This window comes from Stegostoma tigrinum, chromosome 42 (genome assembly GCF_030684315.1).
Source record: "Stegostoma tigrinum isolate sSteTig4 chromosome 42, sSteTig4.hap1, whole genome shotgun sequence".
NCBI lineage: Eukaryota > Metazoa > Chordata > Chondrichthyes > Orectolobiformes > Stegostomatidae > Stegostoma > Stegostoma tigrinum.
This window is the reverse complement of record NC_081395.1, coordinates 7,731,944-7,876,122: the sequence shown is the minus strand read 5'-3', so window position 1 is coordinate 7,876,122 and position 144,179 is coordinate 7,731,944. Positions and strand designations below refer to the sequence as shown.

At 46.0% G+C, this 144,179-nt stretch overlaps 3 protein-coding genes across 15 annotated transcripts in view; all 3 read right to left on the bottom strand.

The window, feature by feature from the left end:
• Positions 1-15,815: 15,815 nt before the first annotated feature.
• On the bottom strand, positions 15,816-17,625 carry LOC125449351 (insulinoma-associated protein 2-like). Its single transcript, XM_048525093.1, has one exon. The coding sequence runs from the start codon at positions 17,456-17,458 to the stop codon at positions 16,319-16,321; it is 1,140 nt and encodes a 379-aa protein (XP_048381050.1). The 5' UTR covers positions 17,459-17,625; the 3' UTR covers positions 15,816-16,318.
• Positions 17,626-34,380: 16,755 nt separating this feature from the next.
• Positions 34,381-121,440, bottom strand: zmp:0000001168 (signal-induced proliferation-associated 1-like protein 2). 11 transcript variants are annotated; one of them, XR_009443131.1, is made up of 18 exons: positions 121,126-121,440; positions 77,321-78,927; positions 74,911-75,041; positions 70,225-70,413; positions 67,797-67,971; positions 65,519-65,622; positions 64,507-64,664; positions 62,860-63,442; positions 53,063-53,337; positions 51,265-51,468; positions 49,871-49,991; positions 43,964-44,135; positions 43,506-43,601; positions 42,973-43,039; positions 40,278-40,356; positions 39,835-39,921; positions 35,407-35,729; positions 34,381-34,559 (listed from the first exon to the last, which is right to left on the bottom strand). XR_009443131.1 is itself a non-coding variant. In XM_048525089.2 (17 exons), the coding sequence occupies exons 2-17, from the start codon at positions 78,492-78,494 to the stop codon at positions 34,536-34,538; spliced, it is 3,657 nt and encodes a 1,218-aa protein (XP_048381046.1). In that variant the 5' UTR covers positions 78,495-78,927; positions 121,126-121,440; the 3' UTR covers positions 34,381-34,535. The 11 variants fall into 11 exon arrangements, 10 of the variants coding, with proteins under 10 accessions (XP_048381046.1, XP_048381049.1, XP_048381035.1 ...); XM_048525089.2 differs by lacking the exon at positions 35,407-35,729 and having other exon boundaries at positions 39,817-39,921; XM_048525092.2 differs by lacking the exon at positions 35,407-35,729.
• Positions 121,441-135,010: 13,570 nt separating this feature from the next.
• The window catches only part of LOC125449389 (pecanex-like protein 3), a 53,828-nt gene continuing 44,659 nt past the window's right edge, over positions 135,011-144,179 (bottom strand). For all 3 annotated transcript variants that reach the window (XM_059641663.1, XM_059641664.1, XM_059641665.1), the window contains exons 30-33: positions 143,253-143,527; positions 141,943-142,196; positions 141,007-141,431; positions 135,011-139,565 (exon numbers count right to left, since the gene is read on the bottom strand). In XM_059641663.1, the coding sequence (XP_059497646.1) occupies positions 139,386-139,565; positions 141,007-141,431; positions 141,943-142,196; positions 143,253-143,527 (1,134 nt within the window). In that variant the 3' untranslated portion in view covers positions 135,011-139,385. The remainder of the gene's footprint in view (positions 139,566-141,006; positions 141,432-141,942; positions 142,197-143,252; positions 143,528-144,179) is intronic.

Here is a 144,179-nt window from a genome sequence, read left to right as displayed (position 1 = left end):
ACATTGTCAGACCTAGGTGTGATGCATCCGGATAGGATGCTTTCTATGGTACATCTATAAAAACTGGTAAGAGGTTTTGTGGTCATGTCAAATTTCTTAGACTCCTGAGGAAGTGGAGGCATTGTTGTACCATCTTGATCACTGTGTCCATGTGGGTGGACCAGGACAGATTGTTGGTGACCATCACTCTCAGGAACTTGAAGCTCTCGACTATCTCCATCTCAGCACCCCTGATGAAGACAGGGGCATCCTCTCCACTCCACTTCCTGAAGTCAATGATCAGCTCCTTTGCTTTGCTGATGTTGATGGAGAAATTGTTGTCTTTACACCATGCTGCTGAGCACTCAATCTCCTTCCTATACTCTGCCTCATTGTTGTTTGAGATCTGCAACATCCAGCGTTGGTGTCATCAGCAAATTTGGGGATAGAGTTGGGGCAGAATTTGGCCACACTGTCATAAGTGTATAATGAGTACAGTACAGGGCTGAGTATTGATTGCAGTCTGTGGGTCAGAAAGTCAAGGACCCAGTTACAAAGGGGGAGTCAAGACCTAGGCCTCAGAGTTTGGGGATGGGTTTTGTTTGGAATTATGGCATTGAAGGTGGAGACGTATTCAATAAGTGGGAGCCTGATGTAGGCATCCTTATTATACAGATGTTCCAGGGATGAGTCTAGGGCCAGGGAGATAGTATCTGCCATGGACCTGTTGTGCTGGTTGACGAATTGCAAAGGTCAAGGCAGTCTGGTAGGCTGGAATTGATGTGAGCCATGACTAACCTCTCGAAGCACTTCACAATTACGGAGGTCAGAGCCACCGGGTCGTTGAGGCATGCTGCATGGTTTTTGTTTGCCACCTGGATGATGGTGGTCTTCTTGAAGCAGGTGGGGACTTCATATCAAAACTAGGAAAGTTCAAAGATATCAGCAAACACTCTCACCAGCTGGTCTGCACAGGATTTGAGTGCACAGCTGGGGATTCCACCTGGGCCAACCACTTTCCATGGGTTTATGTTCAAGAAGGGCCAATCTATTATCTGTGGTGGTGACCATGAACACAGGTGCATCTGAGGCTGTTGGGATAGGTGACATCCTGACTGTCTGTTCAAAGTGAGTGTAGAATGCATTGAGCTCATTGGAAAGGGATATATTGTTGTCTGAGGTATATCTATCAATGTTACAGTGAGGAATGTGTGGTATGTATATCAGTGTTACAGTGAGAGCCTCCGGTGTGTACATCAGTGTTATAGTGAAAGTGTGGGATATGTATATCAGTGTTACTATGAGGGTGGGTATGTATATCAGTGTTTCTGTGAGGGTGGGTGTATGTGTATCAGTGTTACTGTGAGGGTGTGGGGTTTGTATATGTGTTATCATGAGGCTGTGGGGTATGTGTATCAGTGTTGCAGTGAGATATCTGGACATGTGGGCAGACCTCCTCGCTGCCAGTGGGAGATAGAGAATGACATATGTAGTCAAATTCTGGAAAGATGTGAAAAAACACACTTGTTGTGGTGGGTAATTTTAATTTCTCCCATATAGACTGGGACACCTTAGTGCCGAGGATTTGTATGGGGAGCAATTTGTTAGGTGTGCCCTGGAGGGCTTTTTGAAACATAATGTGAATAGTTCACGAGCGAGGGGGCCTTACTTGACCTGATATTAGGAAATGAACCTGGCCAGGTGATTGAATTTTCAGTGGGGAAGCATTTTGGGAATAGTGACCATAATTCCATAAATTTCCGGATGCCTTTGGATAAGGACAAGATAAGGACAAAGACAGGTCAGATGAAGATGTTAAATTAGGAGAAGGTCAACTATAACTGAATTAGGCAAAAATTAGAGAATGTGGATTCAGAGCAGCTGTTTGAGGGTAAATCCATACCTGACATGTGGGAGTCTCTTAAAGACTTACTGATTAGAGTGCAGGAACACAGGCATGTTCCTGTGAAAATGAAGGACAGGAATGGCATGGTTTGGTAACATTGGATGACAGAGGAAATTATCAGCTCAGTCAAAAAAAAGGAGACATACCTAAGGTCTAGGCAACAAGAACAGACAAAGTCGTTGAAGAAATTAGAGAAAGTAGGGAGAGTTCAAATGAGGACTTAGAAGGGCTGAAGGGGGCTATGAAATTTCCTCGGCTAGCAAGGCCAAAGAGAATCCCTAAGGTATTTTGTACGTGCACTTCAAGCAAGAGGTTTGATAAGGAAAGGGTAGGCCCATCAAGAATAGAGGAAGGAGGTTGTGGAGCCAGAGGAAATGGGTGAGATGTTTAATGTGTAATTTACATCAGTATTCACCAAAGAGAGGGATGTGATGGATGTTGATGTTAGGGAAAGGTGTGTAAATATTTTCTGGCAGGCAAATAACAAAAGTGGAAATGTTGGGTGTATTGAAATGGATTAAGGTAGACGAGACCCCAGGGCCAGATGAGATCTATCCAGGAATACTGTGTATGGCAAATGAGAAAATAGCTGAGCTTTAACAGATATTTTTGCATCCTCTTTGACCTCAGGTGAGGTTCCAGAGGACAGGAGAATGGCTAATGTTGTTCCTTTGTTTAAGAAGGGAAAGAGAGATAATGTATGTAATTACACTCCAATGATCCTGACATCAGTGGTGGGGAAGCTATTGGAGAAGATACTGAGAGACAGGATTTATTCACATTTGGAAGCAAATTGACTTATTAGTGATAGGCAGCATGGGTTTGGGCAGGGAAGGGAATATCTGACCAACTTGATTGAGCTTTTTGAGGAGGCAACAAGAATGATTGATGAAGGAAGGACAATGAATGTTGCCTACATGGAGTTCAGTAAGGCATTTGATAAGGTACCTCCTCACAGGCTGGTGCAAAGGTGGAGTATTGAGAGATGTGGAGTGTGCTGACTAGATGGATACTGAACTGGCTTGGTCATAGAAGACAGAAAGTCACAGTGGACGGGTGCTTTTCAAAAAGGAGATAGAACATAGAACATAGAACAATACAGCGCAGAACAGGCCCTTCGGCCCTTGATGTTGCGCCAACCTGTGAACTAATCTAAACCCCTCCCCCTACACTATCCCATCATTATCCATATGCTTATCCAAGGACTGTTTAAATGCCCCTAATGTGGCTGAGTTAGCTACATTGGCAGGCAGGGCATTCCACGCCCTTACCACTTTCTGAGTAAAGAATCTTCCCCTGACATCTGTCTTAAATCTATCACACCTCAATTTGTAGCTATGCCCCCTTGTACAAGCTGAAGTCTTCATCCTCGGAAAAAGAATCTCACTGTCCACCCTATAGAGATCAGTAACTAGTGGTGTTCTGCAGGGATCAATGCTGGGACCTTTGTTGTTTGTAAAATATATAAATGATCTGGAGGAAAATGTAAGTGTTCTGATTAGTAAGTTTGTGGGTGATACCAAAATTGGCAGAGTTGTCAATAACAAGGAGGATCGTCAAAGGATCCGGCACGATATAGATAGATTGCAGATTTGGGCAGAGAAATGGCAGATGGAGTTTTATCCAGATGGTGATGCATTTTGGATGATCAAATTCCGTGCAAATTATAGAATAAATGGCAAAACCCTCAGGACCATTAACGTTCAGAGGGATTTGGATGTACAGGCCCACAGATCCCTGAAAGTGACAATAAGGGTGGATAGGTGATCAAGAAGGCATACAGCATGCTTGGCTTCATCGACTGAGGCATCAAGTATAAAAGCTGGCAAGTTATGTTATAGTTGTATAAAATTTTAGTTAGGCCAGTTGCAGTTCTGGTCACAACACCATCACAAGGACATGGATGCTTGGAGGGGGTGCAGAGAAGGCCTACCAGGCTGTTGCCTGGCCTGGAGGGTTTTAGTAAGGAGGAGAAATTCCATAAACCCAGTTTGTATTTACTGGGAAGATGGAGGCTGAGGGATGACCTGATAGGGGTCTGCCAAATTATTTGAGGCATACATAGGGTGGATAGTCAAAGGCTTTTCCTCAGGATGGAAAGATCAATACAAGAGGGCACAGGGTCAGGGTGAGAGGGGGAAAGTTTAGGGGAGAAGTGCCAGGAAAATATTTCATAGGGTGGTGGGTGCCTGGAGCACAGTGCCAGAGGAGGTGGTGGAAGCAGGCACATTAGCAACATTTAAGGCATATCTTGATGGACACATGAATGTGAGGAGAACAGAGGGTTAGAAACTGTGTATAAGCAGTAAGAAGTGGGTCTAAGTAAGGATTAGGAATTGGCACAGGGTTGGTAGGCTGAAAGGCCTGTTCTTGACCTGTTTTGTAATGTATTGTATTCTATATCAATTTTACAGTGAGGATATATTGGTGTTACAGTGAGGATGGGGCATGTGTATATCATTGTAAGGGAATGGGTTGTATATATCATTGTGAGGGTGTTGGGTGTGTATGTTGGTGTGACAGTGAGAGTGGGGGCTGTGTATATCGGTGTGAGGGTGTGGCATGTGCATATCAGTGGCAGGGTGTTGGGTGTGTATATCAGTGTTACAGTGTGGGTGTAGGGTTTGTATATCAGTGTGAGGGTGAGAAGTGTGTATGTCAGTGTTACGATGAGGGTTTGGGGTTGTATATTGCTGTTACACTGAGGGTGTGGATTGTGTATATTGGTGTTGCAGTGGGAGTGTGGGATGTGTATATGGGTGTGCGGGTGTGGTGTGTGTATATCAGTGTCAGGGTGTGAGTTGTGTGTATCAGTGTTATAGTGAAGGTGAAGAGTTTGTATTTCAGTGTGAGGGTGAGGGATGTGTATGTCAGTGTTACAGTGAGATTTAGGGTGTGTATATTGATGTTACAGTGAGAATGTGGATTGTGTATTTCAGTGTGAGGGTGTGGTGTGTGTACATCAGTGTGGGGATATGTATATCATTTGAGGGTGTGGGGTGTGTACATTGGTGTTACAGTGAGGATGTGGGGTGTGAATGTCAATGTGAGGGTGTGGGTTGTGTATATCATTGTGAGGATGTGGGTGTGACTATTGGTGTTACAGCAGGAGTGTGGGGTGTATATATTAGTGTGAAGGTGTGGAGTTTGTATATCAATGTGTGGGGTGTGTGTATCAGTGTGGGGGGGGGTGTATATTGGTGTATATTGGGAGTGTGGGGTGTATATCTCAGTGTGAAGATGTGGAGTTTGTATATCAGTGTGTGGGGTGTAGGTATCAGAGTGGGGGGGTGTATATCACGGTGAGGGTGCCGGGTGTGTATATTGGTTTTACAGGGAGGGTGAGCGTGCAACATAAGTATATCTGTGCTAGGGTATGGGGTATGTATAGCTGTGTTACATTTTTATTTCAAAAAAGCAATTCAGTTCTGCACAGTTGCACATCAAGTAAACACAAAACGTTGGAGTTTGATTATATGAAAGGCTAAGAAATGCCTCTCACACATACGATGATAATATTTAATCAGTGTTACAGTGAAGGTGTGAAATGTGTATATCAGTGTGCAGGTCTGGGTTGAGTGTATCAGTGTTACAGTGCGGCTGTGAGATGTATATATAAGTATTACAGATAGTCTGTAGGCTGTGTGTACCGGTGTTACATTGAGAGTACGGGGTGTGTATATCAGTGTGACAGTGGGGGTTTGGGGCGTGTGTGTCAGTGTCACAGTGAAGCTGTAGGGAGTGTATGTTAGTGTGAGTGTGTGGGGTTGTGTTTATCTGTGTTACAGTAAAGATCTAGGATGTGCATATGAGCGTTACAGTGAGGGTGTGGAGTGTCTATATCAATGTTACAGTGTGGGTGTTGGGTCTGCATCTCAGTGTTGAAATGGGGGTGTGTGGTGTGTACATTGGTGGTTACACTGATGTGTGGAGTGTGTGTGTTATATCGGCGTTATAGTGAGGGCGTGGAGTGTGTATATCGGTTTGAGGGTTTGTGGTTTATATATGTGTAAAGGTGTGGAGCGTGTATTTAAGTTTGAGGTTTTATATTTCACTGCGCTACAGTAAGGGTCCTATAGACCTTCGTGTTACAGTTCCATGGTGACGGTTCCCTGCCTGCAGTCGGAGGTATGCTCGCAGTCTCCAGTGAGTGTGAATGCGGAGCGGGTGGTATGAGGCTCGGGTGGGAGCAGTCTGCTGTTGTCCACTGGGATGTGACCCTCCCGTCTGTGTGATAACATAACTAGCCATCTGCTGGGCTAGTTCTGTAACCTGTTCCCAGGAGTGATGAAACCGTTGAGTATCGTCGAAGCAGCTCTCCACATGTCAAAGGCGACCGTTAAAACCAGAGGCATTTATAACTTGATTGATCCCAAACTCCCCCAGCTTCTGTCGACTTTGTGTAATGCCACTGTTATACCAAGAGTCTTTTAGCTATTTCCATTAGCTCTGACAGCCAGGGCTCCGACACACCGCTCGGTCAGGAGCTTGATGATTTGAGTTCCACTGTGAGAGAATCCGAGTCCAGAGACCAATCTGAGACTCTCAGTGCCTCCCCGGAGGAAATGTGACATTCAGGCCCCAGTCTTTCAGGGGAACGTTTGCAGTCCCCACTGTCGCTGATGTTTAGAAGTTCTGTGAAATTGTTCGACACTCGCTCTTGTCAGCATTCTCCTCGACTTTTCACCGACCGACTTCATGTTCCCCTTTCCGGGGTGAAACTTTACCCGCTCCCACCCTGGATTCTGTCGGCTCAGGATGGCCCATGTTGTGCCAGGCACCAACGGAGATCTCTCTCCCAGTTGCATACTGCATCGCCCCATTGGCACTCGATCCAGATGCCTGCTGTACAAAAATATAAGCAGAACCTCGGCCGTGTTGTGGGGATATGTTCGAATTTCATTGTGGCAGATAGGAAAATTTGACTTTCATAAAAATCTGGAATTAGAAAGGCCTGGGTTAATGACGACCACGTAACATTAGCGATTGATGTAAGGACCCTCTGGTTCAACAAAGTAACGTCGTCATAGCCTTATCAGACCATAGGGCAGCTCTCTGACTGGGGAGAGAGAGGGGAGGGGACTGCTGATGGGTTAACCAGAGGGTCACTCTGCTTCAGGTGAGGGAATTGGTTAAGGAGAGTTCTTTCATATCAACCTCATTGGGAGATATCCTTTTGGCATCTGTATTGCAAAGCCAGCTCTCCAACCAACTGAACTATCTGACCCTCTTATCTGGTTCACTAATGACCTTCTATGAAAAAATGTCTGCGTTTTTACTCGGTAGGACTGTATGTAACTCCTGATTCACAATAACATGGATGACTCTTTACTGCCCTTTGAGCATTTAGAATGGCCAATAAATACCGCCTTGATATTCATGCCTACATCCTGTGAGCAAATAAAAAAAAGTAACAACTTGTAATGTGCCTTTAGCTGAGTAAAGCATCGCAAAGCTGCTTCACAGTGTCATAAACTACCAAAAAAACACCAAGTAGAATATAAAGGCAGATCAATGAAGTCAATTTTAAGGAAAGTCTTAATGGGTATGAGAAAAAGGAGAGGTTGAAAGAGGGGCTTAGGCAACTGTAAGCACACCCAAACAATAATGATGAGACAGAGGGATGATAGCTATAAACTACAAGCCGGTTATCTTAATGCTGTTGTCACCAGGCAGGATGAGGACAAGATAAAACTAATCCATCATGATATCACAATCACAGCACAGCAGTGCACCAGATTGTGAACAGAGTACAGAGAGCCCACAAGATAATGAGTGGATGCATGTAACAGTGAAGGTGTATGGCTGTGTCCATCAGTCTAGGTGCAAATGCATCTAAGTGTGTTTGGGAATAAATGTGTGAGAAAGTATTTGTGAGTGTGAATGAGTTTGCAAGTGAATGCATTTGAGTGTGAATGAACATGAGTGCATGTGTGTTTGAGAATAGGTTTCTGCATGTAAATTTATGTGAGTGAGCATGAATGAGAATGGGTTTGGATGTGATTATATATATCAATGTATAATAAAGTATCAGTGAGAGTTTATGTGTATGTATTTAAGTGTGAACATACCTGAGTGCAAACATATAAAGATTCAAAATAGAAACAGAAGCAGATCTCTTGGCCACTCAAACCAGCTCCACCACACAATTCATGCTGATCTGCTTGTGTTTTACATCTTAGATTCCCATCGGCTCAATAACTCTGATTTTCTTGCCTAATAGAAATTTATCCACCTTTGTCTTAAAAACATTCATTGATACTCCCAACTCCATTCTGAGACAGAGAATTCCACAGTCAAATACCCTTTTCATGTCCACTTTGATGAGACTATTCAAGTTCATAAAAACTTCAATCAAGATACCCCAAATGCCAGCAGAATCAAGCCCAGTCTGTTCAACATTCCATCATAAGACAACACACTCATTCCAAGGATAAACCTAGGAAACCTCCTCTGAATTACCTCTATTCATTTGCATCCTTCTTTAAATAAGGAGACCAAAATTGTACAAAGTATTTGAGATGTGGTTTCACCAGTGCCCTGTAAAACTAAAGCATAGCATCTTTACTTTTATATTCAATTTCTCATATAATAAAGAATAGCATCACATTTGCTCTCTGGATTACCTGCAAACTAAGTTTTTATTGCATATGCACCATTGTAAAGATTACATCTTTTTTAGTTATATTTTTGGTTGTGGGCTGTTGTGCTTACACTGCTCTTTTGTTTAAGCAGTAGAAGAGGTGAGGTAAGATGACACGGCACCAGGGTGTGTGCGCAGAGTGGGATTCTGTCTGAATTAGGCTTCTGTTTTATCTTCGCAAATGTGATCAGTTGTGGATGGTGGAAATTTTCAACCTGACACCAGCTGATTAGGACCTGGGCAGGTGAACAGCTTGAGTGTTTACAATGGAGGATAAAAGCCTCCAGACTGTTAGAAGGGCAGGTTCTTTGACTCTACCTCTTTAGTAAAAGCATCTGAAGACTGAAGACAAACAGTTACATTCTTCCACTAGTTACTGTAAGCTGTTGCCTTTAACTAGTAACAAAGAGACATTATGATTAGTGTACCGTTATCCTGTTCCTCCTGCAAAGTGAGAGAACCTGCAGTAATGAGATCAAAGAAACAAAGAAGTCTTTGGGAAGCAAAAGGACCATCTCATAGAACTCTGGAATGCTTTCAAACTGTTTATTTTCCTTCCCCTCCAAAGCACTTTTTTTTGTTTATGTTTGTGTGTACTTGTGTAGGGAGTTGAAAGGGGATTAAAGTTTCAATTAGTAGAGTTGCATGTTGATAGTTCATAGTTTTGTTTGCCTGTGGTTGGGACTTGTTTATTAGTAATAAACAATAGTTCTTGTTAAGTACAGGAACCTAGTCAGTGTTTCCTGTTAACCTGATTCAAAAAGGCTGGTAAATTGGAGACTTTGAGCACTTTGATTAAATTTTGTGGCAACCCAGGAATAATGAGAATTGAGATTCAGGCATTCTTTCAAGTGGATCATAATATCAGACCACCTAAATCCCTCTGTTCTTGGAACTCTGTAGTCATTCTCCATGTAAGTAATATATTAAAATCATGCATTTTTATTCTTCTTGCTAAATGGAGCAACTTCTATTTTTTCACATTATATTCCATTTGCCAGGTTTTTAGTTACTCACATCCTCTCTGCCCTTCTATCTTCCTCACAAAACACTTTCCTACCCTTTGTGATGTTGACTGTGAATTTAACTATCATGCCTTCACTCCCTTCATCTAAGTCACTGATGCAAAAGCTGAAGGCAGCACAGACACCTGTGGGACTCCCCTCATCATGTCCTCCCAACCAGACAAAGACCCCCCCAATTGTGCACACATTCTGGTTTCTGCCACCAAGCCAACCTCCTATCCATGTCAATATGTCATCATCTAGACTATGAGCTTTTATTTTCCACAATTATCTTTGATGTGGAACCTTATCAAAAACCTTCTGGAAATCAAAATATAGCACATCTACAGCCTCACCCCACTGCGCCTCCCACCCCCACCTTCGACAGTGCATGTTATTCCTACAAAGAACTGCGATAAGTGGGTAAAAGCATAACTTTCCTTTGACAAAACTGTGTTGACTCTTCCCTACGACCTTGAATTTTTCTAAGTGTGCAGCTCTAATCTCTTTAATGATTGTTTCTAACACTTTCCCCGTGGCAGACATCAGACTAACCGGCCTGTAGTTTCCTTCTTTCACTTCCCATCCTTTCTTGATTAGATGGGTCATATTTGCTACTTTCCAGTCCAATGGAACCTTTACTGAATCTAAGGGAATTATGGAAAATTAACAGCAATACATTTTCAGCAACCATTTTTAAGATCCTAGAACGATGTTCATCTGGATCCAGGGACTAGTCAGCTTAAAGCTTAATTTGTTTGCTTAGTACCACTTCCCTCATTATTATAATTTTGCTGAGTTGTTCTCTCCCATCTGCCTTCTGGCTTACGGCCATGACTGGAGTGTTTTTGTAAAGTTTGTGGTGACGCAATATATTTGATCATTTCATCCACAATGTCTTCATTTCGCATTGTCACATACGGTATATTCACACTCTCACACTTCCTACCTTTCGCTCAAAGTTAGTGAAGTGAACGAGAGTGTACGGGAGAATGTGTGTGCATCTATGAAAAAGAATGTATCTGCGGATGTGAAATAGAGCATGATGAGAAAATGTGAGGGTGTACATGTGGGAATGTGTATTTCGGGATGAGTATGAGTGTTGAGCTTAAGTAGGAGAGTGTGTGGCAGTGAATGTGTGTGAATTTGTGTCCACGTATGTGAAGTGAAATTGCGTCTGCATTTCGTGGTGTTGTGAAGATGTACGATTGTGGGAGAGCGTGAGGCAGTGAATGTGTGTGAATTTGTATCTATGTGTATGAGGTCAAAGTGTGTCTGTGTTTCGGGGTGTTAGAGTGTATGTGTGAGAATGTATGCGCGTGTATGTGTGTCCTTGGAGAAGAATACAAACGCCGAGGTTCAGCAGCAGAAGTGAAACACTCCAACCGTCGGCCGGATTAGAAAGCCCGTCGTCTGGGGATTTGTGCCTTTTAAATTCAAAATTAATCTATGCTGATGTCAAAAATTCAAATAACGTAGCTTTTATGTGTGCAGAACTGCAAGATACAAGAAGCCCTGAGCAGCTCAGAACAGGGAGAGGTTGGCGGAGAGTGGGGGTGGGGGCGCCGTGTTAGGACGGGCTGACAGATGGCCTTGTACAGCCAACAACGCCTGCGGATCCGAGAATGTGCGTCCGTTACACAGCAACCAGTTGCTCAGTAGCTCCTCGATAATGCCGAGAAATTAAAAGTGCCGAGACATCTCATATTGTTCGGGTGCTTTCTCTCTCGCTCCGAGAATTACGCATTAATTATAGGCCGAGTTTCTGGAGTGGCAAATCGCTGGGGGCAATGGGCTGGACGGAATAGGAAGGGGAATTTGAGAGTAGAAGCAGTGGCAAGTGCAATGGGCAGGAGCCGTGGGAAGTGGAGGGGGTGGAGATGAGCAAAAATAGCGAATTAATGTTGTGATCTTACAATATTGTTAATTCAATTCATATTGCGATAGATCCCTGTGATAATTTTTACATTGAGAAGGCGGAACGGAAGACAGCGATGTGCTGACAGGTGAAATGAAAGGCAAAATAAGCATCATGCGCCAAGCCTGACCATGTTCTGTAGAAGATGCTATTGCAATAATTTTGAAGATTGTAGAGGAGTTCTGCCCAGTATCCTGACCAATACTTATCCCTCAAACGCTCAAACCAAGTTATATGTCCATTTAATCCATTTATGTGTGCAGAATCTGCCTGCCTCAATTCTTAAATTATAATAATGTGTAGTCTTACAAAAAGTGCTTCATTGACTGTAAGGCACTTCAGAGCATCCTGAAGTTGTGAGAAGCATTACATAAACGGACGTTCTTTCTTTTCACTCAATGCATGTTTTTGTCCCCACTTATCTGCCCACTGTTTCTTCTCTCAAGTGACCAAATTGTTTCTTTGCCGCTATCTGTAAATCAGTAGCAGGTGGAAATTCAACTAAGTGGGGCATCTCTGTTGAGGCTACCCCAGGAGCCAGTGATGTGAACAAAGGAAATGGGAAGTTTGAGCCCTGGAGCCTTCTGATCACTATTTTTCAGTCCCATCAGCAAATCTTCTGAAGCAGCTGTCAGCACTGCTGGGATAAAATGTTATATGCACTCTGTTAATAATGAACAAAGTGAAGCCGTCAGTCAGAGTTCATTTTCATGGGTACTACTAGTCTCTCCCAACACCACCCCACCCCATCCCATTAAATATTTCACTCCTCAACATTAATGAGTAGACTAATGAAAGATGGATGATATTGTGCCAGTTAGGATGACTTTTATTCCTTTAATTCACTGTGTGTACTACACCTGTTCTAATATACCTGGCTCACACAGGTGTTGTACAGTACTACCTGGAGTGCTATGGACCTGACATAGAGATGTATATGAGCCATACTGTCGAAGGCAGGAGCGATTCATTCACTTTTATTTGTTTTGCTTATATGTTACATGTTCTCTACATATGCAGGAGCTAATGCTGAGATGCACACAAGCCATGCTATACCAGGCAGCAGTAATTTTTACCCACTGTGTTCTTTGCCTGGGGATTTACACAAACTTGGCACCGGCAGTTAGCAGGTGACATCTTTAATGTCTCCGCATGTTTCACAATAACAGTGATGCCAACAGAGTGACTAGAAGCTGCCTTATTGGCACTGCCACCCTGTGGTACAGCCTTCATATATCCCTCCTGCCAACTGTGCAGCCTAAGTACAAATCTGACGGCTGCTCATTACAGGGGGAGCCTCACAGCCGGTCACACTTGTTGGAAAATCAATTCACCTGCTGGCAATCCCAGACTTTAGTGAGAAGGCCTGGAACTAGATTGGCATTAACTCATTTTTTGCATGGGTAGTAACTTTTGATGTGGAATCTGCAACAAAGAAACAGACCGTTCGTATTGACGGATCCGTGCTGGTGTTTATGCTTTATTTGAGACTCCGCTCACCCTTCATCAACAAGAGAGAGAAAAATTGCACAAACTAGGGTTTATTCCCCAGAATTCAGAATGTTATGATGGAAAATTTCAAGATATAAAAGGGAAGAGATGGGTTCAATAGATAAAAACTATTCCATTAGTTAAAGAATCTTGGACTAGGAGGCATAGCGTAAAACTCAGGGCCAGACCTTTCAAGAGTGAAATTAGAAAATGTTTATTCATACAAAGGGTGGTAACTGTTTGGAACACACTACTGCCAATGGTAATCGATGCCAAAGTTTAAATTTGAGGATGGTCATTTTTGTTGAATGAAGGTATGAAGGGATATGGGGCAGTGGAAGGCAGTTAGAGTTAATTTGCAGATCAGCCAGGATCACACTGAGTAAAACAAATTCTGTCAAATACAAATTGGAATTAGTGGTGACTATTTTATACTTACTACCCTTAGTTTTGGACTCCTGCACAAACAGAAACAACTTCACTGCATCCATTTTGACCAATGCTTTCATGATTTTAAAAATCTCTGTTCGGTTGTTGTTCAATCTTCCCTTTTCCAGAGAAAAGGTCACAGACTATTTAGTTAAATAATCTGTGTGGCCCATTTGATGGGGTGAAGGAGGAGCCTTAAACATCTCCTCCACATTAAATTTCCATTCCTTTTTTATCTTTGTGTTTCCATAGCTGCCCTCCACTCCTTCACTACAAGAAGACAAGAGCTTCCAAACCAATGAATACTGCTAGATTATTTAACTGCACAGTGACGCCTTAGCTGAGCCTACTGCAGATCCCATGTACTTTACAGTGATCAGTGGAGCTGGGAGTGTCTGCCAATAACTTTTAAAGAGTTATCCCATTGATACTGAGTACTTCTGAAAAAAGACATTTGTCAAATCGTTTCATCTTACATGATCAGGATAATTTGTGAGAATACCAACTTAAGGGGACAGCACGCAATTTCCATGTGAACATCTCTACCAATCAGAGTCTCCTCAACAACCAATTAGGACTGTCCTATTATGGTGTACAAATATTGGTTTTCCCTATGAACTTTTATTCTTGCAAATTGTCCTGATTAGCAACACACAAAAACTTCAACAAAATGTGTTTTTTTTTCGGCAATACTCAGGTTGTCTATGACTAAACAACTGGTAATACAGCTTTTTGTTAATTTGCTGTTAATCCAATTATTGTTAAAGGTAAGAAAATATTTTAAGCAGTCAACTGGTTTCATAAAGTGGATGTTGGGTGTGCATCAGCCAAAATGGTGGCCTAACTGTTGCCTAAGAACTTGATGGAATTACAGAGTTGAGCAATCGCTCCCCTTCCCCTCTTCCCTCAAACTTGATCGTTCTTCCCAAATCCTTCTTGCTCACCCTTAACCCCACACCCCACTCCATCTCAGAAAATCATCCCTGGGACCTTTTCATTTATGGATGAAGCCATTATTAACAAGACTGGTATTTATTGCCCATCCCAAGGTTCCTCTTGAGAAAGTGGGGACGGCTGCAGTCTGTCTGATGAAGATGTAGCTTGGCTATTAGGGAGTAAGCTCCAGGATTTTGACTCTATCCTGATTTAGCAGTGGTGATGTATTGTCCAAATTGGAATGATGTATCTGTAGATAATAAAGTGTGAAGTTAGATGAACACAGCAGGCCAAGCAGCATCTCAGGAGCACAAAAGCTGACGTTTCGGGCCTAGGCCTGCTGTGTTCATCTAACTTCACACTTTATTATCTTGGATTCTCCAGCATCTGCAGTTCCCATTATCTCTGATGTATCTGTATATTGGTGCATGGAAATTTCTTTCTTTTTACAACAGAAAGGGAGAGCTTTGAGATTTAAGTTGACCTACCAGTGATCTAGCAAAGAACAAACTCAGAAACTATGGGTTCTGAGGAATGATTAGAATGTAAAAAAATGTGTTAATACTCCAATTAGAAAAGAGAATTGCAAGTCCGGGTATGCAAATTAATTGAAGCTGGTGGACAGGTTAAAAAAATGTCAGAAAGGTTCATGGAATTGTGAAATTATTTGTAAGGGAAGGAAATGATATTTCAGATAAAGTCTTCTCAGACTCCATCTAGAGTAGCTGCCATCAGTTCTAGGCACTAGAATTCAGTGCCTAGGTACCTCAGGAAATACATACTGGCCTTGATTTTGATTTATTGTTGTCTCATGTACCTAAGTATAGTGAAAGGTTTTGTTTTGTGAATAGGCAGATAATGGCAAACAAGGACATACAGATCATAGGGTGTTCAGACAGAGAGAGGTATACAGGGTTACAGCTGCACAGGAGGTGCACAAAAGCGAAATCAACATTAGATTTGAAATAGAGAGGTCCGTTCAGCAGTCTAATAGCAGCAGGGAAGAAGCTATTCCTGAACCTGCTGAGACGTGTGCTTTTCTTGAATACAGCTTTGCCAGAATATCAGAATCAAAAGGGTTAATTTATAAGGACGGGTTGCATAAACTTAGCTTGCACGCCCTCAGGTTTAAGAGCTCAACAGGTGATCGGTTGGAAAGACTTGAAAGGCTAAAAACGGATATATACAGAGTGACTATCTCCTGCGGGAAGGAACGAGGCGACATCATTCGAACCTAGAGCAATGCTATTCCCTCTTCCCGGAAGGCCTGCCGTTGTTGGGCTTGGGGAGGTAGACGTAGGGCTGCAGTTTGAGCTTTCAGAACTGAAGGGGATCGATCATTGTGAGGGAAACGTGACGAGCGGCGTGCAGAAAAGACAGGTAAAAGTCAGAACAGGCGAGAGGGGCCGAATGGCATCCTCCTGCCCAAAGCGTTCAGCGTGACCGGCGCTCCACACACATACTTCCCGCTGCGAGGAACCATCGACGGCACGCAAGCTGGTGTCTTGACATTTTATTTGAAATACCTCAGAAATAAACAACATTTAAACGAAAGCTGTCACAGGTGATAGATGTCCCTTCGCAAACCGTAAGAGAATATAATTTTTTTTTGGTGAGGCTCAAATGTCACTTTCAGTCATTGAGAAAAATACAAAATTCGGCTGTACAGTTTTTTTTCTATGTTAAACCCCCGCCCACCCCCATCGAACAAAAAAAAATTTCTAAACAATCGCAGGAAAATCTTGTACAAAAAAGGCATTCTATATATAAATATATATGATTAACAAAAAAAATAAATAACATATAATTTATACTTGTATTTAACCATGTTACTGTTGCGTGGAAAGTACTAGGCTAGTGAACTTTGCCTTCGCTTCTCTCTCCTTGTTTCGAGATTGTGTTTTAGCCGCATTATTTTGGAATTTTCTTCAGTCGTCCTCCACACACACACACACACAGAATAAATAAGGGCGATGGGGTTTTCGAGTTAATGTTGAGATTCCGCCCTCACTTCACATCACCGCCGGCGCTGTGGAGAGCTGCAGCAGCATCCCTTGCGGGTTTTCCAGGGGCTGACACTCGCCGTTGCTGAGGACCTGGCAGGGGGAGAAGGATGCCTCAGGAAGGCTGTCACAGCCCGAGCAGGCGAGTCCGGAGTGGGAGCTAATGTCAGGCTTCTCTTGGTGCCGCTGGAGGTACACTTGGCCGCCTGGCAGCAGCATGGGGCCTCGGTGAGTGGCCATGTGCTTCCTGAGGTAGGCTTGGCGACGGAACTTCTTGCCACAGAGCGGGCAGTCGAACAGCTCTTCTTCCAGGCTAGGCGACTCGCAAGGTCCGGCTGAGGGGCTGGCCGGCTGCTCCTCGCTCCTGGCTTTGCTCTTGTTGCTCTCCTTGACCACCTCTTGCCCTGGCAGGCCGCTGGGGTTCCTGGGTTTGTGCCAGCGGCAGTGAGAAGCCAGGTTGGCCGGGCAGCTGAACACCTTGTCGCATTCGGAGCAGCGATACTCCACCCTGACGATTCTGGAGCACCGGTGCTGGGCGAGGGACAGGGCATCGGCGTATTCCTCCTTACACAGCTGGCAGATAAACTCCCCCAGGGGCTGGCCTGTGCTCTTGTGCTGCTGGTAGTCCGTCAGCTCTTTGGTGATCCTTAGCCCCAAGACCGGTGAAGTGGTCACCTCGTCCCTGTAAGGCTTCCTCTCCGCCCTAGGCTTCTTACCCTGCGCCTTGGCTTTGGCTGGGGGCAGCTGCCTCTTGACCGCCTGGATGCTGGTGCAATTGGACCCCATCTTCACCTCCTCATCTGACACCGAAGCCACGAAGACAACTCGTCCCAGCGACGAAGCCAGAGCCAAGGGGCTGGGGAAAGATTCGGCCAGGATGGGCGAGCTGGAATTGCCTGGCCGACCTGGGGAGCCAGGGCAACTGCTGACTGGCCGGTTAGGGCTGTGGGCTGGGGCGCAGGGAGAGCTGGGCATCCCACAGTATCCCGGCCTGGTGTCACCGGAGGAGGTGGGATGTAGAGGGGCCTTCCCCTGCCCCCACAGGGATGGCACTGCCTCTGGAACGCCCCATTCCTCTTCTACGCTGCGTACCCTGTATGAGACAGGGGCAGCTCTCTTGGTTCTCTTCACCAGAAAGCCTCGGGGCATCTTGGCTCAGGAAGTTCGTGTCTTGTCAAACCAGCAACAGCGACAAAGCAAACAGCAGCCTGCAAGTGAGCACTGTACTCTGCGCTGCCAGGGAGAACAGGAGCCTGGGCTAAAGCAGCAATCGTCCCCACTTTGGAACTGTTCAATCGCCGCACTGTTCGGGCTATTTAAAGGCTACAAGATCCCATTGTCTGGTCCATCTCAAGCAGATGGCTTGAGATGAAGAACCAATCAGACAAAGAGGGTAATCTGATCCAAGAGGGACTGTCGAGTCTCCCAGGAGGCGCCAGATGTACCTGTTCTGACGCGTGTTTGCTCCCCATTATGTAAATAACTATAAGGGAGCCACACGTCCGGCCTGCTCTTTTTGTCCTGCTCTTATTCATAGCACACGTGCCGGGGCTTTGTCCTAATTCAATAGAGGCAGGGAAAGAAAGATAGAGAGAGCGAAGGGGCCTCCTCCTGGGGGAGGGGGAGATGGGGAGAGGTCCCTTCTCGTCTCTAAATACGCCCGAGCCAACTCTGCGGCTCTTTTGTTTGTAACAGATCAGACTTGAGACCCCAGGCTGTCTGATTCACACAAAGCCAAGAGCGGGAGAGAGAGAGAAACTGACAGAAAGGAGAGAGAGAAAGGGACTGACAGAATTAGAGAGGAAATAGAGAGATGGAGATAAGATACTTAAACAGAGTAGAAACAGAGAGAAAGGGACTGACTGAATTACAGAGAGGAAATAGATAGATGGAGATAACACACTGAAAGAAAGGAGAGAGAGAGAAAGGGACTGACCGAATTAGAGAGGAAATAGATGGAGAAAGGACATTAAAAGAGAGAGAGAGAGAAAAAAGGACTGACAGAATTAGAGAGAGGAAATAGAGCTATGAAGATTACACACACTGAAAGAAAGGAGAGAGAGAAAGGGACTGACAGAATTAGAGAGAGGAAATAGAGAGATGGAAATAACACACACTGAAAGAAAGGAGAGAGTGAAAGGGATTGACTGAATTAGAGAGAGGAAATAGAGATGGGAGATAAGACATTAGAAGAGAGGAGAGAGAAAGGGACTGACAGAATTAGAGAGAGGAAATAGAGCTATGAAGATTACACACACTGAAAGAAAGGAGAGAGTGAAAGGGATTGACTGAATTAGAGAGAGGAAATAGAGAGATGGAAATAACACACACTGAAAGAAAGGAGTGAGTGAAAGGGATTGACTGAATTACAGAGAGGAAATAGAGATGGGAGATAAGACATTGGAAGAGAGGAGAGAGAAAGGGACTGACAGAATTAGAGAGAGGAAATAAACAGGTGGAGATAGCACAGACTGAAAGAAAGGAAAGAGTGAAAGGGATTGACTGAATTACAGAGAGGAAATAGAGATGGGAGATAAGACATTGGAAGAGAGGAGAGAGAAAGGGACTGACAGAATTAGAGAGAGGAAATAAACAGGTGGAGATAGCACAGACTGAAAGAAAGGAAAGAGAAGCGAGAAAAAGAAACTTTTACACAGAGAGACATGGAACCTGACACAGAGAGACTGATGGAGAGGGAAGAAGAAGGCATGTAGACAACCATCCAATGAGAGACACAAAATGCAGAAGTACAGAGGAAGGACATGAGATGAGGAGTAGGGAGAGAAGAGGGATGGAGAAAGAAAAAAAAGAGCAACAGAAGGGGGAGAGTGCACATGATTAAGAGAAAGTCAGAACAGTAAGAAACAGGCAAGATATATGAAAAGACAGGAAATACTGAGATAAATATTGAGAAAAATCTCAGAAAATGTTTTGGTTGATTGTTAGACAAATTTTAAGAATCTACTTTTATGTTCCATTAGTGTTTACAATTCACATTGAAATGTCAAATAACTAATAGATGGTTACATAATTTGCTTTCTGCATTGATCCTTTTTAAGAATCTGGCAAGATCATCCCAGTGAATGCTCAAACTCCCAGGCTACTGGCTGCCTCACCCCTCACTCAAATTCTCAGCAACTTCTGTCACTGTTCATTTGGTGCCTTCTTCCTAACCTTCAAGCCAAAATCCTTTAAAGAGTCTTCTCTGTAGTTGTTCATTGCCATCTTTTTAATCCACCCATCCCATTCCCTGATTAACCTCTGTCAGATTTCGAGCATCTGCAGTTTTCTTGTTTTCATCCAAACAGTGTGAGTTAGTTGATGAGAGGCAACACTTCACCCTGAGTTGCAACCATATCGGCAGTTTCTTCACAGTTACTCGGTAAAAATTATGAGCCTTCTTTCCTAGCAGAACTGTATGAGAGCACCTACATCACATGGACTGCAACAGTTCAAAAGATTGCTCACCATTACCTAAAGGACAGCAGGAGAATGGACAACAGTCACTAGCCCAATGCTGCTTATGTCCCATGAAAAGATTAAAAATAAACCCTCAACATGATACTTGGTCTTGAAGCCATTTTTCAATTTCCTGTTTTCACATAGTTAGGCTTCCAGAACATTCTAGATGCCAGGACAAAACATTTTATTGTGGGACAAGAGGAAATATCATGCATTTATGCTTTCACCATCTCAGGATGTTCCCTCGAGTGTTTTATAGTCAATTAGGCCCTTTTGCAAGATCCCACAGCTTAATCTGAGTAAGAGTCACTCAACACAAAGGTTAACTCTGAGTTCTCTCCACAGATGCTGCCAGACCTGCTGAACTTATTGAGCAATTGCTTTTTTTTTTCTTCTTTTCATGACTTTGGTTAAGGGAAAAGTGCTTTATCCCAGCACACCTGAGAGAATTCCCACTCTTTTTAGATTGATGATACCTTTTATATCCGTCTGAGAAGGTAGATGAGACCTGGGCTTAAGCCTTATGAGACTGCACCTCCTACAATGCAGTTTACCCTGTGTCCTCAACCTTGAAAGTGAAACACAAACTCTTGTCCTCCTGAATCTGCACAGCAAGAAAGTATGCTTTGGACTAAGCTCAGAACACTTTGGCAAGGCATTTAGATCCTATATACAAGTCTAGCCCAACCCATAACTGGATTCTGATTTACCTTTGGATTCTAGACTTGGGTGTCTCAAATGAGTTTAACAGCCCCCACAAAATCTGTCCTGAAATCTCTCCCCGCTGCTGTATTCAACTCATTCTTGCACCATTCTTGAACTGTTACGCTACGAAACAAATACCAGACATTCCATAAGGCGATCAGAAAGATCATAATAGAGATGGCAAAAGTGTCAACTTGAACTCACAAATGAAAAAAAGATAAATATTGAAATGCATCACTCATGAATGAATTTGTCAATTTCTCTGTCCTCAGTCTGAGTCAGAAGATTATGGGCTCAAGCCTCAATTCAGAGACAATTCAAGAAGTCATTGCCAGTGCTCAGGGAACGCTACACTGTTGGAGGTGCCATCTTTCGGATGTGACGTTAAACCAAGGCATGCCCTCTACTCATGCACGTAAAAGATCTTATGCTGATACTGGAAGAGAAGCAGGGAGTCCTCCCCAGTGTCCTGGGGCCAATATTTATCCTTCAACCAAGAACAGATTATCTGGTCATTATCCCATCACTGTGGGAGATTGCAGTATGCAGGTGAGACTGTCACAGTTCCTACACTGCAAGAGCAGCCACGCATCCAGAAACAAAGCTGCTTCACTGGTTGTAAAGCACTTTGGGACATCCTGAGGTTATGAATTGAACTATCTAAATAAATGCTTTCTTTTGTTGTGTGCATATCAAGATTCCACAAGTGCCCTCAACCGCCATCCCCACCCCATGAAGTGTAAAAATATCCTGTCACTCCATTAGACACAGGGCATGGATGGTGAATTCAAATAAGTCTGGCAGTAAAATAAATTTTATTTACGTGGATTTAATTTGTCAGTAAATACAGCGGGATGCAAGGCAGTGGGGGTGGAGATGGGGAATGCTATCGCCCATGAAACAGCTCAACAGCCTCAAACATGAGGGTCTGGTCGATTAGAAGTGTTGACAAGACCCTCACTTCGCCAGGGCTTAAGGAGAGATGATTAAATGGAGTGCTGCTTTGATGCACACACATACACACGCACACAATAAAGAGTCTGCATGGCACACGACCTCTTTCATCCCTCCTGTGTGTTTTGGCTGATTTGCATCTGGCTGGAGGCTGTACGACAGTCTGTTCTACCACCCTCCCCTGCAACTCCTCCCTCCCCCACCCCCAGGGACTGGCTCGCGTGGACAAGGGCCCAACAGACACACATCCAATCCAAGCTCTCTTGTATTACCATAAAGCTGCACATCTTATTAACCCCTGCTGCACTATTGAAAGAACAGTCCTGATCAATCAGTAATGAATGTGCATTCCCAACCTCTCTACTCCTGCCGTCTCTCTCTATTCTCAACTGCCTGTCTCCTGCATTCCTCTTCTACAAACCCCTTCCTGTATTTAGCAGGAAAAATATAATGAATTAATTGAATGCAATGAGTTTTATGGTGTCTTTCAAAGAATGGATTTACGTTCCACTGTCTTTCACAATCTCGGATTGTTTGAATGCACTTAACAGCTAATGAAGCACTTTACTTGAGGCATTGTGCCTATCATAATTTCAGAAAAGTGGTGGCCAGGTTTTATACATTGAGATTCCATAGACTGCAATCTATTTTAGTCATGTTAATTAAAGAGTAAATATTGGACCAGCACACTGCTGAAAATTCCCTGACTCTGGACCAAAAGAGTGACTGTGGGATCATTTACATCAACTCAGGAGGGAGGTTTAATATTCTATCCAAAAGATAGGCCCTCCAAGAATTCAGGATTCCCTTCACAATGGCATCAGGGAATGTCAATCCTCATTATGGGCCTCAGGGACTTGAACCCATGACTTTCCTGATGCAGAGAGAACACCACATACTCTGAGCCACAGTGTACCCTGAGACAGGTCAGCCTGGATCATGTAAAGTGCAGGATGCCACAAAGCTGTTCTTGTGTGAATACAGAGTCTCTGCTGAAGTTGCGCCCATATTAGCTGAATAAAAACAAATTGCAGTTTTCGTGACTTTGCTGTCTCTTGCTGGGGTGTGGGGCTCTGTTGACCTATACCATCCAGTGACCACTGTCTAGTCACAATGGTGTGAACATGCATTGTTTCACCAGGGTGAGTATCAAAATGGGGCCCGATTCTGCTGGGTACATCTGATCATCAGCTCAGCATCAAACATGTGAGCTTTTTCTCCTTTCTTTAGATCACTTAGATATGCATACTCAATAAGGAACCAGGCACAAAAATTCCTGCTGTCTGATTGGCCATTTAGAGTCATAGAGCTCTACACCATGGAAATAGACAATTGTATTTAACTATTTTACATCTACCCTAATCTTTCTAGTTCCACTGGCCAGCATTTGGCCCATAACCCTGCAAACCTTTCCTATGCATGTATGCATCTAGATTCCTTTTAAATGTTGTAATTGTACCAGCCTCCACCACTTCCTCTGGCAGCTCATTTCCATACATGCACCAGCCTCTACATGAAAAGTTGCCCCTCTGGCCCCTTTAAAATCTTTCCCATCTCACCTTAAATCTATGTACTCCAGTTTTGGACTCCCCTACCCTGGGGGAAGAGCCCTAGGCTATTCACTCTATCCATGTGCGTCTTGATTTTGTAAACCTCTATATGGTCACCCCTCAGCCTTCGATGCCCCAGGGAAGATAGCCCCAGCCTATTCAGCATCTCCTTATAGCTTGTAAGTGAAAAAGATGAATTAAAACCTTCCAGAAAGCTTATTGGCCTCAGTTGCTGATCTGGGGATCGGTTTGGCTGCTGAGGATTAATTCAGCTCCAATGGTTACTATTAATAATGTTGTCAGGACTGGGGACTGAGAGAGGGGGATGAATGGAGTGCAATGTAGTGGTAGGGAATGAGGTTAGAGAAGCACAGGGAAGGGGACAGGTGGCAGAACAGAGAAGAGGAATGCAGAGGAAGAATGGGAAGACGAAAAAAGGAAAAATAAAATCAGGCTACTTTGGATCTGACAATGTGTAATGAGGCTGGATTAATAGATGGTCTTAGATCAAAACAAATTCCCAAAGAAACAACCGTAACATGGTTGAACTTGGCTTTCATTTTGTTGATATTTCTAATCAACTTGTTCAGAGGTGTTATTACACAACTCCAGAGCAGGTGGAACTTGAACCTGGGCCACCAGGTTAGAGACACTACTGATGCACCACTGAAGCCCTAGGTTTCAATTTGTTAATATTTTAATCAACTTGTTCAAAGATGTTATGACAAACCTCTGAAACAGGTGGGACTTAACCAGGGCCTCCTTGGCTCAGAGGTATGGAAACTATCACAATGCCACAAGCACCTATTTTTCAATTTGTCATTCTTTTATTACTATAACTCAGCATTCATCCAAGACATCTTCTATTAAACTTGTTCAGAGATGTTACTACACACCTCTAGGCCAGGTGGGACATGAATCCTGGCTTCTTTGTTCAGCAACACTACCATTGTGCCACAAGCACCCTAACTTTCAAATTGCTGGAAAATCTCTGCAGATCTAGCAGCATCTGCGGAGAGAAATCAGAGTTAATCTTTAGGGTCCAGTGACTACCAGTGAACCGAGCTCTAAGGAAGGGTCACTGGGCCCAAAACGTTAACTCTGATTTCTCTCCACGGATGCTGCCAGACCTGCTGAGCTTTTCCAGCAATTTCTGTTTTTGTTTCTGATTTACAACATCTGTCTTATTTACCCTAACTTTCAATATGTCTTTTTGCCCCCCGTCTCTACCCAGAAGTACTACCACACATATCAGCACCTTCCAAGCACCAAAATCACCATGACTTCATTTTGAGATAACACGGTGTGGAGCTGGATGAACACAGCAGGCCAAGCAGCATCAGAGGAGCAGGAAAGTTTGACATTTTGGGTCGGGATCCTTCTTCAGAAAAAAAAAGACTTCTTTTTGCGTTTCTTTTTAAACCAGCAAACGCCACCAACAAAAACACTTATGTAAGTTTTCAATTTGTCAAATGTTTCTAATTAGAGCTGTTATTACACACCTCTGGAGCAGGTGGGACTTGAAACAACCCGGGCCTCAGAATGGGGATTAGGGACACTATCAATATGTGAAACCTAAATAAGTGCAATTACAAAGAAATTAGGGCTGAATTGGCTGGAGTGGAGCTGGGAAGGGAGCTTAGGTGAAAAGGCAGTTGAAGAACAGTGACAGGGATTTAAGAAAATAATTCATAATTCATAACAAATGTACATTCCAGTGCGGAAGAATGATTCTTGGAAGATAATAAACCAACCATGGTTTGTCAAGGAAATTAAGGATAGTAACAAATTGAAAGAAAAGAACATTCAATGTGGCAGAGTTTGGTGGTAAACCAAAGGATTGGATAAGTTTTAAAAACCATCAAAAAATGACTAATAATAATAAGGGAGAAAAGAATTTTTTACGGTAAGCTACCAAGTAATATAAAAATGGTCAATATGAGCTTCTTTAAATACATAAAAGGGAAGAGAGAGGCCAAATGAAAATAGATTCCTTGGAGAACGAGCCCGGGGATAAAATAATGGAGAAAACAGGGAATGGTGGAGGAGCTGAAAAAATAATTTGCATCAGTCTTTATTTTAAAGGACACTAATTACATTATAAAATTACGAATAATCAGTGGACAAAAGGGTGGATGGGGTCAGGAAATAAATACAATAACTATCACTCGTGAAAAGGTATTAGGGTAACCAATGGGGCGAAAGACTGATATATCAAGGGGACCTAATGAGTTGTATCCTACGGTTTAGAGGAAGTACCTGCAGAGATACTGGATGTACTGAAAGTAATCCTTAAAAATGTCCCAGAGGACTGGAAACTGCCAATGTAACACCCTTGTTCAAAAAAGAAAAGAGACAGAGTGACTTGGTTTAATATCCACCATTGGAAAAGTCTTAAGAGTCTATTCTAAAGGATGTGATAGCACAGCATTTGAAAATACAACAGTAGAATCTAAATGGAGTCAGCAGGGATTCGTGAAGTGGGCATTTTATGCATGACAAATGAATTAGTATTCTTTGAGGAAGTAATAAACATGACAGAAAAAGGGGAATATTAGATATAATGTATTTGGATTTCCAAAAGGCCTTTGCTAAGGTACAGCATTTAAGACTACTTATTAAGTTAAGAGCCCATGGTTTTGGAGGTAGGAGATTAGCATGGATCAAGGATTGGCTAACTAATAGAAGACAAGAGAATTGGGATATGGAGGGGAGTTTTCAAGATAGCACCTGCCATGGTAATGTTTGTGCTTGGGTTTCCTTGGAGAGGAAACACGCAGTGTCCATCGATGCTTTTGATGCCTTTAGAAGGTATGGGCATCACAGGGAATATAGTACTTTATTTACTCCCCAATTTCATTTTGATCCAGTCCTTTCCCATTCCACTTCTCTCACCTTTGATGGTTCACATTGTCTATAATGAGCTTTTCTTGTAAATATTTAATTGGCTACATGGATGATTACTACTGATGGTTAGCAGTTAAAACAACAAAATAAATCATGGTGATTTGGCGGGGGCAAGTTGCTGACTTGTGTGCGATTAAAAAAAAGATGGCAACCTGTATCTAGCTGCAGGAATCAGTGTTGAGGCCACATTTACAATATTTGTTAATGACATAGATGACAGAAACAAATATACTGCAGCCACATTTGCGGATGAACAAAAATAGGTGAGACAGCAATTGGTGAGATGCCACAAAGTGAACAGAGTGATATATATAAAGTTAGTGTCCAAAATTTGTAGATGGAATGTGGGAAAATGTGAAGTTATGCAGGAAGGATAGAGCTGAATATTATTTAAATGGAGAGAGACTGCAAAGAGCTGCAGAACAGAGGAATTAGTGGGTCCTCATACATGAATCACAGAGAAGTTTGCATGCAATGCAAGTTGAGTGTGTAATATTGAAGGCCGGTTTAATGTTGGACTTTATTTCAAAAGAAATCGAGTATGGATAGGGGAAAAAGTATAAAGAACTGTGGATGCTGGAAATCAGAAATAAAAATAGATATTGCAGGATAAAACTCAGCAGGTCTGGCAGCATGTGTGGACAGAAAGTAGAATCAATGTTTCAGAACTATAGAAGAAGTGTCACTGGACCTGAAACCTATATTCTGTTTTCTCTTGACAGATGTTGCCAGACCAGCTGTATAAAAAAGGAAATTATGCTAAAAGTATAACAAAGCATTGGACGACACCCAGGATACTGTGAACAGTTTGATCCCCTTCTCTAAGGAAAGATATTACTGACATTGGAGGCAGAACCAGTCCAGTTCACCAGGTGATTTCAGATACGGAGGAATTTCTTATGACCAGTTGAGTTGGGCCTAACTCATAGCAGTTTAGAGGAATGAGAGGCAACTTTATTGAAACATGTAAGATTCTTCAGGACCTTCACAGAGTAGATGTGGCAAGGTTGCTTCCCTTTGTGGGAGAGCCAAGAAACAAGTAAGGAGTCACCCATTTAAAACATATGAGAGATTTCTTCTCAGGTAGGTAATCTGTGGAACTAATTACTATAGAGGGATGTGGTTCATTTGAAATATTCATTGCTGAGTTAGATTCTTAATCTTTAAGAGAGTCAAGGGTTATGGGAAAAGGCAGGAGAGTGAAGTTTAAAATGATCAGATCAGCCATGATCTCATTAAATAGCTGAGCAGATTTGATGGGTGAAATGGCCTGCTTTTATTCCTACGTCTGTTGATCTTACAGATATGTGAGGAAAGGAAGGATAGGTAGAGGGAGAGGACAGTAGGAGTGGCACAGGAACGTGGAAAGTAGACATGAGGGGAGAGTCGGGAAAAAAGAGATGAGATGAAGGAAGATAACACGGAGTAGAGCTGGACGAACACAGCAGGCCAAGCAGCATCAGAGGAGCAGGAAAGCTGACGTTTCAGGCCTAGACCCTTCTTCAGAAATTCTCCAGCATGTGCAGTTCCTACTATCTCTGAGATGTAGGGAGAGTAGGTTAAAAATGGGAGGACTGAAGGGAGTGGAGAGATGAGAGAAGGAAAGAGGGAGAATAGTTAGGGGAAAGAAGGAAAGGTTAGGGAAAAGTGGGGCAATGAGTAGAGAGGTAAAGTCCCTTTGAACCTGCTGCACCATTCTCTGGGATCATGAGTGATCTGGTGTGGTCTCAACTGCTTTCTGGTCCATCATCGTTAATCTTTGACTTCTTTGTCTATCAATAATTCTATCTGTCTCTGCCTTGAATAAATTCAATGACCCAGCGTCTGTCGTTTGCTGAGGAGCAGAATTCCTCTGAGAGAAAAAGGGTGTCCTCATCTCCATCTTAAAAGAGAGAGCCAGGCAGAGGAGAAATGACATTGAAAAGATGAAAAGAGTGAAAGAGAGCAAAAGAAAAGTTGGAGAGAAAGACAAGGTGAGAATAGGAGCAATTGCAGAGACTGTAAGAACGAATGAGAAAGTGAATAACAGCAGAGTGAAAAAGAGTAGAACAAAGAAAGGAAGAATGAGATGGAGAAGAAACAGTGAAAGAAAGAGTTACTGAAAGAGAATGAAGCAGTGAAAGAGAGATAGTGAAAGAGGGACAATGAAAGAGGGACACTGAAAGAGAGCTAGTGAAAGAGAGATAGTGAAAGAGGGACAGTGAAAGAGGGACAGTGAAAGAGGGACAGTGAAAGAGAGACAGTGAAAGAGAGACAGTGAAAGAGAGACAGTGAAAGAGAGACAGTGAAAGAGGGACAGTGAAAGAGGGACAGTGAAAGAGGGACAGTGAAAGAGGGACAGTGAAAGAGGGACAGTGAAAGAGGGACAGTGAAAGAGGGACGGTGAAAGAGGGACGGTGAAAGAGGGACGGTGAAAGAGAGACGGTGAAAGAGGGACGGTGAAAGAGGGACGGTGAAAGAGGGACGGTGAAAGAGGGACGGTGAAAGAGAGACGGTGAAAGAGAGACGGTGAAAGAGAGACGGTGAAAGAGAGACGGTGAAAGAGAGACGGTGAAAGAGAGACGGTGAAAGAGAGACGGTGAAAGAGGGACGGTGAAAGAGGGACGGTGAAAGAGGGACAGTGAAAGAGAGACAGTGAAAGAGAGACAGTGAAAGAGGGACAGTGAAAGAGAGATAGTGAAAGAGACAGTGAAAGAGGGACAGTGAAAGAGGGACAGTGAAAGAGGGACAGTGAAAGAGGGACAGTGAAAGAGGGACAGTGAAAGAGAGATAGTGAAAGAGGGACAGTGAAAGAGGGACAGTGAAAGAGGGACAGTGAAAGAGGGACAGTGAAAGAGGGACAGTGAAAGAGAGATAGTGAAAGAGAGACAGTGAAAGAGGGACAGTGAAAGAGGGACAGTGAAAGAGGGACAATGAAAGAGGGACACTGAAAGAGAGCTAGTGAAAGAGGGACGGTGAAAGAGGGACGGTGAAAGAGGGACGGTGAAAGAGGGACGGTGAAAGAGGGACAGTGAAAGAGGGACAGTGAAAGAGAGATAGTGAAAGAGGGACAGTGAAAGAGGGACAGTGAAAGAGGGACAGTGAAAGAGGGACAGTGAAAGAGAGACAGTGAAAGAGGGACAGTGAAAGAGAGACAGTGAAAGAGAGACAGTGAAAGAGGGACAGTGAAAGAGGGACAGTGAAAGAGAGACAGTGAAAGAGGGACAGTGAAAGAGGGACAGTGAAAGAGGGACAGTGAAAGAGAGATAGTGAAAGAGGGACAGTGAAAGAGGGACAGTGAAAGAGAGATAGTGAAAGAGGGACAGTGAAAGAGAGATAGTGAAAGAGGGACAGTGAAAGAGGGACAGTGAAAGAGAGATAGTGAAAGAGGGACAGTGAAAGAGGGACAGTGAAAGAGAGATAGTGAAAGAGGGACAGTGAAAGAGGGACAGTGAAAGAGGGACAGTGAAAGAGAGATAGTGAAAGAGGGACAGTGAAAGAGGGACAGTGAAAGAGGGACAGTGAAAGAGAGATAGTGAAAGAGGGACAGTGAAAGAGGGACAGTGAAAGAGGGACAGTGAAAGAGAGATAGTGAAAGAGAGATAGTGAAAGAGGGACAGTGAAAGAGAGATAGTGAAAGAGGGACAGTGAAAGAGGGACAGGAAAGAGACGATATGCATGATGTGGGATTGCCTGTGAGTTGCCCAATGCATGTAGCGTCCTGTCTGTTCTCATTAACATACAGCTGCGAGCTTTTTGCATAGCTCAGGGCAATTTTGGAGACATGGAATGGCCTGCTGAGTACAGTCAATCAGGAATCTAACTGTACATTGATACAGCTGGGAAGTTGGGGGTGGGAGCGGTATTCAAAATGTTTTTCACCCTGGCCTGTGCTGGAAGCAACTGAAAATTCAAGGGTGAATGGGAATAGAAATGATGGCAGGGGATGGGGTTAATTTTTACAATTTGTACTGGTGGCAGTTTCACTTAATTGCCTCTGAGGAAGTTTAGTGACCGAGGCAGGAACCATGCCAAGCAACTAATGGCCACAGAGACACGACAGGGAATGTTGAGGGGTTCTTTTTCAAACAAATGGATAAAAACACACAGCATCACCTCACGGAGACCATATACTTGGTTGAATGTTCGTGCCAATTTTAAGTCAAGCTGTTATTCCCCTCTGGTGAGTTCTGCACATTGAGGGGGTAATCTGATCAAGGTGCTTAAAGTGTTACAAGTGTTCAAGATATCAGATGTGGAGAACCAATTTCTTCTGGTCAAAGAATCTGGAACAAAAGAAGCAATTTTAAAATTATAGCCAAGCCATTCAACTTTCTTTGAACACAAAATGGGCAGGAAACACAGAACAATAGCTCCTGGGGGTCAGTTGGAATGTTAAAGATTGATAGATTTCTCATTGGGCAAAAACTTACAGGAAAATTTGTTCAAAGACAAGAAAATGGAATTGAGTGTTACTGTTCAGCTGTGATCTGAATTATTGGCAGAACAGATTTGAGAAATTGAGTGACTTTCTCCTGTTCCCAGTGCTGCTAAAGGCTGCAGAGAGTAAGATTAAGTACCCATGGTTGAGTTGTGGTGAGGCAAAAGTGGTAGAATGCAGTGGAATAATCTACAATCCAGTTTCAATCAGTGTCATTATCCCTTCTGTGGAAGTCCAGCTGGAGCTGACCTGAAATTGTTTACCTTGGTTGTATGGCCCACACACGCTCCGAAGGTCAGAACTGTCAGAAATGATACCCCAGCAAGAATCACAAGAATACTGAATAACTGTTCCTTAGTGGAACCAGTTGAACAGACTCACAATCTATCACTCAAGAGTATTATTGAACCAAAACCAGCCTGCCTGGCCCCTTTGCCCTGTTCCTCTGCTGCAGAATTTGAAAAAGTATTTTAAAAATCTCAGAAGTAGGGCCCAAGCATGTTTCCACAATGTGCTGGTGAGAGAAGCAGAATTTCGAACCTGTTGGTGACAAGACCATTTTCTCAAGGTCCAGTTCCTACCTGAGGAATCCTGATGGGTAACAGACAAACAGGAATTGGCTCAGCCAACTCAGGACAATGAAGCCAACATTAGAGGGTTTTCTCAACCACTGTGAATGCTGGTTTAGTTCCATCTTCATTATCTGCTTGCTTTGTGGCAGAAGGGGTCCACAATTTACTGGCATCGGTACATCAAGCACTGTGTCTCCAAGCATGTAGGTTGTCCCTGATGTTGCAGGCTGCTTTGTTGGTTGCTGGGGCAGACAACAAGCTTGGAGTTCAGTGTCTCTCAATGAGGTAAGATTCCATGGATGCTTTCACCATCTCACCTGTGACAGCCCATGATAGTGAGCTACGGCCAGCTCAAGAATATGTCAATGGGCAAGAACACTGCCCTCACTGCCAGACACATCGACACCTCCCAGTAACCAATAAGGAACCTCGCTAGAAACCTAACAGTGACAGAAATCCTGAATGTTCTACCTTTCCCTAATGAGGCAAATTGTCACTGTGGCCGTCCGAGTGCTCAGTTAAATCAGCACAGACAGTGGATAGACCTCAGATGTTTACACTCTGGGTAGTTTATACATAGCAAAGGATTAGTGACAAATGAGTCACAGGCTGGAATCTAAGTAAGGGAATTCGTGTGGTTTATATACGGAATAACAGATACCCGTGATTGAGTTATGAGGCTGAAATCTAATCAAGGGATTCAGGGGGTCATATATAGAACGACAAATACAAATAATCATTTAGGAGTACAGAACTTGAGTATTACTGAAAGAAATACACATTTTGTCAAAGCTTTTCATATTGTACAGGAAGACAATTGGCAAGAATACCAAATCAAGGGGAAAATAACATCAGTGCTGCATGAGAAGAGAATGCTGATTGTTTTCTAAGTGAACTCTGATTGGTGGAAATATTATGGAGAGTGCAACAATTAATGACGATTGGCAGTTGACTGCCAAGCTTTGTTTAAATTTTAAAACAGCAATTGACTCTGAATGGTCAAGGCACTGCCCTGAGAAATGAACCAGCAAATGGTTATCACCAATTTTATTGAGTTGAAACTGTGTGGGTACAGAGCATGTACATGTTCTTTCTGTATTCAAAGAACAGTGTCCTATGTATTAATTTATGTAGCTTCCAGTCCACACAAATGCACCACACTGAGCCCAACTGACAATTTTAAACTAATTGACGATTTAATTCTTCACACACTTGAGGTTATCCAGCAAATGTGTCTAATTGCAGAATCATGTCTCACATTAAATCTTGTGTTGTAAGTTTTACAAGTGATTCAGAACACCCAAACCCAAACTCTAATTCAGGGCTGAGCCAATGCTCAATTTTTGGAGGTTCCTTTGTTTCAGATTGAGATTAGATTACGGCTGCTTAATTGTGGCTAACTTAAAAGGATCTCATGACCCACACAGTAAGAAGAGCAGGAGAATCATTGAATCATAGAATCCCTGCAGTGTGGAAGCAAGCCCTTTGTCCCATTGGGTCCGCAATGAGAGCTTTTCCCTTCGTACATTACAATAGAGACTACAATTTAAGAGTATTTCATCGGCTGTGAAGTGCTTTGGTTTGTCCTGGGGTTCAGAAAGGTGCAAACAAAAGGCGTATTGATCTATTTTTTTAAAAAATCTAGATTGTATTTTTAGCACAGATGAAAGGATCGTCGTTAGATTTTCCTGTGGTTGGCTGCAAGTGCCATCTTCTGGTGTGAGCAGGGAATTGCACTTGGCAGGAATTGCAATTTTTAAAACAAACTCCATCTTTTGTATAAAACATTCAACATGCTTCACATCAAAATGTCAATTACTATGTATACGGCAAGATTCCAGGGAAAAAGGAGTTTACTATTGAATAAGTATGGACTCAGGAAACTAGAGAGAACTATCTTTCTCTTCTTCCAAACTATGCCATGATATCTTTAATGTTCAATTGAGGGGACAGACAGAGTTTCAGCTAACATCTCATCTAAAAGATGGCACTCTGACTGTGTTGCATTCCTTCAGCACTGCCCTTTTTGCCAGTCTAATACTCCCTCAGTGTTACCTCTCAAACATTGCAGTGTCCCTTTAGTACTGACCTCCAACAATGCAGTTCTCCCTCAGTACCTAGTTCTGACTCTTCCATTACAGTTGCTCCCTGCAGGGTGGTGCTCCTTCAGTACTATTCCTCTGACAAGGCAAAGGTTCCTCAATTCTGATCCTCTGATAGTACAGTGCTCCATCAGTATTGTCCCTCTGATAGTGCTGCATTCTCTTAGTACAGAGCCCCCAAAAGTACAGTGCTCCCTCATTATTGCCCCTTCAATAGTGCAGCACTTCCTCAATGCTGTGAACTTACAATACAGTGTCCTCAGTTCTGCCACTCCAATGGTGCAGCACTGCCTCAGTAATAAAGTAAAGTCACCATAGTCTTACCAGACCATAGGGCAGCTCAGAGAGATGATTCATGGTAATTTTAACCTGAGGGTCACCACATCTTAGACAAAGGAAGAGGCTGACAAGGAAAATTCTTCACAATAATCTCAATCAGTCTGGAAATTGAAATCATGCTGTTAGCACCGTTGCAAACCAGCTGTTCAGCCAACTGAGAAAACCATCACCCTGTTCCCTCAGGACTGGCTCTCCCACAATGCAACACTCCCTCAGGACTGATTCTCTGACAGTGCAGCATTTTCTCAGCATTATTTTTCCCAATGTAATGATTTTTCAAGAGTGAGTACAGACCTTCCAACAGTGTGTCACTCCCTCTGTACTGGCCCTCCAATTCCCTCAGTCCTGACCTTTCAGTAGTGATGGACTCCCTCAGTACCGACTTTCCAAGAGTGGGGCATTCACTCAGTACTGTACTGGAAGCATTGGTCCGGGTTCTTGTCTCAATCCTCTAGAGGTGGAGGCTTTAACTCATGACAGTCTGACTGAAAGGTGGGATGGAATCAAACTAATAATTTTGTGGCAGAGGATGACAGAGCCTTGACAAACCAGGAGGTAAAAGGTTGTCAGAAATCTGGTGTAATCGGGTCTCCTATAGTCTTCTTGAGTGGTAAACCAGATCTTATGCTATTTATATGTTTAGTTTCTTAATTAGTAAGGAGATGAAAAGTTACATGGAGAAGATAGGAGAATAGAGTCGAGAAACATCAGCCATAATTGAATGGTGGAGCAGACTCAACTTAATTCTGTTCCTTTATCATATGGTTTTATGGTTATACCTAATTTGTACCTCCAAACTCACCACAACCCCCAGATTAATCCTCGCTCCTCCAAACTCACCACAACCCCCAGATTAATCCTCACTCCTCCAAACTCACTACCACCCCCAAGGTTAATCCTCACTCCTCCAAACTCACCACCACCCCCAAGGTTAATCCTTGCACCTCTAAACTCACCACCACCCAAGATTAATCCTTGTTTATCCAACTGGGATGCATCAAGTGGGTGAAAAATGACCTGTAATCATTTTGTTCTGGAGACTAAATGAAACTGGAGGTGAATGAGTGAATAGTGTGTTTATTGCACTGCTAATTGGTGCTGAGAACATCCAATCAGTTAATGAGGCCCAGTTAATCCTCAGTGGTGAGAGAAATCACAGTTAATCTCTGCAGTCAGGAAGACCAGGGTTAATCGTCACAGAGAGTGAGACAATGGCTAATCCCCTTCCTGGATTGTCACCTGCAAAGTAAAGAGAATTGACAAGATCAAACAGGAACTAATAGATACAAAATGGCACATTGATTATCTCCCCCTCATACACAGTCACTGTCCCTCCCCCAACAGTGATATTATCCCATCCATAGTTGCACCTTAGAAGCTTAGCATAGACCGCCCGCATTCAGAACTTTCATCTACTCAGTAACAGAATGTTTTAATCTGAAGAAAAGTGTGTGACTTCCATCGTGGGGTGCATCACAGCTCAAGAACACTCCACATGCATGTACTTTCTCAGCATGGACAGAGGATGCAGATGTGTAATCAGCAAGGTACATCCTGATGGAGTTTGTTCCCTCCATGACTTAGGAGGTTTTGCCATCAGTTTCTTCTCAGCAGGGTGAGGCTGCCTGCCCTGGCATTATCATGTGTGGCTTTTCACATGACAATCACCAGGGAAAAGCACTTTCTTTGAAGACATTGACACGTCCCCAGAAGATTAGAAATGTGAGTTCATATGGCATTGGGGATCCATTCTGCCAGCACTCCACCAAAAACCAAATGGGGTCAAATGAGACCCTTGATCTCATCAAGCATCTGTTACAAGACAATCAATGCTGATCCATACATTGACTTCATTTCCTGCCTTGGTTCTGTAACCATTAATGCTTTCAGGAAGATAGATTTTCACCATCTTTTGACTAAGTGCTTTCTGACACCGATCCTGAACAGACTAACTTTAATTTTAAAACTATAACATCTTATTCCTGGAAATTATTTCTCTTGATTGACCCTTGCAAATCCATTAGTCATTTAAACACTCAAATCTTTTACATTCAAAGAATTGGAAGCCAAATCTCTGTTGTCTCACCATTTTGCTCGTATCACTGGGTTTTTACTCTGATGAATCTGCGTTGTACCACTTCTGAGATACAATGCTCAGAATTGAGCATTAGGTAGGGTGTGATCAAAGCTCTATTAAGCTGCAACATAAATACTCCATCCTTTGTATTCCAGTCTTCTTGAGATGAATCCAAGCATCGGGAAAAATTCCAATATGGACAATTCCTGCCTCATCAGTCTTCTGTCAATCTTCAAAGTTATGTTATCAAGCAGTACTTATTCATCAACACTTAATTTGCACTCCATCAGGGCCACTCAGTCTTTATCTTGGTCCAAACATGGGCAGAAGTCCTGAAGACAAGAGGTGAAGTGAGCGTGATGGCCCTTGACATCAAGGCATAATTTTACAAAAGGTAGATTATTAATCAAGAAGTTCTAGCAAAACTGAAATCAATGAGAATTAAAGGAGACACCATCTATGGGTTGAAGTCACATCTAGTACAAAGGTTTAGTTTTCTGAGGTCAATCAACTCAGTCCAAAGACATCACTGCAGAGTTCCTCAGGGTAATGTCCTGGACCCAAACATCTATAACAGCTTCATCAATGATCTTCCCTCCATTATGGTCAGTAGTGGGGATTTTCATTGGTTACACAATGTTCAGCATCATTTGTGACTCTTCTGACACTGAAGCAATCCACGTCCAAATGCAGCAAGGGCTGGACGATATCCAAGCTTCAGCTGACAATTGGCAAATAACAATTGTACCAAATGCCAGGCAATGACCATTTCCAACAGGACAGAATCTATCTTCCCTCAGTAGTCAAAAGAATCACCATTGCTGAGTCCCTGATTGTCAATATCCTGGGGGTTACCATTGCCCCAAAATAAAACTGTGGCTACAAAAGCAGGTAAGTGACTGGGAATTCTGTGGCAAATAACTCATCTCCGAACTCTCTAAAGCCTATCTGCCATCTACAAAATGCAAGTTAGTCATGTGATGGAACATTATCAACTTAACTGAATGGCTGCAGCTCTAACAAAACTCAAGAAGCTTGACACAATCCAGGACAATGCAGCCTGCTTCATTGGCGCCCCACGTGTGATCTTACACATTCACTCGCTCCTTTGCTGCCACACAATGGCAGCAGTTTGTATTATCTCAAGGACACACTGTAGTAACTCACCAATTCTCCTCTAAATGCGCCTTTCAAAGCCGAGGACTCTGCCATCTAGATGGACAAGGGCAGCTTAGGCATGGGAATGCCACCTTTGTAAGTTCCCCTCCATCATCTTGGCTTGGAACTGTATCGCCGTTCCTTCACTGGTGCTGAATCAAAGTCCTGCAATCTTCTCCCTAATTGTACTGCAGATGGCCCTACATGCCAAGGGCTGCAGTGATCCACTACTACATTCTCCAGAAAATTAGGGATAGATGATGAATGCTAGGCATCATCAGTGACAGTCACGTTACATGTCAGAATGGATGCAAAGGTTTTGTTAGCCTTTTTAACAATATTGGTATTTATCCAAAAGTTTTAATACCAATTCAAAGTTGCCACAAAAGAAGCATCATTGTCGGGGTGGGGTGTGGGTAATGTTAAGCAGAATATAACAGCCAATCTTCAGGACCTCGAACTGAATCCAAGCAAGATTTGAAAGGTAGATGTCAAGCATGTTGAGTTGGGAGGCTGTAAAGTTCATCAAACTGTGGAAAAATATACTGGCTTGCCCCTCCTATTGATAGGGAGCACAACAAAAAAGAGCTTGAGGCTCAAGACATAAGGATAGATTGAGATGGTCAAATATCTTCTGGGATAGTGGGGAGCTGGCCTTGTGGACTTTTGACACAGATTGATGGAGGACAACCACCCAGATGTAGGCAGTAAAGTGCAGGAATAGCTGTGGAAGGGCATTAAATGGGTCAGCAAAGTCAATGAGGGGACAGCAGACTTGATATTGAGAGAAAACTAAATAGATTGTGGGATCTATGGTAAGGTAGAATCTTAATGACATAGAAAGACTTGATGCAATGAAGAGTGATCCAGCAAGCTCACATTTTAGCAAGCATAGAGTGAACTTCAATTCCTTCTGAAGAGGCTTGACATGCTCCTGATGACTGGTAAGGCTTCACATTTTACTGATGAAGTCAAACATCCTGTAATTCTCCTGATAGCTAAAGGGGTACGGGGATTTCCTGATGGCTGAATTGGCCTGGGACATTGCTGTTGGGCGTGATTTTCATGATGGCTGAACATGCCTGGGATTTTCTTGATGACAGTCACAGCTTGAGATTTTCCTAAAAGCTGAAGAGATCTGAGATTTTCACAACAGAAGGAAAGATCTAGAATTTTCCTGGCGATTACCACAGGCACAAATTATCACGGGGTAACACAAGTTCTGTGAAATGACGATTGGTCTCAATTCTCAATGTATGCACAACTTACTCCAGAACTACATATCTCCGTATCCTCCTAATTTCTGGTCTCATATAATCCCAATCTTAATCATTCCACAACAGGTTGTGCTTTCAACAGTCTTGATCCTAAGCTCTGGAATTCAATGCCTAAAAATCTCTACTTTTCTTCCTGCCTTTAAATCTGCCCCTTTCACTTTTTTGAAAGTATCAACTTGTGCCTGCGAATATCTGCGAAGTGTCTTGTTATAACTGTACTACATTGAAGGAACAGTAGACTTGCAAGTTGTTTTTGTTGACAGGAACTTCATTTTGATGTACTTTCTTTCAAACCACTTTATTTCCTGTCTGTTTTAAGGTTTCCTCATTTATTCAATTTCTTTGCTACAGGACTGATAACATGGGTGACACGCTTTTCTATTCTGGCTTCACCAAGAGGATTGCCTCAGATGGGAAAAAGTGTCAAAGCAGTGAAAGACTTTCCCTGAGAGTATTTGATGAAGACTGGGTGGATGGTCCTGATGTACCTTTCCTTGGAGTTTCTGATGTGGACAGTGTAGATGAAGCTTAACTTCGTATGTAACCCTATGCTGTACCTGTCCTGGGAGTATTTGATGGGGTCAATGTAGAGGTAGCTTGACTTTACATCTAACTCAGTGCTGTAACTGTCCTGGGAGTACTTTATCAGGATGTGTACAGAAAGCTTTACTCTCTATCAAACTCTATGCAGTACTTGTCCTGGGAGTATTTGATGAGAACAACATAACAGAAACTTTACTCCGTAACTAACCTGATGCTGTAGCTGCCCTGGGAATGTGCGATGAGAACAGTGTGGAGGGGATTTTGTATTCTGTACCTGTCTTGAGAATGTTTGACAGTGACAGTGTAGAGGCAGTTTTACTGTAGCTAAACTTTATCTGGGTAGATTTGTCAGGACCAACATAGGACAATCCTCTCATTGATGCCCACAAAGAAACAGAAGACATTAAAAAGAAAACATGTTAACACCTTATTATTTATTTGAAGATTTTTCTATTTGGCTTTGGAATGTATTACATAAGCTATGGGAAAACTCAAGGTATTTTTCCACATCTATTTGACTTGACATGATGCAGAATAAGTCCTAAGGAAAACTCAGCTCCTTTTGGAAGGGTCTACGCCAGGCTGATCACCTTGTGAATGTTGACATTCGCTGCCTTTCATTTCCTGGCCACAGGAGGGCTGAGAGGCTGGAAAGCATGGATTCATTGACAAGGTCAAATCAGCATCTCAGCATCCCTTCGGCCGTATTGAATTGCACGCTTTCTGCTCACAGCCAAACAGCAGATGGCGCACATGCTAACCACATGCTGGTTCCATGAGCTATCATTCCACCCCCACCACAACCAAACTACAGCATGCAGCAAAGCCCAGGTAGTCGGAGGGGGGGGGAGCAGGATCAAAACCGTTGGCCTCCATGACCTTTAACGTGTACAAGCCCCACATTCACTGGTTACAGTCCGTAAAGCTTTAAAAAGCCAAAAATATTTTGTAATTATTAAGAGGAATGTCAGTTAATCAAGCTGCCAAGGCAATGCTGACAGGGTGAGGTGGAAATGGGGGAAACACATGGGAGGAGGCTCATGAGGAGCATAGACCAGCTAGACCAAACAGCCAACTCCTGTCCCATGCAATGACTGTGAAAATGTTCCCAAATTTAGCAGAGTACTAAAGGAGACAACAAGATCACTCCCTGAGCCATGTATGTACAGAACATGCTGTCAGTGTAATGATGCTAGAAGCACTAAACCACAGTAGAAAAAATGACACAACACAAGAAAAAATGGAACTCTGACAGAGCAGCAGCCCAGTGCCGGAAGATTCCAGAAACAACACGAGTCAGCGCCAGGTACAATTGCGTGGCCCTTCTCGCCATTGAGAGGCGGGTCCCACTCAGGCACAGCGAACCAGCGAATTCTCACTCCCTCCTACTTAATGCACGTTAGGAAGGCTTTGGGGCGGTACGGCACAGTAATTCAGTTACTTTTAAGAGGTGGCACACCGTGGTCTGTGACTCCAGATGAAGACGCTGATTATTCTGCCGCAGCTGCTCCACCTCAGTCTCCAGCAAAGCCTTGTCCTCTTGCTCCTAATTTTCAAAAATAAAGATAAATCCATTGTTGTATTTCAAAGAATTTTGCCACGTTTTTCATTCCACAGTCAGCCACAGGTACAATATTGGGCAAGATACAGAATGAAATTCCCATCCACCCGATCACATCAAACACTTCCAGAGCAGGTATATCACAGGGTTAAATACAGACTAAAGCTTTTTCCCCTACATCTGATTTCTAACCCTAACCCTTTGCACTAGTTTTAGGGGCTTGTATGATGTACATTAGGAGCCTTCTCCCCTCAGTTCCCCATGATCCTGTTTCCTCCTCCCTGATATCGCACAGGTCACTGACTTTGCATGGTGGCCCCTGTTTGATCCTGCTGCCTCACCTTAATCAGCTTCTCATTCAGCTGCTTGACAATAGCTTCCAAATGAACCACTTTCTCATTGAGGCCTGTTGGAGATTGACTGCGAGGAAAAACAAGAAAATTAAATAAACAAGTTAATTAAAGTATGAGCTGCCAGAGGAAGTGAAGGAGGCTGGTACAACTACAACATTTAAAAGGCATCTGGATGGGTATATTAATAGGAAGGGTTTAGAGGGATACCAGCCAAATGCTGGCAAATGGGACTAGATTAATTTAGGAAATCTGGTCAGCATGGACAAGTTGGATCAAAGAGTCGCTTTCCATGCCATACAACTCTTGGACTCTAAATCCCAGTTCAAATCATATCACAGAAATTCAGTTGTCTGCTCACTTCTCAATATTTTCCCTTTATGCTCCTCTGTGGGCACTGAATCTTACTGGGGTGTGGCTCTAGCTGTCTACTCATTGGTGAATGTAGGAAGTGAGTGCCAGCAGGGAAACAAACCATGAAGCCATCATAATACAGCCCATGTCTTCCTTCCTTCAACACTCAGATATTGCCAACAAGGTGGGTTGAAGGGAATGAGCAATAATTTGATCACTAGTTTCAGGAGCTGGAATCTAGACTTTTCCCATTTTGATTTCACCACTCCTTAACCCATGCAAGCTTGTTGCAGCCTCAGCCCTGTCTGAGTACTGCTAACTCAGCATGTCCTGATACTAAACTAGGCAAGAATGTGAGCCATGAGGAAGTTACACACAGGTTGCAAGATGATTTAGACAAGCCATTAGTGGACAGGTACACGGCAGAGCATTTCTTAAACGGTGAGATATTTGGAAGCATGGATGTCAGAAGGGACCTGGGTATCCTCATAAGTCATTGAAAGCTTGTAGGAACAGTAAGTAATTCAGGAGGCAAATCGAATGCTGACCTTTATGACAAGAGGAATTGAATACAAGTAAGTTAGTCTTGCTGCAATGAGACGACAGTTGGAGTATCGTGCATATTTTTGGTTCCTTTACCTAAGAGGGGATTATAGTTACCATTCAGGGAATCCAATGAAGGCTCACCAGACTGATTTCTGTAAAGATTTATAAGGAGATACTGAGCACAGTGGCCTTACATTCTCCAGAGTTTGGCAGAATGAGAGGTGATCTCACTGAAGCTCACAGGGCTTGACAGAGTAAGATATCAAGGATCAGCGATCGCAATCACAAAACAAAGGCCAGGCCATTTAGGACTGAGATTCGGAAGAAATCATTCACTCACAGTGGGCTGAATCTTTGGAACTTACTACCTCAGAGGGCAGTGAAGACTCAGTCACTGCACAAATTCAAGACATGGATCACTGGAGTTCTAGGTATTAAATTTATCAATGGCTATGCAATACTGTGGGAAAATGGCACTGAAGCAGAAGATCAGCCATGATCTAGTCGAATGATGAAGCAAACCAAAGGGTCAAATTACTTACTCCTATTTCTTATATTCCAATGTTCTAGCCCAGCACGAAACTTTTCTCAAATCTTTGTTTGGGTGAGGGGTGTCAAAGAGTGGTGGTATTCGGTTTGGGAGGATTTAGATAGGGGTCGGCGGAAACTGGGAAACTCAGAAACTCAGTCCTCCCTCCCTTCGACTTGCTAATGTTGACTCCCAGAAGCCTACAGATGGCACCGTCTGCTGTTAAACAGCACTGGCCTCTGTACTGTCGCTGACAGACAGCTTGTACTGCAGGCCTACTCGCCACCCATCCTCTCCCTGATCCGGGGATGCCCGTCAGTTTGATCTTTTAATGATTGGCAAGAAGAAATGGCTGTATTTTTATAGACGTGATCACATCCTCTAAGTATCCCAAAATTCCACTGTGGTACTTTTTTATCCTTAAGTGTACTTGCTGTTGTAACACAGGAAATGCAGGATTGCCAATTTGTGCACAGCACGCTCCCAAAAACAACAATGTGATAATGACTCAGACCATCTGCTTTGGGTGATGCTGGATGAGGTCAAAAATCACATGGCACCAGGTTATAATCCGACAGGTTTATTTGAAAACACAAGCTTCCAGAGCATTGCTACACCTGATGAAGGAGCAATGCTGCGAAAGCTAGTGTTTTCAAATAAACCTGTTCGACCATGACCTGGTGCCATTGACTTTCGACCTCATCCAACCCAGTCCAACACTGGCACCTCCACGTCATTTTCATTTCAAAGCAGTGTTTACCTGAAAGGGCAGTTCAGAACTCAGGTTTAACATCCTAACTGAAAAACGGCATATCTGACAGTGCTGTGCTCCCTTACGACTGGAACGAGGACTGCCATCAATGTGCTCAGACCCCATCATCGAATGTGTGACAGAAGTTAAACAGATGCACACACAATGTCATTCCAACCCAAGAGCACATTTCAACTTAAAAGTCAGACAAATGCTATCCAAGACAATATGGTGTCACACCTGTATATTCAGATATAGAATTACACAAAATGGGCAGCGCAGTTGCAGGCCATTCAGCCCGAACGGCATATGCCAGCCATTTCTACTCCAGATGAGTCTCCTTACCTTCTTACACCTTCCTTCTCCAAGGCCTCCAGAGACCACCTGGTGAAATCTACACAACTAACTGAGTCAATTAGTGTCCAGACTGATGAGCCCTCAGAGTACTTAGAAATTCCACTGATTAGCAGTCTGAGTGAGCCCCTCTAGTGTTGACATCAACGTACCTTGATCTGCCTGCTTCTGTGAAGTCAACCCTGTTATCAGCTCTGGATGGCTCTGCTGTGCTCTCATCTGATAAAAGAAAGAGAAAAGATTCATTGGAGCAACTGACACCTGAGGGAGGTAGCCAGTCTTCAAGAGTACGGCACGGGGCTAACTACAGACACCACATAATCATGCCCAGTTGTGAGCAAAGCTCTTCTCCAGTGATTGAGCAAAGTTATCAAAGCACTTTGCCTGTTGTTGCAATTATTTTTAAGGGTGACATTGGCCCAGGGTCACAGGGAAGGGTTAACTGCTCTGGCCCACAGAAGAGAGTCACAGTGGTGGGGTCAACAGGCCTGTGCAATAGGCAAGAGATCACTGCCCCTGGAAGAAGGAGGTGTTACTCACCCTGTTAACTAGAACCACAGTGACTTACATTAGTCCAGCTGCCTTGCAATATACTTCAAACAGGTAGCTCACCCTCCCATCTAAGTATGAAACCAAGTAAAGAGATTTCATGGTCCCACAGTGTTCCATTCAGAAACCTACTCACCTTCCAGCGAAAGGGACTGTACCAGGCTATCACAGTATGAAGCTATGTCTGCCAATGACTGCCACTCAGTGTTAGAGTTATCAGAGGTCGCAGTATCTGAAAAGGAAAGACGAAATAATGTAACTTGCACAGAATGGGATGTCTTCTCAGTGTTATCCTGAAGCACTGTGCACCCTCCTCTTCCAAAATTACACTTTTTGAGAGGCCAGGTATTGGGTCTACCTTACCTAATTGCCCCTTATAGTATCTAGACTCTTGAATACCCAACTGTTGGAGGCCTCACCACTGAGCCAAGCCCAGTCCTATCCCAACAGCAAGCGAGAGTCAAAACACAGCTCAGATTCTTTATCCCTGGGGGAAGGATGAGGATAGAAAATAAAATTTCTTATGATGACTGTGGGTCTTGGGCATTTTCCAGTTATCTCTCCTCAACCCAATGTCGCAGCTGGTTACTTTACCGGCCAGTTCGAGGCAAGATGGCAAGTTTTGGTTGGCGCCAGCAGGTGAGCTGCTCAACATGGATTCAGTCAGATGGGCCTGTTGGGAGTCCTGGAGGTCAGGATCGGAGCTGCTCGAAGAGGAAATCCCAGCAGAGTTGGTCCCAGAGAAAGAGTTTTGGAGAGTAGCAGCCTGGATTAGAATCAGAAAAAGCCATTGGTGTCATTATCACAGGGATTTCTGGTAGCATTACTGAAATTGTTCTTGGGCTTGTAATGTTATACTTACATTCATACACTACCTTAACAAGATGTCATATACAGCACATTACTTTAGAGTAGTGTATAGCCAAGTGCATCAGGCATTTTGCACGTCAATATTGCATTATATGATCAATGGGCAATTAATCTGTCGTTTCTGGGGAAGCAGCTGAGAGGGGAATGTTGGTTCTAGGACATTAGGAGAACCATCAAACACCTCCTCCCACCCCCCACAACACTTCTTCCAGCATCAGCTTTGGCATCATTGACAAGAACTCATATTTTTTTTCTTTATTCATCCACAGGACAAGGGTGTCTCTGGCAATGCAGCATTTATTGTCCATCCCTAATTGCCAGAGGGCAGTTAAGAGTTGACCACATCGTTGTGGGTCTGGAGTCACATGTAGACCAGACCAGGTAAGGATGGCAGTTTTCTTCCCTAAAGGACATTAGTGAACCAGATGGGTTTTTTTCTGACAATCAACAACAGATTCACAGCATCATTACACTGTTAATTCCAGATATTTAGTGAACTCAAGTTCCACCATCTGCTGTTGTGGGATTTGATCCTGGGTCCCCAGAACATTATCTGGGCCTCTGGATTAACAGTCCAGCGATAAAACCACTAGGCCACCGCCTCCCCTACATAGACAGCGGAATGGTGTGGGGGAAAGAAAGCATGGTGGGGCTTCTTTTCATGTCTCGCCTGTAAGACAGCACCTCTCCAACAGCGTATTGTTCCTTCAGTGATACTCTCCCCGTGGAGCGTCAGCCTGGGTGCAGGCTGAAGTCGTGGAGCGGAAATTGGACCCATCACTTTCTGGGTGAGAGAGAGAAGAGTGAGACTAACAGCACAGAGTGGACACAAGGAGAAACAGGATGAAGAGGTTAGGCCCAAAAGGGAGGTCAGTTTGTTTGAGAAAAGATGATCAAGTTGGAATTAACATTTCTGTACTGGGAGAGGAAATGGATACAGACAGTATTTGGGATGCAACAATGATTGAATGCATTTCTGGAAAGGCTTAAGGGATAGGGCGAGAAGGTGGAAAGGTGAAGTTAAAAACACACACACACACACACACACACACACACACACACACACACACACACAGTCATACCACCCCAATAGCACAAGTCAGACAAATGCTATCCAAGACACATGGTGTCACATCTGTATATTCAGATATAGAATTACACAAAATGTACATAGAACATAGAACATAGAACATAGAACAGTACAGCACAGAACAGGCCCTTCAGCCCACAATGTTGTGCCGACCATTGATCCTCATGGATGCACCCTCAAATTTCTGTGACCATATGCATGTCCAGCAGTCTCTTAAATGACCCCAATGACCTTGCTTCCACAACTGCTGCTGGCAACGCATTCCATGCTCTCACAACTCTCTGCGTAAAGAACCTGCCTCTGACATCCCCTCTATACTTTCCACCAACCAGCTTAAAACTATGACCCCTCGTGCTAGCCATTTCTGCCCTGGGAAATAGTCTCTGGCTATCGACTCTATCTATGCCTCTCATTATCTTGTATACCTCAATTAGGTCCCCTCTCCTCCTCCTTTTCTCCAATGAAAAGAGACCGAGCTCAGTCAACCTCTCTTCATAAGATAAGCCCTCCAGTCCAGGCAGCATCCTGGTAAACCTCCTCTGAACCCTCTCCAAAGCATCCACATCTTTCCTATAATAGGGCGCCCAGAACTGGACGCAGTATTCCAAGTGCGGTCTAACCAAAGTTTTATAGAGCTGCAACAAGATCTCACGACTCTTAAACTCAATCCCCCTGTACAGCACAGTCATAAGCCATTCAGCCCAAATGGTATAAGCCAGCCATTTCTGGTCCAGATGAGTCTCCTTCCACCCTTCAGTTAGCACTATATATACTTTTTTCGCTCAAGTACTTATCCAGTTTCCCTGTAAATGTATCGATGCTCTTCACCAGAACTTCTCCACGCAAATTCAACACTCTCACCATTCATTGAAGTTCCTCCTGAATTTCCTATTGCATTTGTTTTGTGGCTATCTCACTTCTTTCGGCCTGTCTTCTAGTCTCTTCACCCCCATCCTCTCCCTCACCTCAAGTAGGAAGACCTTCTCCATATCTAGCAATCTCCTAAAGTTGCCCCTCAGTCTTCTTTTTCCTGGAGAAAAAAAAACCCAGCCTCTTCAACCTTTTCTGGGGGTTATAACCTCTCAGCTCTAGCACCATCATCGCAAATCCTTTTCACACCTTCCCCAGTGCCTCAATGTCCATTTTGTCAAATGGAAACCAGAACAGTACTCAAACTAGCAGATCATTGTCAGATATTCTGGGAGTTGAGACTCTTGGGTTTTTACAGCGAGAAGGCTGCATATTATTCATGAAAAGATACGGAAATAAATTGGTCAACGATCTCACCAGAGGTAGAGAAGTTTTTTTTTCTTATTGACTCCTGGAAAATAAGCAGATAATATTTCCTTTGCTGGTGGAAAATGAAAAAATAATACTGCAGTTAGATAAGGCTGTCTCCACCTGCATTATGATAGGACAGCTGTTTACCCTTCATCTTTCTCGGGTGTGACTTTTACAGATAAGGTTAAAAAAAAACTTAAAATGGTCTTTTCTTACTTGCATCTTTCATTCCTTAACAAATGAGCATATCGAAGCAAATATTTTTTCTAAGAAAAGCTTTAGAAGGATATTTGTTCTGAGCATCCCTGCAAAAGTGAAAGATGTTGCAATCCCCTCCAGATGTTTTCATTCTTTTGTCCGAGCAGTTTTTTTGAGTCCTCAGCAGAAACACAAAAATGAAAAAAGCAGCCTGTCGAAGATACTCAGGATATGATCTATAACATGAGCAATCCACTTTGAAATTGGACATAATTTCAAACTCTGATTATCATACATATAACAAGTTGTAAAGGGATCCTGTCATGTTACCCTTGAAGCAGACGAACAATGTCTTTAACATGGTAAAACATTCAAAAGCTCTTCACAGCACCACAAAAAGTTTGACACAGAGTGCATATGAACACATTAGGACAAGTAGCCAAAAGCTTGATCAAAGATGTTTTTAAGCTGCTTCTTAAAGGAGGAGAGTCAAAAAGATGGCTAAGGGAATTCCAGAATTTGGGGCTCAGACAGCTGAAGGCACGACTGTCAACGGTGTAGCAAAAAGAAGCAAGGAGGATAATGGCCAGTTCTGAATTGGAGGAGGGCCAAGATCTTAGGGGGTTGGAGAAGTTTACAGAGATATCAGTGGGGTGAGGCCACAGGGGAGAGATTCAAACAGAGGAGGACCTGGGGTGTAGGTTTCATGAAAAATACAATTTCCCATTCTAATCTCCTGACATCATGGGTGATATTGGAGGTTTTGGAGTGGTTGAAAAGAGGTTTGATTCATCATTCAAAACACCTTGCATATAGGGACCAGTTTATTTCAGTTACGCCTGTTTACAATGGAGCAACTTAGACTCAGCCTGTGTGAAGTTGGATAAAATAACAGAGGTCTAGGATTGTGTCCACAAAATAAATGATCTTAATTAGAGGGTTTTCATTTGGAACAAGCTGCCCAAAATGAAGGAGATTCAACACTATCCTTCAAAAAGGAACTGGACAGCTATTTGAAAGGAAATCCAATCGGCAGGGGCCTGGTGGTGGTGGTGGGGGTGGGGGGGTGGGGGGGTGGGGGCGGTGTGTGCATTGGTGGAACTAAATACACAGCTCTTTTAAACTGCCGGCATTGTCACGATGGGCCACACGGCCTACATCTCCACTGTATTAGTCTGTGATTCTATGAGATGTATTGGAATGCATTCACAAGTTATGTAATGGTAAAGCCAGTTTGAACATTGAGCAGCTCCTCATCGCTTCTGAGAACAGTCAGCCCACTGACTAAGTTTCTGCAACTTGCAGTGAACAATCATTCACCTCTCACCACAGCAGGGAGCTGGGCTTGTGCCTGGCTAGGGAGAGGATGCCATTGTGCTGTAAAAATGGGCCATTTCACTCTGGCAGGCTAATGGAGGACTCGAGAGGAACTGTGCAAATTTCCCACCATCCCGGCCATCCATTGGAATGCCCTAGTCCTTTACCTCGACTGGGTGTTCAAACTTATTATTCCAGGATTGTACAATGGAGCATCCATCAGGAATTCCACCATTAAATGATTTTTAAAACATTTTTTAAAATCAGGCCATAGTCAGCTTTACTGCCACGTCTTGCCCAAATAAAGGCAGCATGATTTATTGTAATAGAGTGCGGCACTAGCAACAATGAGCCAACCTGAAATAAGGAGGAAATTCTTCCGCCAGGGGGCGGTTCATCTGTGGAACTCACTGCCAAGGAGGCTATGGAGACCAAGTCATTGAATGTATTTAAGACAGAAATAGGTAGGGTCTTGATTAATAAGGGGCTCAAGAGTTATGGGGAGAAAGCAGGAGAATGAGGTTGAGAAGTGTATCAGCCATGAGTGAATGGTAGACCAGGCTTGATGGGCCATATGGCCTAATTCCACTCTGATATTTTATGCTGCATAGTCCTGATTTGATGTCAAGGTTCCAGCTCCATCAAGTTCAGTCTGATCCTCAGATTGTAGAGTCTGTCCCAGGAATGAGCCTGAGTGCTTCGTTGAATTCACAGTATATTAAATAAATTAAGGCCAGGCTGCTCAGTGGGGCTTGGGGGAACATTGTTACTTTGCATTCATGATAAAAGTGCACCACTAGTCCATGTCCCTGTTTATAATGTCTGGATTAACACTCACCCACCCACTTCACCAAATAATATGGGATGCCTGACTCATTTTCCAACTTCCGTAGAAAAACTAAACAAAAGAAAACACACTATCAAAGCAATGGGTATAGCTAAAACTAATATTCAGATTTATTTACAGGCTGAGTAATATACAGAAGTAGTGAAACACAGCAAGATATTGGGTACAATACTTAAAACCATTAAAAACTGGAATAAATCCATGAAGATGATAAAGGTAGACCGATCAGAACATATTTCTTACACAGATTGATAAACAACGCAACTTGCGCATGGAAGAGTTTCTCACAGACCTTCACGAAGCAAAATCATACATGTACGAGGCAAATTTTCAGTGCCCCCCCACCCCCCCGAGTTCAAATCCTCAGTCAGTACCAGAAACATGAGCAATCTGCACCAGATCAGTACCATAGGATTTATTTCGTGTTGAGAACAGACAGAAACATGGGTTTATGTACCACACCAGGAGAGGCTTGATATTAACATCTAGGTGCTACAGAATGGTCTTCTTCCAAGCAAGCCCCGTTGCAGATCAGCAATTAAATTCGATTATCCCACAGTCTGCCAATCCTCACAGGTTAACACTCAGAATAGTCTTTTTTTTGGGGAGGGGCACCTGTTAAGTCATTGAAGCCATAACTTCACCTGATTGGCGGGAGTTGCAGGTACCATATAAATGGCCTACTTTCCTTCGAAAGAACCAATCATTTAATTATCTCAGATTCATTCACTGATGTGAGGCGGTCAGGTGGGGGTTGGGGGAAGGGTGCAGGGAAGACAGCACATCAACTTCCAACTTAAGTCTAGCTACTTTGAACAGCGTTGGAAATCAAAGATCGAAAATCCCCGTACACGTCGCAGGGCATGAACTCTGCTTTCGGCTTAGCTGCGTTACTGACCTGGGTGTCACCTGCATCTGGCTCCAGGTTTCCAGAAGGCAGCAGGTGCTGAGAGTTTGCAGCCAAGATGAGATCAGGAGGTGATGCCTTTAGGGAACTGAAGTCAGCATCTTCCTTAGTCCTGAAAAACAGAGAAACTACAGCCGTCAAAGTGTTCAAAAAAAAGTCAGGCTAAAATTGCCATCAACAAACCTTCATATAATGGAAGGTTCGATATGCACCAACCACTATCTCATCTGATCTTATGCTAAGTGAACTTAGTCACAGCTCATCCTTGGAGACAGTTGGAACTGCCGATGCTGGAGTCTGAGATAACAAGATGTAGAGTTGGATGAACACAGCAGGCCAAGCAGCATCAAAGGAGCAGGAAGGCTGACGTTTCGAATCTGGACCCTTCTTCAGAAAATCAGCTCATCCTTGTTGCCTATGTTCTAACTCACACCAAGTCCTATCCACCCTCCTGTACTTACTGACTTACATCATCTCCTGTTGTGGCAGCAGCTTAGTTTGAAAATTCTCATCCTTCTTTTTACATGTCTCCACAGTATCCATACTTAACTTCCTCCAGCCCCTACAACCTGCAGGATGATTGTCAAATTCTTATTGATCCTAAATTATGATCTCTATACCATGAACACGCCCCTTAACTGCTTGGTCCCAAACACCGGAATTCCTTCCATGCAGCTCTCCAGGTTTCAATTCTCTTTGAGAAAAAATACTCCCTTAAACCTACCTCTTTAATCAAGTTTTTGATCACCTGGCTCAATCTATCCATTATTTGATTCTGTATCCCTCACTCAATCACTCATTCACAGGAACCAGTCAGCCCCTGGTGTCTATTCAGTAAGTCAGTGAGACCATGGCTGATCTGTGTCTTATGTTTTTCTACCCTAGTGTAGCAAAAATCGATCAATCCTGAATTTAAGTAGAGCCAGTATCCACTACCTTTTGTGCAAAGGCATCTTTCCCAGCTTTTCTCCACAATGGCCTTGTTTGATCTGATGGTTACACTACACTTCTTTGTTGTAGAATTCATCCCCATCACCACTAGCAAAAATTGCACAGTCTATGCCGTCAATTACTGTCAAAATCTTAAATTCAAATTGTGCCTGAACATTATATATTCTAATGGAATATGGAATGGCCGTCTTTCCTTATCTAATGCTGGAAGGCTTGGTAACTTACTGATGATCTATGCTACAGTCCTTGCAAGAACAGTATATCATTCCTCATTGTGCGGCAGTCTAAATAGGGCATTGTATGGTTACAGTGAAACATCCGCCACTTAATATTTCAGCCCACTACTTAGAAAGGCCCTTTCTCGATTATTTCCTCTCGGGACATCTGCCATGCTTTGCTTTCATAATTCAATTCAATCATTCATTCATAAATACCTCTGGCTTTGGGCAGATGTCTTCTCCAGAGAGCAGCTACGCATTGTCAGGCACTGATCCCCCTCTGAACTGGTGTTGCGGGTTTCCTGGAGCGAGGACATCCTTAGGATTCGCAAGCAAGGAGACCCCAGGCCCGTGTCTGTCACTCTTTCTCCCTTTCGCTCAGTCTCCTCGATTGACTTTCGGTACAGCTCAGAAAAACTCCTTCAGAAACAGAAAACAAATTCGGATTGAGACTGTGACTGTCACCTCCTCAAGGCACCTTAAGACACCAAAGTGGAGTTACTGCCGTGACGTGAGGAAACATGGCAGTCAATTTACACACAGTAACATCCCACAAACAGATATGTGAGTGACCAGCTTAATTTTCTTTTCTTATGGTGACGTTGGTTGAAGAATAAATATCAGACTGCATGACTCAAGGGAAAAGTTCCTTGTTCCTCTTCCAACAGCATAATGGGATATTTATTTCCATCTGAAAGGGCGGAAGGGCATCTCTGTTCAATGTCTCATTCGAGAAACAGTATCTTTGACAGCCCATTGCTTCCAGCACTTGACAGAACATCAGTCTGAATTATGGATTTTATTCCCTGGAGTGGGCCTGTAATCTGCTATCTTTAGAGGTGAAACAGTTACACATGCAGATTCGTACTTCCCTTGGATTACTGCACAGTATCGAGGAATCTTGTTTCATTCTTCCCTCTCTACCCCAATATCCCTGATGGTTATTGTAAAGCCCCTATCCTGGTTGATAGCACGTAACTCAGAACAGGTCAAGCAAGACCAATTCTCTCAGATAAGTGAAAACAAAAATGACAGAACTGCAGGTGCTATGAATTAGAGACAAAAACAGAAATTGCTGGAAAAGCCCAGCAGGTCTGGAGCCATCTGTGGAGAGAAATCAGAGTTAACGGTCCAGTTCTGAGGAAGGGTCACTCAACCCGAAACATTAAGTCTGGTCACTCTCGACTGATGCTGCCAGACTGGCTGAGCTTTTCCAGCAATTTCTACTTTTGTTCCTCAAATAAGTGTGTCACAGGCCTAATTGCGAGGAGAGCGGATTCATCATTAATGACAGACATTCTTCTGAAAGTTTCTGTTAAATTAAATCAGAAAATTGCACTTAGCACCCATGCAGTTGTAAATTTAAGCTAAGCAATTTATTTACAGCAGCTGGTCATCATTAACAACTCGGGCTCCTCATCTAAGGTCCATTTACACCCCATTCCCCCGTTTCCAACAACGAACTATCAGTTAACAGCTCCTTCTCTTCCCATTGGTTTCTCATTTCACTTCCCTTGTTCCTTGTTAGTGGCTCTCACACCACATTAACAGCTTCTGCTCTTCGTTAAGCATCTCCAAGCCCACTGTTAACAGTTCTTACCTCCTTGTTAATAGCTTTCATTAGCATCAACAGCATCTAGACCCTGTCCCCCTTAGAAGATATGCATTGTCATCCAGCAAATAGAAAAATATGGAAGATTCTGGAAAATTTCAGCTTTACTAAACTCCAATAACACCCCAATTCTCCTCTCTAAGTACTTGGTTCTCCCCAGGCTTCTCCTGCGTACCCTCCCCGAGGCTACAGAAATCAGAGGGGGTCAAGTAAACACTTCTGGTTTATCCACGCAAAATGTTCACCCTACCCAACCTTCTGCACCTACATCCTCCCACATCCACCCATACCCCATTCTCTTTCCACAGACCAGTGTCTCCTCACATTGATGGCATTTAGATCTAGCCAATAAAGCAAGGACAAACTTCATTTATCGCCGTCCTGCTGTGACAGAATGCCTACATTCTCGGCTTTCCCTTGCTGTCAGGTGGGATGACGGTTATCCTCACGCTGTTGGCTTTCCTCAGATACTCAGCCCTCTCCTTGTAGGACAGGGACACCACCGGAATGTCGCAGATCCTGACCAACCGGCTGTAAAGCTTCAGGCCCTTCAGGTCAGCGTAACCTTTCTTCTCCACCTGGGTCACAATTCCTTCTCCGTTGGTTTGAAAGCCCAGATGGTGGACACTGTTCCTGAGGAGGACAAGATCTTCAGTTTCACATCCTGTGGTTACGACCTGTTGAAAATACAATGGTGGACAGCCATCAGGGAATGCTACAGATGCCCAGTGGTTTTGTGCCCAGGAAAAACAACAGCAGTGGGAGTAGACCACAAGGCCCCTAGAAACTACTCCATCCTTCAGTCAGATCGTATTTAATCTCCTTCAATTTCACCTCCCCAGGACTATCCCCTTGACATCCTTAGCGACCATTCAGCCATGTCAGTGTTGAATATACTGAACTTCAGTCCAACCAGCCCTCTGGGGTGGAGAATTCCAGAGATTCACCTGTCCGATTAAAAAGACTTCTCCTCATCTCAGCCCTTCACAGCAGATCCCTTCTCAAAACTCTAGGTAAATAGACTAACCAGTCAGGTAACAGCCTCTCAGCACATATCTTTTCAAACCCATCCAAGGAGTTTATGGTTGAGTGGGAAAGAGAGCAAGATCTTTAAAATGATGAAGCTCTTCAATAGGAGTAGATTAGGACTCATCAGATAGGAGAGGTGGGTTAAAAGGGGAGAATTGCATAGCTAGGGGCTATGAGATGACTATTAATAAATCCAGTGACAGATTAAAGAGCACAAGGTGTGGAGCTGGATGAACACAGCAGGCCAAGCAGCGTCAGAGGAGCCGGAAGGCTGACGTGAAGGGTCTAGGCCCTTCTTCAGAAAGATTTTCTGAAGATGGGTCTCGGCCCAAAATGTCAGCCTTCTGGCTCCTCTGATGCTGCCTGGCCTGCTGTGTTCATCTAGCACCACACCTTGTTATCTCAGAGCCTCCAGCATCAGCAGTGCCTACTATCTCTGAAACAGATTAAAGAGTAACTTCTTTACTGAAAGAATGGAGAGAATGGAACTCACACCCAACAAATTGATCAAGAAATATTTTAGATCCTTAGAAGAGCGCCTTGATGAGCACATCAGAAAGAAAGGAAAATAACTTCTTATTGACATAAAATATGAAATAAGGTGGAAGAAGATGCAGAAGCAGCACAGCAATGCTGTAAATCCTATACAATATAACATATCCTGTTGGTCTGATCCTATGTTCAAATCAGAACAAATTAGCTCATTGTGTTTTGGAAACTGTTAAGTAAACCACGGTCAACTCAGGGTTCTCATTAGTGCCGTTTTATTCTGGGATATCACTGCATCCACAGTTGTCACTTGCCTTCTGCTACTAACTACTGAAGCGATAGAGGATGTAGCTACAGAGGAGATGGGGTTCCTGAATGGGGGAATTCCACAGTTGAAATATAGGAGGCTCAGTTACTCACCAGCACTCCTTTCCTTTTAACCTTCACTTCCTCTTATGAAATCATGGGCAGAGCAAGTAGGAAACTGAAGGTGACAGGAAGGCCAGGGTACAGTTAAAATTCCGCTAACTATGGAGCCATGAGTGTTTATGCCTTGCTATTAAAGTTCTGGTGTAGGTGGACACTTCCTGTCCAGCCTCCTGCTGCTGTGGTATCACATCACATGTTCACTGCGAAAATTTAAGACAGGAATGGAAGGACAGCCATTCAGTCCTTCGGGCCTGTTCCACCACAATTCAATGAGATTGTGGCTGATTTGTATTAACCTCAGTTGACAAAACGGTGTTTTTTAAAACTTAATGTCAGATTTGAAATATATTCAGCCTGCATCCGCTGTTTCTGTGTGAGACATTTTCGCACTAAAATCACCCTTTGTATTCGGAAGTCTTAAGCTAAACTAAGTGGCCTGCCTTTGAATTTAAAACTATGTCTCGTCCTCGTTGCCCCAGCAGTGGTCTGTCCTGAGGAAACAGGGCCCTTTTTGGCTGGGCATAGACACAGGCTGTTCCACATATTCCTCAAACTGCAGTGAGATATAGGATCAAAAAAAAATTCCTGCACTTTTCTCACTGATATTGCATGAAGCATAAACATTGAGTGCAGGCCACCAAAGGGGTTGGGGAGCCAGGGGAGGGAGGTCCTGCTACTCTTCCTAGAAACAGTGACCTGAAGATGTTTTATGTCTGCTGGAGGGTGCAGTTGTGAATTTTTAATGTCTCATGCAAGAGACAGCATCAAGGACCACCATGTAGTCATGCCCCGGGGTGGGGATGTGGGTCTGGCATGGGTAAGGCCATGAGGTTGAGAATATCAAATGTCTGTCCCAGGTAGTCAGCCACAGCGCGCATTACGGTGATGCGATTACAAGAGCAAAGGGCTGCAGGAAAGCAGAGCGGCATTGAGAAAAACGCAAGGCAAAAAAGACAGCAAGCTACACAGCAGATGCAACAATCACGATTTATTCATTATTTTATTTCAGCCAGTGGTTACAGAGAAGGACATCAGACCAACGATATGCAGAGTCAGCACGCAGCTGTCACTTTACGTTACACACAAACAACACACAGGTTCAACTCCTTGAGTGGCTGGCTATTGGATGGACATTCAACAAGTAAAGCACAACCATAGAGTAATCCATACAGTATTAGTATTGTTATTATGGAACACAGAAAACAACGAAAGGGAAAGACAGTTAGCAGGTTAGTGAAAAATGTGTCTCTTCATATTTTGTGTACCGCTCTGTAGAGAGGTTCGCAAACAACCCCACAAATGCTGATTAAAGGACTGATAATTCAGCTAAATTGCTAAAGGGGTGGTGACCGGCCAAGTTTTAAACAGGCTGCGTCCAGCCTAGGGAAGATGCACCTAATGAGGAACAGGAGACTCAACAGGACTGCCACCTTGTAAAAACAGATAATTCCCATTTGAAAAATGTTATTTCTTTTTCGATATATTGTTTATCTGCCTTGCAGCACTTCCCTATGAACAGCAACATCTGCTCAGAAAGAATGGTGTTAACTGACCAGGTCATTTCTCGGGCCTCTCTCATTCAACTTAGGGCTGTCGCTGTGTATTAGACCCTATCCCACATCTCCTCATTATCTGAATGTACAGCATGGAATAACAGCATTTGGCCCAGCTGCTCCATTTTGGTGTTTATGCTTCAAACAAGACTCCCTATCTTATTTTATCTCACCTCACCAGCATAGTCTTATGTTCCCAGAGCAACACTTTAAACGTATTGATTCTATTTGCCTCAACTGTTTCCTGTGGCAGAAGATTCCCCCTTTTCTTGCTGATATCTAGATAAAGGTGTTTTTTCTTAATTCCCCCATTAAATTTGTTTTTGAAGGTCCTAAACTTATGATCCTGAGTTCCAGTCTCCCCCATCAGTGGAATCATAATCTCTAGATCTCCACCAACAAATCCTTTCATCGCCTTAAGGACATTTATCAGGTCATCCCTCACCAGCCCCTTTTCCATGAGAAAGAACCCCAGCCTGTTCACACTTTGCTGTTACCAGAATTGAGAGCTGACAGTATATTATCTTTGTAAATTTGTTTTGCACATTCCCGGATGCCTTTATGCCAACTGTGTAAGATGGAAACCGGAACTGTTTTAACAAGGCTGTAAGTGTGGTCTAACCAAGGACCTACGTATGTTTGAAACAGCTTCCTGGGGTTGTTGGTCACTGTGCGAAGAGTCTGATTTGAGACAGTGATAGTATGTTATGTCCTATTAACATGACCCACAAACCCTCTCACCATTACTGACACGATAATGGATTCTCACTGCCTGAGGTTAAAATGATAGTGTCAGGGTTAGTCCAATGTGTAGGTAATAGAAGGTATGGAAGATAACACTGAGGAATAAAAGAAGCTAGAAAATAAAGTCAGTAAGATGGAGGAATTGACAAAAAGAAATGAGTTTATATCTTAGTTAAGGCTCCACTTCTCAATACATTAGAAGCAGCACTGCAAATGATTAAGAACCATAAAAACACAGATGGAATCCTGGGCATCAACGCAAGGGATTTAAAATATTTAAGTCACAAAGTAACAGGGACTGGGAACGGCACAAAGTAACAAGGGCTGGGAACGGCACAAAGTAACAAGGGCTGGGAACGGCACAAAGTAACAAGGGCTGGGAACGGCACAAAGTAACAAGGGCTGGGAACGGCACAAAGTAACAAGGGCTGGGAACGGCACAAAGTAACAAGGGCTGGGAACGGCACAAAGTAACAAGGGCTGGGAACGGCACAAAGTAACAAGGGCTGGGAACGGCACAAAGTAACAAGGGCTGGGAACGGCACAAAGTAACAAGGGCTGGGAACGGCACAAAGTAACAAGGGCTGGGAACGGCACAAAGTAACAAGGGCTGGGAACGGCACAAAGTAACAAGGGCTGGGAACGGCACAAAGTAACAAGGGCTGGGAACGGCACAAAGTAACAAGGGCTGGGAACGGCACAAAGTAACAAGGGCTGGGAACGGCACAAAGTAACAAGGGCTGGGAACGGCACAAAGTAACAAGGGCTGGGAACGGCACAAAGTAACAAGGGCTGGGAACGGCACAAAGTAACAAGGGCTGGGAACGGCACAAAGTAACAAGGGCTGGGAACGGCACAAAGTAACAAGGGCTGGGAACGGCACAAAGTAACAAGGGCTGGGAACGGCACAAAGTAACAAGGGCTGGGAACGGCACAAAGTAACAAGGGCTGGGAACGGCACAAAGTAACAAGGGCTGGGAACGGCACAAAGTAACAAGGGCTGGGAACGGCACAAAGTAACAAGGGCTGGGAACGGCACAAAGTAACAAGGGCTGGGAACGGCACAAAGTAACAAGGGCTGGGAACGGCACAAAGTAACAAGGGCTGGGAACGGCACAAAGTAACAAGGGCTGGGAACGGCACAAAGTAACAAGGGCTGGGAACGGCACAAAGTAACAAGGGCTGGGAACGGCACAAAGTAACAAGGGCTGGGAACGGCACAAAGTAACAAGGGCTGGGAACGGCACAAAGTAACAAGGGCTGGGAACGGCACAAAGTAACAAGGGCTGGGAACGGCACAAAGTAACAAGGGCTGGGAACGGCACAAAGTAACAAGGGCTGGGAACGGCACAAAGTAACAAGGGCTGGGAACGGCACAAAGTAACAAGGGCTGGGAACGGCACAAAGTAACAGGGATTGGGAATGGAAAGATAAGACAAGAAAGAAAAGGAAAAATTGAGAATCAAGAGATAGGGAGATGGAAAGAGAAAGGAAAAAGAGAAGAGAAGCACGTGAAGATGAATAAGCATGGAAAGAATTATAATGGATGGAAGGCAGATAGAGAGGACAAGAAGAAAGTGGGAGTATGGATAAAGAGAAAACAAGTATGGAGAAGACAGGAATGAGGAAGGGAGGAGAAAGAGAATGCGTGAACAGAGTCAGTGGACAGAAACAGTTGAATGGGTTATGAGAGAGACAATGAGGACAGAGGTGGAGGAAAAATGACAGAAGAATACAGGGATGGAGAGAGCGCACTATCTCTCTGCATTGTCAAAAATGCTGTCTTTCAGAAAGGATGCAACATAAAGAAAATCTGAAACTTTTCTACATTGCTACAGTAATTCCACAACTAAACTTCACAAGGTACTAAGTTGGATGAAAAGTCTCCGAGGAGCCCTGAGCTTATGAAAAGTACTGGAGAACTGCAATTTAAAAAACAACAGTTTAGCAATGCCATAATTTAAGACTTTCATTGTTGTCTTCAAATCCCTGTATGGTCTCGCCTCCCTCTGACATTTTTAATTTACCCCAACCTTTCAAGATATCTGGCACGTTTTCAATTTTGAAGAACCTCAGTCTTAGAGGCCCTAAATTCTGGAAATCCCTCCCACACCCTCTCTCTGTGACTCCCTTGTCTGCTCCACTCCCCCCTCCAGGCCCACCACACCCAGCACTTTTCCCTGCAACCGCAAGAAGTGCTACACTTGCCCCCACACTTCCCCCCTCAGCCCCATCCCAGGCCCTAAGAAGGCTTTCCACATCAAGCAGATGTTCACCTGCACATCTGCCAATGAGGTATACTGCATCCATTGTTCCCGTTGTGGCCTCCTCTACATCGGGGAAAGCAAGCGGAGGTTTGGGGACCACTTTGCAGAACACCTAAGCTCAGTTTGCACTAAACAACTGCACCTCCCAGTCGCGAACCATTTTAACTCCCCCTCAACTCCTCAGACAACATGTCCATCCTGGGCCTCCTGCAGTGCCACTACGATGTCACCCAACGGTTACAGGAACAGCAACTCATATTCCATTTGGAAACCCCGCAGCCCAATGGTATCAATGAGAACTTGACAAGCCTCAAAATCTCCCCTTCCCCCACCGCATCCCAAAACCAGCCCAGCTTGTCCCTGCCTCCCTAACCTGTCCTTCCTCCCACCTATCCCCTCCTCCCACCTCAAGCCCCACCTTCAACTCGTACCTACTGACCTCAACCCAGCCCCCTGACCTGTCTGTCCTCCCTGGGCTGACCTATCTCCTCCCTACCTCCCCACCTACACTCACCTTTACTGGCTCCATCCCCACCTCTTTGACTTGTCTGTCTCCTCTCCACCTATCTTCTTCTCCATCCATTTTCTATCTACCCCTCCTTTCCTCCCTATTTATTTCAGAACTCCCTTTCCCTCCCCCATTTCTGAAGACGGGTCTAGGCCCGAAACATCAGCTTTCCTGCTCCTCTGACGCTGCTTGGCCTGCTGCGTTCATCCAGCTCTACACCTTGTTATCTCAGATTCTCCAGCATCTGCAGTTCCTACTATTTCTGTAGTGTCAGTGAGTCCGTTTTTGAAATCTCTGTCCCAAGCCTTTCACTGTCCTGTGCATTCAAAAGAAAAATCAAACCCCACAACTTCTTTTAAATTCATTCATGGGATTCATTGCCCGTCTTTAATTGCCCAGAGGGCAGTTAAGAGGCAATCACATTGCTGTGGGTCTGGAGTCACATATCGGCCAGACCAGGTAAGGATGGCAGCTTCCTTCCCTAAACGATATTAGACAACTTACTCAAACCATAATGAAAATCTCACACAACCTTTCTCTGGCCTTCAGGATTCAGAGCTCACAAACATGCCAATTTCTATAATCACCATTGATATTTATAAAAGAATGAAGAGACATTGGTAAACATTTGAGATGGACACCAGGACCAGAATATCTGTTATCATCTCCTTCATCAGTGTTCTCCTCTCCAACAGTCAACAATCAAATGCCGTTCCAGTATTGATAAACAGAAAGAATGGTTTGCGATTTATATATTTTAAAAGTCTACATTTAGCAGAATTCAACTCATCAGTTGATGAGTCTCTCAGAGAGTCAGTGTGGACTTGTTAGGCCGAATGGCTTGTTTCCACACTTTAGAGATTCTATGTTTGTATGGTTCATCTGTCGGTGCACAACTGGAGATGTCACACTTTGGCGACAGAAGAAAGAAAAATAAGCCTTATTTTATTCTTGGAACAAAAGACAACAATTTAATGCCAATAAGTGAAACTGACCTCAAATTCACTACAACTACAGTTAACATGGCTTCCCGGAGGAACTGCCCGAGGAAAAGTGCCAGGGCAAATTAGCAAATGCTCTTGGGACAACCGTGAGCAATGCCACAAGACTCAGCCTAGCAATTCCAGGATTGCACAGAATGTCTGTTGGTGTCTAAGGGTAAAAGGCAAGTAAACATTCCTCACAACCTTGTGACTGTCACATTTAAATGGGATGCTCCACTTCGTCTCCAGATGCATAACCAAGGGACAATAAGCCTGGCTAAGTACACAACACAGCATCCTTAAGACACTGCCCCTTTAAGAACAAAACCTAGGACAGCTATTCACATCAGTGGATTTCTGGTTCCGCTTTGAGATCAAGAATTTTAAAAAAAATTCTTCCCCTCTTACATAACCTCCTGTTTCCCTTTTTATATGAAATTCTGCTTCCCTTTCTTCGCATGCAGGAAGGGTTGGTATCATATAATATCTACATTATTTGTCTGTATTAATATGGACTTCATATCTAAATCCAACTAACCTTATACAAATGTTATTACAATGATTTTTGTCATATATTAAAGTATTGCTGATCTTCCTGCATGGCACAGGAAGTAATGGAAGACAGCTCTCACAGCACTATTGGATTATTAACTGAAAAGGACGGAAGCCAATGGCACTAGTTTCATTTTAGATTTCAGGTTCCCTGGCCCTGCTTTATTTCACCCCAGTGGGCTTAAGAAAGCCATGTGTTGTCTCCTCAAGCATTACTTGAATGGTCAGCAATCAAATCCCATCCACGCCTGGCACCCTTACAGCAAGTGGGTGCTGGAGAATGCTAAAGGCCAGGAAACCTGACAGGTTCTCCAACCCAATCTCACCAGGAAGAGCTGAGGACATTTCATTCTGTATTGCAGCCTCAGTGAAGATTAGCAACGTCAGGACAGACCAGGGACGAGGTTCCCTGCTCCCCTGGCTCAGTGTTGCAATCGACGAAATGACCTAACTGAATCATTCTTTCAACATTTCAGTGGCTGTATGATGAACACAAGACAATACACACATAACAACATTATGACAATTAAAAGTGTTGGACACTACAGATTATCCAAACAGAACAGAGTGACTGGAAACTTAGCACCAGTAGGCTCTTTAGCCTGAGCTGTCAACACGAAGGCTCCAGCCAGTGCCACAGGTGGACAAGCTTGGTCTTATGTTGTTTTCACCGGAGGTATCAGGTTTGTGTATTTTTGACAGACTCATGCCCCTGGCCAAATGTGCACAAAGCACCACCACAACGTAAACCCCATTTGGGCTTTGATTGTAATGTTTACCATGCACGACACTCAGCTACTACTTGCCGATGAGAGTTAGCATTTTGCCTCAAAGATCTGGTCATTGGCTACCCAACATGCCAACTAGGACCTACAATCTGTTTCCCTGGCTAAAAACCACTTAATATGCGTGGTCTTCCTCTCAAGTCATTGAAAAGAAAACTGCCCCATTAACTCTTGTCCCAGTCCAGCCACTTTTCAATTGCAGCTGGTATTTCTGGCGTGGGGAGAGCGATGGTTATCACCTTTAACACATTCCAAGCAACTGTCACGTGGCATCTCTTAAGAATTGCTTAAAGAGCACCACTGGGTATAGATTTATCAGTAAGGAGGAGGTCGGATTAATGGGATGTGCGGTTGGACTAGATTGATTGGGTTGAGAGGATGTTTGGACATTGGTCAGAGTTGGGTAATTTGATTAATCAGTGGGATGAGTTGAATTGGTAGGTGGCTGGACTTGAGTGAGTAAGTTGAAAGATTGTTTGCTTGATAGATTGGTGGGCGAGTTGCATTCTGTTGTTCAGGTCAGTTAGGTTGCTGTGTTTAGGTTGGGTCAGTTGTTGCATTAGTGAATGGTTCAGATAGCTGGATTGCAGTTGGCTAGTTGTTTGGTCAATTGATGAGGTGCAGTGTGGTGATTGGTGTTGGTCAGGTTATTGGGCATGGCAATAGTTAGCTGGCCGGATGGGTTGGGTTGGTTTGCCTGATTTATCAATTGCTTTATTTTATCAGCTTGAATAATGCATAGGGAAATACAAGGTGTCTCCTGCCTCTTGGCACAGGGACGAGCCCCCAGCTCATGTTTTGGGCAGCATGCTGGCAGTTACTGTGGCAGTGCACATCTCGCAGTCTCTTCCCACACTTACCTCCAGCCGTTGAACAATTTCAGTGATGTCATCTGGCTGGCTTTCCAAAGTCTTAATCATCACGAATTCTCCTCGCTCGTAATAAATTATAATGGTCCCAGGAGATAAGGTCCAACCAATCACATCCCGGCAGGAGCAATTCCACACAACCACTCGCAGCTTCTGATCAAGCAGCACAACAAACTCATTGGAGATTCCCAGGACGCACTCAGCTTCCTCAGGGGTATGCGTCAGGCGGGCAGTAACACTCCAGACCAGAGCGCCGGCACTGTGCATCTCGGGGGCCCGGTTCAACTTCAACTTCTCCTTCTTCTTGGTAGGCAGCGAGATGATGGCTGCCAGTTTGGATGAGGAAGAGTCCAGGGTAGCTGTGGTGACATAGTTATCCGCTAGGTCCTTGAGGTACTCCTGCCGCGTTCTCGTGGCCATGGCATGGAACTTCTCCGACTTCTCTGCCGCGTTCTCAGCATTGACGACTTTGGCAAGCAAAAAGTCCCGGAAGTTGGCCGATTTAGGGAAGGTCACCCCCTTCTGGAAAAAGGGCCCAAACTCAGGAATATCTTTCGATCGGGTGACTGCAACACTGGAAAGAAGAAGTAAGAATGTGTATATTCCACCTATTTCACAACCTCTGGACATCGGATATTCCTCTACAAACAGTTAGAAATGTTTAATTTTAGAAACACTTGTTACTTAGTTCACACAACAGCTAATTCATGCTTAGCATAGTGCCAAAGATAGTTATATGATACATGACCAAATCATTTATCGGTTGAAGGACATGTTTAGCCCAGGACTGCCCACTGTTTTCGATGAAATAGTGACTGTGAGATCTTTGATAGAAGCTTTGGTTTGACTTCTCACCCAAAAGGTAGCATCTCCAACTGTGTGCCACTCACTCACTACTATCCTCTAACAGTCAGCACTCCAGAAATATGGATCTCAGCTCTCACTCTACCTTCATTTCGGAGTTGCCCTTTGCCTTGCTCTATCGTAGAGCCTTTTAGCCTCTGTGTTAGCTGGATGCAGTGGGGAGCACCACACTGACATTGGATTCAAGACAGTTCCAATACACTATTTTTAGCGGTGCCACCTTTTGGGTGAGATAGTATTCTAACACCCTGGCTGCCCTCTCATGTTATGGATCCTGAAGCAACACCATAGAGGTCATTATCAGTCACCAAGTCATGTTTTATTTACACACGAGCAGTCCTTTAATTTAATACTGCCTCATTCAAAGTCAGCTACCGAAGCATCAATGTCTCTGAAACTCCTGTTTATATCTGTCAGCCAGGGCTCCCTGATTGGACCAGGTTAACAAGCTAATTTGGGACTCATATTCTATGAGGCTCAATCTTGCCGGCCTTGTTATAATCACTACAGATCCCAGCACAATTTGAATCTATGATTTTGTGCGGAAAATATATATTGGTACACAAAGTATATCACAATTAGATATGACACATGCTGGATGAACCAGAAGGTCAATTGACTGGAATTGTTCATATGTTCTCAAGAGCAGACCAAAGCCCTTGGCTCCAGGTGCCTGCAAGAGGCCTATCCTTAAATGATCTCCAGGAAGCCTGTGTTCGGGTACTCACAGGAGGCCTGTATCTACGAACCTGTGAGATCAGTGTACCTACTTACCTGTATGACACATCGTCAGTGCAGGGATCGTGAACTTGTACCACTAGGAAGACATGTTGGAAGTGCGATCGGATGGTTTTTGGTGTGAACGGGCCAGCTCTGGGCTCCTGGAAGACGATGGTGACTATATCGTTGCCAATGTGACGCTTTCTTAAAAGCTAGAATTACAAAATAAAGGCAGATGTAGAAAAGCAAATAGTTATGCGCTCTAAAGCAATTTACTTGAACAGAACATAGCTTTCCCACAAAAGCTCAAATGTCAGGCTTCATTAGGTTATTTGCTGAAACTTTTCTTCCAATGCCAGTGTGCTTACAGCATTTGAACAAGGAGCTTTCCTCTGTATCTAAGCTCATGCTGTCACGGTCCTTGGAGTGTTTGATGGGGACAGTATAGAGGTAACAGTGTGGAGCTGGAGGAACACAGCAGGCCAGGCAGCGTAAGGGGAGCAGGAAAGCTGACAATTTGGGTTTGGACCCTTCTTCAGAAATGGGTGAGGGGAAGGGGGCTCCGAAATAAATAGAGAGAGGTGGAGGAACTGTGTCATCTTAGACTTCAGCATCAGCAGTTCTTACTATCTCACAGAATAGAGGTTTTTTTTACAGTTTAAGAATAGAAGAAGATTTACTTTGTGTCTAACTCCTTTCTGTACCTGTATGAGAGTGTTTGAAGGTGCTTTACTCTGCATCTAATTCCAAGCTGTCCCTGTCCTCAGAGTGTTTGATGAGGGACAGTGTAGAGGAAGCTTTACTCTGTATCTAACCCAATGCTGTATTTGCCCTGGGAGAGTTCACTGCTGATGTCAGACTGAGTGAGAAGAGGAAGGTGGTCTAATCCTCAATTATCAGGTCTGGTCTATACAGGGGGTGTGTGATGGTCCAGATGTGAGCAGGTTATTACCTTTTACCCTAATGGGTTCATTAATAAAACTAAGCTGTCTAATGGCTACTGAAAGCAGTGTCTGTGAAGACTGCCCAACAGAGGGCTATAGGTACAGACCAAAGCAGTACGTACCTGTTGGCTATTGTTGGCAGTATACGGAAGCATAGTTGACACGTGGAACATAATCTCATACTCCTGGTACGTGGTGTAGAGCGAATGAGTACCCGTGGAGTCCGCTGCAAGAGGAGAGGAAGCTTTTAGACCCTCGGTCCAGTCTGCTCCTACTCCACTCCTACTCTCTTGTACTGTGCCCCCTTCCTGGCTTGCACCGGGTTCCACAGAAGCTGGCAACCCTCAAGCAATGATGATCATGATCACGTCATCAGTAATTGTAAAAATCCGTCAGTTTCACTAATGTCCTGAAGAAAAAGGGTTTCTGCCATCCTTACCCAATCTGGTCTGCATGTGAATCTAGACACTTAACTGCTCTCTGAAATCTGATTTCCTTTGAATGGAGTTATGTTGCAGGAGGTTATTTATCTCTTGTCATTTCCCTGCACACAACAGTGCGCCTTGTCCCACTCCCCGTTTTGTTTGAACCTCTGTAGCCCCACAATGGTTTTCTCTCGTTATTTTTTCAATTCCCTTTTGAAAGCCACAATTACATCTGCTTCCATCACACTCTCCACCTGCATATCCCAGATCTGAAACATTTGTTGATTAAGTAAGGATTTTCCTCACGTCATTTTTGCTTCATTAGCTCTGCACTTTAAGTGTCTTCTGGTTCTCAACCTTCAGACAATGTGAACAGTTTCTCCCCATCCTCCACATCTGGGCCATTCATGATTTTAAACCCTTCTATTAAACTACCTCCCAACCTTCACTTCTTCAGGGAGAACCAGTCCCAGATTTTTGCATCTAACCTCATAAATTAAATTCTTCATCCTTGGAAACATTCTAATAAATCTTTACGGCAGACTCTCTACAGCCCTCGGAAATGTGGTGCTCAGAACTGGATTAAAAATTCCAGTTGAAGCTGAAGCAGTAATTTCTAAAGTGTCACTGAAACTTAATTTCTTTTGCACTTGTGGCATTCCCTCCTACCTCATGCCTGGAGCTTTATTTTCTTACTGTGGTGACATCTATCTCTCCCAATTCCTTGCACGTTTCGTTTTCTTTCCGTCTAATGTCATCTCCGAGTTACCATTTCCTGCCAAGTTGGTTCAAAACTTTCCCAACACCTGCAAACCACCCCAAAAGTACACAGGTCCCAGCTGTGGTTTGTACAGGTTTCAACTCCTCAATAACCAGTCCCAATGTCCAGAAATCTAAGGCCATCACTACTGTACTACCTCTCCAGCTATGCATTCATCTGCTTTATCCTCCGATTTCTGGACTCAGTGGCACACGGTATCAAGAATAATGCAGAGATTACCCCCATTTTTTGGGCCCTGCTTTCTAGTTTCTCTCCCTGCAAAACCTCATCCCTCTTTGTCTATGCATATGAGCCACAACCCGCTAACTGTTCAGCCTCTCCACTCAACTGTTCAGCAACAACAGTGGTCACATTTGCAGGCGCAGAAAGGCTGGCCTGTAACTGTGCCAGCTGAATCCCTTATCGCTATTGCTTTCCCAGCCTTTGCCCTGTTCCTCCTTCTCCACTTCCTATCCACACACCCATATATCTATTAAGTCAGGCATGCTGTATTGGACTTGGCTCTTGATGCCTGCTCTGAAATCTGCAGCTCAAGTTACTAAAGCTGACATCACTTCCTGCACATGTGGTTGTCCAGCATACCTCAAGGGTGCTATCCATGGACTTGAGGATGCACCGCATCTATTTATTAGCCCATAAATTGACTTAGCAGAAATAAACTTAGGAATTAAATAAACAAAGACTTAGCATCTACTCACCAATCAGCCCTTGCACTGATGTATCTTTATTCTGTATCTAACCCCATGCAGTCCCAGTCCCCGGACTGCATGATGGAGATAGTGTAGAGGACATTTTACTCTGTATCTAACCTGTGTTATCCCTGTCCTGGACGTGTTTGATGAGGACAATGCAGAAGGAACTTTACATGCAGTTCATTTTTAGTTCAAACAGCGGAGGGAGCTTTGCCCTGCAATTTAACCCTGTCCTTTTCCTGTCTCGGGAGTGGTTGATGGGGATGGTTTTAAGGGAACTTTACTTTCCATTCTTCTTTCAGTTTGTTCTGTATCTGGCGTCATTGTGTTATTGTTCCTTGCTATTTAATATTATTACCTTCTTGAACACACTACTTTAAAGTGAGTTGGGATTTAGATTACAAATCCTCCCATCCAGCACAGATCCAAAGGAAGGAGATGCACCCCGCTCCACTCCCCTCCTCCCTCCCTCATTGTTCCGCTGGTATCACACTCTACTTACTCTTGTTGTCCAGCTGAGCTCGATATTTCTCAAAGCCCTTCAGTTTCACCCTCTGGCCCAGGAGGTCAAGGAACTCATCAAAGGCTGGACCAGCGGTTTCATTGTTGTACATCTCTTCCTCTGTGCTCTGTCCTGCTTTACAGTACATGATCCCCACTTTGCGCTGGAAAGATAGCTGTGGGTTGAAGAAACACAAGATGTATATTAATAACCATATAATTTCACATCCTAGGGGCAGTAACCCATAAAAAAAGAATCTTACAGGCTTGGGACTTCCTCAAAGCAAGCGTTCCAAGAAATATTCTCCCTCAGAAGACAGATCACCACTTGAGAGAGAAATTCAAACTGAACTGAAGACGCTGTCAGGTTCCCTTTTGGAACCTTGCGAACCCACTCCTTGCCCCAGGATTGCCACTTCTGGTTGGACAAGCTAGGATAAGAATAAAAACACTTGCTGTCCAATCCTACTCACTTCTCTGTGCTGTGCCCACTGGTTAGATTGCACATGCCAAGCATGAGCAAGATGGGCTGAATGTCCTACCTCTGAGCTGTATCATTGTCTTCGAACACTGCAGCCAGAAGAGCAATCGGTGTAGTCCATGAGAAATGTGCCTCAAACCCATACCAAGGAGAAAGTGTGAGTGTGAGTGTGTGCATGTGCATGTGTGTGTGAGGGACTGTGTATGTGAGTAAGTGTGTATATGTGAGTGTAAGTAAGAGAGTGAGACTGTGCATGCATCAGAGCACGCGCGCATTTGTGAGAGAGAGTGTGGGTATGTGTGTAAGTGCGTGTGCACGTGTGCTTTAGAAAGTGTGTGTAAGAGAGTGTGTGCATGTGCATGTGCGAGAGTGTGTTTGTGTGTGAGAGAGAGTGTACGTAAGTGCACTTGTGTCTCTGTGTGTGTGTGTGTGAGTGTGTGAGTGTGTGTGTGTGTGTGTGAGAGAGAGAGAGAGAGAGAGAGAGACCCCATACCCGTGAGGGTTAGTGCGTGTTGACCCCATAGCCCAGTTTGAGTCAGTGTGAGAGAACCGCAATTCCAAGTGAAATTCAGTGTGTGAGAAACCCATATCCCAGTGAGAATCAATGCCCAGGGAACTTGTACCCCAAGGAAATGATGTCTGCAGAACTCATTACCCTGTGAGATCCTATGCCTTCAGAAAACAGGAGGAATATAAAACATTGTTTTTAAAAAGAAGCCTCATTTCTGAGCAGAACCTGTAAAACCCAGACCTCAGTCTCTCTAAAACTATGACATGTTGATATCCTTGTTCTGAATAATTAATTAGACACCTCAGTTAGTGATTTGAATCAGATGGCATGTTAAAAGTCCTCATTAGTCATTTTCCAACCCAATAATTTAACACGCAGAATTCCTGGAGATCTCAGCCTCCTGTCCCTATTGCAAAGGATTGACACAGAATGGGGAGGGAGAGAGAGAGAAAGAGAGAAAGAGACGGGGAGGGGGTGCATAGGGAGGGAGGGATGAGATAGGACACATGAGGGGATCAAAAACAGAGAGGGACGGAAACAGCGAAAGAGACACAGAGACAAAGAAATTCAGAAGGAAAGAGCAAGGAAAAATAGGGACAGCATAAGTGAGGGGGACCACATTAGTGAAGAGAGGAGGGTCATAAACTGTCCTATTTGTCGGGGAATGGGTACTAATAATTTTGCTGAATGCGTTTTGGGTAGATTCGCATTCTCTCTCTATCACACATATTCACATGGACAAAGGCACAGAGTCTAGTACACATCAAATCATACTCAGTCACACTCACATACAATTACTGAGCTCTGGTCGATTTTTCCCTTTCTCTAATCCCTGCACACATGAGACCCCAAGCCTCTCCCTGTCTACAAGACACAGCAGTGTGTGGCCACCAGTCACATTCACCCACTGAGCCACTGAAATATCATATTAATAATGAATGGCAGTTTTGTTTCCATTCGCACTCCATCAATTTTTGATGATGTTTTCTTCACTCTGTCAGCTTGGTGACACTTGAGCATCGTTACACACAGCACATTGGCTGGTCACGCCAGCGCTTTGCACCTGGGACAACCTGCCAGCTTTGTGGCCGCGTTGCCGAAACAGCTTGCCGCAAGATGGTTTAGCCACTCGGTAGCCGAAGCAGACAGTTGTGAGAGGTGACAGGTTGAGTATCCCGCACGTACTAAGGCAGCTGGTTTGAGCTTTGGTGGTTGTCCAATTATTGCGGTGCCTCCTGCAAACTATCCAACAACTCCTCGCTTACACAACGGGCATATCACGCACATTGCATGGCACAAATGCGTTTGGCCCTTTTAGCTGCTGTGCACTGCACACAAACTGGCAGAAGACAGGCTCCCTGAGGAGTCGGGTGGCCTGCGTGCTAACCCCAGGGCGAGTCACGCAGGGCAACAGCGAGGAGTTTCAGAATCTCCTACCCCTTGTTCATCCAACTTCAGCAGCATTTCCGGCACTTTAGGGGAGTTAGATGCCAATCGAAGACACTGGACGTTCAGCCCCGGCACCACATACTCCAGAAGTTTCTTTGGCGGAATCCCCCTCTGCGTGCCATGACGGATGGATGAGGGAAACGATTCCTCCAGGATCGATGCACGGAGAGTCCGCAGCTGCAGGAACAAAGAATGGATTTTAAAGCTCATCTTTTCCATTGTATACATTGTGCAGTTACCGTTCAATTGGAGCACCATTCCCTCCAACACTGGGAGTGCCTGCTCGGCAATATACTGCTTCTGCAATCTTTTACACAAGTTTGTTTTTCAATGGAGCTAGATATACCTCGAAGGGCCAAAGAAAGAGTATGCAGAGACAGCAGGAACAGTGTAGAATTGGATGATGTCCCTATCCTGGGAGTGTTTGATGGGGACAGTGTAGAGACAGCTTTAAAACATAGCATCCCATCAGTACAGAAAGAGGCTATTTGGCCATTGAGTCTGCACCAATCATTTGAACAGCATCCCATCCCCATTATACTGCATGAACTCTTTCCCACGGCTAATCCACTTAGCCTACACATCCCTGGACACTATGAGGCAATCTAGCATGGTCAATCCACCCTAATCTGCATATGTTGGACTGTGGGAAGAAACCACAGCACCCGGAGGAAACCCACGCAAATGTGAGGAGAACATGCAAACACCATTCAGACAAGGCTGGGATCAAACCTAGGTCCCTGCTGCTGTGAGATAGCAGAACTACCCACTGAGACACCCTGGTGCTCTTTCAGTTTAAATGAGTAGAGGGAGCAATATACTGTACCACCCATTGCTGTACATTTCCTGGGAATGTTTGATGGCGACATTGTGGACAGAGCTTTACCTCAAGGTCAATAGAGTAGAATCAGCTCAACTTTCAGATTAAAAGAGTATAGCTCATCTGAGCTGTCCCTATCCTGGGAGTCGTTGATGGTGACAGTTTTGAATATGCTTTAATTTCTACTTAAAAAGTAGAGCAAACTTTATTTTCAGTTTGAAGGAGTAGAAGGAAATTCAGTCCGTATCTCACCACGTGCTGTTCCTGTCCTGGGATGTCTGATGGAGAAATTGTTGAGTGAGCTTTACTTTAAAAGGCAGAGAGAGAGAGCATTACTCTGTATCCAACCCCATGTTGTACCTGTCATGGGCTTATTTGATAGTGACAGTGTAGAGGGATTTTTTACTCCATATCGAACCTGGTGCTGTACTTGTCCTGGGAGTGATTGATAGGAACAGTGTAGAACGAGCATTATTTTCAGTTCAAAAGAGGAACAGGAACTTCATTTTATCTCATCCCATGTTTCACCAGTTCTGGGCACTTTAGCTGAGGATAAATTTAGAGGAAGCTTTACTTGGTACCAACCCAGGGCTATACAATTCCTGGGAATGTTTGTGACAGTTTAAAAGAGGAGGCTGTTTTTCTCAGTGTCTAAACCCGTGTTGTCCCTGTCCTGGGCGCGGTTGATGGGACACAGTGTAGAGCAAACTCTACTCTGTATCTAACCCCGTGCTGTCCCTGTCCTGGGGAGTGTTTGATGGGGGACAGTGTAGAGCGAGCTTTACTCTGTGTCTAACCCCATGCTGTCCCTGTCAACGGGAGTGTTTGATGGGGACAGTCTGAAGGTAGTTTTCCTCTCACTTCAAAAGAATAGAGGAATCTTTACTCTGTATATCTAATTCTGTCAAGTTCCTGTCCCGGAAGTGTTTAATACAGACAGCGTAGAGAAAGGTTTACTCTGTACCTAACCCCATGTTGTAACTGTCCTGGAGTGACTGATGGGGACAGTGTGGAGGGAACTTTACTTTCTGTTTAAAAGTACAGAGTTGGATGATCAGTCATGATAACATTGAATGGATGAGAAGACTTGAATGGCCTAGTTCTGCTCCTCTATATTTCTGTGTTGCAGTGGATGCAGACCCAACTTACACAAAAATTATTTTTTTAAAAATTGTTCTTGCATGGGATCATTTACTACCCATCCTAATCTTCCTTGAGAAGGTAGTGATCTACTTCCTTCCTAAACAGATGCAGTCCATGTGGTAGAAGTACACCACAGTGGTGTCAGGGAGGCAGTTTCAGGATTTTGACCCAGCAGCTGTGAAAAGAACAATATAGTTCCAAGTCAAGATAACAAAGTGTGGGGCTGGATGAACACAGCAGGCCAAGCAGCATCTTAGGAGCACAAAAGCTGACGTTTCCGCCTAGACCCTTCATCAGAGAGCAGCTTTTGTGCTCCTAAGATGCTGCTTGGCCTGTTGTCTTCATCCAGCTCCACACTTTGTTGTCTTGGATTCTCCAGCATCTGCAGTTCCCATTATCTCTAGTTCCAAGTCAGAATGGTTTGCAACTTGTAAGGGAACCTACATGGCGTTCCCATTCATCTGCTATCCTTCCTTCAAGATGGTAGAGGTCATGTGTTCAGAAGGAATCTTGGTGAATTGTACAGTGCATTTTGGAGATGGTACACATTGCTGCCACTGTGTGTTGTTGGTGGAGGGAACGAATGTTGGTGGTATTTGGGATGTTGCTCAAGTAGACTGCCTTACCCTTGATGGCTTTGAGTTTCTTCAGTGTTACTGAAGCTGTACTGATCCCGGCAAGTGGAGACTCTGCGCAGACATTGAATCAGGATAAATTAAGCACTATGGCAAGTTTCTAATAATTGCACTCACTCACAGGCCTGGTGTTCAAAAAAATTAAATATTCTTTTGGACATAAAACCAATGTTTGGGAGGGTTTTAAATTAAGTCTTTTAAAAACATTGCAAGGGAACTACTTCATGTAACCCAATTTTACAACACTAGAGTTTTGTATCTTTTTAAGTGTTTAACACTCCTGCCTGACAGTATGAGGGACCTGGTTCAACTCCAAGCTTGGGTGGCTGTCTGTGTGGAGTTTGCACGTTTTCTCTGTGTCTGTGTGGGTTTCTTCCAGGTGCTCTGGTTTCCTCCCACAGTCCAAAGATGTGTAGCTTAAGTGGATTGGCCATGCTAAATTGTCCATACTGTCCAGGAATGTGCAGGCTGGGTGAATTAGCTATGGTAAATGCAGTGTTACGAGGATAGGGCTAGGTTTGGGTGGGATGCACTTTGGAGGGTCAGTGCAGACGCAATACGCTGAATGGTCTCTTTGGGCACTGGTAAATGACCCACTTCAGTTGCCTGAAATCAGTTGACACTGACTTGAAATAACAAGGTGTAGAGCTGGATGAACACAGTAGGCCGAGCAGCATCAGAGGAGCAGGAAAGCTGACGTTTCGGGTCTGGACCCTTCTTCAGAAATTTCTAAATGCTGCTGGGCCTGCTGTGTTCATCCAGATCTACACTTTTTATCTCAGATTTGCCAGCATCGGCAGTTCCCACTATCACTGAGTCACTTGTTTGAAATACTTGCTTTTTTGATAAAATCGTTTTCTGCTGTATTAATCAAACTTCAGCAAGTTATCATTCTTATATCCATCAAGGAACATTTTGCAGCAATTTGATTTTTTAAAATTAAGTTTATAAAGCTGTCTGGAGTTTGAGTTGAACAGAAGCATTGATGCCGCGGACAGATTAACCGCGAGCTTGTTGAATAACAAGGCAAGCTTGAAGGGCTAAATGGCTATTTCTGTTTCTATATGTTATGTTCTAATCACACCAGTACATGGCAAATTCTGTGCTTGGCAATATGTAAATGAGTTGGAACAGAACCTCAAAACAGGAAGAAACACGTTAAATTGGTTGCAACTTAGGGCACACGTTGCAACAGAATCGCCAATTGTGACCAAAGCAGAAACTGCAACACCAACTTCTAATGTTTCCTACACCTCAACAGTGGCTACACTCAAGAAACTTGACACCATCTCAGACAACGCAGTCCGGTGGATAGGTACCTCATTTCAATATTTACTCTCTCTACCGGTACACCACAGCGACAGTGAATGCTATCTACAAATGCTCTGCAGTTAATCCTTGAGGCTCCTTTGACTGCCCTTTCCAAATATGCGACCTTGAGAAGGTCAAGGACAGCAGATGCATAGAGTACCACCATTTACTAGGTCTCCTCCGAACTACACACAATCTGGATCTGGGAACTATATTGTCGCTCCCTCACTGGCGCTGGGACAAGTCCTGGAACTCCCTGCCTAATTGCACTGTGGGTGTCCCTACACCTCACGGACTGCAGTGGATCAAGAAGGCAGCTCACCACCACCTCAAAGGGGGGCAACTAATGATGGGTAATACATGCTATGCCGAGCCAGCAAAGCCTACGTCTTGAGAACAATTTTTTAAAAATATTCAATTGGCTGTGAAGTGTTTTGGAATATCTGAGGTCATGAAAGCAAGACATTGTATAATATTAAGACAAGTGATCAAAAAAAATTGGTCAAAGAGGTAGGTTTCAAAAATATGAGAGTGGTAGAAATATTTAGTGGTAGCTAAAAGTTCCACCTGGAAATGGGGCAGCGATGTAGAGAAGCACAAGATGCCAGAGCTGGAAGGGACAATCTCACTGGATTGTCGGGCAGGAGAAAATTAGAGAAATACCACAAACTTATGGCTGAAGTACATCATATCTGACCAACAGTTTGCACCCCACTCCAGTCAATCCCTCCATGCCTCATTCCCCAACTATCCAACTATATTCACCTCCGTTGTCCTGATAATAATCCTGTAGTAATACTGCGAGCTGCTCCCTGCATCCTTGTCTTTTTCTTCCCGCCTCAGGCTCACTGCCACTGGCCCAAGGGTCTCATCTGTTCCAAAGAAGTTTTGATGTTCTGTAGGAATCAAGCAGAATAATCACTTTTGAGGTCAGCGGCCATAAATAGCGAACCCCAGAGAATGGAGGCTGAACTCTACTAACTCAGTAGGAATAGAAAGTAGGGTGCGCTGCTAAAATTCATGTGAAGTGGGAAAGACAGTATCACAAGATTGCTGGAGAGATTAATCAATAAAGCAGGTTGAAACAAAACTGTAATACTTGGAATTGAACATAATGATCATACATGAGTTCCATTTTGAACCACACAAAAGGGTTAAATGTTTTTTTTCCTTCTAGGATGGAGACTGGGGCCATTTTAGGAGCTGCCAACTGGGGGGCATATTCAATGAGCACACATTCCCCTTACTTCTTTGGATTGTGCCGTGTTCCTGTCTAATTTTCAACCCCCAACATTCTCCCTTTCCAAAATAGCCGGACTTGTCCATGTCAGAAGATGGCCGCCACGCCTGACATTGGACAGCAGTGGCGCACATGCCAGGCTGAACATCAGAGAGGGACAGCCAGGTGCAATGCAACAAATACCTTCTCCTCTAGCAATTATTTATGCCCGCTTGCGCCCCCAAGATAGTCGGTTCCAGAGCAGGGGATTGCCTAGGCCTTGCTTCAGCCTGACCACAACATCCTCTTGTCAGATCATGTGATTTGGGGGCACTGATCACTGGCCTCAAAAAGTGTCATAAGAGAAAGAACGGCTTGCAGCCCTGACAGGAAACGTTCAGAGATATATAACCGCACAGGAAAAGAAATACCACAGGTCTCCAAGGTACTGACAGCCTAAAAGAGGAGGTAAAATGCAAAATCTACAATGAGGCCTGGTACAGGAGAGATAAAATAATTGAAGGTGAACAGCAACACTGTTCCAAGCCCAACTCTAAATGATACCTTACTGGGCTTTGATTGTCGTATCTTTCTCAGGTGCTCTCTCACAGCTTGCTTTTCCCCTCAAAATCTTAAGGGCTTCGTCTCATTCATGATGAGTGGTCAAGCTCGATATCCCAGGGAAATGCAAAACACTCCTTTATAGGTGTCCACCATGTGTGTACCCATGGGAAATAAAGCCAAATCTTATACTCCTCATCACTAATCAATCACTCATGCCAGAGAGAGCTAGTGTGGGGTGGATTATAGCAACAGACTCAGTTGTGTTGCAAACACCTGCTGTTAACAGAGAATATACATCACAAAAACAAAGCTATTCGATCCAACAGAGTGGTATCTTCATGCACCACTTGAATCTCTTCCTAATCCTCTTCATCTCACTAGTTCAACATATTGTTTCATTCAGTTCTGAGGAAGGGTCACTGGACCTGAAACGTTAACTCTGTTTTCTCCTCCACAGATGCTGCCAGACCTGCTGAGCTTTTCCAGCAACTTTGTTTTTGTTCCTGATTTACAGCATCCGCAGTTCTTTTGGTTTTTATATTGTTTCATTCTTTTCCCTCTCATGTGGTTAACCAGCTTCTCTTGAAGTGTAGATATACTGATCACTTAAATCATTCGCTTCAGTAGCCACCAACCTGAAATAAGAATGTTTCCTTATTTCTTTTTTGGATTTATTAGTGTCATGCTTATGTTAAAAGGTTTTAGCCGTTATTCTAGTCTCTCCAACAAGTGGAAACATATTCTCTACTTTCACATTATCATCTTTTCATTTTAATACGTTTGTCAGGTTTCTGTAAGGAGAAAGTAGGCAAAAGGAAAATAGCTCCAACTTGTGCTGACGTATACAACCTCTCAGTTCTGGTGACGTTCTGCTCAATTGTATTTGCATCTTCCAGAGTGCGTCATCATTTTTAAGTGCGATATAAACAAGGTTCAGACAAGCTTAGCGTAACTTCTGTTTGGGAGTTCATTCTGTACATGCTGTATACGCTCTGGTAGTGTTTGATGGGGGACAGTGTAGAGGGAGCTTTACTCTGCATCTAACCCCATGCTGTCCCTGTCCCTGGGAGTGTTTGATGGGTGACAGTGTAGAGGGGGCTTTACTCTGTATCTAACTCCATGCTGTCCCTGTCCTGGGGAGTGTTTGATGGGGGGACAGTGTAGAAGGAGCTTTACTCTGCATCTAACCCCATGCTGTCCCTGTCGTGGGGAGTGTTTGATGGGGGGACAGTGTAGAGGGAGCTTTACTCTGCATCTAACTCTGTGCATGCCTGAGAGTGTTTGAAATGGACGGTGTAGAAGGAGCTTATTCTGCACCTGGAAGCAAATACAAAACACAGCTTCTGTAGCTGTAGCTATAACTGAGCTTGGTTTTAATTCTTAAACAATTACCTTTACCACTGAAATACTTCCGGTAATAGTTGGCGCCCAGGTCTGCATGCTCAATGAAGTAAGCAGCGGTCCCTTGCCGGGCCAGATAGCTCTCTCGCGGTTCCTCCAGCACCGACACAGCAGCATTGGGACACTGACTGGCATTCCTTGGCTCCACCTCGCCACCCACCTCGTTGCGGAAATGCGGGCAGCTGAGGACCAGCTGGGTGTCCTCGGCATCTCCCAGATCTCCTCCGGTGCCAGCCCCGGCCGCTGCCGGCGCGACCCATTTTGCTGGCAGCTGGTGGAGCTCCTCAATGCTGCCACTGTTGCTGGGAGAGGTAGGCTGTGCCGGCAGCTGGGAAGCGGCAGAGGCTCCAGTGATGATGTTCTTAGGCCGCCCGGTGCTGTCACGGTTGGACACAGCCTGGTGCAGGTCAAACAGGATGCTCTGCACGTCATAGTGGACCACGTTCTTGGCACTGGTCCAGGGCGGGCAAGTGTCATTAGGGCCCGGCACCAGGGCCGACACCGGGGGCGGTGACCTCGGGCTCTCTGGGTCACTTCTCTGGGTCTTGAGCTTTCGGAACACCGCGGCCTCAGCGGGTGGTTCGGCCGTCAGATTGGGCCTGCCCTTTGCTGCTCTCTCTTCGGCACCAGGGCTCTCCCTCAAGCCCAGCAGCAGGTAGGGGTCGCGGAAGCGAGCAGCGCTGCCGACCTCCGACCCTGTCCTGTTGGCATCACCCTCCCCGTCTCGTAACTGCTGACGCTCAATGGAAGAGGCACTGCCGTAGTCCCGGTGGAGGGCTGCCCCGGTGCAGGTGTGGACAACCTGCTGGTCTGAGCCCTGGCCGCAGCTGCTGTCGGTGATGGTCACCTCACTGTTGCTGCGCTGGATGACCGGGTTACGTCCCTGCGCTGTCATCTTGGCTGCCAGCTCCTTTGCGATGCCCTTGGGGCCCGCAGCCTCGTCAAGGGGTCGAGAGGCCCCTTTCTCTTCACAGCCGTGGTTTCTCGCAGCCCCGTCCTCCAGCGACTCTCGCCGGGGCGGCCATTCGGAGATCCTGGCCCGCACTGTCGTCCCAGCAGGCTCCGGAGTCGACCTGGGTGCCTTGGGTTCAAAGCTCACTGCTGACAGCAAAGGCCTTGGGTTGTTCCTCTTGAACTTCCTGTAGAAAAAATCGTCCGACTGCATGTCCCGTGCCCCTTAAAGTCCCTTGCAGCTCCTTGCTCACAGGACAACAACACCCACACGTTGTAGGCGTGTGTTACTGGCTTGAGAGTGGCCGAGATCGCCAGGCACGAGCCCTGGTTAGGTGGGGAAAGAAGATGGACATCTCTTCCCCTTTGCACCAAAACTCAATCTGAGGACTCCACATAGGGCCCTCACATCCTCAAAACAGCTGCTCTCTTCATCCCAAACAGCACCAAATCTCTGAAGAGGCTCAGGCCATTACAGGGGGCAGGGGAAGTGACAGGGAGCAGTCAGGCTGTTGCAAAGGTCAACAGTTCAATGGTTAAGGGAGCATAAAGGTGCTTTCAGTCACAGTGTCACATCAAATATCTTCAGCTTTGCAGTTCAAATCTCCCGCTGGCTTCCTTCATCTCTGGCTGTTGAGTGACATGACCTGGAGAAAACAAAGAAAAGGCAGGGCTTAGATACAGGCTAAAGCTCCATCCACACTGCCCAAATAACTTATAGGGCAAATACAGGGTTAAATAAAACTAAATTGCCCTCTTCTCTTTTAATATAAAAATGTTAAGCACCCTTGATACTGTCACTTTCCAACACTGCAACACGACAGGTAAGGGATGAAGTCAGAAGTCAGGCAACTCATAGTCCGACAGGTTTATTCGAAATCACAAGCTTTCGGAACGCTGTTCATTCGTCAGGTGAAGTCACAGAAGACCATCGGGACCAGAACAAAATCTTATGCTTCCTCACCAAAGCATTTTTCTAAAAACAATGCGTCGAAAAACAGCACTGGAAATCCTTGTGAGCGTGTAGGGAGCAAAAATAAAATCAGAGGCTTTGCATAACTGAGGCACCTCTGGGACTGGGCCAATGCCATAAGTTTGATCGTACCCATAAGGGAAGCTGCACATACAGACGGTCAACAGTACAAGGGGAATGAGAGTAGTCTGGCTGGGCCTAATACAAATGGAGGGAAATGCCTCTACTGACGATGAATTGTTGCCACTGTAACAGATTCGATACTTAGCCCCCAACATGCCCCGGCCCCCCCACTCTTGAGCCTCAGCTTCCCACTTCCACCTCATTTTCAATTAAGCCCCAGTCTGCCTGTACACATTGCATTACCACCCAGTTATGACCTCCATCCCTAACCAATGCCACAGGACTGAAGGACCTAATAAGCACCGTGGCCATTTTGAAGCCTGCAGGTCAAAGGTCAAGAAGGTCAGAGCTTTGGCGATAAAAATCAGGAGGAAGCAAATATTACAAGAACAACTTGCTCTTGATACAGCAATCTTGACATAGTCAAATGTCCCTAAAGTACTTTAATTCCAGAAACAATCTGACATACATTGAGCCACGTCAGTGACTGGCGGCTTGGTTAGTTTTAAAGAGTGACACGAAGGAGGAGAGAATTACGCAATTATAGGGGAGATGTTCCAATACTTAGGGCCAGCAGTGTGGCCTTCCATCCACAAGCGATTAAAAGTCAGCGACGTGGGATCTGAAAGGAAGCAGTGCAGTGTGGAAAATTGTTGGGGGGTTGGTGGAGGTGGGAGCACAGTTGCAAAGAGAGGAAAAGAAAAGTTGGGCGAAAAGAGTAAGAAAGGAAGAGCACATGACCTACACAGAACTGAGAGCAGCAGCGTGCCTTTTTTTTAAGCTATGGACCGTTGTCAGATCTCTGCATACAGTCTGAATGGAACCGCAAACACAGAGTGTGCAGACGCCAGGCCATTAAGGTGCCCTTGTCCTCTCCACACTGCATCAAACAGGCAGAATCCTTTCCCTTTCTCTCTACACCAGATGGCACCACTTGAAGAGTTAAATAATTAATTGAACGGAGCGACAGTGTGATTAGAAACATTCATTAGCATTAATTAAGCTCACGTTTTCCAGTAACCCAGGGTCCCCGGGCACTCAATATTTAATCAGCTCAGAGCTCTTGGCTGATGGATCCGCTCACTGAATCACTCCTCTGCCTCTCCCCCTGACCATCCCCCACCCAGCTTAACAGCATCTCACCCAAAACGGCTGCCATTACAAAGGCAGCTCTGGGACTGCAACATGTGCAAGTGCACAGCGAGAGGGGATCCAAAAAGACATCATTTCAGGGCAAACAAGGCCTTTGAGTTACGCACAACTCAGGGGAGGCTTTGATAAATCGTAGACAAGGCAAAGCTGTTTTCAGTGACGGGAGGTAAATAATTGAGCACAAATTTAAGATAATTGGCACAAGAACAAACAAACGTGTTTTTTAAACTAAGCAAGTTATGATGACTTAGAATGTGTTTGCTGAAAGGGCAATGGAAGCTGATTCAATAATAAAAAGGAAGTGGATAAATACTTGAAAGGAAGAAAACTGTAGGCTAATTGAGAAAGAGGAGGGCTCCGATTTTATAGCTCTTCCAAAGAATCAGCACAATGGGCCAAATGGTCTTCTTCCAAGTTGTACGCACGGTTATGTGAATAGCCTGCTAATCCTGATTATAACCAGTTATGCAGAGATGATCGAAAGCCCGCAGCTTCCTGTGAGACTAGGGAATTGGCTCCAATGCTTTGTAGATGAGTTATCACGAGCTCCCTACCAATTTCACCCCAACTCCCCAAGCAACCCCAACCTCTTACTCACACCCACAATTATCTATCACAGGCCTAATGGTTGCGATTGATCCTTCAGTATCCCTCAAGGGAGTTAACTGTTCTGCAAACGAGGCATAATATCATTGTAGCCCCACATTCCCTGACAGAAGCAGATGGGCTCAACTTGTGATTTCTTTTTCTTAAATCTGGAAATACTATCACACACAAGCGAACAGTTTTGTCCCCATCACTGAATCGCTGGGACTTTTTGTTTTGTTTTTAACTACTAACCATCAGCAGTAAATCACCCACATGGCCAGCTGAATATTTACATGCAAAGCCCATTATGGTCCCTGCAAACCATGGGAAGGTCAGGGGGAGGTAGGGAGAATAGGAAGGGGCTAAATCAGAGAGGGAGATAAAAGCACTGTATCCCCTGTGGTGCCACCCTCTCTCTAAAGGGGTCAAGAATATTGGTGGATACCAAATACTCCTAAAGGACACCCTGACATGAACATAGCTGTGGATGATGAAATAATTCCACAAAGGCTGGTATCCCACTACCAAGTTACCCTCTGTTTACACGTGCATGGTACTTGACAATGGCCCAGCTTGCTCAGAGCTGACTCCAAGAGGGAACAGAACACCTGACACTCCTGTTTGTATCTGTCAGCCAGGACTCCCCGTTTGGACCAGATTCATCAGGGGATTATATTCCATCTGGCTGACCTCATTCCAATTACTGCATCCCTCCCTCTCTAAGTCCTGAGATATAGGAACCATTCTTATTCCTGTAGCTCGTCCTGGAGCGTTTTCACACCAGGTCCGTTTCCATCGTCTCTGCCTCGGATACGGGCAGTGAGTGCCAGACTGCAGCCCAACTCTTCCACCTGGAGCATCTTGGAGGAAATCCATCTTCTTCTTCAGTGTCGAGGCTGTGATATCTGCCCTTTACATCTCATCCGGAGAGGTTTCTTCAACGCCAAGCAGAGGTGGAAATCCCACGGGTTCTGATAGCCATGCCAGATGTTCTGGAGGGGCCAGGTGTGCTTTGTTCCTGCCCTGTTTGCGAGTTTGCAGCTTTCATGTGGTCTACATGCTTGTTCAGGACCATCTCACAAACCCAAACTTTGTATGTTATGGGACCTGACCTTGCTTTGACCGTGCCTCTTACCCCTGCAGGGCCATTCCCGTGGTTCCTACACCAAACCTTGTCCCCATGAAATAAAGTGCCTCTCTCGCTTAGCCGAGTCTTGTGTTTGATGCTCTTGATGCCATTTTACCCTTGCTGCCCAGGTCAGGTCAAACCTGGTGCAGAGAGGGGGAGGCGGATAGAAGATGGATAGAGGAGAAGATAGGTGGAGAGGAGACAGACAGGTTAAAGAGGCGGGGATGGAGCCAGTAAAGGTGAGCGTAGGTGGGGAGTTAGGGAGGGGATAGGTCTCTCCCTATATATTTCAGAATCCCCTTCCCCTCCCCCATTTCTGAAGGGTCTAGACCTGAAACGTCAGCCTTCCTGCTCCTCTGATGTGCTTGGCCTGCTGCGTTCATCCAGCTCTACACCTTGTTATCTCAGATTCTCCAGCATCAGCCGTTCCTACTATCTCAGGAGAATTGTGTGTTGCTTTTCATCTGCCCCAATGTCATTTACCCAGAAAAAAAAACATTTTTTCCAAATACTGGGCCCAGTCTTTGATTGCAAAATCGAACGAGTCAAGCTTCCTAAATAGCAGCCTGATGCCAGACATGCTTACCCCAGCGCAAAGACAACTGTTGCAAGCAAATCTCTTTTGGGGTGTATATTTCTCTAGTTACCACTGAAATAATTCCTTGAGGGCCAGTATGGCATCATTCTTCATTTACACGTGGATAATCTTGGCACTAGCCAGCTTGCTCAGAGCCAGATTCTAAAGTGAACAGAACCCTGACATTCCTGTTTATATCTATCAGTCAGGACTCCCTGACTGTACCACATTAACAATTCCCCAGTCAGGGAACTCATATTCTATCAGACTAAAAACTGAAAGAACTGATTTACAGCATCTGCGGAAACAAAAACAAAAGTTGCTGGAAGAGCTCAGCAGATCTGGAGGCATCTTTGGGGAGGAATCAGAGTTAATGATTCGGGTCGAGTTCTAAGGAAGGATCCACGGCCGGGGGCAGTCAGTTTTAACCTCTTATTAAGTAATACCTACACTCATTGCAATTGTTGCTATGTGAAATAAGAGCCAACTGTGATCATGCTCCCTTCTTAATTACTTGGTGAAAAAGGGGCGTGCTTTCATTTCTTTAAAAGTAGAATGAGGCAACTTGTTAAAAAATGGTAGGACAAAATGCCCAGACACCATGACTCAGTTGGTGATTTTCCCTCTCTCACCCAGTCGCTACCAACTAAATCAGCAACTAGGGAGCTTGAGAGACCTTTCAGAAACCACAGCACAAACCAGGTTCACCCAGGACCATGGCAGCACTGCACTGTATCAGAGGTATCAAATTCAGGACAAGGCTTTAAACCCACAGACCCATTCGCCTTTACAAAGGGACATGTTTCAGAGAACAGAGTAAATCTCTCCAGTGTCCAGGTGCAATATCTATCCTTCATTAACATTGTCGAAAAACAGATGATCTGTTCATTATCGCACTGCTGTTTGTGGAGACCTGCTGAGAGCAAAATGGGAACTGCAATTCTGATGTAACAAGAATATTCTGCTGGCTGCAAAGCACTTTGGAATATCTTCATGTCATGAAAGATGCTATAGAAATGTAAGTCCTCCCTTCATTTTTGAATATTAATTGATAATTAAAATAATGTTGCATAACACAAAATTATTGGCCTGTTAGGGGAAGTGGCCCTGATGTTTGAGCATAATTTTTGATTGACAGTCATTAAGAAAAGGTTAATCCCAAGAAGCAGAGTTTACATTTGGATTAGTGTGACAATCCATTGACAAATATCTGCTTTGATCATCCCTTTATCTATCCATGAGTTCTGAAAGCATCACACTTCAAACCTTAAAAACGATATAAGAAAGAGGAGCTGGTAGGAGATATTTAGTTCCTGCTGTTTTTCACTGGTACTCACAAGGAACTGCCAATCAACCATGCAGTAAATTAACCCCTATTTGACCTCAGGATTCACTGCACCTAGACTATTTTGAAATATTGGCCTGTGTAATCACATTATTAGCTACTCTGCACAATGTACACAGGAGCAGCTATTCCCTACAATAGGCACAGGAGCTATCATTCCCCACAGTATACATGGAAGTCACTGTTCCCCATATTATACATGGAAGCTGCTTTTCCTCACAATACACACAGGAGCTGCTATTCCCCACAATGTGCACAGGAGCAACCACTTCCTATTATATGCACAGGAGTTGCCTGTTTTCTGTAATGTATACAGGCTGCGTAGGGTTTGCCATTCTCAACAAAATACACAGGAACTGCCTTTCTCAATGATATGTAAAACAGGAGTAACCAATCTCTGTGAAAAGCACAGGAGCTGCCATTCTCAACGACCTACAGAGAATTTGCCATTCTCAGTAGAATACACAGGGTCTGCTAGTCTCAAATAATGTACACAGGTCTGCAATCCTCGGTAATAAGCACTGGGTCTGCTGTTCTTGATAACGTACATGGTATTTTGTTCTCAAACATTCACAAAAGGTCCTTATCAATTGCCTTTTAAGCCAAGAAAGGACAGCTGCGAGTATTTTTCAATGGTTTAAAGCTAGTAATAGAGGAGCTGCAAAGATATTTTGAGGTACATATGCACAGCACACAAAAAATATAGTAAGTCAAGTACAATAAAAATAATAAAATCGCAAACAAGATGTTGGCCTCCCCAGCTAGAGAACTGGATTATAAAGAGTAGGAGGAAGTTTTGCTTCAGTTATGACGACAGTGAAAAGAAACTGGACTACCCACATAAACATAGTGGCTTCAAGAGCAAGTCAGAAGCTAGGAATCCTAGAGCAAATGTTGCCTGACTTTCCAAAGACCACCTACCACCTATAAGCTACAAGTTAGGAGTGTGACGGAATACTCCCCACTTGACGAGAGGATTATAGCTCCAACAACGCTCAAGAAGCTTGACGCTATCCAGGACAAAGCAGCCGCTTGATTAGCACCACATCCATGAACATTCAAATCCTCCATCACCAACACTCAGTAGCAGCAGTGTGTACCATCTACAAGATGCACTGCAGAAACTCACCAAGGCTTCTTAGGTAGCACCTTCCAAACACACAATCACTACTATCTAGAAGGATAGGAACAGCGGATAGATGGGAACAACACCATCAGCAAGTTCCCCTCCAAGCCACTCAACATCCTGATTTGGAAATATATCATTGCTGAGAAAAAAAAAAAATAAATAAATAAAAAAAAAAAAAAAAAAAAAAAATCGCTGGATCAAAATCCCGGTACACTCTCCTTAGCAATATTGTGGATTCAAGGGGATATCTCACCACCGTCTTTTCACGGGCGCTGAGGAATGGGCAATAAATGCTGGGCCAGTCAGCAATGCACACATCCCATCAACGAATTTTGAAAAAAAACGTTAAAGATGCAGGATAGAGACAGTTATTTCCTGCTGGTTTGACTGACATGCAGCCTGGTTAGACTATACCTAGAGTAACTGTAGAGTTCTGGTCACCACACCTCGGAAAAAAGGTACTGGCCTTCGCATAACTGAAGTATAGAGTCACCAGCATGTTACCAGGAGTTATGAGGAGCGATTGCATAACGAGACTTATATTCGGTGGGATAACAGTAGCTCAAGGGATATGTCTATTTAGCATTATGCAACTTTGACAGCAATTAAGAGGCTGAATAGAGATAAACTATTTCTGCTATTGGGAAAACATTAGGTCAGAGGATGGAATCTTAAAACTAGAGCCAGCAGAGAGGTCAGGAAGCAGGGAGATGGTGGTGTAGTGGTAACATCACTGGACTCATTATCCAGAGGCCCAGGCAAGCACTCCAGGGACACAGAGTGGAATCTCACCATGGCAGCTGATGTAATCAATTAACATGAGATGTAAAAAGTAGTCTCAATAAAGCTGACCATGAGACTATCATTGATTATTACAAAAGCTCACCTGATTCACTAAAACCCTAAGGGAGGAAAGCAGTTACCCAGTGAGACCTACAATGTAACTCCAGAACTACGTTCCTGCTCAGCTGCCCACTCCAAGGTACCATGTGTGGTGTTTGGTGTCAGTGTTCCAATTGACTTCATGTCCTGAAAGTCATTGCCACACACAGGACTTGGGAGTCCTGCGCAGCCAATAAGAAAATTAGGAAGAATGCTACTCCAGACCCACAGCCACATGGTCAACTCTCAGAAGTCTCTCCCACACGAAGCAGCAGATGCCAGCTCAATTAATCATTTTAACTCTGACAGCAATCAGTTTTGCGCCAGCCAAATGTAGTAAGGGCTACTGAGACAAAAAGATGGTCAGGCAGAGTTAAGATACAGATCAGCCATTATCTCTCTGACTAACATAACAGGCTCAAGGGACAGAATGGATTCCTCCTGTTCCAATGATCCTTGCTGCTGCTGGATATTACTGAATCGTCCACATCAGTTTGGGAAAGGGGAAAAGGTTTACTACGACTGTTCCCCACATCTTTGTACTGAAGTAAAACAAAAGTCTGTTATAGTACACCCCTGCCTACTTCTACATAAGTGCCACAAGCAATAAGGGGGATAAAGTGGATTGTGTTACAATGATGCCCAAGGTAAAATATCCCACCAACACTTGCTGCCTGGGCTCAAACATGAAAATGGAACCAATTTGGGTTGAGCTCATTGGAAAGGGGTAGATGGGTGAGGTGTTGACAATGGTAAGATAGCAAACTAAATAGCTGGAAAACAGAAATCAAAATGGCAGCGTGAAAAGGATTGTCCAGTTTGCAATACCTGGGGTCACAGAATCTCTCACCAGACAGTTCCAATAAGACTACACATAGGGACGACAAAAATCAGGCCCGACCCAAACTGAAAACAGGCAGTCAAACCGAAATGGAAGAGATATTTAACAAGAGATACCAAAGTGGTATTGCTGCAGCTGTAATAGAAACTGGGGGAGTTTTATTTTTGCTGCCGTTATATATACACCAAACACGTTTTATAAGCCATGAGATCTTACATTTCCTGAATCTTTTTTCACTCTTCTTTCAGATGCTTCTTAAATTCCCCTTGCTTCCCTAACCAAGCTACTGATCATGTGCCCTCATATCTCTTTCAGCGGCTTCATGTTGCACTTTGTTCGATAATGCTCCCGTGTAACTGTTTTTTTTACATTTAAAGTGCCCTACCAAATAGAATTGTGATTACGGACGGCCACAACTAATATAAATTGCAAGGAAAAAATTGATGTCTTGAATATCTTACCTTCACTTCCTCTCACCCCCTTGCAAGGATTTTAATTCCATTCATCCACTTATTCAGGGGGAAATATGGCCCAAACAGAATATTCAGTCCTCTCCTCTTGGGATATTTGTCTCCATTCTGCTCTGAATCTTTCTCTCTTAACACTCAATCCTTTCCAGCTTCCAAGGCCACTCTCCATCCCAAACTCCTCATCCCTGTATCTTCACTCGGGTCAGATTCAAGTTGAACCTGTTCTGTCAGGTGGTCAAAGGAAACTTCAGGACCCCTTGCTCATTATTCTCCCACCCCCTGCAAGCACCCTCCTTTCACAGTCTTCGAAAAGCCTGCAAGGTTGGCTTTTGACCTGCATGTAGGCCTTGATCACCTGAATTACTTATGGCAACCAAATGAAGATCGATCTGCAGTCTTAATCTTTACAGGAGCTTAATTTATTTTAACTAAGCTCAAAGGCAGTTCTGTTCGGTTCACTTACGGGATGACCGGGTTCCATCCTACCTTGAACTCTGCAGATAGTCACGCCAGTTCCCACAGTACAAGGCCTGACCGAAACCAAGCGCTTTCTGTGCTGAAGTCTCTGAGGCGGCTGGAAATTTTTGTAGTAGTTTTGCGTAGCTGAAGAAGCTGTCGGTTTTTTTTTCATTAAACCACTTCCTCTTTCAGCAAGCTGCTTGCATTGTCAGGCCCAATTCCTTTCTCTCTCTTGCTCCCTTCCTCTCAGCCAATTTGATGGATAAAACCAAAAAGCAAGTGACACAGCACAGAACAAGGTCGTTTTGTCCACAGTGCCTGTGACAGCACTTTGAAAGAGCTATCCAGCCGATCCCATTCAACTCACTCTTTCTCTGTAGCCCCTGCACCATCCTCCTGTTTGCATAAGAGTTTAGTTAGACCAATAGAGCACTCTGTGCTGTTTTAGTCTCCTTATCTCCTGAAATACATTAGTCCCTTACAGGGAGTGGAACAAGGGGTCACCAGACTTATTCCTGGGATGGCAAGACATGTCTCATGAACAGACATTGGCCAAACCAGGTCTGCATTCTCTAGAGTTTTGAAAATTGAGAGGTAGTCTCATTGAAACTGACAAAATACTTAAAAGGAGAGCCAACACAGATGCAGGTTAAGAAGCCATCCTGATTGGAGAGTCTAGCAGTCAAGATGGAGAGTCTAGTTTAGTGAACCTAGGGGCATCATTTAAAAATAAGGCGATGGGGTGCTACTTAGGCGCAAGATGAGGATAAATTATTTACTTTGGAGTGGTGAACCTTGGGAATTCTCCACCACAGAGGGCTGCACAAACTGTGAGTATGTTTAAGATAGAGATTGATAGATTTGATTACCAGTGGTGTACAGAGTTATGGGAATGTGTTGAATAAAAGGCACCAAAGTGTTTGAACAGCCAGGATCATATTAATTGGTGGGGGGATAGGCTTGCTGAGTCGAATGGCCTTCTCCTGCTCCTCTGTTTTTAATCCAACTCCTGGTTAAAAGTTCCTGCTGAACTCCAAATATCCTTTCAAGCAGCACTGACCAGATCACCACAGTATGCTGTTTCTTCTCATCTCCCTGTCTGTTATCAATTGTCATACATCTGTGTTTTTTTAGTTACCGATGTCCTACCAGTGGAAGCAGGTACACACTGCTGCCACTGTGCATCATGGTGGAGAAAGTGAATGTTGAAGGTATTATACGGTGTGCTAGTCAAGTAGGTTGCTTTATCCTGGATGGTATCGAGCTTTTGGAAAGTTGTTGGAACTGCTCTCATCCAGGGCAAGTAGATGGTAGTCCATCGCAAGCTTAACTTGTGCCTGACAGATGATGGGCAGACTTTGGGGCAAGGGGAGAATGAATTACACAGCATAGAATTCCCTGTCTCTGGCCTGCTCTTGTAGCCAAAGTATTTACATGACTGGTCAATTCGGTTTTTGGTCAATGGATCCCTCCCCCGCCTCACTCTCCCCCGATATTGATTGTAGAGGATTAAGTGATGGTGATGTCATTGAATAAGTAGGGTTGATGATTGAATTCTCTGTTGTTGGAGATTGTACCAGGGCACTTGTATGGCACAAATGTTACTGCCACTTATCAGCCCAAATCCATCACTTTGTTAACGGATTGTGAGTAGACTGATCAGTTGGTAACTGATGGGTCAGATTTGTCCTTTCTTTTGTGTACAGAATGTACCAGGGCAATTTATCACCTTGCTTAGTAGATGTCAGTGATGCCAGTGTTGCATCTCTGCAGGAACAGCTTGGCGAGGGCCATGTCAAGTTGAGGAGCGCAAGTCTTCAGCACTATAGCCAGAATATTGTCAGGGCCCCTAACCTTTGCAGTGTTCAATATCTCCAGCTGTTTCTTCAATCACGCAGAATGAAGGAAATTGGCTAAAGACACTGGAAATCAAAATAAACATCCACTCAGCTTGTCTGGCTGTAGGTACTTGCTGGGATCATCCATCATCAAGGATGTGGACATTTGTGGAGATTCCTCCTCCATTGAGTTAGTTATTCGTTACCATTCTTGACAGGATGTGACAGGATTGGAGAGCGTGGATCTGATCCGTTGATAGTCTCAGCACTGTTGTGTGGCACAATCTCATCATGAAGGCAGGACATTGTATCCACAAGCACTGTGTGATGGTCACTGCTACCCATCCTATGGACGGTTGCATCAGCTAGAAATAGATTGGTCGGGATGGGGTCAAGTGCATTTTCCCATCTTGTTGGTTCCCTCACCACCTGCCACAAGCCCTGTTCATCAACTACACCCTTTAAAACTCAACCACATCATTACCTATCCTAAGACCATCCTTTGCCACGTCAAGGGATGTTAGTTCACACATATACTGTTCTAATAATACCGAAGCAGTTTCTTCTTCAGCCTTCGCTTCATGAGTGAAATCTGTTATGCTGCATATGTAAAACAAACAAATAAACCTTGTTCAACTTGGAGGAAAACTAATCCATCGGCTGGGCTGGAGTTGGGGGGTGATGTAGGTGGGAATGAGGATGCATTTTCTTTACCCATGTTGGACCTGATGCCATGAGATTTCAAAGGTGCAGAACTCCTGCTGGGGACATCCAGGGCATCTTTCCTCTGACTGTATATTCTATGCTGCCACCCCATGTTGTCAATGGTGTTGCCTTGGGTTTTGTGCACAAGGTATGGTTCTGTGAGAATGTTCGTGCAACAGCCTGAGGCAGTCAGTCTGTGGGATAGCGCTCCCAGTTTTGGCACTAGCTTGTTTCTGAAGGCAAACTTTGCAGGATCTTTAGAGTACCATTGTAACTTGATCAATATTGGCCGATTCATTCCTTTTAGTGGATGTTATAGCAGTTAGATACAGCTGAGTATGGTACTCAAGTCTAGCAAATAGCTTGCTAGGTCACGTAAACATCAACCACACATTGTTGTGGATCTAGAGTCCCAAGTAGGCCAAACCAGGTAAGGACATGAGTGAGATAACAGCATCTGCAGTTCCTATTATCAAAGACTTGAGTCAACTGGATTGGGATTTACCGCAATTATTTCAAGGTTGAGCTATTAATTTCAGATTTCACCGTTTGCTGTGGTGGGATTTAAATCCATGTACCCTCAGCTAGATCAGGTTGACTAGTCTAGTGACAATACCACTGTTTCTCCTAAACTTGATCGCATGGTTTTGAACCCCGCTACTAAATCACACTTTGAGCCTTTTCTACGCCAACAAGAATCCATCCCAGAATTAATCTTTCCATGTAACCAAAATCATTCATTCCTGGAAGCATTCTAGTAAACTTCCTCTGTACCCTCTCTAATGCCTTGACAGCTAGTTAAAAATACCCATTTTCTGCTCACTAAGAAATCTTTTCCAAACCCACATTTCCCAGGATTTAATTCCTGCCCACATCTTAAATGCTTCTTGTCTTTTTATTACCAATTTTTTTTTTAAATTTAAAAGCATCAACCACGGTTTAGTTGGCAGCAACTCTTGCAGAACAAATAGAAAATTAGGATACAAATCCCAAGCTCGAGACTTCAGCACAAAATCTAGACAGACAGTTCTCGTACAATACTGAGGGAGTGCTGCACTGTCCACGGTGTTGTATTTCGAGTGAACCACCTCCATTTGAGATGGATGAAAATAGCTTCACAGTAATTATTTTGAAGAGCAGGGGAGTTATTGCTCGAGTGCCTATTTTTTATATCTCCGGGACATCCTGAGGTTGTCAAAGGCACTGCTTTATAACAATAACTTGCTTTTAAATAGCATCATTAATGCAGTGAAACATCCCACACCACTGCACAAGAATGTTTTAAGACAGGGATGCACCAGACAGAGATGGATGGATTCTTGACTAATAAAGGGGATCAAGAATAATGGGGAGAAGACAGGAGAATGGGGTTGAAAAATGTCAGCCATGATCAAACAGTGGAGCAGACTCAATTGGCTGAATGGCCTAATGCTGCCTATGTCTTATGGTCCGACAGGAAAGAAAACGGATACACTTCCTGACAAACAGAGAAAGCTGGGAGCAGAAGACTGGGGGTGGGGGAGGATCAGCTGGAGGAGCCAAATGGCCTCCCTCACCCCACGCCATTGAAATGGAACGTCACACTCACTCGCGTTTCCTGGGCTCTGAAGATTTAACAGTTCATTGCCATGGGAGCCGAGAAAGGAATCGCTACAAATAGGTCATCCTGCTCCCAAGGGCCTACGACTTAAACAAGTGTTTTTTTTTGTAATTAGGAAGTGGATTTGGGCACAGGGAAATCAGACAGGCAGTTCCACACTTCCAAGTACAGTGATTGGCACAATATCCTCAATTCTAGCACAGATTCTGTCCAAGGATCGATCAGCAAAACTGACCTGAAAGGACATAAAACAGTCAAGGGAAAAGCAAGGCCATTCAACGCATCAAAGTGAATCTTTCCAGCAGCCTAACTCTTCAGTTGATATGCATTGTTCTAATACCCTGCAGTATTTCAAGGAATCTACATTTTGGAACATAGCAGCCTCTGCTGTCAGGTCAAATTATTAACGAGGAGTCCAGAGAAGGCCAGAAGCATTAAAAGAACTGTCAAGAACCTTGTTCCATACACTCCACTGAATCACCACTCGTGCTCTCTTTCTCCCGTCTGAATGCCCGGGGGTAACCATCCCTGTCTGCTTCTCATACTATTACTGCTGCATCCAAAGGCCAAACAGTAGGAAGACAGATGCCCCATACAGATTATAGTCTTGCATTTACGTCGCATCTTTTTCAACATTAAAACATTCCAAAGAGGCCCACAAGGTACTTTTGTAGGGCGGTCATTATTAAATAAAGGTCACCATTTCCTCTCTCTTCGAAGTCTCAGTGCTGGTCAGGGCATTTTGCACAGTGAGCACTGCAGGCAAAGCCTTCACCTGACGTGGAGAAAAAGGATGCAGATGTAGGGCTTTAGATAAATGAGATAGGGCAATTCTGGCGGTCTGAACAGAGCAGAGGAGGGTGACAAGGAGGATACAAACAAAATGAAGGAAAAATGAGTTTTGCTTTTAGATTTCCTTTTGAAAAGGCTGCGCTTGAATTGAACAAAGACCGCATCACTCTGAGACAATTGGTGATCGAGCTGAGACCACAGTGAATGAATAAGCAGGTCACCAATTACCCCAGGGCTATAAGGAGAACAATCTTTACAAAGAAATGAAGGTAGAAATTAACAGAGTGGGGGAAAATACAGTTTAAAAAAATCAACTTAGAAATGAATAGACTGGAGCTCCATTTTGAGATACACAAGATGAGTTGGACCAGTGTATCACATTTGCAAATTTACTGAATTTTTCTTAAGATAGAGCAGATTGGGAGAGAAGAGGAAGACACTGCGCTAACAAAATCAGAGAGGAAAGACTGTGTGGAAGACAGGAAATAGAGACAGACAGACAGAGAGAGAGATGGGATTGGAATACAGAGAGAGGAAGACCATGAGGAAAGGAAAAGATAGACAGAGGATATCATAAAAGAGGCAGGGAGGGTGTTTTCAAATAATCAGAAAGAAATATGTAGGTTGAGGAGAGGGTGGGGAATATAGAGAGGAAGAAAGAGAGAGAGAGAGAGAGAGAGAGACAGCGAGCATGCGCGAGAGAGAGAGAGAGAGAGAGAGAGAGAGAGTGGAGCAAAGGGAAGTTTCTCTTAACTGAGGACGAACGGTCAGTCCTTAGTAAGGGGGTCACCTTTGTCCCCCTACAACCACACATCAACGAATACCAGTCACAATTGGACATAGAACAGTTTTTCTGCCGCCTTCGCCTCCACGCCTACTTCTTCAACCGGGAACCTAACCCTCCCTCCACTGACCCCTTCACCCGCTTCCAACACGTCCTCCTCCTGGACACCACCCCCAGGACTCCTACCTTCCCTCGACCTCTTCATCTCTAACTGCCGTCAAGACATTAACCGCCTCAACCTCTCCACCCCTCTCATCCACTCCAACCTCTCCCCCACAGAACGGGCAGCCCTCCGCTCCCTCCGCTCCAACCCCAACCTCACCATCAAACCCGCAGACAAGGGTGGCGCAGTGGTAGTATGGCGCACTGACTTCTACATCGCCGAGGCCAGACGCCAACTCTCCGACACCACCTCCTACCGCCCCCTCGATCATGACCCCACACCCGAGCACCAAACCATCATCTCCAACACCATTCATGACCTCATCACCTTAGGGGACCTCCCACCCACAGCCTCCAACCTCATTGTTCCCCAACCCCGCACAGCCCGTTTCTATCTCCTTCCCAAAATCCACAAACCTGCCTGCCCTGGTCAACCCATCGTCTCAGCCTGCTCCTGCCCCACCGAACTCATCTCCACCTATCTGGACTCCATTTTCTCCCCTTTGGTCCAGGAACTCCCTACCTACGTCCATGACACCACCCACGCCCTCCACCTCCTCCAGGACTTCCAATTCCCTGGCCCCCAACACCTCATTTTCACCATGGACGTCCAGTCCCTATACACCTGCATTCTGCACGCAGATGGCCTCAAGGCCCTCCGCTTCTTCCTGTCCCGCAGGCCCGACCAGTCCCCCTCCACCGACACCCTCATCTGCATAGCCGAACCCGTCCTCACCCTCAACAACTTCTCTTTCGATTCCTCCCACTTCCTACAGACTAAGGGGGTGGCCATGGGCACCCGCATGGGCCCCAGCTATGCCTGCCTCTTTGTAGGTTACGTGGAACAGTCCCTCTTCCACACCTACACAGGCCCCAAACCCTACCTCTTCCTCCATTACATTGATGACAGTATCGGCGCCGCCTCTTGCTCCCCAGAGGAGCTCGAACAGTTCATCCACTTCACCAACATCTTCCACCCCAACCTTCAGTTCACCTGGGCCATCTCCAGCACATCCCTCACGTTCCTGGATCTCTCAGTCTCCATCTCAGGCAACCAGCTTGTAACTGATGTCCATTTCAAGCCCACCGACTCCCACAGCTACCTAGAATACACCTCCTCCCACCCACCCTCCTGCAAAAATTCCATCCCCTATTTCCAATTCCTCCGCCTCCGCCGCATGTGCTCCCACAATGAGGCATTCCACTCCCGCACATCCCAGATGTCCAAGTTCTTCAAGGATCGCAACTTTCCCCCCACAGTGTTCGAGAACGCCCTTGACCGGGTCTCCCGCATTTCCCGCAACATATCCCTCACACCCCGCCCCTGCCACAACCGCCCAAAGAGGATCCCCCTCGTTCTCACACACCACCCCACCAACCTCCAGATACCACGCATCATCCTCCGACACTTCCGCCATCTACAATCCGACCCCACCACCCAAGACATTTTTCCATCCCCACCCTTGTCCGCTTTCCGGAGAGACCACTCTCTCCATGGCTCCCTTGTTCGCTCCATGCTGCCCTCCAACCCCAACACACCCGGCACCTTCCCCTGCAACCGCAGGAAATGCTACACTTGCCCCCACACCTCCTCCCTCACCCCTATCCCAGGCCCCAAGACGACTTTCCACATTAAGCAGAGGTTCATCTGCACATCTGCCAATGTGGTATACTGCATCCACTGTACCCGGTGTGGCTTCCTCTACATTGGGGAAACCAAGCGGAGGCTTGGGGACCGCTTTGCAGAACACCTCCGCTCGCTTCTCAATAAACAACTGCACCTCCCAGTTGCAAACCATTTCCACTCCCCCTCCCATTCTTTAGATGACATGTCCATCATGGGCCTCCTGCAGTGCCACAATGATGCCACCCGAAAGTTGCAGGAACAGCAACTCATATTCCACTTGGAAACCCTGCAGCCCAATGGTATCAATGTGGACTTCACCAGCTTCAAAATCTCCCCTTCCCCCACCGCATCCCAAAACCAGCCCAGCTCTTCCCCTCCCCCCAATGCATCCCAAAACCAGTCCAACCTGTCTCTGCCTCCCTAACCTGTTCTTCCTCTCACCCATCCCTCCCTCCCACCCCAAGCCACACCTCCATCTCCTACCTACTAACCTCATCCCACCTCCTTGACCTTTCCGTCTTCCCTGGACTGACCTATCCCCTCCCTACCTCCCCACCTATACTCTCTCCACCTATCTTCTTTTCTCTCCATCTTCGGTCCGCCTCCCCCCCTCTCCCTATTTATTCCAGAACCCTCACCCCATCCCCCTCTTTGATGAAGGGTCTAGGCCCGAAACGTCAGCTTTTGTGCTCCTGAGATGCTGCTGGGCCTGCTGTGTTCATCCAGCCTCACATTTCATTATCTTTTCTCTTAACCCTTCTGGTTTTGGATCAGCACACAATTCAAAACTAAATTTATACCCAGTTCACTCATTTTTACGGTTTCCCAGCCTGATTCCCTCAGTATCCTTTGAATGAGGTGGCGAGTATGAATACCAGTCCACCACAGCATAGAGGAAGGGCCAGATTGTCAGAGATGTTGACCCTCAGTTGAGATTTCTCTGCCCTTTCAGATGGACGTAAAAGATCTATGACCAGAAGTTTGTATTGAACAAAGGCACTTCACAGGAGGAGCATTATCTGACAACAATTTGATCCCTTAGTTAACATTCCTCCTGAAAAACCCTTGTGACTGTTTTATGCAGCCTTGTCCCCTCACTGTACAAGCTCCACTTGCTGCCTATACAGCCTGCATCCTTTAAGGAAAATGACTCTCTCCCAAATTGTTAATCTGAATGCCTTTGTGTTTTTGGCACTCAGTCCACGAGCGCAGGACGCTCCAGAGGCAGGAAGAGACTATTGGCAGCTGGCCTGATGGGCCTGGTGACCTACGACCCAGCAAGGCTAGTGAACAATACTATTACACACATACACACACTCATATTCTCACACAACTGCTAGCTGCTGCGTACTGTCGGTTGTAGACTGACGGAGAGAGGACATCCTGCCATTCGCCTGTCCCAAGCCAATGAACTCAATACCACAACACCCCCCCCTTCCCTGTCCTCTTCTACAATGCTCCCCACCTCACACAGAACAAACAAGCTGGAAGTGCAATGCCCTTGATAACTTCCTTGCACATTAGAGGCCCGCATCAACAAGAGTACAACATCAAGACCTTGTACAGCTGCATTACCACAGCAACGACATCCCCGCCCTGTGAAGCATCAGTTTAAAGGGAACTTAGAGGCAGTGTTTACACTCTGTGGTGGAGGGGTATCTTGTTCCAACTTTAGCAGCAGATGGATTGGAAAGGTGACACCTGTCCTGGTTCTACAGCCACAGTTTGAACAAGGCCCCAGATTGAGCCCCATTAGACACATTAAGATTAGATCAAAATTTGACTGGACCTCACAGAGCAAGTTCCAATCTCCGAGAGACACTAGACAAGATGTAAAATTTAGAAAACAAGGATTTGCTAGCGGGATACCAGAACTGAGAGGGTGTGTGTATATCAGTTCTTTGAACAGGTTGCAATTCAAAGGTAGAGGAGTGACCTGAGGGAGACTTTAACATTCCAAAGACATTCACTAGGTTTGATGCAGAGAAAGATGTTGCCACTTGTGGGGAACTATGTGGGGATCAGTATCTGTGAAGAAAAGAATCAGATTTAATATCTCGGGTCCGGTGACCCTTCCTCAGAACCCCGGACCCAAAACGTTAACTCCGATTTTTTCTTCACAGATGCTGTCCGACCTGCTGAGCTTTTCCAGCAACTTCTGTTTTTGTTTCTGATTTACAGCGTCCTTTTGGATTTTACGTGGAGATCAGACTAGGAGGTTCATCAATTTAATACGCTTACAATAAATGAAACGGAATTCAAGAGAAACGTCTTTACCCAGAAATTGGGGAGAATGTAGATCTCTGAATTGTTTAAGGGGAAGATGGGTTTCAAGTGGAAGGGAGAAAGGCTAGGTTTTATTCAGGAGCTAGATACAGAGTAGAGTAAAGCTCCCTCTAATATTTTACACTGAAAGTAAAGCCTCCTCTACAGTGACCATTTCAGGCACTCACAGGAGAGGTACAGACTGGCTGACATGCAGAGAAAAGCTCCTTTTTATACTTTTAAACTGAAATTAAGGCATCCTTTGTCTCCATCAAATATCATTGTGATCGATCCTGAGTAAGGCTTTCTCTACATCACCCCCATCAAACCCTTCAAGGACAGGGACAGCACAGGGTTAGATACAGAGTAAAGCTCCCTCTACACAATCCCCATCAAACTCTCCCAGGACAGCTACAGCACAGGGTTAGATACACAGTACATCTCCCTCCTCACTGTCCCCATTAAACAGTCCCAGGGCAGGTACATCATGGAGATATGTACAAAGCGATATTCTCTGCACTGTTGAGGTGTGTTTCATACTGCATTGTTTGATGGTCTTTCAGACCACAAGAAATGACCAATTATCAGGGAATTTCAGGAAGAATGAGTGAGAATTTGTTCCCGCCAAGTGTTGCCAACTTCTACAAATCATTTCAGAGGTCATTGGTGGTCAGACATCCTCAGGAACTGGTGGCTGCATTTCCCAGCTCGCTAAAGATAGAGATGTGACTGATCACTGCTGGGCTGCGGTACAGGCGATCGGGGAAGAGACAAGAGTCTTGGTGTATGTGTGACCTTTAATATCTAACTGAGAGATTCCTCCAGACTGTGTGAAAAGTTTTTCAATTGCTGTGACTGGTTTTTGGTAGGATTCAGAGACTGTGCTTTTCTACAATGCTTTGTCAGACCTCAAGAGGTCCCAAAGTGAATTACAGCAAGTTGCATTTTATCAGAGCGCTATCACTGTACCGAGCTAATGTACCGAGGCACTCAAACAAAATGGTTTCCAAAAGTGCTTGGCCCTCTAATGAACACATACACATCCAAGCGCGTACACACACACATGCCTTACAGCAGGCAGAGAGGAATGGGGAACATGGCATTAAAAACGCTGTGCTATTTTGGCATCTATCCATATTCCCTTTCACAGAGCGCAGCTCCAAGCCTTACATCTAACCACTTCTCATTTCAGGCCGGCACAGATCTATTCCAGTTTTAAAGTAGTGATACTCATATGCTCTCCGACAGACCCCGCACCCCTCACGGTAACACCCTCCGACAGACCCCGCACCCCTCATGGTAACACCCTCTGACAGACCCTGCACCCCTCACCGTAACACCCACCAACAGACCCCGTACCCCTCACCGTAACACCCTCCGACAGACCCCGCACCCCAACACCCTCCGACAGACCCCGCACCCCTCACGATAACACACCTGACAGACCTCCCACCCCTCACTGTAACACCCCCGGCAGATCCCGCACCCCTCACCGTAACACCCTCCGACAGACCCCGCACCCCTCACCATAACACCCTCCGACAGACCCCGCACCCCTCACCATAACACCCTCCGACAGACCCCTCACCGTAACGTCCTCCGACAGACCCCGCACCCCTCACCGTAACACCCTCCGACAGACCCCGCACCCCAACACCCTCCGACAGACCCCGCACCCCTCACCGTAACACCCTCCGACAAACCCCGCAGTCCTCACCCCTCACCGTAACACCCTCCGACAGACCCCGCACCGTAACACCCTCTGACAGACCTCCCACCCCAACACCCTCCGACAGACCCTGCACCCCTCACCGTAACACCCTCCGATAGACCCCTCACCGTAACGTCCTCCGACAGACCCCGCACCCCTCACCGTAACACCCTCCGACAGACCCCGCACCCCTCACCGTGACACCCTCCGACAAACCCCGCACCCCTCACCGTGACACCCTCCGACAGACCCCGCACCCCTCACTGTGACACCCTCTGACAGGCCCCTCACCGTAACACCCTCCGACAGACCCCGCACCCCTCACCGTAACACCCTCCGACAAACCCCGCAGTCCTCACCGTAACACCCTCCGACAAACCCCGCAGTCCTCACCCCTCACCGTAACACCCTCCGACAGACCCTGCACCCCTCACCGTAACACCCTCCGACAGACTCCGCACCCCTCACCGTAACACCCTCCGACAGACCCCGCACCCCTCACCGTAACACCCTCCGACAGACCCCGCACCCCTCACCGTAACACCCTCTGACAGAACCTGCACCCCAACACCCTCCGACAGACCCCGCACCCCTCACCGTAACACCCTCCGACAGACACCGCACCCCTCACCGTGACACCCTCTGACAGACCCCTCACCGTGACACCCTCTGACAGACCCCGCACCCCTCACCGTAACACCCTCCGACAAACCCCGCAGCCCTCACCGTAACACCCACCGACAGACCCTGCACCCCGCACCCCTCACCGTAACACCCTCCGACAGACCCCGCACCCCTCACCGTAACACCCTCCGACAGACCCCGCACCCCTCACCGTAACACCCTCCGACAGACCCCGCAGCCCTCACCGTAACACCCTCCGACAGACCCCGCAGCCCTCACCGTAACACCCTCCGACAGACCCTGCACCCCGCACCCCTCACCGTAACACCCTCCGACAGACCCCGCACCGCTCACCGTAACACCCTCCGACAGACCCCGCACCCCTCACCGTAACACCCTCCGACAGACCCCGCACCCCTCACCGTAACACCCTCCGACAGACCCCTCACCCCTCACCGTAACACCCTCCGACAGACCCCTCACCCCTCACCGTAACACCCTCTGACAGACCCCTCACCGTAACACCCTCCGACAGACCCCGCACCCCTCACCGTAACACCCTCCGACAGACCCCGCACCCCAACACCCTCTGACAGACCCCGCACCCCTCATGATAACACACCTGACAGGCCTCCCACCCCTCACTGTAACACCCCCGGCAGACCCCGCACCCCTCACTGTAACACGCTTTGACAGACCCCTCACCGTAACACCCTCCGACAGACCCCGCACCCCTCACCGTAACACCCTCCAACAGACCCCGCACCCCTCACCGTCCAACAGACCCTGCACCCCTCACCATAACACCCTCCGACAGACCCTGCACCCCTCACCATAACACCCTCCGACAGACCCTGCACCCCTCACCATAACACCCTCCGACAGACCCCAACACCCTCCGACAGACCCCGCACCCCTCACCGTAATACCCTCTGACAGACCCCTCACCGTAACACCCTCCGGCAGACCCCGCACCCCAACACCCTCCGACAGACCCCGCACCCGTCACTATAACACACCTGACAGACCCCCCCACCCCTCACTGTAACACCCCCGGCAGACCTCGCACCCCTCACTGTAACACCCTCCGACAGATCCCACACCCCTCAACTGTAACACACCTGACAGACCCCCCACCCCCTCACCGTAACACCCTCCGACAGACCCCGCATCCCTCACTGTAACACCCTCCGACAGACCCCGCACCCCTCACTGTAACACCCTCTGACAGACCCCTCACCGTAACACCCTCCGACAGACCCCGCACCCCTCACCGTAACACCCTCCGACAGACCCCGCACCGCTCACCGTAACACCCTCCGACAGACCCCGCACCCCGCACCGCTCACCGTAACACCCTCCGACAGACCCCGCACCCCTCACCGTAACACCCTCCGACAGACCCCGCACCCCTCACCGTAACACCCTCCGACAGACCCCGCATCCCTCACCGTAACACCCTCCGACAGACCCCTCACCGTAACACCCTCCGACAGACCCCGCACCCCAACACCCTCCGACAGACCCCGCACCCCTCACTATAACACACCTCACAGACCCCCCACCCCTCACTGTTACACCCCCGGCAGACTCCGCACCCCTTACTGTAACACCCTCCGACAGACCCCGCACCCCGCACCGCTCACCGTAACACCCTCCGACAGACCCCGCACCCCTCACCGTAACACCCTCCAACAGACCCCGCACCCCTCACCGTAACACCCTCCAACAGACCCCGCATCCCTCACCGTAACACCCTCCAACAGACCCCGCACCCCAACACCCTCCGACAGACCCCGCACCCCAACACCCTCCGACAGACCCCGCACCCCAACACCCTCCGACAGACCCCGCACCCCTCACTATAACACACCTCACAGACCCCCCACCCCTCACTGTTACACCCCCGGCAGACTCCGCACCCCTTACTGTAACACCCTCCGACAGACCCCGCACCCCGCACCGCTCACCGTAACACCCTCCGACAGACCCCGCACCCCTCACCGTAACACCCTCCAACAGACCCCGCACCCCTCACCGTAACACCCTCCGACAGACCCCGCATCCCTCACCGTAACACCCTCCGACAGACCCCTCACCGTAACACCCTCCGACAGACCCCGCACCCCAACACCCTCCGACAGACCCCGCACCCCAACACCCTCCGACAGACCCCGCACCCCAACACCCTCCGACAGACCCCGCACCCCAACACCCTCCGACAGACCCCGCACCCCTCACTATAACACACCTCACAGACCCCCCACCCCTCACTGTTACACCCCCGGCAGACTCCGCACCCCTTACTGTAACACCCTCCGACATACCCCACGCCCCTCACTGTAACTCTCTCTGATATACCCCACTCCACTCACTGCAACACATTCTGTTAAACCCCACACCCCTCACTGTAACATTCTGAAATACCGCTCACCACTCACTGTAACACATTGAAATACCTCACACTTTAACACTCTCTGATCTTTGTATCTGGATGGGTGTCCAACTGAGTAAATGGCTATTGGGTAATTGTTATGTCTCCTGCAGGTGATGAGCTGGTCTAACCGATCACAGACTTGGGAGGCTGTTAGCCACCACAAAGGAGAGCAAAGTGGGTAGGGTGTAATCTCAAGCATATAACTGGGGAGGAAGGACTGAGAGAGATCAAGTTTATACGTGCCGGATGAGGCTGGTAATAAGGCTGTCTCAAACTTAGTGATTCTTGACTCTGGAGGCTGAGAAAATTGCCAATGTGTTCAAGTAAAATTAGATTGGCACTCTTTGTCAGGTTGTTAAACTCATAATCCAGGATATGTTATGTCAAATACGCACCACACTTGGAAAATATTGTTCAGTTCTGATCTCCCCATTACAAAACAAAATGATGCTGACTGACGAAGAGGAGCAAGCAAATAAAATTGGGTTGGCAGAATAATACCAAAAGGCAGAAGTTTCAATTTATCAGGAAAGACCAACCAGACTGGGACCCTCTTCTCTCGAAAAGCGAAGTGGTGAGAGTTTTGTTTAAGGTGATGAAAGGGCTTGATAATGCAGGAGATGGTGGTGCCAAATGTGCAGGAGTCTAGAACTAGCAGTCAGGAGAAACCTCTTTACCTGAGAGGGTGGTGAGAATGCAGAACTCACTCTCACAAGACGTGACTGAGGTGCATGGCATAGCTATGCTAAAGAGGAAGCAAACTGAGCAGATAAGGGAGAAGCAGTGTGCTGTTAGTAGGGACAGGAGGCTCATATGGAGTATAAACACAATAATCCTATCTCTCCACTGGAAATTCTTTATAATTCCAAGAATAAGTTCAGGGAATTGGGTTCCATTTTCGTCCAAACAGCAGGGAGCCAATTCTGTTGGAGTCAGCCTGTCCAAACAGACTTCCAGCTAAAGCTGCACGTCCAGTCACCCTGTGTGAGTATTCAACTGCCAGGAGCATCACACGCAGCCTGGATCTCAATAAATCTTCATTTTCTCTCTCCCTCGCTCACTCTCACAATTGCAGATAAATATTGCAAAACTAGGGACCTAAGGATTTCTGGCTGATTCTCCCATCTCCTTGACCCAGGGAAGCTGGAGCAGAACTAATTCATCAAACGGAGAAGATCACAACACACTAGAAGGATGGATTATGTCCAAATCAAAAGGTTACAGATTCCAGTTCCCACTCGACAGACTTGACCTTATAATCTAAGCTGACTCTCCCCAGAGTGCCAGTACTGAGGGAGCACTCAGGGTGCCAGCTTTGGGAGTGGATGTTAAAACTATGGTCCTCTTAAGTGAGCATAAAAAAGTCCCAACATCACTACTGAATGAATGGTAAGAATATTCTCCCTGGGTTCTTGGGACCAGCATTTATCTCTCAACAATCATCACCACAAACAGCTGGTCTTGTCAGTACTGCAGCACTGTTTGTGGGATCTTGCTGCACACAAATGGCTGCCACGTTACCTATACATTGAAACCTTGGATGGCTACTTGAATAGGAAGGGTTTAGAGGGGTACAGTCGAAATGCTGGCGAATAGGACTAGATGAATTTAGGATATCAGGTTGTCATGGGCCGAATGTGCTGCACATCTCTATGACTATGACTGTGAATGCTGGCACCATGAAAGATGTTTAATGAATCAGTCCTTCTTTCGAACCCTGCTTCACTGCACTCAGTGTCAATTTCGAATCAAAAGTAGCATGAAATATAAGGTCTACTGAATCTGTGTAAACTGAGTAAGCCAATTTCCACTTATGCAACACCTTTAAAGTCCTGAAGCACTTCAATAGGAGCATTAGCAAATAAAATTTAACAACAAAAAGAGTTAAAGTGAGTGTTTGTTCTCTTGTGAGTATGGGGATTAATAACAGAAAGTAAAGAGATGGCAGAGAAACTGAAGTACTTTGCACTGTTAGATTGAATAAAATATTGCATTCACTGTTATTCAAAAAGGAAAGCGACAGAAAGCAGAAAACTACAGGCCAGTTAGTTTAATGTCTGTAACAGGGAGGATGTTAAAAAGCTACTGTTAAAGACATTATAGCAGGGAACTCAGATAGGTTCAAGGTAATCAGGCAAAGTGAACTCTTTTTTTAATTCGTTGTGGGATGTTGGTATCACTGGGTGGCCACTATTTATTGCCTGTCCCTAGTTGGCATAGAGAAGGTTGTTGAGAGCTGTCTTTTTCAACAGCTGTAGTCCATGTGCTGTACGTTGACCCACAATACCACTGGGGAGGGAATTTCAGGATTTCAACCCAGTGACACTAAATGAACAGCGAATATGTTTCCAAGTCAGGATGGTGAGTGACTTGGAGGAGAACTCGCAGGGAATGGTGTTGCTGCCCCGCTTGTCCTTCAAGGTGGAAGTGCCTATGGGTTTGGAAGGTGCTATCTAAGAATCTTCAGCAAATTTCTGTAGTGTACCTTGTAGATATTACACATTGCTGCTACTGAAAGTCGGTGTGGACAGAATGGATGTTTGTGGCTGTGGTGTCAATCAAGCGAGCTGCTTTGTCTTAGATAACATCAAGCTTCTCAAATGTTTAGAGCTGCACCATCCAGACTACGTGGAGAGGATTCCAACACACTCCTGACGTGTGCCTTGTAGACAGTGGACAGGCTGAACGTTGCGCAATGTTCACCGAACATCCCCACTTCTGACTTTATGATGGAAGGTCATCGATGAAGCAGCTGACGATGGTTGGGCCTCAGACACGACCCCAAGGAACTCCCGCAGAGATGTCCTGGAGCTGTGATGACTGACCTCCAACAAACACGACCATCTTCCTATGTAGCAGTTATGACTCCAACCAGAAGAGAGAGAGAGTTTGCCACCTAATACCCACTGATTACAGTTTGCTAGTGTTCTTTAATGCTGCAGTTGATCGAAGGTGGCCTTTATGTCAACTGCTATCACTCTCATCTCACCTGTGGAACTGAGCACTTTTTCCATGTTTCACCCAAGGCTACAATGAGGTCAGGAGCTGAGAGTCCATGCGGAAACCAAAATGGGTGTCAGTGAGTAGGTGCTGTTGATAGCAGATACTTTCCACCACTTTATTGATGATCGAGAGTAGACTGGTGGTAATGAATCAGGTTGGATTGGTCTGCGTTTTTGTGTGCATAAAGGACATACCTGGGCAATTTTCCAAATCGTTGGATAAAAAAGTCAGTGCTATAACTGTCTGGAAAAGCTTGGTTAGGGGAGCAGCAGGCCTGGAGCACAAGTCTCCTGTATTATTGCCATAATGTTGTCAGGGCCCATAGCCCTTGCAACAATCAGTGCTAAGCGTTTCTTGATAACACGTGGAGTGAATCGGATTGGCTGAATCTGTGATGCTGCGGGCTGCTGGAGGGGGCTGAGGTGGATCATCCACTAAGCACTTCTGGCTGAAGATTGCTGCAAATGCTTCAGCTTTATCTTTTGCTGGGCTTTTCCATCATGGTGGATGGGAATATTTGTGGAGTCTCCTCTTCCAGCAAATTGCTTAATTGTCCACCACCATTCACGTTTGGATGTGGCAGGACTTCAGTGCTTAGATCTGATCCGTTGGCTGTGGGATCACTTAGCTCTGTCACTTGCAGCTTGTCCTGTTTGGCGTGCAAGTAGTCCTGTTAGGTAGCTTCATCAGGTTGACACCTCATTTTTAGGTATGCTTCTGGTGCTGCTCCTGGCAAGCCCTCCTGCACTATCCATTGAACCAGAGTGGATCCCCTGGCTTTACGGTTATGCCTGAGCGTGAAGGATATGCCAAGCCATGAGGTTGCAGATTCTACCAGAGTACAATTCCGCTGCTGTTGATGGCCCACAGCACCTCACGGATGCCCAGCCTTGAGTTGCTAGATCTATTTGAAGTCTGTCCCATTTAGCATGGTGATAGTGCCACACAACACGATGGTGGGTATTCTCAAAGTCTCCAAAAGGACTGTGCAGTGGTCACTCTTACCACTACCATCATGGACAGATGCATCTGCAGATTAGTAAGGATGAGGTCAAGTACGTTCTTCCCTCTTGTTGGTTTCCTCACCACCTGCCACAGACCCAGTCTAGTAGCTATGTCCTTTAGAGCGTGACCAGTTCGATCAGTAGTGCTGCTGTCAAGCTAATCTTGATGGTGGATACTGAAATCCACGTCCTCCCCCCACAAGAGTATTCTTTCCACCTTTGCCACCCTCAGTGCAATGTTCAACAGAAGGAATACCGATTTGTCAGCCAAGGGAGGACACATGTGCTAATTAGGAGCTTTCCTTGCCTATCTTTAACCTGAAGCCATGAAGCTTCACCGGGTCCACAGTCAATGTTACGGAGTCCTAGAGAACTCTCTCCCTCCTGAATCAATACCAATGTGCCACCACCTCTGCTGGGTTTGTCCTGCCATTTTGACAGGCCATATCCAGGGATGGTGATGGAGAGCTCTAGGACATTGTGTGTAGAGCCAGTTTTTGTCCTAGCCCCAGATGTTAATAAGGAAGACTTTGCACTCTCGATTGGGCAGTTTCTGCCATTGCCTTTTGTGATGCTGAGGACAAGGCCATGTGGTCTGTCCCTGAGAACTCACAGTGATTGATACAACTGAGTGCCTTGCTAGGTCATTTCAGAGGGCAGTTGAGAGTGAACCATATTGCTGTGGGATTGAAATCACATGCAGGCCAGACAAGGTGAGGATGGCACATTCTCTTCCTTGTAGGGATTTAGTGAACCAGATGGGTTTTTCTGACAATTGACTGCAGTTTTGTGGTCATCAGCAGATTTGTAAATCCAGATGCTTTGTTTTAAGTCAATTCAAATTCTACCCGGGAGCCCAGAACATTAATTGAGTTTCTAGATTAATAGTGCGGCAATATTACCACGAGGCCATCTCTTTCCTTTTGAAAGGGAAATCATTGTTAATTCATTTTAGTGGGAGTTTATTGAAAGAGCAACATGTGCCTGTGATAAATGCGAACCTGTGGTGGACATTCTGTACTAAGACTTCCAGAAGGCATTAGGTGCCATACAGCAAAAAATAAAAGTTCACAGTGTAAGGATAACATATTGGCATGAATGGAAGATTGATCGAGTGACTGGAAACAGAGATTAGGCATAAATGGTTTGCTTTCTGATTGGCAAGATGTAATGAGTGCTATATCGCAGGAATCTCTACTGGGACTTCAACTGTTCATAATTTATACAAATGAAAGAGATGAACACATGATTGCTAATTTTGCCACTGACACAAAGGTGGTAGGAGATCAAGTAGTGAAGAGGACATGAGGCGGCTACCGGGGATTCGGATAGGTCAAATAAGAGGGACAAGATCTGACAAATTGAGGTATAATGAAAGAAAGCGTGAAAGGTTTCATTTTGACAGACAGAATGAAAATGAGGCACATTATCTAAATATTATGAAGCTGAGCTGCAGAGGAACGGTTAGTCTGCAGATTGAGCAAGTAATCAGAAAAATTATTACAAGGGGAAGTGAGCATCAATACAGGGAGGTCAGGCTTCAGTTGTACAGGGTATCGGTGAGACCACATCTGGAGTAGTGTGCAGAACTGGTCCCTCATTTGAGGTAGGATATAAATGTGTTAGAAGCAGTTTAGAGAAGGTTTACTGGGCAAATAGGTAGGTTGCTTTATGTGGAAAAATTAGGCTCGGCTGGTATTGTAGGAGTTTAGTAGAGAAAGAGGCAAATTGATTGAAATATTTAAGCATCTGGAAAGGATGTTTTCCCTTTTGGAAAATCTACAGCCAAGTGTCACTGTTTAAAAATGTCTTCCATTTGAGACAGAATTAAGGACAACTTTTTCTCTGAGGGTTTTACTCTTTGGAATTCTCACCCTCAATAAGTGTTGGAAAGAGTACTTTTAAGCCAGATGTGAATAGATTGTTGGTAAGTAAAAGTCGAAGGTTATCAGGATGGGTAGGAATGTGAAGTAATCAGATCAGATCTTATTGAATGAAAAGCAGGTTTGAGGGGACGAGTCGCCTATTCCTGCTCCAAATCTGTTTGTTCATATGTTTGATCAAAAGACATATGAGGAGCTTATAGGAGAGGTAAACCAAAATCTTGGTCCAGCAGGTCATGTTTAGCTCAGGAGAGAGAGAAGTTGACAGATTTAGGAATGGAGCTCCAAAGCTTAGAGTTCCAGGCAGCTGAAAGCATGGCCGCCAATAGTGAAAAGTGATTAAAACCGTACAAGTGAAAGAGGCCACATATGGGAAGAAGGCAGGGATTTCAGTGGTCAGTTGTACTAAATAACATTACAAAGAGAGGGAGGGATGTAGCCACAAACCATGTGATGAGACTAACTATTGGAAAACTCTAAACAGGTTGGGAAGAGAGTAGGGGAAGAGGAGCTTCCTCTTTCTTAGCTCCTGTGTTGTTGCAGAAGAGTTTCCTCATTAACCACTTCCTCTCCACGTCAACAAGCCACCAGATCTCCTTCCTCCCTCCTGTCAGGTTCCTGCTTAACTTGGTGAAATTTAACTGTATTTAACCCTGAGCTATACCTATCCCAGGAGTGTTTGATGGGGACAGTGTAGAGGAATTTTTACTCTGTATCTAACCCCATGCTTTCCCTGTCCTGGGACCGTTTGATAGGGATAGTGTAAAGAAAGCTATACTCTGTATCTAACTCTGTACTGTCCCTCTCCCAGGAGTGTTTGATCGGGATAGTGTAGAGAGAGCTTTACTTTCAGTTTACAATCAGTTTAAAAGAGTAAAGAGATATTTCCTTTCAGTTTAAAAGTGTAGGGAGAACTTTACTCTGTATCTAACCCAGTGCTGTCCCTCTCCTGGGAGTGTTTGCTGGGACAGTGAGGGACTGTTTTACTCACAGTTTCCTTTCATTTTAGACCGTAGATGAAGCTTTACTCTGTATCTATAAGACCATAAGATCGTAGGAGTGGAAGTAAGGCCGTTTGGCCCATCGTGTCCACTCCGCCATTTATATCATGGCTGATGGGCGTTTCAACTCCACTTCCCTGCACTCTCCCCATAGCTTTTGATTCCTTGTGTGATCAAGAATTTATTGATCTCTGCCTTGAAGGCATTTAACGTCCCGGCCTCCAGTGCACTCTGCGGCAATGAATTCCACAAGCCCACCACTCTCTGGCTGAAGAAATGTCGTCTCATTTCAGTTTTAAATTTACCCCTTCTAATTCTAAGGCTGTGCCCACGGGTCCTAGTCTCCCCGCCTAACGGAAACAACTTCCCAGCGTCCACCCTTTATAAGCCATGCATTACCTTGTAAGTTTCTATTAGATCTTCCCTCAACCTTCTAAACTTTGATGAATACAATCCCAAGATCCTTAGCCATTCATTGTACGTTAAACCTACCATTGCAGGGATCATCCGTGTGAATCTCCGCTAGACACGCTCCAGCACCAGTATCTCCTTCCTGAGGTGTGGGGCCCAAAATTGGACACAGTATTCTAAATGGGGCCTAACTAGAGCTTTATAAAGTCTCAGAAGCACATCACTGCTTTTACATTCCAACCCTCTTGAGATAAACGACAACATTACATTCATTTTCTTAATCACAAACTCTACCTGCAAGTTAACTTTTTGAGAATCCTGGACCAACACTCCCAGATCCCTTTGTACTTCTGCTTTACAAATTTTCTTACAGTTTAGAAAATAGTCCATGTCTGTATTCTTTTTTCCAAAGTGCAAAATCTCACATTTGCTCACATTAAATTTCATCAGCCATTTCCTGGACCACTCTCCCAAACGGTCTAAATCTTTCTGCAGCCTCCCCACCTCCTCAGTACTACCTGCCTGTCCACCGATCTTCATGTCATCGGCAAACTTCGCCAGAATGCCTCCAGTCCCTTCATCCAGATCATTAATATATAAAGTGAACAGCTGCAGCCCCAACACTGAACCCTGCGGGATTAATGCTGTACCTGTCTTGGGAGTGTTTCGTGGGACAGTGTAGAGGCAGCTTTACATTCAGTTAAAGAGAATAGAGGCAGTTTCACTCTGTATCTTACCATGTGCTGTCGCTGTCCCTGACCCAGGAGTGTTTGTTGGTGACAGTGTATAGAGAGCTTTACTCCGTAACTAACTGCATGCTGTCCCTGGGAGTGTTTGATGGGGGGACAGTGTAGGGGAAGTTTTACTCTGTATCTAACCCCATGCTGTCCCTGTCCCTGGGAATGTTTGATGGTGACAGTGTAGAGAGAGCTTTCCTCTGTATCTAATCCCATGCTGTCCCTGTGTCAGGAGTGTAGGATGGTGACAGTGTAGAGAGAGCTTTACTTTCAGTTTAATAGAGTAAAGGTACATTTACTATGTAACCCTGTGCTGTCCCTGTCCCAGGAAAGTTTGCATTCTAAAAGAGGTAAAGCAAAGCATAAATGAGGGTATGGGCAACGTTGAAGCAGTGTGGAAACAGTTTTGGGAGCCTTCAGCAAGAGTACATAAAGGCGAAAGGAACTGACATGACAAGGATATAGGGAAAGAATGAGACTGGATGGATTGTCCTTCAAAAGGATAAATGCAGATCTGATGGGCTGAATGGCCTCATTCTGTGGTGTAGTGTCCTGTGATTGTACCAACATGCAGCCAACTGGAGGGCTTCCACAGTTGACGGTGTAGAGAGAGCTTTATTTTGGGTGTTTGATGGAGACAGTGTCAAGAGATCTTTAATTAAAAGAAAGCTTTAACCTATATCGAACCTTGTGCTGTCCCTCTCCTGGGAGTGTTCGATGGGGACAGTAGAGGTTTAGCTTTACTTTTAGTTTAGAAGAGTAGGGACAGCTTTACACTGTACGTTGTATCATGTTGCACCAGTCCTGGCAGTGTTTGATGGGGTCAGTGTTGAGGGAGCTTTAATTTCAGTTTAAAAGAGTCAAAAAAGCTTTACTCTATATCTAACAGCACACCCCACACTATGCTTGACCTGAGTGTTTGATGTGGTTAGTGTAGATTCTTTGCTCAGAATCTATCCCTGTGCTGTACCTGCCCTAGGAATTACATTAAATTTGCACATTGAATTTACAGCTAAAAAACTGACTGCTTGACCTAACCAGTGAGCGCTTGGATTTATGAACCACACCAATCTCTTCCCACCTGAATTCCTCTCTCTCTGTCATGTCTAATGTCAACGTTAGTTACTCAGAGCAAAGAGAGAATATTCAAAGCTCAATGCAGAGTGCAAAATGCTAAAAGAGAGGTTGTTGATAATGAGAGGCTGGAAGACAACAGCAATGATTGACGGACGCATGCATCCATTCAACGGTGGAAGCCCTCAAGTTGGCTGCAAATTGGTACAATCACAGGACACTACACCACAGAACGAGGCCATTCAGCCCATCAGATCTGCATTTATCCTTTTGAAGGACAATCCATCTAGTCTCATTCTTTCCCTATATCCTTGTCATGTCATTTCCTTGCGCCTTTATGTACTCTTTCTGAAGGCTCCCAAAACTGTTTCCACTCTGCTTCAACCTTGCCCGTACCATCATTTATGCTTTGCTTTACCTCTTTTAGAATGCAAGCTGTAATTAATAGAGGAATGTAAGGCGGTTCTCCAGGCTGCCCCCATTAGGTCACAGCTGATGCGGATCGTAATCCATCTACCTTGAATCTGAGGTCTTTGCCCAACATAAATCAGTCAATTTCAATTTTGAAATTGTCAACATGTCGTCCTTAGACGGTTTGGCCAAAGAGATTTGGAGGAGCAAGAGGTCACTCCAGTTCCCTTTGGCTGGTAGTTCCAGATGGCCAGGGATCGAAGGGGGACCTGGCTGTAAAGCCCAGCACAGTTCAATTCCAGACTGCTTCACGGCCGTCAGTTTCCATCAGTGGCGTGGCCCCTTAAGCCGTCATGCTTAAAGCTCATTTTCCTTCTCCAGGTCCCTGACGTGGCCCGACCTCTCCCAAACCCTACACAACAAGACCCATGTGGAACATCTCTACCCAGCCAATGGGAGAAGACATGTCGACGGACCCATTGGCTTTGTTTTTAAGCTTATTCACGGAATGAGGGCATCTCTGACCAGGCCCAGCATTTACTGACCATCCCTAATTGCCCAGAGGGCAGTTTAGAGTCAACCCCATTGCTGTGGGTCTGGAGTCACGTGTAGGCCCAGACCGGGTAAGGATGGCAGTTTCCTTCCCCAAAGGACATTAGTGAACCAGATGGGGATTTTCCCCCCAACAATTGACAACGGGATCACGGTTATCATTAGATTGTTAATTCCAGATATTTAATTGGATTCAAATTCCACCACCTGCCGTGGGGGGATTCGAACCCAGATCCCCACAATGTTACGTGTGTCTCTGGGTTAACAGTCCAGCGATAATACCACTAGGACATCATCTTCCCTTCGCAGTTACAAACAGGATTCAGGCCCGTGGTACCACAGGTTAGCAAATGCAGACTTCACCCATTCCTGCCCGGCAACAGCCCGCCTCAATCGAACCTCGATTCACCGCCCCCGGTGACAGCCCGCCTCAATCGAGCACCAACTCACCGCACCCAGCGACAGCCCGCCTCAATCGAGCACCAACTCACCGCACCCAGCGACAGCCCGCCTCAATCGAGCACCAACTCACCGCACCCAGCGACAGCCCGCCTCAGTCGAACCTCGATTCACCGCCCCCGGCGACAGCCCGCCTCAATCGAGCACCAACTCACCGCCCCCGGCGACAGCCCGCCTCAGTCGAGCCTCCATTCACCGCCCCTGGCGACAGCCCACCTCAATCGAGCCTCGATTCACCGCACCCAGCGACAGCCCGCATCAATCAAGCCTCGATTCTGCGCCCCCGGTGACAGCCCGCCTCAATCGAGTCTCGATTCACCGCACCCAGCGACAGCCCGCCTCAGTCGAACCTCGATTCACCGCCCCCGGCGACAGCCCGCCTCAATCGAGCACCAACTCACCGCCCCCGGCGACAGCCCGCCTCAGTCGAGCCTCCATTCACCGCCCCTGGCGACAGCCCGCCTCAATCGAGCCTCGATTCACTGCACCCAGCGACAGCCCGCCTCAATCAAGCCTCAATTCTGCGCCCCCGGTGACAGCCCGCCTCGATCCATCGCCTACAGCGACAGCCGGCCTCAATTCAGCCTCGATTCACCGCCCCCAGCGACAGCCGGCCATGATTCTGCACCCCCGGCGACAGCCCGCCTCAATCGAGCCTCGATTCACCGCCCCCAGCGACAGCCGGCCATGATTCTGCACCCCCGGCAACAGCCCGCTTCAATCGAGCCTCGATTCACCGCACCCAGCGACAGGCCGCCTCAATTGAGCCCGGATTCACCACTGCCAGCGACAGCCCATATCTATCAAGCCTCGATTTGTCTCGGCCAACAACAGGCTGTTTCAATCGTCTTAGATCGCCTCTATCAAACTGCGATTCCCCCTCCCAGCAACAATCTGCTTCATTCAAGATTCAACTCACCCTGTCTGGTGACTGTCTGCCTCCATCATGCAGTCATTCAGGATTACAGCATGGAAACAGGCCCTTCTGCCCAATGTGTCCAAGCCGCCCAGTTTTTACAATTTAAACTAATCCCATTTACCTATGTTTGCTCCAAATCCCTCCAAACCTATCCTATCCATGTACCTGTCCAAATGTTTCTTAAATTATACAATTGTACTCGCCCTACCATACACTACCTCCGGCAGCCTGTTCCAGACACTCACCATCCTTTGTGTAAAAAAACTGCCCCTCCAGTCCCTTTCGAATCTCTCCCCTCTCACCCTACTTTTAGATACCCCTACTATGGGGAAAAAAATCTTTCCCCATGTACTTTGTCTGTGCCCCTCACGATTTTATAAACCTCTATAAAGGTTACCCCTCAGTGTCCTACAACCTCGGGAAAAAAGTCCTAGCCTATCCAGCCTCTGTTTATAACTCAAACATTCCCGTCCTGGTAGCATCCCAGTAAATCTTTTCTGCACTCTTTCTAGTTTAATAATATCCTTTCTATGTGGCCTCACCAACATCCCCCACCACTGCAACAAGACGTCCAAACTCACTGCTCTGTCGGATGAAAGCAAGCATGCCGAAAGCTTTCTTCACCACCCTGTCTACCACTTTCAGGGAGCTATGAACCTGTAGCGCTCGATCAGTTTGTTCTATAACTCCTCCCAGGGCCTTACCATTGACTGTGTAACTCCTGCCCTGGTTTGTCTAACCAAAATGCAACACCTCAGATTTATCTAAATCAAACTGTCTGCCATTCCTCAGCCCGCTGGCCCAGTTGATCAAGATCTTGCTGTATTCCCAGATAACCTCCTCCTCTGTCCACTACCACCAATTTTGGTGTCATCTGCAAACCACACCTCCTAAATTGTCATCCAAATCATTGATATAAACCATGAGTAACAGTGAACCCAGCACTGATCCTTGCAGCACACCATTGCTCACAGTCCTCCAGTCTGAAAAACAACTCTCTTGTCTTCTAACGTCAAATCAATTTTATATCCAAATGGCCAACTGTGCCTGGACACTGTGATATTTAACCTTACTCAATGGACCATCATGCAGTAAAGGCTTTGCTAAAGTCCACGTAGACAGCATCCACCGCACTGCCCTCATCAGATTTCTTGGTCACCCCTTCAAAAAACACTCAATAAAAATTTGAGAGTCATGATTTCCCACGCACAAAGCCATGCTGACGATCCCAAATGAGCCTTTGTCTCCCCAAATGCCTGTAGATCCCGTCTCTCGGAAACCCCCGTAACAACTCACTGTCCCCGGCAACAGCCCGCCTCAGTCGAGCCTCGATTCAGCGCACCAAGCGACAGCCCGCCTCAATCAAGTCTTGATTCACCCCGCCTGGCAACAGTCCACCTCGAACGAGCCTCGATTCACCGCACCCAGCGACAGCCCGCCTCAATCGAGCCCTGTATGACCATGCCCAGTGACAGCCAGGTTCAACTAGGCCTTGTGACAGGCTACCTCAATTGATCCCCAAGCTCACCGCACTCAATGACAATCTACACCAAACAAACCTCTATTCACCAGGCTATGACAGTTTGCGTTAATAATACTCTGATTCACTGGCTCCCATCTGCCCCAATAGAACTTGTATGAAATTACATTCATACATTCATTGTATGAGTAAAGAAAGCAAGATAATGTGCATGTGGTGATCCCTTGTTCTGAAAATTTCAGATGATTGACTCAAATAATTTATTGGAGTCAGCATTGCCATGACAGCCTCTACTTCGGCAAATATTGTCAGTCCTGAAAACAACAAAGTTCCTCCATCACCTAGCTCCTACACCCTTCGTGAGAAACAGAGAGGAATTGCAGAAAGACAGGGTGAAAGGAGGCATAGAAAGTGAGAAAAAGACTGACAGATGCATGGTTTTGGGGTAGTGATAGACAGGAGAGAGACACAGGGAGAGACATATACAAATGGGGAGAGATAAAGGCAGACAGGAGAGAGAGAGAGAGATGAATGAAAGAGATAGGTGTAGAAGAAAGAAAGAACAACAGAGAGACACACACACACACAGCCGGGGAAAACAGCTGGGGGAAGAGATAGACGCGGAAGAGAGACTTACAGACAATGGTGGGGGGTGCGGGTGGGAGAGACAGAAAGAGAGAGAGAAAAATAGAGAGAGAGACAGGAGAGAGAGAGAGAGATGGGGAGACACAGATGGGGAAAAAGAGAGAGAGACAGACAGACAGAGACGGGGAGACACAGATGGGGAAAGCGAGAGAGAGAGAGAGAATCAGAAAGAGAGAAGCATGGAAACAGAGATGAGAAAAAAGATGGAGAATGTGGGACATTGGGGAGGGCACAGGGCATGTGCGATGGGGGCGTGGCAGAGGGCGCAGGGCGTGCACAGCGGAGAGTGGCGCATGACAGGGGTGGGGGAGTGACTGCATGCAGCTTGTGGAGGTGGGGGGTGGGGGGGGTGACGAGAGATGGGGATGCAGAGATAAAGAGGAGCACAGAGAGGTGGGAACCGAGCGAGAGAACGAGGAGCACAGGGGGAGAAAGAGAGAGGATATAGTGAGAGAGTGGGGAGTTGGAGAGGCAGGAACAAAGAATGAGGAGTTGGAGAAAGGATGAGTGAGACAGAGACCGTGTGGCAGACACAATGAGAGGGAGAGACTTGATGCACAGTTGAACAAAGGAACTATCTGACAGGAGAGTGTGAGCAAGGGACAGATTGATGGAGTTAGGAATAGTGAGAGAAATAGCTCCCAAATCTGTCTGAACATGGTACACAGTAGGAAGGCTAGTGTCCGCTCAACCAGAGGATCAAAGAAGATCGCAGTCTTGTTTCCTGACTGCTTCTGTCCCTAAACCCTACCTCTCTCTATCCCTCCCTCCCTCCCTCTCTCCCTCTCTCTAGACTCTACCTCTCTCTATCCCTCCCTCCCTCCCTCTCTCTAGACTCTACCTCTCTCTATCCCTCCCTGTCAGCCTGGCCATTTGTCTGACTCACAACCTGTGTCAGACAGGAAACGGTGCTGAGAGATCTCAAGGACAGACGGTTGTCCTCTGTCCCCTCCCTCCTCCTAGTGAGGGAGAGAGAGAGAGAGAGAGAGAGAGAGAGAGAGAGAGATTCCACTGGTTGTATTCTCACAGACTAGCCTGGGGACCACATTGCGCAGAGGATTATGGGATGGTCAGGTCCCTCTGGAGAATTATAATCATGATAAAGGAGAGGGAAGGAGACAGAGAGCGTTTTTTGGAATGATGTGCTTGAGGAGTTATTCGGAATCATTCATTTTTATTTCTGTGTGTGTTGTCTCCAAAATTAAACTGCTCAAGCAATCAGCTGGATAATAAATTATTAAGCCGCTCACAGACAGCAAACTGTAAACAATCACACCGAGAGATGAGAAAATGTGGGATAGTTCTTATTTCAGAGCAGATTTAATGCAACTGGACTAGCCGTATACATACAGTGGCAGCAAGCGCAGGCCAGAGGCTAGGAGTCCTGCAATGAGTAACTCACCTCCTGACTCTCCAAAGCCTGTCCACTGTCTACAAGGCACAAGTCAGGAGTGTGAGGGAACACTCCCCTCTCGCTCCAGCAAGACTGAAGAAGCTTGACACCATCCAGGGTCAAAAATCAATCCCTTGACTGGCACCACTTCCACGAACATAATTGCGCTCCAACATTAATACATAGTAACAGCGGTTTATACAAACAAGATGTATTGCAGCAAGCATCAAGGCTCCTCGGAAAGCACCTTCCAAACCCAAAACCACTTCCATCAATAAGAACAAAGGCAACAAATATACTGCCGCCCTCCTCTCCACACTGCCCTGACTCGGAAATACATTGCTTCAGTCTCATGGGTCAATATCCTGGAATTCCCTCCCTAACAGCATGGTCTAACCACACCAAATGGACTGCAGCGACTCAAAGAGGCAGCTCACTAGCACCTTTTCAAGGGCAGTTAGGGGGTGGGCAATTATTGCTCGCCCAAACAGTGACAAACACATCCATCAAATGAACAAAAGTGCCCAAAATTAATTAGGAGGAGGCGGCAATTGTAAAAGGAAATAAATGCTGCCCAATGCATCACCACCAGAAGACACAGATTTAAGGAAATTGGCAAATGCCACAACAACGTGCATTCTTATAACGTAACCTCAGCGCAGGAAACTGCCCCAAGGCTCTGCACAGCAGGATTATCAACAACACTTTCAACAGAGAGATTCGCGGAGAGAATTCCAGAACTTGAGGGCCAGGCAGCTACAAGGACAGCCACCAACGGTTGGGCAATGGGAATCAGGAACGGGCAAAAGGCCGGAGTCCAAGGAGTGCAGAGAACTCAGGCAGTTGTAGGGGCCGGAGGGGGTTACAGAGATAGGGAGGGGGTGTAGGGGCTGGAGGGGGTTACAGAGATAGGGAGGGGGTGTAGAGGCCGGAGGGGGTTACACAGATAGGGAGGGGGTTTAGGGGCTGGAGGGGGTTACAAGGACAGAGAGGGGGTGTAGGGGCTGGAGGAGATTACAGGGGTAGAGAGGGTCTTACAGAGGTAGGAAAGGGTGTAGCAGCCATGGGGGATTACAGAGATAGAGAGGGGGATAAAAGGATTTGATGCTGGAGATGGGATCAATGAAGATGTTTCTGGAATAGGAGCCAAGGGAGGTCTGAAAGCATGGGGAAAGGGGGTCAACAAGACACACTGCAGATTTGGAACCAGGCAGAACGAGCTGAGCGAGGCGTACAGCATTAGGAGCACCACATCCAGGGTAACAGACTGCCTGAACCCCCAGGCTGACTCTCACCCAAAGATTGCTCACTGAGCCAAATTTTGGATGAGATGAGCAGTAAACATGAAGGGGCTGAGGGCTTTGTTGGAGCACGGCAGGGGTTGGAGAGTCAAGCCTGAGAGTTCATGTCCGGTTCTGACAGGCTTGTTGTGGAGAATAAAGATTTACAGTGCGATGGTGACGCGGATAACCTCAAACTCCGATGGTGCTGAAATACAGAGCCATTCCTCCAACAGAAATGTAGCAGAATGATCCCCGTGATATCTGAACTGTGTGGTCATTAACCACAGGCAGGCCAGAGCCACGCCAGCTTGTCATGTCACCATGCCAACTTGACGGGGCTGAGTTCATCGAGATTGGCACACAACTAACAGGTAGCTCATCATTTGGCATCATGATCGGTCTGCAAACTAGGCTGAGGAGCAGTCCAACAACTTCAGCCTTGCCCAGCCAGCTGAAGCTGAAGGCTCCTGACTTTCACAAAACCATAGACAATGTGTCTGTTACATTTCAGTCTGTCCTGCATTTGCCTGAAGACAACCTGTGAGACAAAATAAGTTTATCGAGCTTTTCCAGAGCTAACTTCCTACATTTTGCAATTCCTTTCGCTTACACAAGGTCAGGCTATTGTAAGTTGAGAACAAACTGCAAGAGACATTTTTTTGACATAATGCATCAGTGTTTTAACTTGTCTCTTTTTCTTACACAGAGCACTCATGGACAAAATCCACTTGACTAGAATTTGTGAACTGGCCCCCTGTGAATCGACCTATCTCAATATTACTGCGCAAAGCACCTTCACAACATCCCAGACTACTTTGCACCCAAGAAACACTTTAGAAAATGTTCGTACCTATGTCATGTTGGAAGATCAGCAGCCATTTTGTACATTGTAAGCTCCCAAAAACAGCGAGCTGATAATGACACAGATCACTCAATTCTTAATGATGGCAGTTTAAGCATAAACATCAGACCCAGGTCTCTGGGGAGAATGATCACACCACCACCTTCATTGCAAAATACCAGCTATTTTGACTTGGGAGGACAGACGGGGATCTCAGTCTAGCGTCTCATCCCAAAGACCATATCTTTGATAGCGCCCACTCCTCCCTTGGCACAGGCCCCCCAACAGTGCCCGCTCTCTCGCCACTGACCTTCCGACAGTGCCCGCTCCCTCAGCACTGACCCTCCGACAGTGCCCGCTCCCTCACCACTGACCCTCCGACAGTGCCCGCTCCCTCAGTGGTGCCACCTGGATGGTCAGTGTGAAACATGCCCACAGTGGGAGTGTGACTTGAATGTACACAGAGAAGAAGAGAAAGGGAGAGAGGCCAGCCAGTCCAAACAATAAACACAAACTGTGTGACAACACATGGAGAATAGCCCACAGGGTGCCCAAAAGCTTCCTCCTGCACTGTAATAATTCTGTCCAGCTCTACACAAAACCTTATGTGAAACTCACTGATGGAGGAATGTGAAGATCTCAAACATCTTTCCTGAACAGAATTCACATCCTCTTGGTTTGTTATTAAAAGTCGGGCGCACTCCTTCTAGTGGCACTTGAGAACGGCTGTAAACTTCGCAATTTTGCGTCGGCAAACAATATTAAACCCAGCCACACTTTGGCTGCAGTCGGCGCCTTTAAGAGCTGCAGTGTCGCTTTGGGGAAAGAGTGAGGTGGTGTTGGAAGCATGGGGGGGGGGGGGGGGGGTGGTGTTGGATTGCAGAGGGGAGGAAGGTTACTGTAAGAGCAAACCCAATTAAATCGCCACGGCTTCACTGATAATTGGCCAGGGCTGGAGAGACGGACAATGCACCAACAGAAAGATGGTTGGATTGCATTTCACCCTCGGCTTTTCGAAGACAATATTCAATCAGTTTCATGAAGCGAGCGGAAATCTCACAGCAAAGCCCCAGAAACTGACATCCCCCAGATGTCCTGTCAGTTTCATACTGTGAAATCCTTCAAAAACATATATATGAGGCAGATTGCATTATACATTATTGATTAAAACACCCACAAATAGCCAGTATAAACAATAAAAAAATCCCGCTTGTACGGTCCCCCCCCGCCAAACCCTTCGACCAACCAAAGAAAAATCCCAACCCAAAATAATTAAGGTTGCCTCAAAAATTTGGTGGTCGCAACGGACGGGAGTTATATTCTGGGGAGGGTGAGGGTCCGGTTAAGTCAGGCAGTGACACATTGTACACACAGACACAGGCAGCCAGAGACAAAAATGACCCAAATTAAAAACGATACATTTCTCAACACATGGTTACATTTCATTTCCCTCCCCAACTCTCCTCTCCTCCTCCTCCTCCTCCTCTCCCTGTCCTCAGGAGGGACCTGTTAGGATGAAACAGTCCTGTTTCTTACCTTACTACTCTTGCTGTTAGGCTTCGGATGTTAGCAGATGCTGTTCTGTCTGTCTGTGCGTGTGTGTTCTCTCTCTCTCTCTCTCTCTGCCTGTTTCTGCTCCAGAACCCATACACAGGCCATGTGACACTTCGCCTCAATTAAAGCTACTGTGTCCACACTCCCAACATTGTGATCTCCGGTTTTACTTTCCACTCAAAACACACTCTGTCTTGAGCCAGGAGTTCTCACCTTGCACAGACGCTGCTGCACCTGCCGAGAATGTCCTGACCTCATTATTTTGACCCACTCTTTTCCTATTTGACCTCTGTCACTCCCTCTCTCCGCCTGCCTCCTACTGTCTTTCTCCCTCCCTGCCTCTCAATCTCTCTTTTACTCCGTCTTTCTCTCTCTCTCTCTCCATCTGTTTCTTCCCACCATCTGTCTTTCTCTCTCCGTTGCTGTATCTCTCATTGTGTCTGTGTCCAGTGTCTAGAATTGAGTGTCTCCCTCCCCATTTCTATTATCCCCTTTCTAGCTTTCTCTTCAACTATCAGCCGTTCTCCGTTGTTCACCCATCCCCCAGCTATCTCACTATTCCTATCTCCAACTATGTCTCTCTCTATTTGTGTGCAGTCATACAGCACAATGACTACAGCACAGAAACAGACCCTTCAGTCCATCTAGTCCGTGCCGACCATAATCCCAAACTAAACTAGACCCATCTGCCTGTGTTTGTCCCACGTACCTGTCCAAATGTCTTCTAAATGGTGTAACTTTACCTACATCCATCACTTCCTCTGGCAGTTCATTTTCACACACAAACTCACTCTCTGCATGAAAAAAGTTACCCCTCACGTCCTTTTTGAAACTTTCTCCTCTCACCTTAAAAGTATGACCCTCAGTGTTGGACCCCTCACCTTAGCGAAAAGACCCTGGAGTGACACTGTTGCTGAAAGGTTAGCACTGCTGCCTCACAGTGCCAGGGTCTTGGGTTTGATTCTAGCTTTGTGTGTCTGTGTGGAGTTTCTACCTTCTTTCTGTGTCAGCGTGGGTTTCCTCCAGGTGCTCCGGTTTCCTTGAACAGTCCAAAGACATGCAGGCTAGGGTGGATTGGCCGTGCTAAATTGTCCCATAGTGCCCAGGGATGTGCGGGTTAGGGTGGATTGGCTGTGCTAAATTGTCCCATAGTGCCCAGGGATGTGCAGGTTAGGGTGGATTGGCCGTGCTAAATTGTCCCATAGTGCCCAGGGATGTGCAGGTTAGGGTGGATTGGCCGTGCTAAATTGTCCCATAGTGCCCAGGGATGTGCAGGTTAGGGTGGATTGGCCGTGCTAAATTGTCCCATAGTGCCCAGGGATGTGCAGGTTAGGGTGGATTGGCCGTGCTAAATTGTCCCATAGTGCCCAGGGATGTGCGGGTTAGGGTGGATTGGCCGTGCTAAATTGTCCCATAGTGCCCAGGGATGTGCAGGTTAGGGTGGATTGGCCGTGCTAAATTGTCCCATAGTGCCCAGGGATGTGCAGGTTAGGGTGGATTGGCCGTGCTAAATTGTCCCATTGTGCCCAGGGATGTGCAGGTTAGGGTGGGTTGGCCGTGCTAAATTGCCCCATAGTGCCCAGGAATGTGCAGGTTAGGGTGGATTGGCCGTGCTAAATTGTCCCATAGTGCCCAGGGATGTGCAGGTTAGGGTGGATTGGCCGTGCTAAATTGCCCCATAGTGCCCAGGGATGTGCAGGTTAGGGTGGATTGGCCGTGCTAAATTGTCCCATAGTGCCCAGGGATGTGCGGGTTAGGGTGGATTGGCTGTGCTAAATTGTCCCATAGTGCCCAGGGATGTGTGGGTTAGGGTGGATTGGCCGTGCTAAATTGTCCCATAGTGCCCAGGGATGTGTGGGTTAGGGTGGATTGGCCGTGCTAAATTGTCCTATAGTGCCCAGGGATGTGCAGGTTAGGGTGGATTAGCTGTGCTAAATTATCCCATGGTGCCCAGGGATGTGCAGGTGAGGGTGGGTTGGCCGTGCTAAATTGCCCCATAGTGCCCAGGAATGTGCAGGTTAGGGTGGATTGGCCGTGCTAAATTGCCCCATAGTGCCCAGGGATGTGTGGGTTAGGGTGGATTGGCCGTGCTAAATTGCCCCATAGTGCCCAGGGATGTGCAGGTTAGGGTGGATTGGCCGTGCTAAATTGCCCCATAGTGCCCAGGGATGTGCAGGTTAGGGTGGACTGGCCATGCTAAATTGTCGCATAGTGCCCAGGGATGTGCGGGTTAGGGTGGATTGGTCGTGCTAAATTGTCCCGTAGTACCCAGGGATGTACAGGTTAAATGGGTTAGCCATGGGGATGTGCAGGGTTATAGGGTGGGGGTGGATGTGGGTGGGATGCTCTTCGGAGGGGTGGTGTGGACTCAGTGGGCTGAATGGCCTGATTCCACACTGTAGGGATTCAATGACCACACACTGTATGCAGTTTTGGTCCCCTAGTCTAAGAAAGTACGTTCTTACTATTGAGGGAGTCCAGCAAAGGTTCAACAGGCTGATTCCCAGGATGGCAGGACTGACATATTCGGAAAGACTGGTTCAACTGAGCTTGTGCTCACTGGGATTGGGAAGAACGATGGAAAATTTCATGAAAACATGTAAAATCCTGATGGGACAGGCTAGATGTAGAATGAATGTTCCCGATGCTGGGGAAGCCCAGAACTAGGGGCCACAGTGTAAGAATAAGAGGTAATCCATTCAGGACTGGGATGAGGAAGAATTTCTTCACTCAAAAGAGTTGCGAACTGGTAGAGTTCCTATTTTCTATGTTGCTCCATATCGTCTATGACCAAACAGCATCTCAGTGCACAATTCATGGCACCAGTGCACGCACCCTTCACCATGGATGTTAGTGTCTGGCATTTGCCAGTCATTATAGCATCGCTGGTCCATACAAACAAGGAACCATAGTTACTCAACCCTTTGAGCCTCCTTTGTCATTCAATAAGACCACGTCTGATCTGACTTTAACTTCATCTCTGCATTCCCACATGTTGCTGACAATCTTTCACCCACTCGCAGGGCATATTTTGGGTGGGCCTCTCAAACTTTGATCTAATGTTGATCTCGCTCTTTGTGCACCATCGTTGCAGCCTTAATTTTGCATTCCTCGCTCTGTTCCGTCACCCCATGAACTTTGTACGGTAATGATCTGCCTGTACTGCATGCAAAACAGAACTTTCCACTGTACTTAGGTGCACACAACAATAATAAATTGAATCAAATCAAAACTAGGAAGCGAAGAGTTGCATTACAGAGTGCAACACCAAACATCAAAAGGCTGCAGAGTGACCCAGACCAAGAATTGGGTCAGGGTGCATTTCAAAGCTGCAGGTAGCATCCCAGCCTCATCTTGCCCATGAGCTCTCTTGTCAGATCCAAAGTCCTGCCATATTAACATCCTGTTTTATGCAGACACCGACACGGAGCTGCTTGCTATCCTTATCAGTCAGTGGCATCTCGGCAGATGGTACATCACCAAGACATCAGTTACCATCGAGAGCAAATGCCTACGTCTCAAACACACCGCTTATGCATTTAACCAAATGGCCGAGGCTGAAAGTGGGCAGGAGCTAGCCCTCAGTCTAGTCGGACAGGGAAGGGGGCCTGTCAGTCAGTCAGAGGGTGGTCTAGCACCCTCATTTCAGGGCAGAGTCCGCAGGCTTGGTTTATATTAGACCGTAAGGCCATAAGACATAGGAGTGGAAGTAAGGCCATTCTGCCCATCGAGTACACTCTGCCATTTAATCATGGCTGATGGGCATTTCAACTCCACTTACCCACACCCTCCCTGTAGCCCTTAATTCCTTGCGAGATCAAGAAATTATCAATCTCTGCCTTGAAGACATTTAACATCCCGGCCTCCACTGCGCTCCATAATATGGAATCTCTACAGTTTGGAGGCCGGCCATTTGGCCCATTGAGTCCACGTAGCTCCTCTGAAGAGCATCCCTTCCAGAACCCACCCTCCCCTACCCTATCCCTGTAATACTGCACATCCCTTGGCCAATCCACCCTAACCCGTACATCCCTGGGCACTATGGGGCAATTTAGCACGGCCAACACACCCTAACCTGCACATCCCTGGGCACTATGGGACAATTTAGCACGGCCAATCCACCCTAACCCGCACATCCCTGGGCACTATGGGACAATTTAGCACGGCCAATCCACCCTAACCCGCACATCCCTGGGCACTATGGGACAATTTAGCACGGCCAATCCACCCTAACCCACACATCCCTGGGCACTATGGAACAATTTAGCACGGCCAATCCACCCTAACCTGCACATCCCTGGACACTATGGGACAATTTAGCACGGCCAATCCACCCTAACCTGCACATCCCTGGACACTATGGGACAATTTAGCACGGCCAATCCACCCTAACCCGCACATCCCTGGGCACTATGGGACAATTTAGCACGGCCAACACACCCTAACCTGCACATCCCTGGACACTATGGGACAATTTAGCTCGGCCAATTCACCCTAACTTGCACATCTTTGGACTGTGGGAGCACCCGGAGGAAACCCACGCAGACACGAGGACAATGTGCAAACTCCACACAGACAGTGACCTGAGGCTGGAATCGAACCCGGGTCCCTGGCGCTGTGAGGCAGCAGTGTTAGCCACTGAGCCACGGTGCTGGCCCAGTTGCGGTCGGTGAACAGACCCTCCCTGCCTGGGATCTGTGAGACTGCAGCTCAGGGAGATGGTAACAGTCAGGCCTTAGGACCATTGGCAGCAGTCTGAGAAATTGCTTAACCTCAGTCTGAGAGCTGCAATGACAGTCAGCAATGGTCGCTCAGTTACGTCCAGAAGCTGTTCGTTGGAGCCAGGCAGAGATGTGGGGCAAATACAGTCCTGGACATCTGTCAGGCTGTCATTTAGGAGGATGCAACTGGAGCCTATAGCAGCAGAGGGATAACTGTCAAAAGCGGTGGGGAGTCAAGGCTAGGAGAGGCAGGGGCGTGTAAGGAAGCAATGGGGTAATTACAGGGGGGGGATACGGAAGAACATTAGAGGACAAGGTAGAGTAAGGTAGAGGGTGCTATTAGCAGAGATCACCACTGCAATTGTCCTGGGGGGGGGGGGGGGGGGGGAGTAGGGGGGCAGGGTTAGTATAATGCCAGGTCTCGGGGGCAGCTGCAAGTCAAGTTCAATAGGGTGGGTCTCCACCTGGAAGAGAATGGACAGAAAATGTCAAAGAAGCTCCAGGAAGCAGAGGGAGCAACGAGCAACCAGGCAGAGTCAGCCACTGTTGGTCTGCACCACAGACTGTGCTTCTTGCCATCACTTACAGTTCTCTGTTTGCAAAATGCAAGTAGGAAATGGCTGGGTGGGGCACAGTGAGTGCCAACTTGGTGGGTGAAAGCAGCCTGTTTTACATTAGGGGCACAGAAGGGGCAAATACATAGAGCAGGACGTGTGCCAATTCCAACTGCGGTTAATATGCAAACATTTTCTTCGCAGGGACGCAAGAGAAGCAGAGTGAGCTGCTCGTGGTCTGAATGCTGGTCAAAGGTGGATTGCGCCGGCCAATCAAAGTTGTTCTCCCAGCGATACAGGAATTAGCGGCAAGGACTTAGAAAAGGGAAGTGAGAGCTGGCCAAAATTGCAACTCAATTTGAGGAACTCCCCACGGGAGCTGTGGAACGAGGTGAGCGTGTAAGAGTAACGGACTGGAATCAATGCAGTGGAAAGATTGTTGTGCATCTGTGATGAGATGGGGAGGCGGCGAACTGCAGCAGGCACTTCCTTATGGACGGGGTTGGCCACCCAGCCAGTGCGCCACTCCAACAAGCACATCTTGTGACCGGGGCTCTGCGGTGGAGCAGATGATGGAAAGGGAGGGGGCAATGGGCTGCTGAAGGTGCAGCTCTACAGCCTGGAGCGGTGTTGGGGTTGGGGTGAGGGAGACACATCTGGGATCATTCCCCACCGCCCACCACTCCCAAATACCTCGAGTCAGTTATGTTACCCCTGGCACACTGTGCTCTGCACAATTGGAGCACACGATGGAGCGACCTGGGGAGCAGGAAAACGGAAGCTGACATTCGATGAGCTGGAAGGAACTCTTTTTGTGGGTTTCTGGAGGTCAGCTGCATTGGGCACACATGCAGTTCCAGGAGATAACTGATGCAGCAGATCATCATGGAGTGTCAGAATCAAAATGCCAGCAACTGGTTTGCATTGTAAATTTTTGTGATCTCTTCTGCTGGCTGTTAATAAGAACTTGTATTTGGAAGTGGGGAAAATTATTCGGGGGAAGCAGTGGCCTAGTGGTATTATCGTTGGACTGTTAATCCAGAGACCCAGATAATGTTCTGGGGACCTGGGTTCGAATCCTGCCACAGCAACAGGTGGAATTTGAATCCAATAACTATCAGGAATTAAGAATTTAACGATGACCATGAATCCATTGTCAATTGTTGGGGGGAAAACCCACCTGGTTCACTAATGTCTATGGGGAAGGAAAGTGCCATTTCTTACCTGGTCTGGGCCGACACATGATTCCAGGCCCACAGAAATGTGGTTGGCTCTGAACTGCCCTGTGGGCAATTGGGGATGGGGCAATAAATGCTGCCTGGCCAGTGACGCCCTCGTCCCGTGAATGAATAAAGAAAAAAAATAATTACAACATTTAAAAGGCATCCGGATAAGTACATGAATAGGCGAGGTTTGAAAGGATATGGGCCAGGAGCAAACAGGTGGGACTTGCTTAATTTGGAATTATGTTTGACATGGACTGGATGGGCTGAAGGGTCTGTTTCCGTGCTTTATAACTTTAACTCTATGATGTTCCTCTCGTGGAAATTCACAAGATGCAAGTTGGTATTGGAGAAAGACTAATGGGGATGCAGAGAGGGTGTTCAAATGGTAGATATCTAAGGACACTGTGCCCCCCCCTCCATCAAACACTCCCAGGACAGGGACAGCACAGGGTTAGATACAGAGTAAAACTCCCTCTACACTGTCGTCCCCACAAAACACTCCCCAGCAGGGTTAGATACAGAGTGAAGCTCCCTCTACACTGTCCCCCATCAAACACGCCCAGGACAGGGACAGCACGGGGTTAGATATAGCGCTATAGAACAAATACAGCATTTTCCCACTGATACTTTTTCACAGTTTGCCTGTTACACAGCCTCAGGACATCCCAGAGCTAATCAGAGCCAGTGAATTTGATGTGAGAGTGTTGCCAGAGTTGTGTGAATTACAGGAGCCCATTTTCAGGCAGCAAGCCCCTGCAAGCTGCAACGTTTGAACCTGATTTTTGTGACCTTAGTCAGGGGGAAGGCCCTGGTCAAAGTACTGGGGTGAAATTCATTGCTGTTTAAGATATAGTGTCTATGGAATCCCTCATACACGAGAAGGCAATTGCCTCAGTTTCGTACCTCTGTGAAAAGTTTGTGACAGAGTGGCACAGTTTTGGTCGTGTTGGCCTGCATTTTAGGTTCAAGATTGGGCCCAAAGCAACAAGAGAAACAAGAGTTGTAACTACTGGATCTTGGTGGGCATACATAAGTATGCTTAAAAGCAAGAAATACCATTAATCCCCGAAAAAAAATCCCAGATTATTAAATTATCTATCCGAATGAATCTGCCGTCCTTCACTGTCATTGGTATCTGGCTCAGCAGCGCCACCTGGTGATGTGTCCCATTTACCCCGACAATCCATGTAACTGAGATAATGGGAACTGCAGATGCTGGAGAATCCAAGATAACAAAGTGTGAAGCTGGATGAACACAGCAGGCCAAGCAGCATCTCAGGAGCACAAAAGCTGACGTTTCGGGCCTAGACCCTTCATCAGCTATTTGCATTTATATGGGTTTCCTCCACCAAGTTAAACAAAAAATCCTGGGGGCTTTCTCAGAAGCATTACTAGACGCAAATAGAGGAAAGGGAGTAGGGGTTTGAGAATGTTACCGATACAAGGCGCATTGCACGGGCGAGCTGAGTTAACAGAGACGGGGGGCAGGAAGGAGGTAGGGAGGCTTGGAGGTGGTCATGGAGGGATTTGAAAACATGGGCGAGACTCGAGGTTGAGCTGGGAGCCTTTGTAGGTGAGAGAGCACAGTTGAGGGGAAGCGGAGCAAAAGCAGTGGTTACTGGTGGAAGGGACCTGATACAGTCTGGTCTCACACGCAGGAAACCTCCACATGCTGGCGTGCATTCCATCAGCGTCAGTCTCTGGGGGGGACAGGGAAGAGGAAGCAAAGTGGTTTCCAAATGAAATTAGCTGGTTTCTAGAATCTTGTTTCAGTGTATGAGGCTTGGATCTTTACTTATCCTATTTTAAACATGCACCTCACTGAAGCAGTGTGAAAGGTCATGAAAACAGGGTCCCCCTAATGTCTGAGGTTTTGAAGGGAGCGGAATGACGAAGCATCAGGAAATAGGGCCGTCTTGTTTTTATCTTTCTGCGTGGCAATGTGGGTATCATTGGCGAGGACTTCATTCTTGCCAGTCCTGACTGTCCTGAGCTGATTGCGTCAAGTAACCATGTCAGGGGGCAGTTGAGTGACAGAGTCATGGAGATGTACAGCTTGGAAACAGTCCCTTCGGTCCGACTTGTCCATGCTGAGCACACATCCGAAATTAATTAAGAGCCATTTGCCAGCATTTGGCCCGTATCCCTCTAAACCCTTCCTAGCCATGTACCCATCCAGATGCCTTTTAAATGTTGTCATTGTGCCAGCCCCCACCACTTCATTTGCCACTGCACTCCACACACGCACCACCCTCTGTATGAAAAAGTTGCCCATAAGGTCCCTCGTAAATCTTTCCCCTCTCACCTTAAACCTATGCCCCTCTAGTTTTGGACTCCGTTACCCTGGGGAGAAGTCCATGACTATTCACCCTATCCATGCCCCTCATGGTGTTATAAACCTCTATAAGGTCACCCCTCAGCCTCTGACACTCCAGGGAAAATAGCCCCAGCCTCTCCCTGTAGCTCAAACCCTCCAACCCTGGCAACATCCTTGTAAATCTTTTCTGAACCCTTTCAAGTTTCACAACATCCTTCCTGTAGCAGGGAGACCAGAATTGAATGCAGTATTCTAAAAGTGGCCCTAACCAACGTCCTGTACAGCTGCAACATGACCCTCCCAACTCCTACACTCAAAGCATTGACATACCAAATGGCTTCTTCAGCACCCTGTCTACCTGCGACCTCATTTTCTGTGGGCCTGGAGTCACGTGTAGACTGGAGCAAATTAGGATAGCAGGTCTCCCTCTCTAAAGTGCATTAGTGAGCCAAATGTATTATCCACAACAATAGCAGTCACGGTTACCATTACTAAGATAAACTTTATATAATCCAAATTTATTTGAAGGATCTAAATTATACCAGCATCCACGATTGCGTTTGAACCTAAGTATCAGAGTTTTTGCTTATGGCTCTGAATTAAGGGTCCAGTGACATTCCCACTCAGTTTGTGCACTGGCACATCCCTACAAAACAGCATGAGTTAAAAGGCAAATGTAAGCAGCTTTAAGTAACAGTTCAACTGCATGCGGGTCCGTCAAGTGACGACAGATACATTCCCACCTTTTTGAACCAGGAACGAGGATATCCGCAGCCTCAAATTGAAAGAGAAGAAGATTCCCTCAGCAAAATTGCTTAATAGAGACAGGATATTGTGTTGCAAGTTTATACCTGAACTGTGTTAACTCAAAAGTTAAACCTAGACCTGATACAGGAGGTCTCACACCCCCCGAACAATTGGCCAGTGCAGGGGTACAAGTATTCTGTACAGTTAGTCATTGGTGCCATGTGAAAACGTGCCTCGAAAATCTAGTCAAGTATTTAAATAATCCATGCAAATAAGACAATGTTGAATTATTTTCTATATAAACAGCAGTCTGTACGACATAATTAACACTCTCACAAACCAACTTGTGTACACAGCCTCTCACATTCTGCAACGTACAAATGCATTTGTATGCAGTGTGTGTAAACACATACAGACGCACACAGTGCTTCAGCATTAAGCTTCCTTAGCCTTGACATCCTTCTGGAATCCCAACTCTTCGCTTCTCCTTCCACTCAGTGTTTCTCCTTCCTGTCGTTATACAGCACCATCTCAACAACCTCTCTGCACCTCTCATAGCATTTCACAGACTTAGAAGCATGACTCGGCTATTCAGCCCATCATGTCTGCTCTGTTTTTCAATTAGATCATTGTGGCTGATCTGATATTCACTTTGCTGCCTATTCCCCTTAACCCTTGATTCCCTGAATATCCCTGACGGACAGGAAAATTTATCTCAGTCTTGAAATATATCAACTTGAGAACCCTTACTGGTAAAGAATTCAACAGATTCACTAACCTCTAACAGAAGAAATTCCTCATCTGTCTTCAATGGGTGACCCCTAACCCTGAGACTCTTCCCTCGACTCCAAGATTCTCACACAAGGGGAAGCAACTTGACTGCTTCTTCCCGTCAAGCCCCAAAAGTCCTATCTGTTTCAATATGGTTGCTCCTCATTCTGTTAAACTTCACTGAATGTATGCCCAAGATGCTCAATCTCTTCTTGTAAGAAATTCCTCCGTTTCTAGAATCAGTGTCGGAAATGCTCTGAACTACCTATAATGCCAATATAGCTCTCCTCAGGTGAAGGGCACTAAAATTGTTCACCATTTACCAGCCAAGGTACCTTGTAAGCAAAACATCCCAATTATTATGCTCTGTTCCCTTTAGCAGAAAGGTCAGCAGTTCATCTGCCTTCCCTACTACCAACTTGTGATGATTCCAAGGCTTTAAGAAGTTTTTCCTTTTTTAAACAAAGAGAGATTGAGACAGAGGTACCGAGCAGTCTGCTCAAAGTCAACAAACAGCTTGTGAGGCCTTGGGGATTGTTTTTGTTTTGGAAAAGGTTGGAACAATAGAAGCAGCCTGAATGGGTGGGGTCAAGCTCCCAAAGAACTAAGATTTTTAGTTCTAGCTTTCTGCAATTGCTGGGATCGTGAAGCTGGACGTTGAGGCTCTTATTCAATCTTTCTGTCACAGCTACGAGCTCGGGTCCTGAGACAATCTGTCTCACCATTTGTTGCCTTTGCCAAGGGTGTGTTTATGTGATGTTACTCTATTGGAACAGTTAATTAGTAATGAATTTCAATTATTTTGTTAAGCATTTTGATAGTTATAGTTAAGACAACACTTCTACTTCTTTTGTATTTTAACTGTACTGTAAAAATAAAGTGTGTTTTGCGTAAAGTCCAATAGTTTGACCAATCAAATTGCATCTGGAACACAACACCTTACATGAATCTGTAAAAAAAGCAAAAGTATTCTTCATACAGTCGGCTCTGCTGTAACGCATGTTTCTTCGGTGTGAATTGGCGTTAACACGATTGAAGAATTCACACCACTATTTGTAGAACATGAACCCTCCTGACCTGTATTGGCTATAACTTGGCTCAGATCCCATTAGTTTAAACGGCATGGCTATTGTGCAATTTTCTTACAAGGCAAGATTGCACGAGATTAGAACTATTGCGTTATACCAGAACATACTGTATATTTTAAGGGGATTAGGTCTAGTCCATAATACTACTGAACGTGGATGCCAACTTTTTCAAACTCCTGGGGGTAGAGCCCCAAATCTCTCTGTGCTACAGCCTTCTCCATTTAAATGATGGTCAGCCAATAATCTCCCGTTGATGTGTGGGCAAAATACCTTGCTGTTGTTTCTCTACCCTGAGGTCCAAGGGTATGAGGCTTTAGCCCTATCACTGAGTCTTACCACATCGCAAACTGTCAACATTGAGACAGTCCCAATTCATTCAAAAAAAAAGTTTGTATTCCAAATGAGTTAAATTCAAATACAGACGCTGTTGGCTCTATGTGTTAGAGCACAGCATGTGAGCTTCTCCCCTGCACCTTTATCAGAATATCTGCAGTATGCTTCCCTACCCACTGAGGGGGCAAAGGTTGACTGTATTTTATTATTCTCAACCACCAGAGCTCTCCTGCGAAGGTGCAGCATTGCAACAGAACAGCAGCACGAGCGCTAATCTGGCTGTTCGTCTGCTCTGGTCTCCAGCGTCCGTCACTACTTGAAGGCTACACTGATTTAGCCAGCAAAGAACCTGAGCTACAACAGCCTGTTGGAAGATGACTTTCTGCAAGCTCCTGCTACCTTGGTAAGGCAAACCAAACACCAGTTAGGGGAAGAAATTCACATGCAGCTCTTCCTTGAAGGAACTGATCTTCAAGCTGAAGCGAAAGACTGAGATACTGCAGCTGACTCATGACCCCTGTTCAAAGCATTTAATTTGCAATTTTAAACATTAATCTTATTTAAGTAGATTGGTCTCAGCGGAGTCTACTGTGTCCAAATCCACTCAGGCTCAAACCATATCCAGGAAAATTGGTGCTGACTGCACAAAACATATCTATAGGCGTGCAAACATATACAGATGTAGGCTCACACCCAGTTTCTCAGCCCTCTGGGCTCTCATTCTGGCTGCTCATGCATTTCCAGCTCTAATTGTTCCAGTATTAGAATTAAGTTTTATTGTCAGACACCCAAATACAGGGAAAAGCGTGCACAGTTACCCCTCATGGCACCACCTTCAGTCCAAATCTTAGACACACAAAGAGGAATAAAGAAGAAACAAAAGTTGCTTTACCTTGCAGTAGTAGAAATTAGAAACAAGACGTAGTTAAAAGGATAAACAGATTACAGATAAACAGCAATGCAGCAGAGGGGCTTCCACATGTGGTCTGACTGCCCTTGCCAGTCCTCAACAACAACCATCCCGCTTCAGATCCAGTTGCTGAGGCCCCAAGATTTAGAATCCCCTCTACCTCACTCTTCTCCTTTACGTTGCTTGTAAAACCCACCTCTTTTATCCTGGGTTTTTTTAAAATTGTGGCTCAGTGTCATATGCCCATGTCCCACTGTCAGAGGATCAGTGCTAAGGAAGTAACACACTGTTGACAAGGTTAGGAACCAGCTCACGTGTTTTGCAGTGGCATTAGCTGACGGATAGAAATTGGCTCTCAAGCATTGATGGGAGAAAGCCTGGCCTGCTTCTACTGTTGGCCCCTGGATTATTTACAACCAAGCAAGGGAAGTTGGGGCTTTGATGTAGCATTTCAAAAAGCTGGCACCCTTGCCAGTGCTGTGCGATCTCCACTGCCAACTGGAAGTTGGGGAGGCGATGGCCTAGTGGTATTATCGCTGGATTGTTAATCCAGAGGCCCAGATGACGTTCTGGGGACCCAGGTTCCATTCCTGCCATAGCAGAATTTGAATCCAAAACATTTGGGGAATTAACAGTCTAATGATGGCCATGAATCTGTTGTCGATTGTTAGAAAAACCCATCTGTTTCACACATGTTCTTGAAGGAAGGAAATTGCCATCCTTTCCTGGTCTGGGCCTACACATGACTCCAGACCCACAGTGATGTGGTTGACTCTTAACAGCCCTCTGGGGAATTAGGAACGTGCAGTAAATACTGCCTAGCCAGTGACACAATTCTATGAATGAATAAAGAAAAAAGTTGGGCAGGCCAGGCAGCATCAGAGGTACAGGAAAGCTGATGTTTCGGGTCAGGACCCTTACATTTCTGAAGAAGGGTCCTGACCCGAAACATCAGCTCTCCTGCTCCTCTGATGCTGCCCGGCCTGCTGTGTTCCTCCAGCTCCGCACTGTGTTATCTCAGACTCCAGCATCTGCAGCTCTTACTATCTCCAAGAAAAAGTAGAAATAGCTTTATTTTGAGTTTATAAGAGCAGGAAGGCCCAGGGATCCTCAAAGCCTAACATGCAAAACAGGGACAGCGGAGAACATTTTTAAAATTTATAAATCAACTTTTATTACAGTACTGTGAACAATGCTTCATATTGTACAAGCTCTTTACAATACCGTATAAAACAACTTGTCATTTCAAAGTTTACAGACAATATTTTTTTCTTTCAAAGATATGTACAGAAAATTGTCAAACTTCATTTTCTACAAATCAACAGAAAAGGAGGCAGAACAAATTCTTCACCTCAGAACAGAAACATAAATAAAGCAGAAATCTGCATCAAGATCAGGCAGACGGGTTAAACCCAGCCCCATCGCATATACATAGATTATGAAAATAAAGATTGTCTGGGTCTGAATGGAATGCCTCCCCCGAACAACAGAGACCCAACAGCAGGCTTCCCTCCACAGCCCCCAAGCACCTCTCTCATTCCCTCTTGCAAGGTCAAGGAAGGATGCGAAAACCAGCCTCTCCCTGGGCAGCTCCAGTTCAGCTGAGAAAGGTCACCCAAGTGCCACCCGTTCCCTCCACCCACTGTCATCTGGTGGCAGTGCCCCGAGGGTGGTGTTTAAAGCAGCGGGGTGGGCCCTTGCCAGGAAATGCGCACCACGGAAGGGCAGCGAGGAGGGCGAGGTTACCAGCAACAACCTCTGGGACCCCGTGTCCTTGCCCGATAAAAACATGAATGCAATTTCCAGCTCCAAGCAGCTGCCTGCTGATAAAGGAGATGCCATGACTAAGTGATTTATCCTGCTGCTCGAAGAACCTTTTGGAGGTTTCTCAATGGACATAAAAGTGACCAGTAAACACCACATTCCAGCAGCTCCTGTGTTGCCTCTTATCCTGAGTGGGAAGGGTATGCCCCCGCAACAGATGTGCATCGCTCCCAAATGGAAGGGCATGTTGCTGCAGGAGTAGCCTACTTTAGAATGCACCTTTCACCAGGTCAAGAGTGTGGCACATCAATTACAATGCAGAGAGGACAAAGCTGGCTGTTCACCCTTTTGGGGAGATGACCTGACTGCGTATTCCCCCCCAACATCTTATTCCATGCTTTCAGATGGAAATTAGCTCCGGTTTGTGGAGGAAATTAGCAGGGCTACAAGAAATACCAGAGAGCAGGATCTACCCTCTAGCTTCTGTGAAAAGCAGAAGCACAGTGGTACAACATCTCTAACAGTGTTAGATACACAGGACATGGGGGCAATTCAAAATAAAACGAGACAGGAGGAATCTGCTCCTCATCTTCCCTGTTGCCAAATGCTTTAGAATCAATTGGATTTAGAGGACAGTTTTGATTGATCTCATCACTGAGGCAGAGACACCACCTGGGAACGCATCTGGGAGAAGCTTTTGAAAAGGTGTTTTTAACAGTTTTGTATTTGCAAAACACCAACAAATGGTCAGGTGGCATCCAGAAACAAGCCAGCTGGATATGGGGCTGTGGAAGGGCCTTCTGAAATTTACCCTGCAGAGCCACTTAGTGGCCAACACCCAGAACTACACTGTCACAGTTGACATAGGATAAAAGTGCATGGGAAATTCTGCAGCAAGTTTTAGCGGGATGGTAAAAGACTGGTTAAAAATAAAAATAGCCGAGGAGGTGAGGCTTGAGGATAGGAATGCACACTCCTGCATAAGAATTTTTCACACATCCAATTAATGTGGGAGAGGAGAGGCAAAGAGGAGAAAGTACTCTCCTGTGGGACTCGCATTCCCTTTTAAGATTTCAAGTTGTCAACTTTAAAGAATGAAAACAGACTACAAAAGGTACACTCAGCTGAGATCCCCAATAAAATACGTACAAAGTCAAATCTTATAGAACGATGAAGCACCCAAAACCCTCATTCCTTCACAACCCTTCCAGTGGGATTAAGCGCCCACCCCCCTCAACCTCTTCACTGAGGTTTCCACCGTAAGGGAGTCACGGGGGTGCCAAGACAAACGGCTGAGCAGTTACAGCAGCTGCTGACAATTCTCACACAATCATAAACAAACTGATTTCAGAGATTAATGACGTTCTGCTTTAAAAAAAAGCTAAAAAACAGAAACCTTTCAGCTGAAGTTTTGTTTGATAAGAAAAGCACACTTTAAAAGAAAATACTAAATCAAACGTCCATTTTAAGTCCCCAACTAGAACGTTGGCTAAGGTGCAACATTCAGAGCAGACCGAGCCTGTCAAGCGTGGTACTTTTAAACACAGGTTCCCCCTCTGGGGTCCTTCCACACTACCCATGGGCTTCGAAGCAATTACTCTGAGACACAACTGGGCAGCGGCTGCCTTTAGATAACACCCACTCCTGACGAGAAGCAAACGCTGGTCTCTCTAGTGATGTCAGGTATCTCAAAGAGAAAACGCAGAACCCACTAGAGGAAGAATTTGGATCCTGAAACGGCCATGCAGTTCCCAAGGTTAGAGATGGGAGGCTGTGGGTTTAACTTCCTAGCCAACGGCTTTCCAGAGGGACGTGGGCCTCATGTGCCCACGGGACTGAGCCCAGATTTCGCAGTTCCCAGCTCCAAGTTAGCAAATGCCCACTTATGGGCCCCCAACCGCTCACAGTCCCACTCCTCTCCAGGTGTCTCGGGTTTTCTCCAAGGGGTCAGAACAATTTCCAAGATTCAAAGTGGGTCACATTGGGGAGAATATTAGGGTACGCCTGTGTCTACTCTTGATCAGCTGGAGGCATTCGGGTGGTGTCCTCCGCTCGGCTATAGTTACAAAGCGCATGAACGAGGTATGGAAGAGCACAGGAACAGCCCACTCGCTCACAAGCAAAACCAGCACCAAACTAAAATCCGAAAGAGAGTGCGTGGCTGGCAGACTGTTCGAAGGTAGCAGTGTGCTTGCTGCTCACCAGCCCCAAGGAGATATTCACCCACGCAGAGCACATTGACGGATGAGAGAAAGGGTCCAAAACCCGAGGACCACACCTCCATCCCTGCTCCCCAGGTCTACTGTGGAGCAAGCCTGGGATGGGATTCGACCCACCGCGGCCCCAGGGAAACAGAATCCTTGACAAAGAACTTTAAAAAAATAAAAAAAGAGTCATGAACTAACCCTTTCCTCCACCACGAACCCCAGAAATGGGCTGCACAATATGGTGACAAAGTTAAAGCGGGAGAGACAGAGAGTGGGAGAGACAGAGGAAACATAGAGAGACCTTGATTAGGTTTTTCAGTCGGTGGCAACCTTTCAAAAAGAACTGACCTGTCACTCCGATTCCAGGCTATTTGAGGGACAAAGGTCTCCTGGAAGTTTCTACAAAGCTTCTAGTCCAAGTGGATTCACAAAAAGTGAGGGAGCTAGTGTCTAACAGGATTGTGCTTGGTTTAAAAGGCTGGGAGGAACTGTCCTGGAGACTTGTGGCCAATCATCGCAGCAGTGTTAGAGCTCTGCAGGTGGTTCTGTCAGCCTTCTGTATCATCTCCCACCTGAGGGCCAAAAGCACTAGCCCCCAACAACTGGCAATAAAACAGCAACCCACATGGCCAACAGTTAGTTCAAATCACACACCGCACTCCAGCTTTTGCAGCGCATGGTCTGTTGGATGTCACTTGCCCACAGTACCTGACTGACAAACCATTGGAGTTGTTCGGGGTGGGGGGGGGGGGAGCGTTGTTTTTAAAAATGCAGTAAAGGTAAACCTGAACTGACCACCTCAACCAAACACAGGCCTGTTGTAGCTCGACCTTTGCTGGGCTCCACACACCTCGCGCACCAGGCCACTAAGCCCACTGGGATTGAAAGAGATGGAAGGCATGCCCCAACTTCTCCAAACTCTTCAGGGCTCTTCTGGAACTGGGGAGGTCCTCACATGAGCATCAATCCTTGAGTAAGGGGCCAGCGATCAGTAAGATACACATCAACCTGCTCCCCAGCCTCCCTCCTGGGTGCAATCTCATCGTTAAAGACTGCCCACAAGTGCAGTGCACAGGGTGACTGTGATATGTGGGACACAGAGACACAGCATGCGAGAGAGAGAGAGACAGACAGACAGGCAGACGGTGAGCGTGAGAGAGAGACAGACAGAAACAAGGAGCGCGAGAGAGAGACAGACAGAAACAAGGAGCGCGCGAGAGAGAGAGAGAGAGAGAGAGAGAGAGACAGAAACAAGGAGCCAGAGAGAGAGAGAGAGAGAGAGAGAGAGAGACAGAGAAACAGGGAGCGAGAGAGAGAGAGACAGAGAAACAGGGAGCGAGAGAGAGAGAGAGGGGGGGAGGGAGACAGACAGACAGAAACAGGGAGCGCGCGCAAGAGAGAGAGAGAGAGAGAGAGAGAGAGAGGGAGAGAGAGAGAGAGAGAGAGAGAGACACAGACTGAAACAGGGAGCGCGAGAGAGAGAGAGAGAGAGAGAGAGAGAGAGACTAACAGAGACAGAGTGCGTGAGACAGAGACCGCGAGAGAGATGTGAGATGCAGCATGTAAACCAGAGGGACTACTACTCCCCAACTGTGCTTCTGCACTTAGAACTGGTGGGCCAGCAGCGACTGCACTGCTGTGTTCTCTGGCTCCTCCTTCGGCTCCCATTCCTTCAAGTCATGGCCCCCTCCTCTGGGCAGCGGGGTGGCATCCTGATCCAATCTCAGCGAAAAGGCATCCCCTTCAGGGACTTGACTGAGGTCGCACGGTGGATGACAAGGCACCTGGAGAAGAGTGGGTAGAAGAAGCTAACTTTGAATCCGATTATGACAATAAAGGATACAGAGACAGTGGCATCGGACGCTACCATGACTGAGCGGATCAAAACTGCAGCGAAGGTTGAGCAGACCAAAACACCCCTCTCTCTGCAACATACAGACAGGGAGCAGGAGCAGGGAATTCGGCCCCTTGAATCTGCTGTGCTGTTTAATACGATCACAGCTAAGGGAACTGAAGGATGGTCTGAGTGAGGTCTTTATAATTGGGAAGGCCTGATAGGTTCGGGGAAAGACTAATAAATCTAATAGCAAATTCAGAAAGTTGGAAGAGGAACCTCAGGACAGTCTGGCCAAGGGGGTTACACTTGCTGCCGTTGTACAGCAATATAGTTGAAGGGTAAAAGAACAGAAGGATATGTTGATAGGGTAAGATGTAGAAGTGTGGGAGTAAGTTCGTAGCATAAACACCAACATGGACTGGATGGGCTGATGGGCCTCGTTCTGCGCCCAGCTGTCTTTAAACAGTGACTGTTTCACAACTGACTCAGCACCAGAGTGATGGGTATTTTCTGACCAGATGTATCAGGAATACAGCTGGATAAAAGGTGCAGGTCAGCCACCATTCCACTGAATGATGAAAACTAGGACAGCACAGTACAGGTACAGGCCCGTCGGCCCACAACATTGTGCGGGACATGACACCAAATTTAACTTTGTCCAGATATCGCCATTCCTTGCATGTCCTTCAGATGCCCCTGTGTTGTCTGACCCCAGCACTACCGCTGGCAGCGTGTTCCACACACCCACCACTGTGTAAAACAAGATGTGCCCCTCACATCTCCTTTGAACTCTCCTCGTCCCATCTTAAATGCAACCCCAAACCTGGTCTTCGACATTTCAATTCTGGGAAAAAGATTTTGACCATCGAACCTATCTATGCGTCTCATGATAGAAGTCTGTAAAATTAAGTCTCCCCTCAGCCTCTGTTGCTCCAGAGAAAACAGCCCGAGTTTTTCTAACCCTCCTTATAGCTCATGCACAAAAACAAAGTTGTTGGAAAAGCGCAGCAGGTCTGGCAGCATCTGTGAAGAAAAAAAAGGTAACGTTTCGGGTCCTGTGAAGCATTAACTGTGTTTTTCTCGCTTCATATATGCTGTCAGACCCGCTGAGATTTCCAGCAATGTTGTTTTTGTTCCGGATTTACAGCGTCCACAGTTCTCTTGGTTCCTAAATTGTCCCACAGTGTTCAGGGATGTGCAGGTTAGGGTGAATTGGCCGTGCTAAATTGCCCCATAGTGCCCAGGGATGTGCAGGTTCGGGTGGATTATGGTTAATCCATGGGGAATGCAGTGTTATGGAGACTGGATGAGATGCTCTTCAGTATGGTGGGGCATCGATGGGCTGAATGGCCTACCGCCACACTGATTCTAACTGGCCTGGCACCTACCTGGGATTGCGGCAGGCTTCCTTTGGCTGGCGTCCCCACGGCGCTGCCGTTGGACTGGGCCCCAGAGCCAACGTCCCAGTCGGTGCTCGGCAATCCGTTGACCCCTCTCCGGCCCGGCAAGATCCACTTGCCGTGTGGCCCCTCGTAGGGGAGATTGACAGAGGAGGTCAAGCTGGCGCGGTGGAGGACCCGGACCGGCCCGGGTCCATCCAGCTGGGTGGCCGTTGGGAAGCGGTCTGCCTGCGTGCTGTTGAACGAAAGCTGGCTGGAGGACAACCTTTCACCTAGAAGTCCCTGAATGGAGGAAGTCCTTTGCAAGGAATTGCTGTTCTCCCTCCGAGGCTCTGACTGGGTTAAAAGCGAAAGCTGTGGCGGCTGCGGCCGAGAGGACCAGGGCGGGCCAGGCTGAGAGCTGGCATCACTTCCTGCGGGCAGGAAACGCTTCAATTAGGTGGTGCAATTCATACAGCAACAATCTGCATTCACATAGCGTCTTGCAAACATTCCAGGGCGCTTCACAAGAACTGATTAGATGCACAAAAAAAAGAAATCACAAGTAGGGCGACCAAAAACAGACGTCAGTGTCAGGAGCATCAAACAGGTTTAGGAGAGATTCCAGAACCTGGGATCAGGCGCACTCCATGGATGGCGGAGAGATGGGAATCGGAAGGGGGTGGGAAAGCGCAACAGGCTGGAAATGGAGGAGGAGTGCGAAGATCGAGAGGCTGGAGGAGGTTTACAGTGACAGGAAGGGGTAAATTTGGGGCCTTGCTAGACTGGGAGCCCATGTCGGTCGCAGGATAAAGGAGTGGAGGTCGGAGTGGGAGTCAAGGCGGGTGAGCTGAGAGTTACAACTGGGGCAACAGAGTTTTTGGGTGAACCGATTTGAAAAGGTTGTGGGAGACCCCAGCCAGGAGAGTGTTGAGACCAACTCACCTGTTCTTTTCGTTTCGAGAAGTTGAGGAATACCGAAGGAATCCTGGAAGGGGTGCAGGGCCTGCGCACCTGACTGAGGCTGGCTTGTGGCGACAGGCCCCTGAGGGTTTACAGCTCCTACCCCACTCTGCGAGGTGCTGCTGTGGGTGACGTGCACGGTTGGGTTGTTGCTGACGGACGAGGAGCCCCCTCCGCAGTCCGAGTCCTCAATGTTGCCCCCGCTGTTGCAGCCCGCACCACATCCCTTCTGCAGCCTAGCAGGAATGCAAACACTGAGACACGGGGAGGAAAATTCGGACTACCAAGCTGCCCCCACCTTGTCTCCCTTTGGCAGGGCTATGTGGAGCAACATACCCCACCCCAACACACAAGGTGTCAAAACCTGGGGACGGAGTCCCTGTGATTACTAACCTTCCTGTTCAAAACTCCTTAAAAACACTTCGTGATTTGAAACACCTTGAGTAAACCTCTTTAGCTTCCCGGCTCTCTGAATGACAAATCCCAACTTCTCCAGGCTCTCCATGTTTGTCAGGTCTCTCTGCCATGGCGCTTTTCTTTATATTCACTCACAATGGGCATTGCCAGCATTTATTACCCATCCCTAGTCGCCCAGAGGGCAGTTAAGAGTCAACTACACCATTATGGTGTCTGGAATCGCATGTAAGGCCAGACCAGGTAAGGATGGCAGATTTCCCTCCCTAAAAGGGCATTAGTGTACCAGATGGGTTTTCCTGAAAATCAACAATGGTTTCATGGTCATTAGATTTTGTTTTTTTAAAAATCCAGGTGCTTTACTGAATTGTAATTCCATGTTCTGCCGTGATAGATTCAGACCCAGGTAACCTGGGTGTCTGGATTAATAGCCTGGGAATAAATACCAACAAGCCATCACCCCCTGTCATTACAAATTTGTAACGTTTAAGCAGAATGCTTTTCTACCCTTTAAAGTTTTGGCAAAGTTCTGTAGCTTGGGTTGCGGATGAGTTTGTCGACTTGCTCGCCGAGCTGGCTTGTTTTCATTCAGACATTTTGTCACCGTACTCAGTGACACCATCAGTCGAGTGATGTCACGCTTGGAGTTTATATTTTCTATTCTACACTTCTTTTTATAAAGTTTTACGTGTTCCCTGTTAATCAATCATCCTTGCAACCTTAGCAGATCACCCTGATAAAGATTACTCTGCTTTGTCACCCCCTCGTGTAGCAACTGTCAGATTGGGAAGGCCCTCCAACAGCTGATGAAATTAACACGGCATTAAGGTTGGGAACAGCCGAGGGAATTCTGGCTGCCCTCCGGGGTCGGGCCTTACCTTTCCCAGCTGGAGATGAACCAGCTGGAGATGTTCCTCAGGCTGACCGGCTCCCCCCAGATGCTGCGAAGCTGGCTGTGCTGCCCTGCGTACGAGGTGGTCAGCGGCGAGACGTAGATGGGGTAGCCGATGGGCTGGTCGCACGAGGAATTGATCATGTTGCGCAGGGCCTGCTTGGCGTTCTGGATGCTGCCGCGCTCCGGGTTCCGATTGCGCAGGAATACCAGCTCCTGCTGTTGCCCCGACCACAGGCCGCGCACACACTCCCGGTTCACCTGCAGCCAGTAGGAAGCAAAGCAGGCGAGAAATTAAAAATGCAAACGAGGCTCCTGAATTGTCCCTTTCCCATTTGGAGCTGAGACAATTCCTTAGCTGTTTTGCAAAGTGGAGATGCGCAATGACCATTCTGAATGGCAGGAACGCCTCAATGGCCTAGTCCTGCTCTATACTGCCTTGGAGGAAGTGCAGCAAAGTGATGTGTGGGCTTGAAAACTTAAGACAAAAATGAAGTTTTTAAAACCCCTGAAATGTAGACAGTCAAGGAATGATTTGGTCAAAATTTTAAGAGGAAGGGAAAAGTTAAAGAAGGCTAAATAGTTTTGCCTTCTGGCCAGACTAGGGACAGGCAGCATAAATGAAAGAGACTGGCTTTTTGGGAACCAAGGGAGGAATCATTTTTACATAATGGTTTGGAACTCTCTTCTGCAAACAGTGACTAATGCTTGAACAAAGTCAGTTAAAATTTCCTGAAGGGTCACAACCCGAAACGTCAGCTTTCCTGCTCCTCTGATGCTGCTTGGCCTGCTGTGTTCATCCAGCTCTACGCCATGTTATCTAAAATTAAAACTGACGCTTTCATTAATCGAAGGAGGTGGGGATAAATGCGGACATAGGTCACGTGTTAGCTTAACATCACCTCCCCACTGC

Bases quoted from the DNA above. Each gene is read 5' to 3' on its own strand.
- LOC125449351 (XM_048525093.1), bottom strand. From the start codon at position 17,458: ATGCCCCGAGGCTTTCTGGTGAAGAGAACCAAGAGAGCTGCCCCTGTC.
- zmp:0000001168 (XM_048525078.2), bottom strand. From the start codon at position 78,494: ATGCAGTCGGACGATTTTTTCTACAGGAAGTTCAAGAGGAACAACCCA. The intron at 70,414-74,910 runs GTGAATATAGTT...TTGTTCCTGCAG, and splicing joins TTATTATCAGGACAACGGAG to CTGCGGACTCTCCGTGCATC. The intron at 65,623-67,796 runs GTAAGTAGAGTG...CTCCTCTTGCAG, and splicing joins AGCTCAGCTGGACAACAAGA to CGGACTCCACGGGTACTCAT.